Here is a 144179-nt window from a genome sequence, read left to right as displayed (position 1 = left end):
AGGACAGAAATGGTATGGACCTAACAGAAGCCGAAGATATTAAGAAAAGGTGGCAAGAATACACAAAAGAACTATACAGAAAAGATCTTAATGACCCAGATAACTACAATGGTGTGATCACTCACCTAGAGCCAGACATCCTGGAATGCAAAGTCAAGTGGGTCTTAGGAAGCATCACTACAAACAAAGTTAGTGGAGGGGATGGAATTCCAGTTGAGCTATTTCAAATCCTAAAAGATTATGCTGTGAAAGTGCTGCACTCAATATGCCAGCAAATTTGGAAAACTCAAAAGTGGCCACAGGATTGTAAAAGTTTTCATTCCAATCCCAAAGAAAGGCAATGCCAAAGAATGCTCAAACTACTGCACAATTGCACTCATGCTAGAAAAGGAATGCTCAAAATTCTCCAAACCTGGCTTCAACAGTACGTGAATGATGAACTTCCAGATATTCATGCTGGATTTAGAAAAGGCAGAGGAACCAGAGATCAAATTGCCAACATCCACTGGATCATCAAAAAAGCAAGAGAATTCCAGAAAAACAGCTACATATGCTTCATTGACTATGCCAAAGCCTTTGACTGTGTGGATTACAGCAAACTATGGAAATTTCTGAAAGAGATGGGAATACCAGACCACCTGATCTGCCTTTTGAGAAACCCGTATGCAGGTCAGGAAGCAACAGTTAGAACTGGATATGAAACAATGGACTGGTTCCAAATAGGGAAAGAAGTACATCAGGGCTGTATATTGTCACTCTGCTTATTTAACTTATATGCAGAGTACATCATGAGAAATGCTGGACTGGAGGAAGCACAGGCTGGAATCAAGATTGCCAGGAGAAACATCAATAACCTTAGATATGCAGTTGACACCACCCTTATGGCAGAAAGTGAAGAGAAACTAAAGAGCTTCTTAATGAAAGTGAAAGAGGAGAGTGAAAAAGTTGGCATAAACTCAACATTCAGAAAACTAGGATCATGGCATCTGGCCCCATCACTTCATAGCAAACAGATGGGGAAACAATGGAAACCATGACAAACTTTATTTTTTTGAGCTCCAAAATCAGTGCAGGTGGTAACTGCAGCCATGAAATTAAAAAACACTTGCCCTTGGAAGAAAGTTATTTCCAACCTAGACAGCACATTAAAAAGCAGAGACATTACTTTGCCAACAAAGGTCCTTCTAGTCAAAACTATAGTTTTTCCTGTAGTCATGTAAGGATGTAAGAGTTGGACTATAAAGAAAGCTGAGCACAAATAATTGATGCTTTTGAACTTTGGTTTTGAAGAAGATTCTTGAAAGCCCCTTGGACAGCCAGGGCAACCAACCAGTCTGTGCTGAAGGAAATCAGTCCTGAATGTTCATTGTAAGGACTGATGCTGACCTGAAACTCCAATACTTTGGCCACCTGATGTGAAGAATTGATTCATTTGAAGAGACCCTGATGTTGGGAAAGATTGAAGGCAGGAGGAGAAGGGGATGACAGAGGATGAGATGATTGGATGGCATCACTGACTCAATGGACATGGGTTTCAGTAAACTCCAGGAGTTGGTGATGGAAAGGGAGGCTTGGAGTGTTGCAGTCCATAGGGTCCCAAAGAGTCGAACACGACTGAGCGCCTGAACTGAACTGATAAATATATATAAGGAATTCACTTAAAAAATTGAAGTAGAGTTCCCTCCTCTTCTGGGGACCTCAGTTTTTCTCTTAAAACTTTCAACTGATTGGATGAGACCTCTCATCTTATGAATGATAATCTGCTTTAGTCAAAGGCTTAAATGCTAGTCCCATCTAAAAAAATACCACCACAGACTGGTGTTTGACCAGATAGGTGGGCACCATAGCCTCCCCCTGCTGACACGTGAAATTAACTGTCAAAGATGCCCTTCTGCCTCCATGCCAACCTCCTCCAGCAGAGGATAGAAAGATAAAAATTAAATTTCTAAGACTCCCTTGCAGCTAGGTAGGGCAGCTCAGGCACAAAATTTGGGATTATTGAAACAGTAATCAAGATAAATGGTAAGTATTTTAAAATTAGCATATAATGCAACATTTCTGGGTTTTTTGTCTTTGTTTCCAGTATGGTTTGGCATGGCACTCAGTTCTTAACATGATTAGGTTCCATCAGTGGATCCACTCGTTTATCTGAAAGGGAGAAATGAGGTGGAAGATCTCTTTCTGTGCTGGTCAAGCCTAACTGTGTTCCAGCATGCCATCACTTGCTTTAATGAGGGTTGCAAAGTGTGGGCTAGGGTTTGTACCTTTTTCTGTTGAAGATGGAGTGAGCACAGCAAAGTTCTAGAGCCACTACTTACAGTGACTGCAGCTCCTGACAACAAAAATTGAAGATCTTGTGTCCCACAACTAAGACCCAGTGCAGCCAAATAATTTAAAAAAAAAAAAAAAAAAGGCCAGGGCACTGCCCTGGTGTCTCAGTGGGAACGAATCTGCCTGCCAATGCAGGAGGTACAGATTCAGTCCCTGGTCCAGGAAGATCCCACATGCCACAGGGCAGCTAAGCCTGTGGGCCACAACTACTGAAGCCCATACACCCTAGAGCCCGGGCTCCACAACAGAGAAGCTGCTGCAATGAGAAAACCATGCATGTCAACTAGAGGAAGCCCGTGCGCAGCAAGGAAGACCCAGTACAACCAAAAATAACTAACCAAATAAAAATTTTTTAAAAAGAACAAAAGTGTCTAATGTTCAACTAAACATTGTAGATGGACCTCGTATGGAGGAGGAACTCTAGCTCCAGGTTGCTGACTGTGTTCAAAATTCAACTCTACTGCTAGCTAGTTCTGCAATTAGCAAGTTACTTAGTCTCTTTTGCTTTCAATTTTTTTTAATGAAATGGGATAAGAATTGTTCTTTAAAACGCCTATTTGCAATGACTGCTGAAGGATTAAGTAAGCTAATATAAGAAAAGTGTCAGAAAAAACAAGTCAGTTTTCTGGGAGTGTTGCTATGATGATGTTAATGATAATGCTGAACAGGTGCTGTTACTGCTGCCATGTAAATCATCATTATATCTCGAAATCTTTATTAATTCTGTGGATTTGATTTGAAAATAATAACTGCTGAATTTCCCATTCTGGTTGAAGTAGTAATGAAAACAAGGGCAAGCGAATTCATAAACTGGCCTAATGCAGCAGAAGCAATTGCTCTTTCGCATGAGCTTGCTAGCTCTGTGGGGAATAACTGAAATCCTAAGACTGGGGATGGACGGCTGAGTCAACTGCACCCACACCTGAAAGGGTGGGACGAATCCAGCTGATACCGGAACAGTTTTTGCACATTCACTAGGGAGATGGCCATTGCATTGCAGGCAGGCAGGCAGGCCCTTCCCCACTTCTGTGGTTGTACTGGCAGTGCCACCATGTTGAGAAGGATTCTGAAGTCAGGCCCAAACTCAGCTTGAATTGTTAGGTCCTTGACCAATTAAGGATCCTTGTCATGACCCAGAAATACTCTATGTCTGGGATCATCAAACTATAGGCCAAGGTCATCCTACCACATGTCTTTATATGACCCATGAGCAAAGAATGTTTTTCAAATGGTTGAAAAAATGATGGGAAGGGATGGGAGGTAGAAGGGAAGTTCAAGAGAGAGGGGACATGTATATACCTATGGCTGATTCATACTGATGCACGGCAGAAACCAACACAACATCGTAAAGCGACTATCCTCCGATTAAGAATAACTAAACTTTTTTAAAAGCTAAAAAAAAATACTATTTTATAGGGCATTAAAATGATATGAAATTCAGATTTCACTGTCCATAAATAGTTTTGAATTTGGTCTATAAAAAAAGTGGTGGAAAATTATTCTTCCCTCTGGTCATAAAGATTCTGGAATTTTCTTTTGGCTCAGAAAGTCTAAAACATTTACTACCTGGCCCTTTCCAGAAAAAGGGCCTGCCACCCCTATTTTACCTGATCCAGAGGAGCCCAGTGTATTCCCACAATGTGCCTTCTCTTCCTCTCCCCCTCAAGGCTGTTCCTGCTTCTTGAAGTACAGTTGATTTACAATATTGTGTTAGGTTCAGGTGTATAGCAAATTATACGTATGCATATCTATATTCTTTTCAGATAATTTTCCATTATAGGTTACAATAAAACATTGAAAATAGTTTCCTGTGCGTGTGTGCTAAGTCACTTCAGTCATGTCTGACTCTTTGCTACCCTATGGACTATAGCCCACCAGTTTTCTCTATCCATGGGATTCTCCAGGCAAGAATATTAGAGTGTCCTTCTCTAGGGGATCTTCCCGATGCAGGGATCGATCCCATGTCTCCTATGTCCACTGCGTTGGCAGGTGAGTTCTTTACTACTAGCACCACTTGGGAAGCCCTTTGTTTTCTGTGCTATGTGGTAAATCCTGTTGCTTATCTATTTTATGTAAAGTAATTTCTGTCCATTAATCCCATACTCCTAATTCATCCTTCTTCTCCTCCCTTTCCCCTTTGTCTTCTGTGTCTATAAGTCTGTTTCTGTTTTGTATGTAGACTCATTTGTATGTGCTTACTATTTTAAACTTGATTTTCTTGTACTAGTACTGTGGGTAGGAGCCCAAGAGGCCTGTGGATTTTCTTTCCTTTGATAGAAAATTTCTTGTAAAATTATACTTGTGGAAAGTATTTGGTTTGACTTTTGTTTTTATCAAATACTTGAAATGAGTTGGTGGCTCTCATTGTCTTCTATGTTGACTAAAGTATAAGACAGCTCCACAGCATTCTCATGATGAAACATTCTTACTGCTTCTACTTTCGTGGTGACTGCCAGATCTATTTTATCTAACTTCCTTTATCTAACTATCTAACTTTTATGCTTTTATTTTAAAAAAAAAAAACTTTCTTAGACTTTGCCCACTACCACCCACGTCTCCTCTCTAATTGCAGACACTTGAAAAGTATTTGCTTCTGATAAATTATTTTATTTTATTTTTGGTTGCACTGGGTCTTTGTTGCTGCCTGTGGGCTTTCTCCAGTTGCAGTGCACAGGCTTATCATTATGGTGGCGTCTCTTCTTGCTGAGCACAGGCTCTAGGCACATGGGCTTCAGTAATTGCAGCACTCCGCCTCAGTAGTTGTGGCTCATGGGATCTGGAGCGAAGGCTCAGAAGTGGTGGTGCATGGGCTTAGTTGCTCTGTGGCTTGTGGAATCTTTCCAGACCAGAGATCAAACCCATGTCCCCTGCATTGGCAGGCAGATTCCTATCCACTGTACTACCAGGCAAGTCCAGTATTTGCTTTCTTGGTACAGTGCTTTCCCTACAGCTTGGACCTTGAACATTCCCCCTTCCCAGAAGTCAGGCACCTTTCTCTTCAACCTGAGCTACCCAGTGACCTTTCTCCAGAAAAACTGTGTGAACTTTGAATTTTTTCAAAGTAATAATTTTCCTGATAATTATAATACCGCCAGAGCTTATCTTTATTTCTGATTGATCTTCAGTTGGCACCGACTCCTAAAACTTTCTCCTTCTAGGCTCCACCTCTGTGTCCTGCACTGCAGTTAATAATCTATCAATATTAACAAATGCGTAAGAGTTTTACTAGAACTGCCTTTTAGAAAGAAGCCTGTAGAAATTCTTGCAGGAGAGAGAAAAATCCTTAAGAGAGTAAATAGTAATATTGTAACTGTATGTTCTGGGGATTTTTATTTTCTTCTTTTTAGTATTTGCGTGACAGCCACAATATCCCTTCTCTTCTGAAAATGTGTCTCCTGAAGCCTATTTACTCATTCATCAACCATTTACTTTATTTTTCTTAACTGATTTTTACAAAAGCAACATTCACTTTTTGTGACAGTTATAAAGAAAAATCACCCTTCTCCTTTCTTCAACCTCACTTGCCAGGTTAACCCAGGATTGCATCTAGGATTTCTTTCATCCACTTCACTATATTCAGATAGGCAAAAACAAATGTAAAGAGTGTTTTTTTTTCTTTGCCTTTTACAAAGAATAGAGGTGTTCCATACATATCACTATGAAATTATAATCAATATGCATGCATGTAACTCATTCTTCTCAGTTGTATATTTCATGGTAGCACTCTTGGTGTCTCTGTTGATAGACTGTCAATCCAACAAAGATTTACTTCACACAAAATAAATGCTAGACTCTTCAGTAAATGCTAGGGAGAGAAAAATGAATAGCACATCACTTTTGATGAAGTCAAGGTCCCGTGGAAGAAATTAAACAAATGATTTCATGTGAACATGAAGTGCTACAATGAGAGGTGTACTGTTATACAGAGAAGAGACAGAGAAACAGAGGGAGATTTAGATTCATCTAGGGGTTGCCTGGAGAATCCCAGGGATGGCAGAACCTGGTGGGCTGCCGTCTATGGGGTTGCACAGAGTCAGGCACGACTGAAGCGACTTAGCAGCAGGGAAGAAACTAACAGACAAGGGGGGAAGGCACAGGTTTAGGGAACAACATGTGCAAAGCCAAGGAAGTTTGATGGAACATGGCACCCCCAAGAAGCTGCCTAATGCACAGTATGGAGCAGCTGGAAAGGGCAGAATGGTAGGTTGGCACAGAAGTGAATGGACTTGTATACCAGGCAAGAGAGTCTGGACACATCCAGTGGGGGCTGAGAGTAAAGGAAAGACATTCCAGGATCTTAGCCTGGGAATAAGGTCCTGGTTTTAGTCATTTAAAAGATACCTGGCGGTGGGAAGTTGTGGAGCAATGGTTTTATCTTCTATTAATAAATCCTGATAATAGCAGTTGTAAAGAGGCTTGGCAATGGAAAGAAAAAATAGTTTGAAATTCTATAATTTGCATATGAAATAAGTACATCAAAGATAAAATATTATGGTTAAAAATGATACCTGGCAGATTAACTTGTGAAGAAAGACCAGATATAACAGGGGATGGCAAGAAGCTATTGACAGAATGTAGTCAAGAGGATTAGGGACTGAGGTGGGCCAGCAGCCAAGAAGGGAGGGAGGAGGATCAGATTCATTTTTTGAGGTTGACCTAGTAGGACCTGTGGGTGGTCTGGAGAGCGGTGGTGCAGGATCGCTTTTTAGCTTGGGCAAGCGGATATACCCATTGAAGGAAGCACAGTGGAGGCCAGTTCTGCCCAGGAGAGGTGATAACTTCCGTTTTATACATGTTGAATTTGAGGTGCCTGTGGAAACATCTTGGGCTCTGAACATTTTCCAAATACGTGGCAGTGATGGCCCTTCTGAAATATTTCATTTAACTTTGTGATAGGTTTTCCCCCTTCACAGAGAAAGAGGAATGAAATGACTCAGTAGGGTTGCAACCACGGACTCCAATCTCAGGAGGTGGGAGCCACATGGCCCCAGGGACTGCACACTCAGTGCCCCTAAGTGAACTCACAAATGCCTCCTCTACCTGACAATCTGCAAAAACATGACCTCTGGGTAGATCAGTCAGTAAACGGCGTCCCTCCACTGGGCTGAAGCACACATGGCAGAGGCCATGGCTAGGAGAGTGGACTGTGGATAAGATTCCATCAAGCCACCCTCATAAGTCAGGCACTTGTGTGCAGGTCCCAGCCTGCACAACCATAGGCAGTAGCCCACGGTCATCAGAGACCTCTTCTTTAAAATAATTATTTTTAGTTGGAGTGTAATTGCTTCACAATGTTGTATTAGTTTCTGCTGTACGACAACATGAATAAGTGTATATATATATACTTATATATATATCCCCACCCTCTTAAGCCTGCCCCCTGCCCCACCCCACATCCCATCTCTCTTCGTCATCACAGAGCTCCGAGCTGAGTTCCCTGTGATATGCAGCAGCTTCCCACTAGCTTTCTATTTCACACATGGTAGTCAATGTATGTATGTTAATGCTACTCTCTCAATTAATTGCCTAATCCAACAGATACTTATCAATCCACCTCTTATTTTATTCAGTAAGCACACAATACTCCGCTCTGGGCCAAGCACATTGGACACCAGGAACACCATCATGAGCAAGACTTGCCCTCAAGTTGCTCTCAGACCAGTGCGGGAGTCTGAAGTGACAACCCCTAAATCCCGCTATCACATGATGAATGATTTCAAACCAGTGCAAAGTATAGCAGTATGAGAAAAAGAAAAGTTCTTTGGGGCAGAGTTACAGAAAGCTTCAGGGAGCAAAAGTCAGTGAGAATCTTCTGAGGTTAGTGGGAATCCCCAAGATGGACAAGATTCCCAGAAGGATCTTCCACAGAAGGAAAGGCTGTTTGTTCCCAGACATGATCAGGAGAATCATCTGGAGAGCTTTTTAGGATATCAGCAAAGGAGATATTTGCAACTTAAAAATCTGATGGTGTACAGAAAAATTAAAGAATTTATCCTTGGAGAGCACTGCTCTTTCTTGTTTGGGATTGACACATACTAATATTATCTTTTTAAGTGCAAGGCCCAGGAACTTGGGTGGAGGGGAAGACTAATGCAAAAAGGGCTAACCTTGTCTGCAAACCAAGGAAGATGTCTCAATTCTTGCATCTTCCAGATTGTTCCCAGAGAAACACCTCAAATAGGAGATGATATTGGCAAGTTGGAGAGGAGAGGCAGTGACCTATTGGTTTGGGCATCTATTACAAATTACTGTAGACTCCAAGGTGGCACTAGTGGTAAGGGACCTGCCTGCCAATGCAGGAGACATAAGAGACCTGGGTAGGGAAGATCCCCTGGAGAAGGAAATGTCAACCCACTCCAGTATTCTTGCCTGGAGAATCCCATGGATAGAAGAACCTGGCAGGCTACAGTCCATAGGGTCGCACAGAATTGGACACAACTAAAGTGACTTAGCATGCACACACATGGGTCCCACAGAGTCAAACACGACTGAAGTGACTTAGCATGCACATGGGTGGCTTAAACAACAAATGTTATTTCTCACAGTTTTGGAAGCTGAAAGTCTAAACTGCCAGTGGATTCAGTTCCTGGTGGGGGCTCCCACCCTGGTTTGTAGACAGCCACCTTCTTGCTGTGTTCCCACACAGAGAACTCTGCTCTCTTCTCTCCTTACAAGGTCACTAATCTTATCTTGGGGCTCCATCCTCATGACCTCATCTAAATCTAATCACCTCCCAAGGGCCCCACCTCCAAATAGATACTCCTCACATTTGGAGGTTAGGGCTTCAACAAGTGAATTTGGAGGGAATACATTCATTTGACAGCAGGAAGGAACCTGAAACTGGGGGAGAGGGAAGAACAGAAGATGGGAAGAGGGCACTCTGGGGGCAGGGAGCAGGTAAGGACAGGGCATAAAGATGGCAGTAACATCCTGTTACTCCTCTAATGGTGGGAAAGGCCAAGTCCTTCTAGCAGCAGTGGTGCCTGATAGTGAATATTGTCTTGTCTCCTGTTCGACCTTTAGTCTTCCCCATTCAGTTATTGTTGTTGTTTTTTAGTTACTAAGCTATGTCTGACTCTTTCGCAGCCCTATGGACTGTAGCCCACCAGGCCCCTCTGTCCATGGGTTTTCTCAGGCAAGAATACAGGAGTGGGTTGCCATTTACTTCTCCAGTGGATCTTCCCAACTCGGATTGAACTCGGGTCTTTTGCATTGCAGGTGGATTCTTTACAGTTGGAGACACCAGGGAAGGCCCCCCCACCCCCACCATTAGTTAAGCTCTATTATCCACTAATTAGGACATGGAACAACAGACTGGTTCCAAATAGGAAAAGAAGTACATCAAGGCTATATATTGTCACCCTACTTATTTAACTTATATGCACAGTACATCATGAGAAACACTGGGCTGGAAGAAGCACAAGCTGGAATCAAGATTGCCAGGAGACATATCAATAGCCTCAGATATGCAGATGACACCACTCTTATGGCAGAAAGTGAAGAGGAACTAAAAAGCCTCTTGATGAAAGTGAAAGAAGAGAGTGAAAAAGTTGACTTAAAGCTCAGCATTCAGAAAACGAAGATCATGGCATCTGGTCCCATCACTTCATGGGAAATAGATGGGGAAACAGTGTCAGACTTTATTTTGGGGGGCTCCAAAATCACTGCAGATGGTGATTGCAGCCATGAAATTAAAAGATGCTTACTCCTTGGAAGGAAAGTTATGACCAACCTAGATAGCATATTGAAAAGTAGAGACATTATTTTGCCAACAAATGTTCATCTAGTCAAGGCTATGGTTTTTCCAGTGGTCATGTATGGATGTGAGAGTTGGACTGTGAAAAAAGCTGAGCACCGAAGAATTGATGCTTTTGAACTGTGGTGCAGGAGAAGACTCTTGAGAGTCCCCTGGACTGCAAGGAGATCCAACCAGTCCATTCTGAAGGAGATCAGCCCTGGGATTTCTTTGGAAAGAATGATGCTAAAGCTGAAGCTCCAGTACTTTGGCCACCTCGTGCGAAGAGTTGACTCATTGGAAAAGACTCTGATGCTGGGAGGGATTGGGGGCAGGAGGAGAAGGGGACAACAGAGGATGAGATGGCTGGGTGGCATCACTGACTCAATGGACGTGAGTCTGAGTGAACTCTGGGAGTTGGTGATGGACAGGGAGGCCTGGCGTGCTGTGATTCATGGGGTCACAAAGAGTCAGACACGACTGAGAGACTAAACTGAACTGAACTGAGCTGAATTAGTGTCTGCCTAGTGGTGGTGATAACCCTGGGGAAAGCAGGGAGTGGGTGATCTTTTGAAACAAATACAGGATAGGGTGACCACCAAACTGATCAGGGAAAAAGTATACATATAGTTGATTCACTGCATTGTACTTCAGAAATTAACATTTAAAGCCATTATATTCCATTGAAATGTGTGTGTGTATGTGTGTGTGTGTGTGTGTGTGTGTGTGTGTAGAGAGAGAGAGTATAGCAAATAAATAAAATATTTTTTTTTTAAAGGGGAAAAGCTGGGATAATAGGTAAAAGAAAAAACAAGGAAAATCTCTGAATCTCCTTCCCTTTAACGTAGGAATCCTCAGACGCATGTAGGAGGAAAATGAAATTTCCATGGGAACATATATCATGGAAGCTTGAGTTCTTTCAAAGCTAAAGTAAAAGTAAAGTGTAAATAAAGATTTCCTTTCTATGTCTGTCTGCCCCCAAAAATTCTGTTTCTGAAGGTTTAAGGGTGGGGTTGTGCCCAGATGGCCCTGATGTACCACCAGGTTTAGGGACCACTGCCATAGACCGGGGCTTCCTAGGTGGGTGGCTCAGAGGTAAAGAATCTGCCTGCCAATGCAGGAGTCACAGGTTCGATCCCTGGGTGGGGAAGATCCCGTGTAGGAGGAAACAGCAATTCACTCTAGTATTCTTGACTGGAAAATCCAGAGGAACCTGGTGAGCCACAGTCCATAGAGTTGCAAAGAGTCAGACAAAATTGAGCATGAAGACACATCATAGACTATGGGGACCAGGAGAGTTTCAAGGAAGTGTGCTTTTTAGAAAGCTAAAAAAGTTTCTAAAACTTTTTTTGTGTATTTTAGAGAGCTCAGCCTGGGGCAGGGAATGGATGGTGCAGAGACTGGTGTAGAAGGCTGAGTCATGAGACCTAGAGGTAGTCTGAGCAACGGCCCCTGCTGAAGCTTCCTGCATGTGCCCCCACCATGCATCTGCCAGTTTGCATTCCCATCGTCTCCCTGGGAAGGAGCATTCTCCCTGGCAGCAAGGTATCTTCACTTGAATTCCCAGTGTCTGTTATGGAAGGAAGATAAAAAGCATCTTTGTCATGTGTTTGTCATTCATCAGGACCCCATCTCTGAAAGACAGGGGCAGAACCAAAGCCACTTGGACCTACTCCTGGCTTTGGGATCCTGTTAGCGTCTTGCTTCTATATCTGACCAGAAAATCAGGAGGAAATTGCTAAAGCTAATACCTTCCATTTGCATGAAGCTGGGTGTAGATGGGTTTCAAAAGAGGGAGCCTGCCTCCTCCTTATTTCTCTACTTTTTAGTAAAGCACTAAAAAGAAATTCAAGATGTTGCTCTTCTTACAAAATGATATTTTAAACTTGTCCTTAGTTAAGGCAGGTCTTAAGTGGAACTTGACTGAGCAGGCATGCATGCACTCACACTGGGGAAGCAAACACTTGTGGGGGTCCTTTTCCCCTTAGAAATGCATCCTGAGCTCTAAATGTGAGGGACAGAACAATTTCTGGGCATAATAAAAGGAATTACCCCTAAACCTACCCAGCCTCCCCGCCCCCCCCCCCCGCCCGCTCCCCCCCGCTCCTTTCTAATGTAAATATGGGCAATACCAGGAAACGAGCTGGCACTGTATTTGCTGTCTTCATATCTCCACTCTATTTGGAGTCTTGGATAAACATGCCCCCAGCCACGGAGTTCCACTGATGGTGAGCACACAGCCTTGGACATCAGGCACCTTCCCTGTAAGTTCTGATTAACATCTCTGAAATCCACGATACTTTCTGAGTCAAAGAACTAAAGAGACTGACCTGAAACAAAACAATACGTGTCTCACACAGGAAAATTCTTAAATAAATCATTCTTTTCCAAAAATCAGGAGAAAACTTCTACTTTAAGAGTCATCTCACTGTGCTCATGGGGACTTAAACACATAAGTCTCAAATATATTTATATATACTAGGAAGCTGTATACAGTGTAAGTATTGATAGGGTATTATTAGTGTTATATAATCCTTTGGCTATAGGATGAAGTAATACATGTATCATATATGAATACATGCCCCATAATGTGGAGTTGTTACACACCATGCTAAGATTTGTACTATTAATAACTATATACAATTCCAAATGCTAATTGTCATTTTTCAGAGTCCAAGCACTTGTTTTGGAAGAACAAGGGCACAGCTCACATTGTTCTAACCATGTGGCCAGCTGCTGGCTTTACCACAATGAGACCCATTGTTGGGTAAATGGAGCCCCTCAGGTGAATGTAATTATGCAAATCCTTCCCTAACTACCAGCACTCTCCGGTCCTCTCCCCAGGGCCTCCCACCAGTGGGAACACTGTCACATTTCATTATGGGAGGCCTCGCTTGTTTGCTGGGAGTGTCCCCACCACGTTCTCAGGCCTGATGGCCAGAACCTGCTGCTGGCTCCGTTCTCGAAGTTCTGCCGGGCCCACTAAGCTGCTGGTAGAAGACCAAACTCTTTTCACCAGCTGACACATTTCTTTGCAATATGTCACACATTGGCAAACCTATCCTTTAATTCCCTTGTGTGTCTACCCCGGATTCAAGGCAGGATCAGTTCAGTTCAGTCGCTCAGTCATGTTTGACTTTGTGACCCCAAGGACTACAGCACTCCACGCTTCCCTGTCCTTCACCAACTCCTGGACCTTGCTCAAACCCATGTCCATTGAGTCAGTGATGCCATCCAACCATCTCATCCTCTGTCGTCCCCTTCTCCTGCCTTCAATCTTTCCCAGCATCAGGGTCTTTTTCAATGAGTCAGTCTCATCAGGTGACCAAAATATTGGAGCTTCAGCTTCAGCATCAGTCCTTCCAGTGAATATTCAGGACTGACTTCCTTTAGGAGTGATGTGTTTGATCTCCTTGCAGTCCACAGGTCATTCTAAGACCAGAGGCCAGAGAGGTAGGGAGAAATGCTGGAAGTTACGTAGCTCCAAGGTCGAGTGTCTCTCGTGTTTCTTGCTCTTTCTCGCTCTCTCTCTTTCTCTCTCTCTCTCTCACAGACACACACACACACACTCACACACATGGTTACTCTTCATTTGCTCCAGAACAACCCTCAGTGGTGACTGAATATGAGCATCCCCCATCCACAGACAGAAAACTGAGCTGCATTTGCTTATTTATTGACACAACCAGAGACATACCTAGAAATAGGGAACCTGGACAAATAGATCTCTTGAAAGTCCCCACCTTTTAAAACTTACATGAGTCACTCAGTGTGCAGGGGTCAATTTTTCCACATTTTTGGTGATTTCCCAGAGTCACCAAAATAGAACTCTGCCTACAGCGGGTCCTGCATACATGTGAGGGAGCACAAATTAACCCCTTTTTCCTTTCTAGAACTAGCTCAGTGAAACAAGAATATTGGCTTAAAATTGCTTCTCAACATTCTGTATGTTGTTATCTTACCCTCTGCTAAGTTTTTTATTTTATTTTATTTGTAATTGGGGGATAATTACTTTACAGTATTGAGGTGGTTTCTGCCATACATCAACATGAATCTGCCATAGGTATACACATGTCCCCTCCCTCTTAAACCTCCCTCCCACCTTCCTCCTCATCGTACCCCTCTGGGTTGTTGTCACAGAGCACTGGATTTGACTTTGGGTTCCCAACGTCATACAGCAAATTCCCACTGGCTATCTATTTTACATATGGTAACATACATGTTTCAGTACTACTCTCTCAAGTCATCCCACCCTCTCCCTCCCTGACTGTGACCTAGAGTATGTTCTTTATATCTGCATCTTCTTTGCTGCCCTGAAAATAGGATCATTAGTACCATCTTTCTAAATTCCATATATATGCATTAACATATGATATTTGTCTTTCTCTTTCTGACTGGCTTCATTCTCTATAATAGGCTCTAGGTTTATCCACCTCATTAGAACTGACTCAAATGCATCCCTTTTATAGCTGAGTAATATTCCATTGTGTATACATACCACAACTTCTTTATCCATTCATCTGTCAATGGACATCTAGGTTGCTTCTGTGTCTTCAGTTCAGTTCACTTCAGTCGCTCAGTCATGTCCGACTCTTTGCGACCCCATGAATCACAGCACGCCAGGCCTCCCTGTCTATCACCAACTCCCAGAGTTCATTCAAACTCATGTCTATCGAGTTGGTGATGCCATCCAACCATCCCATCCTCTGTTGTCCCCTTCTCCTCCTGCCCCAAATCCCTCCCAGCATCAGAGTCTTTTCCAATGAGTCAACTCTTCACATGAGGTGGCCAAAGTATTGGAGTTTCAGCTTTAGCATCAGTCCTTCCAATAAACACCCAGGACTGATCTCCTTGATGGACTGGTTGGATCTCCTTGTAGTCCAAGGGACTCTCAAGAGTCTTCTCCTGCACCACAGTTCAAAAGCATCAATTCTTTGGTGCTCAGCTTTATTCACAGTCCAACTCTCACATCCATACATGACCACTGGAAAAACCATAGCCTTGACTAGACAGACCTTTGTTGGCAAAGTAATATCTCTGCTTTTTAATATACTATCTAGGTTGGTCATAAACTTCCTTCCAAGGAGTAAGCATCTTTTAATTTCATGGCTGCAATCACCATCTGCAGTGATTTTGGAGCCCCAAAAATAAAGTCTGACACTGTTTCCACTGTTTCCCCATCTATTTCCCATGAAGTGATGGGAACAGATGCCATGATCTTAGTTTTCTGAATGTTGAGCTTTAAGCCAACTTTTTCACTCTCTTCTTTCACTTTCATCAAGAAGCTTTTAGTTCCTCTTCACTTTCTGCCATAAGGGTGGTGTCATCTGCATATCTGAGGTTATTGATATTTCCTCCTGGCAATCTTGATTCCAGTTTGTCCTTCTTCCAGCCCAGTGTTTCTCATGATGTACTCTGCATATAAGTTAAATAAGTAAGGTGACAATATACAGCCTTGATGTACTCTTTTCCCTATTTGGAACCAGTCTGTTGTTCCATGTCAGGTTCTAACTGTCGCTTCCTGACCTGCATATGGGTTTCTCAAGAGGCAGGTCAGGTGGTCTGTATTCCCATTTCTTTCAGAATTTTCCACAGTTTATTGTGATCCACACAGTCAAAGGCTTTGTCATAGTCAATAAACCAGGAATAGATGTTTTTCTGGAACTCTCTTGCTTTTTTGATGATCCAGGGGGTAGTGGCTGTGTCCTAGCTATTGTAAATAGTGCTGCAGTGAACACTGGAGTACATGTGTCTTTTTCAATTGTGATTTCCTGAGGGTATATGCCCCATAGTGGCATTGCTGGGTCACATGGAGGTTTTACTCCTAGTTTTTTAAGAACTCTCCATACTATTTCCCCTAGTGGCTGTACCAGTTTCGTCTGTTAAGTTTTAACTATTGAGAGAATTTGAATGTTAAGTCAGATGTAAAGACAGTGAACCAAAGAACATTTTTTTCTGGAGAAAATAAAATAAAACACAGAACCACTAATTACAAATGTTATTTACTTTCGATCTAACTTAGCCTTGATATCAAAATGATCATCAAAGGATCAGATATTCTAAATGTCGGAGGCTCTGTCAAATTTTCAAATCATGAGTGAGGATACAGACTAAGCTTTGGTTAGGAGAATGAGACGGGAGGAAAGAGGTCAAACTTACTGGCAAAGAATTCTCATAATTCAGAGCCAAGACCATATATGAGGGAGATCATCAGGGAAGATGATTGCTTATTTCTTCAGTCACACAAAAGTAGTGACTATTGTGAAATAGAATTGGAAGAAATAGAATATATGTATGAGTAAATGAATAGGATTCTGTATATTTTTAAGCTTTCCTGGAATCTGTCATTCTAGTTTTAAAAAAGAAAAAAAGATTTGGGCTCTGGTAATAAAATATAGTTCAATATTTTTCATATTATTTCAAGGGCTCTTAGATTTAGGTAGATGAAGTCAAAATAAATTCATGTATTAGAACCTACTGCAATAAATTCAAGATTTTTAAAAGGGTATCTATCACAGGTAGGAAAAAGCAGATTTTCTCATTGCACAGTTTCATTACAACCAGATTATAATATCTTAAATATGTTTTCATATGTCATTCTGTTTTATCTGTCATCTTAAATATGTTTTCATATCTTTCATTATGTTTTACCTGTCATCTGTTTAGTCCTCTGCACTGGCCATAAACTGTGCCAGGTACTTTATTCATTCATTGGAAGCTCTTTATTTCTCCAAGCAATCTCATGAGGGGTAATGATTTCCATTTTACAGAATTGGAAACTGGGCCCAGCTACATCAAGGAAAAAGCATAAACAAGAAAGGAAATAAATCCATCATGAAATGGGCCCTAACACTGAGCAGATCCTGGGGATCCTTGCCTTTTGTGGCCTCTTCTCTAATGTTCTCTTATGGAGAGTTTGGTGGAAGTATGACCACTCTGAGCACAGGAGTTTGGAGCATGGAAAGCCCACATGTCAACTGTCAGAGCCTCAAATGAAGATAAGCCTCATCAGCCCTTGCTGAAGAGTCCACCAGTAAAACCTGCCAAGACGTCATAGGCACATCCTGCCATCAGTCCCTGCGAACTGAACTTTTTTTTTTTTTTTTTGCTAAAATTGCAACAATAGGGACTTCCCTGGCTGTCCAGTGGTTAAGACTTCACCTTCTAATGTAGGAGGTGAGGATTCGATCCCTGATGGGGAGACTAAGATCCCACATACCTCATAGCCAAAAAACCAAAACAAAAAACAGAAACAATATCTTAACAAACTCAACAGACTTTAAAAATGGTCCACATGAAAACAAAATTTTTTTAAATCATCATAAAATTGCAGCAATATTAAGATTTTTTTAAATATTAAGATTTCTTAAAACTGCTTAATTCTTAACTTCTTAATTCTCTTTAGTGTCATGATTCCATTTGGCAATTTTTCTTGTTTCCTGTAATACTTGGTATGTTATGATATGTTGATAAATAAAATAAAGTAAAAAACTAGAATAAGGGAAAGAAAGCACTTTTATATTAAAAAAAAAAAAAACTGCCCTGGTGAGGCAGGCAAGAAATTGCATTCAATATTCCATACATAAAACACAACTTTTCATCTTTTTTGACTGATTGCCTACATGGATTTTAATCAATCCTGGGTGTAGCACTGTATTTACAGTCAGGATTCTTGCCCTAAGTTTATTATCCATATCAGTTTCATTAAGGGAGTGAATTCTTTACCAAGAACCAAATCATATCAGCTCTTTAGTACAGAACAGCAAATGATCTGTCAGTCTCAGGTAAGAATTGTACTGAGAGTATAAGGCCCATAGGTAGTTATTTATATGAAAGTCTTACTGCACTAACACCTTGTTAGCAAACAACCACTACTTTCCCCAGGGCTTCTTTCCAGAATCACCTCCTCAGAGCCCAGCACGTTCTGGGAGATCAGAGCTGGAGCTTTGCTGTCCTCAGAAAGCTAAACTGTACCTGGCCTTTCAAGATATTCTAAAACCATGAATGTGAGTGCTTAGAAAAACAAACCACATCTCAATTATAAAGATTGTAATAAGCCGTCAAAAAGACAGGTTTGCGACGGTGGGAGTGGGAGGCAGGAAATAGAACTCTCTTTCTTGTGCTGTAGTTTTGGACTCAGGTATTAAAAGGAAACAGGCACTTGTAGTTTTCACAGTGGAGGAGGCAAAAGCAGGCATGGTTGTGAATGACATCTCTTCCATCTAAAGTTGTCAGCTCAGAAACACTGCAGCCCATTGATCCCAAGCCAGAGCAGCGGTTTCTGGGGTTGTTTGAGGGGTTTTTTTTTTTGGCTGCCAGGCTGACAGCAAGGGAAAGCTTAGAAATGACAACTGAACAATAGAAAAATTCCACCATGTTGCTATTAATCATTAAAAAGGAAAGCCGGTTCCCTGATACCAGCTAGAAAAACCTACCACAGGGCAGTCATTCCCTTTGCACCCTCCCCTCTGACCACACTGGGGAACCAAAGCAGTCAGAGGAATCTAAGATGGATGAGAGGTGGGAGGAAGTCTGTCCAAAAGGCCAGATTTTCCCATACTCTAGAAAAAGTATCTTTGTAAGTAGGGTGAAGTACATTGTTATCAGATAAAGGCCAGTGAAGCGTGTACAATGGAGTGACTAAGAAATAGTTTATTATTTGATGGTGATGATTAATACAACAAAGTGCCAATAACTGACTCAATTCTCAGTCTCTATTCAGAAGATTTTATCAAGTGCTTTCCTGAAGCTTGCAGAGAGATGTGAACAATTATTTACCTGAATAATTTTCTTTCATATGTATATAGAAAGTCCATGCGCTTAGGCATCTCCTGGCTTAAAAAAAAATAAGTAAATAAAACAATCTATTTCTTTTTATTTTTTCCTATTTTTTTCTTTGTTATCCCTATTCCAGAAACTTCTAGAATCAATTAAAAGCTGTTCTATGAACAATGAAGAGTTGGTGATTGCATCAGCTTTCTCCTCAACGTTACCTATGCTTTAGTACTATTGTTAAGGAAATACAAATTAACAGTAAAGAAAATCTGAAAGATACAGCAAATCCCAACTATTTTCACTGTTTAAAATTCCCTTCTAATGCTAATGATAGGCATACTCTGTTTTTGTATGGTAGGTAGTTTAATACCTGCCAAAGAATATACGCTACTTTCTTTTACTGAACATTGCATAGTAAGCATTTTACTTATCTTTTGTAGGTTACATAGAACTTCATAGGCCACATTGTTCCATAATTAAGGCCCTAGTGTTTTCTTCCTTTCCTTCTTCTTTCCAACTTAACTTCCTACTCTTTTCCTCTTTCCTTTCTACCTATCATAAGTCCCATCGGTTCTTATTTATTTAGTCTTTTTTTACACTGAGTTTTCAGAAATGTGGTTACTATGTGAAGGCAAATGATAATTTTTATTGTTCTTTATATATAGCGCTAACTTGTTTTCCAAGATGGTTGTAGCAATTCACACTGTCAGCAGTGGTAGATAAGTGTATCAAATTCCATAAGCCTCTCTTGAAAGTATGTTTAAATTGTTCAAAAATCCTAATGTTTATTTTTATGTATATTTAAAAATTTTTTGCAAGGTTCATAATTTAAGTCTTTTTGTTTGCTAATTATGGTTCCTCTTGTTCAAATAATTTATTTATCTACTGGGAGTTTTTGCTTGCTTTTCTTGCCAATTTGTATGAAGTCTTTCAATTATAAAGAATATGCTATATTTATCACATGTGCTCTATACACCTTTTCACAGCTCTTTGTTGAGGAAGGTGTTTTTAATGAAGATGTAAAGATTTGCAAAGTCTCTTTAGCTTAACCTATAAGCTTCCAGTTTTTCAATCCATCTTTTACTTTGAAGGTAATCAAAAGCAATCCAGGGACTTTCCTAGTGGTCCATTGGCTAAGATGCAAGGGGCCTGGGTTTGCTCCCTGGTCAGGGAAATAGATTCCACATGCCATAGCTAAGATTTGAATGCTGCAACTAAGACCCAGAGGAGCTAAATAAATAAATATTTTTCAAAAGCAATCCAACATTTAGATACTTAATAAATATTAAACTCTTTTTTCCATAAATTAAAATATTTAGTTTTTTACTGTATTATTGAGAGCACAATTCAGATACAGAAGGATTTTATGCTCCAATCACTACCCACTAACCGCTATCTGTTTCTTTCCTGGCCACTTCATGAGACCTGCCTTGTGACATATTAAATTCTTACTGCCGTGAAGCTGTTACAGCCCAATTTAACACATGTATTTATTGTGGCTAGTATAGGGCAGTGCTGCTCCCTTTCATAGTCTTTTTCTTGTGTATAATATTCTCTGATACTTTTACCTGGCCCTTCTTTGAAAGAAAAGTTTAAAATATATTATCAGGACTTGTCTGGTGGCTCAGTGGCAGAGAATCTGCCTGCCAATATAGGAGACTCAAGTTCGATCCCTGATCCAGGAAGAATCCACATGCCGTGGGGCAACTTAGGCCCTGTGCCACAATTATTGAGCCTGTGCTATAGAGCCCAGGACCTGCAACTATGAAAGCCTGTGCACCCTAGAGCCCATTCTCAGCAACAAAAGAAGCCACCACAATGAGAAGCCTGTGCACTACGACTAGAGAGTAGCCCCAGCTCGCCGTAACTAGGGAAAAACCTTCATAGCAATGAAGACCCAGGACAACCAAAAATAAAATTATATTATCAGACTTAAAATCATCATGCTGGAATTTCTTTACACCTGAGAAATTCTTTCTTGCAATACTTGAGATAAAGCAGCATGTGACGACTAGGGTATTTTAGTAACAGATGACCTGAATTAAACTGGGCTAAGTGAATATTTTTACTCTGAACAATCTGAAGAAGACATGAACTAAGAAGCTGATATAAAGTATAGCTAAGGAGAGGATTCCAGATCCATATTCAAGGAAAATCTAAAGAATCAGGTCCCAGGGGACTGAGTTAGCCATGAAAAGTAGAAAGGGCACTGAGAAACCTAGGATCCAGGAGAGCAAGAGTAAAGCAGTAAACAGACTTCGCCGAACCATGGGTACCTAACCAGACTCCTGGCTCTTGGTATTTTTCTACAAGTTCATTGAGTTTCCCTTTGTATCAGCAGTGTCATCCTGAGCCTGGCCATGCATTTTATAAACTAGAAAGAAGCTTATATAATCCTGTGAACTGTCAATAAAATCCAAGCATCTGTCAGATTTCCAGAGTGTTTGATGTGTTCTGCAGGAATCTTACACAAATTCTCAATGAATCTTTCAATGCAGGTCCCAAACAGGAAAAGGAGTACATCAAGGCTGTATATTGTCACCCTGCTTATTTAACTTATATGCAGAGTACATCATGAGAAACTCTGGACTGGAGGAAGCACAAGCTGGAATCAAGATTTCTGGGAGAAATATCAATAACCTCAGATATGCAGATGACACCACCCTTATGGCAGAAAGTGAAGAAGAACTAAAGAGCCTCTTGATGAAAGTGAAAGAAGAGAGTGAAAAAGTTGGCTTAAACATTCAGAAAACTAAGATTATGGCATCTGGTCCCATCACTTCATGGCAGATGGATGGGGAAACAGTGGAAACAGTGGTGAATTTATTTTTCTGGGCTCCAAAATCACTGCAGATGGTGATTGCAGCCATGAAATTAAAAGACGCCTATTCCTTGGAAGGAAAGTTATGACCAACCTAGACAGCATATTAAAAAGCAGAGACATTATTTTGCCGACTAAGGTCCATCTAGTCAAGGCTATGGTTTTTCCAGTGGTCATGTATGGATGTGAGAGTTGGACTGTGAAGAAAGCTGAGCGCAGAAGAACTGATGCTTTTGAATTGTGGTGTTGGAGAAGACTCTTAAGAGTCCCTTGGACTGCAAGGAGACCCAACCAGTCCATCCTAAAGGAGATCAGTCCTGGGTGTTTATTGGAAGGACTGATGTTGAAGCTGAAACTCCAATACTTTGGCCACTTGATGCGAAGAGCTGACTCATTTGAAAAGACCCTGATTCTGGGAGGGATTGGGGGCAGGAGGAGAAGGAGACAACAGAGGATGAGATGGTTGGATGGCATCATCAACTTGATGGACATGGGTTTGGGTAGACTCTGGGAGTTGGTGATGGACAGGGAAGCCTCGCAAAGAGTCGGACACGACTGAGCGACTGAACTGACTGAACTGTCTTAGTACAGATTTTTAAATAAGCTGAAGAAACATTTACTTTGTGATATTCTGCAGTATTTTGGTTTGAAATGTATACTCTTGAAATCAATAGTAAGTCACAATAGTGGACTTTATTTTCCAACTTCAAACTTGCCTTTTTTAAAATCAGAAAGGAGTGTGTTACCCTCTTAGCTACAAACATCATTTTCTAAGAAATAAAATACCCTCAGCAACAAATTTCAGGCATGTTTTATTTCCTGAAATGTAGATCAAGATAATGAAAATAATATGCCAGATCAGTTGTATAGAAATCTGTCTTTATTCAAACATCGCTATGAGTTTAAGTACATTTTATTTATGAATGTTTTTGATAATTTCCAGAGCTTTTTCTTTCCATTAGAAACTCTTCATTCTAAATGACATCTCTACAAGCAGTTATTATTTAGAGGAACAAGTATTATAAAGAGGAGATTATTGTATCCTTTATAATACCATCTTCTCGGGCTTCCCTGGTGGCTCACACGTAAAGAATCTGCCTGCAGTGCAGGAGACCCAGGTTCCATCCCTGGGTTGGAAATATCCCCTGGGGGAGGGCATGGCAACCCACTCCAGTATTCTTGCCTGGAGAATCCCCATGGACAGAGGAGCCTGGTGGGCTACAGTCCATGGGGTCGGAAAGAGTTGGACATGACTGAAGCAATTCAGCATGCACACACGTTCTTTCCCCCGTCTCTGCTCGCGAGCTCTAAATAGCAGCAGACAGCATTTATGTAACCTCATACACTTGACCACAGTGACTGCTTAAGAGAAAATCCCTGAATCAAATGAAGATGCATTGACTCCCAAGACACTGAGTGCAACTTTTCATCCTGGGAAAGCCACATGTAACAGAAATTCTTGGAACTTTGCACCAATCCTCTCTGGTATCTATTTTTGTGTGCCCATGCCCTGGCTTTGGTGCACTTTGCCTCTAAGAGCTTGCATCTGTGATTCTCTTCTGAGGCCTGTATGGGGCTACTGGAGATATTTTGCTTTCATACATCTGCAAGCAAGTGCAGAGAGTCAGAAGCATCTGGAATGGGGTGGCCTTTAGCCAATGACCAGCTGTTGTGCGAGTTTAAAACTGCGACAAACTTGCCCTATGTCTGGACAAATCTTGAATGCTATTTGCACTCCAGAGGTTCCCCATAGGATCCAGCTAAAGCTGGAATTTTGTCTGAAATTATATTGTTGTTTGGCTTCCTTCCTCTTCCCTGTCCTGCTCCCTCCTTCCTTTTCTCCTGAGGGCACTTTCATTATAAACGACTTGAACATAGAGCCCCTTCACAGGCTCTGCTGTAGTGAACCTGGCCCAAGCCAGCATTGGACTCCCCTGGAGTCCATGAGTTTCTCTCTGAGATTTTCACACATGGGGTTGGGAGGTAGGAAGCTTGTCAGGATGAGCCTGAAGCTGACCCACAGGAAGCTGGGAAGACAACCCTGAAAGGCTACAGTCTCCACCTCCATGTGATCTGGAGGCATCTCAGAAACTTCCAAGGTGTGCTTGAGATAGAAGCTGTGGTTCAGATAGTTTATTCCACCCTTGCCATTTGCACAAAGAAAATCTCAACTAATATCATCCAGACAGAAGAACCCTCAAATGCTAAAGGCCCTCTCCATGGGAAGCAACAGTTACTCCAAACATCGTATATAATTTCAGGGGTTCACAGCCACAGTCATGAATTCTTTATGGCTCAACCCCACCTTCTATTAACGTCATCCAAGCACTTCTGTTTATGAAAGTTAAATGCTCACAGGTTGTTTATTACTCATCCTGGCAACAGTGCTTGCCTTGATGGATAATCCTTTAGACATGTGTGAGAAAAACAATAACCAGGACTCTTCTGTTTGGATTTTTTCCCAAGTAAACACATATACAAAATCACAGCTTATAAAGTCAATAAATAAGGAAGCAAAAAAAAAAATAGTACATGCCAAGTGGAGCACCTACTTGTAGCTGTGCAAATGTCCCCACGAACAGAGAGGTCCTGAAAACAAGTGGGCAGAACAGAGAAAGATGGTATCCTTGAACTATCATCTGGCCCTGAGGATCACCTAAGTAATAGTACTTCTCTGATAGAATTTTATGCTGCTGCAAGATCAGAGAAATTACAACTTATGCTCCATAATTCACTTACCTGATTTTGCATATTTTATCAGTTCTGCCATGTGTCCAAATGGAAAAAAAAATTCTTCTCAGGACAGCTGGGCAAGCTCCTGTCTTCTCTCTACTCTGCACCCTTCAGCAGCCCTGTCCTCATGCTACACACAGTCCATTGTGTTAGGAAGATTAAGCAGCCTAACATTCTCAGGCCCATAGTGGCAGCATCCAGTAAATACCTACAGGTGTGTTTTAGTCCTGGACCTGTGCTCACATGCGCCTCATACTCTATTCTCTGAGCCCTTTCAGGGGCCCCTCTGTCACAGAAGCCCCTCTGGGTGTGGATGTCAGATCAGCCAGCAGCTGAGTCTAAGACGGGTTCCCTTGGGACATTTACTTTGAAATACCATCATCTTACGGAAAACACTCAAGAATGTTCTGGGATCATTTTGCACTAGTTCCTTGACCTTGGTAAGCAGAGCCACTCTAAGATGGCAGTCATCTTCTACAGTTGTAGGTAAATGTCCCTAAATTGTTTCCCAACAAAAGTTGGGAAACTTTTGGGGATCTGGGAAACTTTATTTCCCTCTGACTGTGTTATCTTCTGCTTTATGAAAACCCATCTTTGGAGTGGTAGAGAGGGTGAATTGGATGAAGGCAGCCAAAATGTACAGACTTCCAGTTAGGAGATAAATAAGTACTAAGGATGTCATGTACAACATATTAAATGTTATAATATGCTGTATTTTATGTGGGAAAATTGTTGAGAATAAATCCTAGGCATTCTTACCATAAGAAAAAAAATGTTTTTTTTAGTTTTCTTTAATATATCTATTTGAGAAAATGGATGTTCACTGAACTTACTGAGGTATCATTTCATTATGTATGGAAGTCAAATTGCTATGCTGAAGTGCTGTGTGTCAATTATATCTCAATAAAACTGAAAGAAATCAACAGAAAAACTATCTTTATAATAAGTAAACTTCTATTTGCCTATCGCTTGATTTTACAAAAGAAAGAAAGAGAGAAAAAAAGAAAGGAGTGCAAGTCAGACCCTACACTTGATAATGGTGCCTGTCAGCATCTTTCTGTTGAACACATCATCTTCTCATTTTGACAGCATATGGCAAACGTTAAGGCTGCCTCCACCTCTGCGCCTTAACTGAAACTTGGTTTTGCCTGATGACAGTGTTCCTTATACCCAGCTCTCAAGAATAGAGTACTCATATTCCCTCTCCTCTTTAAACTTCACACCTTTAAACTACAGAGTCATATGTTGCTGCACAACAGATTACCACAAGCTTAGCAACCTCAAGCAATGCCTAATTATTAGCTCACAGTTATGCGGTCAGCAGTTTAGGAGGTTCTGACTGAGTTCTCTGCTTAGGGCCTCACAGGCTGAAGTCAAGGTGTTGGCCCAAGTCAGCTTTATCTGGGGGTTCTGGGCAAGAATCTGCTTCCAAGCAGAATCAGGCTGTTGGCAGAATTCAGTTGCTTAGGGGTTCTCATTTCCTTGCTGGCTGTCAGGTGGAGGCCTTTCTCAGCTTTTAGCGACTTCTCTCTGGCCCTGGCATGAGGCCCTGCTCTATCTGCAAAGCCAACAAGGAGTGTAAATCCCCATCACATTTTCTGACTTCCTCTTTTGCTACTTTCTGGAGAAAATTCTCTGCTTTTAAAGGGCTTACGTGTCTGGGTCCAGCCCACCCATAGAATCTCTGACTTGGGGCTTTAATGGCAGCTGCAAAATCCTTTCAGAGCAACACCTAGGTGAACGTGCGATTGAACAACTAGGGCACAGACATCCTGAGGGAGAGGTCATCTTTGGAATTCTGTCCACCATGGCTACCAACTTAGAAGCACTTCAGCCTCTTTGAGGGTCTTGGATTAATGTGGAAACTTTCACAGCTGGGATGTGTAGTTTCTCCTAGGGCAACCTCAGCTTTTGGAGATATTTGCAGCTCACTGTTTGGATTTTTGTCTGCTACGCTTCTTCATCTTATGTCTCCTTTGAGTTTTGTGGAAGGTTTGGAGATTTCATTTACTTTCTTGTGAGACTAAAAAGTTCTTTAAAAATTATGTTTGTATAAATTTATATAGGATTTAGTTATGTTTTGGTAGAAAGGCATTTTGGAGTAGATAATCCCTTATAATGATGCATTCACTGCCCACAGATTCTTTAATTAAATGTGTGTGTGTGTGCTTATCAATGGTACAGCATGGCTACTGAGCATTCAGAGTGGATTCCAGCCATGAATGCCCAGTACAACTAATTAACAGCCTTGCTATGGTGGCTCAGTCCATGGGGTCGCTAAGAGTCAGACATGACTGAGCAAATTCACTTTCACTCTTCACTTTCATGCATTGGAGAAGGAAATGGCAACTCACTCCAGTGTTCTTGCCTGGAGAATCCCAGGGACGGAGGAGCCTGGTGGGCTGCTGTCTATGGGATCGCACAGATTTGGACACAACTGAAGTGACTTAGCAGCAGCAGCAGCAGCAGTAGCATGGTGGCTCAGTGGGTAAAGAACCCGCCTGCAATGCAGGAAACATAGGAGACATGGGTTCAGTGCCTGGGTCAGGAAGACCCCCTGGAGAAGGACAGGGCAATCCTCTCCAGTATTCTTGTCTGGAGAATCCCATGGACAGAGGAACCTGGTGTGCTACATAGGGTCGCAGAGTCAGACATGACTGAAGCAATTGAGTACACGCGTATGCTCTAATATCAAGGAGGTATGTTATAAAGTACTATGAGAGACTCAAAGATGAATACAAAAAGATGTGAAAGTCTTGTGAGGAAGAAGAGCTATGTATGTAAAAGATAATAGAAAAATTTGTGTTAAAAGAGATAAAAATAAAATGTTTTGCATGGGAGGGGAGAAAGATTGTTTCTAGCTAAAGCAATCCAGAAGATTCCATGCAAATACTGCTCATGAGATGAGACCTGTGGAAAACAGGCATCCCAGGCCTTTCACAATCTCACCTAGGGAAAAACCATTTTTCAAGACCCTGATGGAGTACACCCTGTAACATGTACGTTAACGTGCTGGCAAACTCTTAAAGATAACTTTTGTGTCTGCTGCTGCTGCTGCTGCTAAGTCGCTTCAGTCGTGTCTGACTCTGTGCGACCCCATAGATGGCAGCCCACCAGGCTCCCCTGTCCCTGGGATTCTCCAAGCAAGAACACTGGAGTGGGTTGCCATTTCCTTCTCCAATGCATGAAAGGGAAAAGTGAAAGTGAAGTTGCTCAGTCGTGTCCAACTCTTAGTGATCCCATGGACTGCAGCCTACCAGTCTCCTCTGTCCATGGGATTTTCCAGGCAAGAGTACTGGAGTGGGTTGCCATTGCTTTCTCTAAAGCAGGTATAATCCTATTTTCTGCATTAGATCTAATTTTGATTATTAAAAGATAAACCATGACATCAAGACATCAATTTCATGACATCAGGAGACTCAGAGACTAGCCATAAGGCTATCTATTGCTTATTAATCTCTATCTAAAGTAATATAAAATATCCAGATATCATCACATTATTTTTCAGTTGAAGTATAGTTGACTTTCAATAGTATCATAGTTTTAGGTGTACAACATAGTGATTTGATATTTCTATAGATTATATCCCATATAATGTAATTATAAAATATTGTCTATAGTCCCTGGGGTATACATTATGTCCTTGTATCTTACTTATTTTATACAAAGTAGTTTGTATTTCTTAATCCCCTTCACCAGTCTTGCCTGTCCCCCTAGTCCTCTCCCCTCTGCTAACAGCTAGTTTGTTCTCTGTGTCTGCTTTTGTTTTGCTATATTTGTTCATTTGTTTTATTTTTCAGATTCTACATATAAGAGAAAAACACACAGGATTTATCTTTTTCTGTCTGACTTGTTTCACTAAACATAATACTCTCCAGGTCTATCCATGTTGGTAGAATGGTAAAATTTCATTCTCTTTTATGGTTGAGTAAAATTCCATTATACACACACACACACACACACACACACACACACACACCCCACATCTTCTTTATCCATTCATTGGTTCATGGACAGTTAACTTTCTGTCATATCTTGATGACTGCAAGTAATGCTGCTGTGAATATTGGAGTTCATGTATCTTCAAATCAGTGTTTTCATTTTCTTGGGATTTATATCGAAGAGTAGAATTGCTGGATCATACGATAGCTCTATTTTTAATTTTTTGAGGAACTTCTATGCTGGGGTTTTTTTTGTTTGTTTATTTGTTTGTTTTAACAGTGGTTTCACCAATTTACATTCCCACCAACAGTGCACTTGAGTTCTCTATTCTCCACATTCTTGCCAACACTTATTCCTTGTCTTTCTGACAGTAGCCATTCTGGCAGATGGGAGCACATTGAGTTTTCATAGCTAGGGCTCTCAACTTTTGATCGTCAGTCCTAAAGCAGAGGATTTGGTTCATGACTTCATATCCTCTTTAAAGAGGAAGATATCCTGACACTTTCAGCAGCATTTTTCAGGGTAAAAGTGATGGATGTGTTGGTTGCTTTGATAGATTGCAAAGGTGGCTACAATTATTTGGCTCTCTTTGCAATGTGACTTTGTAGCCCTTCCCGTCAAGATGGGGGGCCTATTTTCCCTCTCCCTGACTCTCAGCTGAACTTGTGACTTGCTTTGATCAATAGAATGTGAAAGAGGTGACATCGTGCCTGGTCTCCAGAGACTGTGCCTGCTGGCCTGCTCTTTTGGAACTTTCTGGAACCACAAGTGAACAAGTCCTGTATCCCATGCAGCCAAATCCAGAAACAGAGCTGGATTTTAGGTGCTTGAGGAAGCACAGCTGAGATCAGCAGAAGCATAGGTTCCCAAGGAAAAAAAAATAGCGGCTGTTATTTAAAGACACTAAATTTGGAGTTGCTTTGTTATACTATCATAATTCTATTTCTCTTCTGAGGCAGGTTAAAAGGGCAAGTCACTCCCTGTTCTTTAGTAGTAATATTACATAGGGATCTGGGACAAAGATATCCTTCAGGAGCTTTGCAAAAATATTTCATTTGTTTCAATAATGTGCAAAATTTTCTTTCTGTGATAGATACACATAGATTCTGGGTAATTTACTTAAGAACTACAGCTAAACATCACAATATTTTATTTCCCTCTTTTTTTCTCTAAAAGTGAAAAAAAAAAACAACAACCACACATTAAATGTGTAGTAAGCTCCAGAAGAAAAATGAAGTGTTTAATTAAAAGTCTCCTGAATGTCTAAGCTTCCCAAAGGCTCCAGCAGTGCTATTACATTACATAGCATTGGCCAACTGGGGGGGTGGGGGGGCAGGTGGAGGGGAGGGATGGTGTCTAAAATATCTGAAAAACATAAATGTCACTTTAGTTTTTGTGATGCTAATAGTGGATTTCTTTTTCTAAGTAACATTTATAACTTTTAAATTGTAAGATGTGGGCATTATTCTTCACTCCTGCCCTCCCAGCTCATTTTATGCATAAGGATACAAGGCTCTGAGAGATTAAGTCACTTGGTTTAATGATACTGGTATGTTATTTTCCCATTACCATCTGACACCCAAACCCAGGCTTTTCCCACATGTTAATAAATGATCGCTGTTGTTTTTTAGTTTCTTCAGTCATGTCTAACTCTTTTGCAACCCATGTACTGTAGCTCACCAGGCTCCTCTGTCCATGGGATTTCTAGGCAAGAATACTGGAGTGGGAATCTCCATTTCCTTCTCCAGGGGATCTTCCTGACCCAGGGATAGAACCTGGGTCTCCTGCATTGGATTCTTTACCACTGAGCCACTTAGGAAGCCCGATAAATAATTAGTGGTTTGAAATTTGACAGTATGTTTCATTTAAGATCTTTAAAATGTTAATAACTTTTCTTCTTCCATAACATCCATTTTTTTAATTTGGAAAATATTGAATAGAGAAATAATTATTATAGCAATGTAACATTTAATTTAAAAACCACCTCTATGATAATCTTTCAGGCTAACCTCACTGCTAAAATTGTATTCATCTCCCCACCCCCAACTTTTGGTTTGTGAATATTTTAGACATTCAGAAAAGTTGAAAAAATTTTAAAGCAATCACCCATTTTGATTCTGTAATTTACATTTTATAATACTTGCTTTACCATATCATCTACTCAGTTATCCTTTCTTATCCATCCTCCAACCAGTTTTTGTGTATTCCCCTTTAAAAGGATGGTTCTGTAGCCCAAGACAAAACACTGTTAAGAACATTGCTTTGTGAGCAAAGGTTTGTCATCTCACCTTGGCACCAAGGTCTGCAGACAAAACCACTGATGATCTGAAAGCCAGCTTCGAAGGAAGATGCCAATAAAACAGTCAACTGCAATCAGTTTCAAAATGACTTACGTGGTCTGAATGGAGGCATTGCCTGCCTGCTAATAGGAAGGGTTGGCAAGAATGCAACTCCTACCCACTGGCCTAGAGGATGTTTTTTCACTGCAGCTCTAATCCTGAGTCATGTGTTGGCTCTTTCCCTTTATTTCCTTCTTTCCTTCTTTTTTGTCTTTCTTTCTTCTTAGAGAAAGACTTTTCTCAAAGAAGGGACTTTCTTAGAGAAAGTTTGGACTTTCTTCTCAAGAGTTATAGAAACAAAAATAAAAAACCATGGAAGGAATCATGGAATCACAGGATATAGAAGGACAGGAGAACACCCGACTCTGCCAAATGGGCCAGGTCCCTGAGATTAAGGGTAAAGATCACTGAGCACAGAAAGCTCAAAAAAAACATGCACAGTGTTGGAGAAAAGAGGAGAGGCAACTCCAGACGAGTGACACAGCTGGAGGTTAAGGAAAAGTGGTTAAGGTGCTGCCAAGAGTCTGGAAGAAAGGCCCTACAAATAATCCATCCACTATTGTTTTAAAACCATAATGCCCACATAGGCTGGTAACTGATTTTTTTTTTTGGTCCCTGGAACATGCTACTTTATACTTTGTTCTATTCATTAAATACAAGTATTGAACCAAAAGGAACCAGTCTTACAAATGGATTTGAAATCTATGGCTTTGGGAGGCCCAGAAATTCCAGTGTATGCAGAGAGTTTTTATAAATCTTGTGGGGAGTTTTGTGGCTGCGTGACCCTGGCTGCTGGGAACTTCTGCAGTAAGTGAAGCCCACTGACTCCCCCCACGACTAAAACCACAACCATCCTTTCGGGGGATAAACAGATAAACAAATGTCACTGCTTACCAAGAGAGCATTCAGAGGGGAGTGTTTAGAGAACTAGAAAGAGGGAATTCTGGAGGAACTTGAGCAACTGTCTTACAGCATGAAGAGTAAGGAAAACTCCTTCTTGACCTAAGGTTATTATAGATGTGGTTGTTATTTATGGATTTCACCAAGCACAAGATTACTTGGACCCTAGCTTATAAAATGAGTGTTTCCGATAACAGCAGAAAATAATTCAAAAATTAAGCCTAGGACAAAAGAATCATGTCATTTTATTGTTAGAGAGATAATATGAGGCTCTATCTATTGTGAGAAAAGTGGACCAGGGCTTGGACATTCATGGAGGGAAGAGCTATAGAACCAGAGTGGCTGGGAGAGAACAGCCACGGAACCTTGGGAATAGAAGGCTACTTAGGGCAATTGGGCCATCACAACTGCCTTGACGTCCCATAACCATCTAGCTCTCTGAAGCATCTGAGTCTGAATGTGTCTTTTAAAAAATATGTATTTATTTATTTGGCTACACCAGGTCTTAGCTGTAGCTCGGGTGATCTAGTTCTCTGACCAGGGATCAGACCCAGGCCCCCTGCATTGGAAGTGCAGAGTCTTAGCTACTGGACCACCACGGAAGAAAGTCTCTGGTCTTTATAGTCTTAAGCAGCTCAGACAACTGAAAAATGCTGACAATCTCTCATTCCAAGCATCCCAGAAGCTCTATGTGTGAGAGAGGAGCAGAGAAATGAGCCGTATCACTCATACCTCTGTGTTTTTCCTCCTAGGAAGTATTAGGATCTCAGATGTATTAGAGACAATGTAATTTTATGGTTGATTATAAACCTGTATTTGTAGTCAGTGGTTGCTATATACTGAGTCATGTCCACTCAAAGTTTATATAAAATGTATCTGTTGAAGCCCTAAGCCCCCTTGTGACTGTATTTGCAGACAGGGTTCTTGGGAGTTAATTAAGGTTAAATGAAGTCTTCAGAATAGGGTCCTAATCTGACAGGATTTGGTGGCCTTTTCAGAAGAGGAAGATAAAGAGACCTTTTATTCTCTCCCTGTACACACACTGAAAGGCCTTGGAAGGACCCATGAGAAGGTGGCCATTGATAAGATGGGAAGAGGACCTCCAAATCCTGACCATGCTGGCACCCTGATCTCAGACTTTCAGCCTCCAGACTGTGAGGAGCCTCCAGACTTCAAACAAAATAAATTTCTGTTAAGCCATCTAGTCTGTGGCATTTTGTTATGGCAGACTGAGCTGACTAATACAGTGGGAACAAGACCAAGGTAGGAACCTAGATCTGACTTCTGGTCAAATACACTTTTTTGCTCTTTTTAAAAATTTATCCACCAGTTCTCTTTCATTTTTGTTCTCTGAGTGTCGTGTTCTTGTATCTCTTCCAGCTGACCTCAGGATGACAGAACATGGCAACATGGAATTTAAAAGGGGTTTTCAGAGGTCTAGGAACCAGTATGCAGAGAATTTCTGTGTGCTGCTACAGCAGTTCATGTTTTCCTTTGTAGTACTCATATTTGCTCTTGAAGATCTGTATTTTCCCTAGAGCAGAAGCTCCATGAGGACAGAGGCTTTTTAACTTATTCATTGCTATATCTTTAGCCTCTAGCACAGAGAAAAATCATCAACTGTACCTTCTGTCACAATTCTCCCATTTATCTGGTTTAGCAAGCATTCACAAAGGACTCACTAGAACCTAGGCTTTGTGCCATGGTAGACAGTAATAGTACGTGCTCAGTCGCCTTAGTCACGTCTGACTCTTTGTGACCCTATGGACTGTAGCCCTCCAGGCTCCTCTGTGTGGTTTTCCAGGCAAGTGGGTTGCCATTTCCTTCTACAAGGGATCTTCCCAACTCAGGGATCAAACCTGCATCTCCTGAGTTGGCAGGCGAGTTCTTTACTGCTGAGCCACCAAGGAAGCCCCCTGTAATGGTATAGTGTTTCTCAAAGTGTGAATGCTGAACCAAAAACATCAGTATCACCTGGGACCTTGTTAGAAATACAACTTCTTGGGCCTGGCCTCAGGCCTAGAAATCAGAAACTCTGGGAGTTGGGCATAGCATCTGTGTTTTCACAAGCCCTCCAGGTGATTTAACTCAGGTTCAGGTTTGTAGTAGTGATAACATCAGTCGTTTATTCCGTCGCCCCCATTCTTCTATCTCGGTGGAAGAAGTCCTTAATGCCCAACACCTGGGTATTGCCAACAGCTCTTAGTAACTCTGAGCTGCTAAAGCCTAACTCAATGTGCTCAGTCACACTGGAGTCACGCTGGGCTGTTTCCCAAACGCACTGAACACCGGGCTCCTCTTTTAGAAGCTCTGCTTTAATTAGTTGTGCCTGTGACCTGAGCAACAATGTTCTGAAAGTTCTCCAGGTGACTGTAATATGTAGTCAAGCTTGAGAACCACTGAGATAGCTGGAAGACTAGGAAGAAGAGGAATTGAAACTGAGCACGCTGAAGAAGGTTGAAGTTTTAGATTGAGTCACATGAAGCTGCCATAGTTATAGGTCAAACTCTGTCAAATATTGGTAATTATATGTAGTTTAACGTATTGAATGTTCTCAACTCCCAAACAAAAGCAGTCTTGGCACACCCAACCAAAGGGCTCAGAAATAAAGAAATTATTATAAACTCAATTTGTTCAACTGAAGCAAAATCCATTATCTTCATCATTAATAATAGAATTGCTGAGAATTCCCTGCTGGTTCAGTGGTTAGGGCTCTGCATTTTCACTGCTGGTGGGTTCAATCCCTGGTCAGAGGAACTAAATTCTACAAGCCGTGTGGTGCAGCAAAAAAAAAAAAAAAAAGGAACTGCTACTGTGATTTTTGATTACTTTTCTCAAGAGCTGAGGTCACAAGCTTTTCTCCAAAGGACCTACTAATAAATATTTTAGGATTTGCAGGCCACATGGTGTCTCCTACCTCTCCTGAACTCTACCATTGTTGTAGGAAATCAGCCAGTGACACCATGTAAACGAAAGGGCACAGCTGTGTTCCAAGAAAACTGTATTTACTAAAACAGGCAGATTTGACCAGGGGCCATAATTTGCCACCTCCAGTTCTCTGTTATGAATTTTCTATAACAGTGTTAGATAAAAGTTGTTCAAGACTTTTGCAGGATGAAACAGCTGCCTATTGACTTAAGTAAAGTTATACAAATTAGCTATAAGACACAAAGAGAGCCTCCATATGTCAAATAGTTTGCAAGTGCTACAATGTAGTGTTGCTGAGTTCCTTGGAATAGAAGGACTCCCATTTAAACAGCAGTTGTGAGGTGTGGGGACAGAGATGGGAGACATCCCAAAGTGTGGGAAATACTTTTCCCTTCCTATACAATTAATGTTTAGCAAATATTACCGTATTAGTTTGCTAGGGTCATCGTAACAAAGAACCGCAGATTGTGTTAAACAGCAAAAATTCATTTTCTCACAATTCTGGAGGCTGGAAGTCTGAGAACCAGGTGTTGGCAAGGTTGGTTCCTTCTAAGACCTTGGCTTGTCACTGGCCATCTTCTGCCTGGGTCTTCACAGGATCTCTCTCTGTGTGTGTTCTCATCTCTTCTTATAGAGACACAGGTCTGATTGGATTAGAATCTACTGGTATGACCTCCTTTAACCTTAATTATCCCTTTAAAGTTTCTGTCTACAAATATAGACACATCCTGAGGTACTGAGAGTTAGGACTTCAGCACATAAATGGGAGTGGAGGCATATGTTCAGCCCATAACATTTATCAAATGCATTACCTTCATGACCAACACACATGTCAAGGAAGATCTCTAAACTCACTGTAGTCTCTAGACAGTGTCATACTGAGAGAAGTAAGTCAGAGAAGGAGAAACATCGTATGACATCTCTTACATGTGGAATCTAAAAAGAAATACAAATGAACTTACTTACAAAACAGAAAGAGACTCACAGGCTTAGAAAATGAACTTATGGTTGCCAGGGGGAGGGGATAGTTAGGGAATGTGGGATGGTCATATATACACTGCTATATTTTAAATGGATAAACAACTTATTGTATAGTACGTGGAACTCTGCTCAATGTTATATGGCAGCCTGGATGGGAAGGGGGGTTTGCGGGAGAATGGCTACATGTATATATATGGCTGAGTCCCTTCTCTGATCACCTGAAACTATCACAACATTGTTAATTGGCTATATATCAACACAAAATGAAAAGTTTAAAAAAATCATTGTAGTTTCCCATTTGCCACATCCTCATGACTTGTCCTACTCAGAGATAGTTACAGCTGGAAGGAGCCTGCAGCTGAGCTTATCCAAACTCATTTTTTTTTAACAGTTTATTTTTTTATTTTTTTAATTTTAAAATCTTTAATTCTTACATGCGTTCCCAAACATGAACCCCCCTCCCACCTCCCTCCCCATAACATCTCTCTGGGTCATCCCCATGCACCAGCCCCAAGCATGCTGTATCCTGCGTCAGACATAGACTGGCGATTCAATTCTTACATGATAGTATACATGTTAGAATACCATTCTCCCAAATCATCCCACCCTCTCCCTCTCCCTCTGAGTCCAAAAGTCCATTATACACATCTGTGTCTTTTTTCCTGTCTTGCATACAGGGTCATCATTGCCATCTTTCTAAATTCCGTATATATGTGTTAGTATACTGTATTGGTGTTTTTCTTTCTGGCTTACTTCACTCTGTATAATTGGCTCCAGTTTCATCCATCTCATCAGAACTGATTCAAATGAATTCTTTTTAATGGCTGAGTAATACTCCATTGTGTATATGTACCACTGCTTTCTTATCCATTCATCTGCTGATGGACATCTAGGTTGTTTCCATGTCCTGGCTATTATAAACAGTGCTGCGATGAACATTGGGGTACATGTGTCTCTTTCAATTCTGGTTTCCTCGGTGTGTATGCCCAGCAGTGGGATTGCTGGGTCATAAGGCAGCTCTATTTGCAATTTTTAAGGAATCTCCACACTGTTCTCCATAGTGGCTGTACTAGTTTGCATTCCCACCAACAGTGTAGGAGGGTTCCCTTTTCTCCACACCCTCTCCAGCATTTATTGCTTGCAGATTTTTGGATCACAGCCATTCTGACTGGTGTGAAGTGGTACCTCATTGTGGTTTTGATTTGCATTTCTCTAATAATGAGTGATGTTGAGCATCTTTTCATGTGTTTGTTAGCCATCCATATGTCTTCTTTGGAGAAATGTCTATTTAGTTCTTTGGCCCATTTTTTGATTGGGTCGTTTATTTTTCTGGAATTGAGCTGCATAAGTTGCTTGTATATTTTTGAGATTAGTTGTTTGTCAGTTGCTTCATTTGCTATTATTTCCTCCCATTCAGAAGGCTGTCTTTTCACCTTGCTTATAGTTTCCTTTGTTGTGCAGAAGCTTTTAATTTTAATTAGATCCCATTTGTTTATTTTTGCTTTTATTTCCAGAATTCTGGGAGGTGGATCATAGAGGATCCTGCTGTGATGTATGTCAGAGGGTGTTTTGCCTATGTTCTCCTCTAGGAGTTTTATAGTTTCTGGTCTTACATTTAGATCTTTAATCCATTTTGAGTTTATTTTTGTGTGCGGTGTTAGAAAGTGATCTAGTTTCATTCTTTTACAAGTGGTTGACCGGTTTTCCCAGCACCACTTGTTAAAGAGATTGTCTTTACTCCATTGTATATTCTTGCCTCCTTTGTCAAAGATAAGGTGTCCATATGTGTGTGGATTTATCCCTGGGCTTTCTATTTTGTTCCATTGATCTATATGTCTGTCTTTGTGCCAGTACCATACTGTCTTGATGACTGTGGCTTTGTAGTAGAGCCTGAAGTCAGGCAAGTTGATTCCTCCAGTTCCATTCTTATTTCTCAAGATTGCTTTGGCAATTCGAGGTTTTTGTATTTCCATACAAATCTTGAAATTATTTGTTCTAGTTCTGTGAAAAATATGGCTGGTAGCTTGATAGGGATTGCATTGAATTTGTAAATTGCTTTGGGTAGTATACTCATTTTCACTATATTGATTCTTCTGATCCATGAACATGGTATATTTCTCCATCTATTAGTGTCCTCTTTGATTTCCTTCATCAGTGTTTTATAGTTTTCTATATATAGGTCTTTAGTTTCTTTAGGTAGATATATTCCTAGGTATTTTTTTCTTTTCGTTGCAATGGTGAATGGAATTGTTTCCTTAATTTCTTTTTCTACTTTCTCATTATTAGTGTATAGGAATGCAAGGGATTTCTGTGTGTTGATTTTATATCCTGCAACTTTACTATATTCATTGATGAGCTCTAGTAATTTTCTGGTGGAGTCTTTAGGGTTTTCCATGTAGAGGATCATGTCATCTGCAAACAGTGAGAGTTTTACTTCTTCTGTTCCAATTTGGATTCCTTTTATTTCTTTTTCTGCTCTGATTGCTGTGGCCAAAACTTCCAGAACTATGTTGAATAGTAGCGGTGAAGGTGGACACCCTTGTCTTGTTCCTGACTTTAGGGGAAATGCTTTCAATTTTTCACCATTGAGGATAATGTTTATCCAAACTCATTTTGTAGCTAAGCAAACAGACCCAGAGAGATGCCGTGGGTTACCATAGTCATACCAATAGGCCAGAGGTAAGATCGTGTCAGGATGCTGATTCATGTTCATACATGAAATTTCCAAGATGAATTTCTTGAGCACCTACCACATGCTGGGCATTGGGTTAGATGCTAGAGATAAAGGGAGTTCCCACCATGGAGTGGCTTAGACATGTACCCACCCACGAGCCATAGTTAAGCATGTGGTGCTGATGTGCCTGGGAAAAGTGGACAAAGTTTGTGGGGATGTTGAACACCTGTTGTTCATCTCTAATTTCAACTCTAAAGCTAGGGAGCTTTTTCTGAAACTTTTGTTTTCTTCCTTTATTTTATGATATCATCAGCTATATGGCTATATGGATTTAATAGCAATTTTCAAAGAAAGAAAACAATCAGACAATGTGAAAGATATATCCTGATGTAAAGTGTTAAAACATGAAAAAAGGACATTTTAAATTTAGAGAAATAAGATTATGGTTGTGAAGATTTAGAGAGGAGTCTGAAACAGGCCATTTTCTTAGTACCTTGGGGATATCCAAGATAATATTGTTCTGCCAGTAATTTGAAAATTATATATATCAAATTTTGTAGTTTTGAACTCTGTCTTACCTGAGAAGTTCCATTTATATTTGTTGGATAAGTGGCTTAGATTAGTGGTGGATGTCTCGTACCTGTTGTTTTTTATCCTCTCTGACTTGTTTACTTATGCCCCTGTTTCCACACTCATTGTCATTTGGAGTTTCCTGGTGGGGAGTCATTAATTCATGTCTTCAGTGCACTATATTTAACCAGAACACATGTTTCTAGTGTCTTTTCATTCTGGAAGATTTGAAACAGGGGAGGGAAATGGGTTTGGGATGATCTAAGTAAAGCCAAGTGGCTACCACCTTACATAATAACCATTTTTACGGTGTGCTTCAGGCTGTTCATCAGTCACTGCTTGCACTAATTCAGAAACTGACCAATGAAGGGAAGGTGAGTCTTCCTTTTGTTAGGTCCTTGGGACCATTAAGAAATAGGTGAATGAATTTACATTCTTTAGGTGAGTGAAAAAAAATCTTAGCTCTGTCCTTAACATCCGCTCCCAGAAACAGGTTAAAGGTGATTTATTAACTTTCAGATTCAATTCAGAGGATGTTTTCTAGCAAGAAAGCCCAACAATTCTATGCTAAGTGCTCCAGATTCTTTGGGTTACTAAAGCTGTCTTTGAATTGTATTTGTCTTTGATCTGAGGACCTCTGTGTGCTTTGTAACTATATACAGGATTAAATACTTCCTCCATTTATATAGAAATCCCAAAGCACAGAGGTGTAAAATGATTTGAACAAGAATTTTCGGTAAGTTGATTGGAGACTGGTTTAGAACCAGGGGCTTCTGGATTAAAAGTGTTGTTGTTTTGTTTTATTAATATGCTTAACTTCTTGAGTTATAAAATCCCTTTTGATAGATTATGTGCAATAGAATCATATTATTAAAGAGATTCAGATACACTGTGTATAAAAGTATGCTTTCCTACATGTTGTAAAAATCAAACAAAAGATGGCTCTTGAAGGCCAAAGTTAGCCTTAATTAACAGTATCTATCACATAGTAATTCTCTGGATTTAAGAAACTCTTATAGTTATGGGCTTAATATTTTTTCTAATATTCTATAGACCAGTGGGCATCTTAATGAAGAATTATGGACTCCACTGGAATTGAAAGCTATGGGGAGGGTTAGAAGGAAAGCACAGGTTTGGGGGAGTAGAAGGAACCCACTCCAGTACTCTTGCCTGAAAAATTCCATGGATGGAAGAGCCTGGTAAGCTACAGCCCATGAAATCGTAAAGAGTTGCTGTGCTGAGCCCATTCCAGAATGTGCATCCACAGCACAGGCTGCTGTGACCTTTGTTTTCCTTATCTTTGGCTAGAAATACTGACTTTTATCTCAAAGGGGGAAACCTTTTTATTTTTTTTTCTTTTTGTAAGTAAAGCCATCAAGGGGCTTCCCTGGTGGCTCAGAGGTTAAAGCATAAGCCTGCAATGCGGGAGACCTGGGTTCGATCCCTGGGTGCAGAAGATCCCCTGGAGAAGGAAATGGCAACCCACTCCAGTATTCTTGCTTGGGGAATCCCATGGATGGAGAAGCCTGGTGGGCTACAGTCCACGGGGTTGCAAAGAGTCGGACCCGACTGAGCGACTTCACTTCACTTCACTACAAGGCTTTTCCTAAGGTGGGGTTTTTAGTGTGAACCCCTCAGACTACCTGCCTTAGAATCACCTGGAAGCTTGTTGAAATATTTCAAGGCCTACACCTGACTCATGAATCAGAATCCCTTTGGGTGAAGTCAAGAATCTTTATTTTAAATAAGTTCTCAGTGTGTTTCTGAAACCCCAAAAGTTTGAAAACCATTGGACTGCAAGAATAGGGAATTCCCTGGTGGTCCAGTAGTTAGGACTCAGCACTCTCACTGCTGAGGACCCGAGTTCAATCCCTGGTTGGGGAACTAAGGATCCTGTAAAGTGTGTGGTGGGACATAAATAAACAAACTTTAAAAAAAAAAAAGAATATGTTCTAGATTAAAGAGTATAATAAAAGAATTGTAAAAGTGAACTGAAGACGCCCTTAAGAGAATATTGGCAGGATTCCTTAATGGGCAAAAATCTCAGGCAAATCCAGGATTATGCCTTATTTTTAAAAGTCACTTGGGGACTTTGCTGGTGGTCCAGTGGCTGGGACTCCACACTCCCAATGCAGGGGGGCCCAGTTTGATCCCTGGTCAGGCAACTAGAAGGCAATGGCACCCCACTCCAGTACTCTTGCCTGGAAAATCCCATGGATGGAGGAGCCTGGTAGGCTGCAGTCCATGGGGTCACTAGGAGTCAGATACAACTGAGCAACTTCACTTTCACTTTTCCCTTTCATGCATTGGAGAAGGAAATGGCAACCCACTCCAGTGTTCTTGCCTGGAGAATCCCAGGGACGGTGGAGCCTGGTGGGCTCCCGTCTATGGGGTTGTAAAGAGTCAGACATGACTGAAGTGACTTAGCAGCAGCAGCAGGGAACTAGATCCCACATGTTGCAACTGGGGGTTCATATGCCACAGCTAACGATCCCTCATGCTGCAACCACAAGACCTGGCCTGCTGAAACGAGGATGGAAGACCCCACATGCCACAACTAAGACTCGGCACAGCAAGTGGATAAATAAATAAAATAAGTATTTTTTTTTAAAGTCAATTGAAGTTTTGATGTTTGAAAACAGCAGGGAAACACTTAGATAAATTGTTGGCTGAAAATATTCTGCTCTTAAAGGAGAAAAGTGTTTTATGCAAACGATTCTTTTGAACTACTTTTTATATGATAAGATATGAAAACCCCTTTTATACACTTCACATCAAAGGATATTTTTCAATAAGATTTTCTGGGATTAAAGCACATTCCTTTGAAATTAAGAAGCAGTAGGAAATGTACTATGTAAAATCCAATTAACTGGGTATAAAATTGAGACTCTGCTATCATTTGGCCCCTGCAAACCTGAGGTTTAAGTTTATACCATGTATGAAAAAGGGATTTGAACAGAATGATTTCTGTAAATCAGGTGTAAATTAATCATCTTATTTCCCTGACTAACATCATTCGATGACCCCCCATATCTCTAAGGACAAGGTTCAAAACCTTGAAGAATATTCATAGGACTTCCTTCTCCAGTCTTACGTCTTCCTCCCAGGTTTCCCTTTTAGTTTCTGCTCATTCTGACCTCTCAGATCTTCTCCTTCTCAGATCACCATTCTTCTTGCTGCCAGCAACATTCCCTTTTTCTCCCTTCTTCTCTAGAACGTAGTGAGCACATATTTTATTATTATTAATATTATCATTACTGACAATGAAGAAAAGTGTACATGTTAAGATATATTTTCAAGGTAAACTGGTCTTTCTGAGCCCATGGGTTTAAGAGAGGTGAGAAGGTATAGAGAGACATCTAGGATGATGCTTAAATTTTTACCTTGAGAAATGAAGAAATTAATTTAAAAGTTAGGGCTAATTACTGCATATGAGAAAATAAAGGAGCCCTAAGTGATTACCCATTTTGTTTTATTCATGCTAAATTTAAGTTGCTCATGGGTTGACGGGGAGAGATGTTAACATGGAATAGAAATCAGGAGTCTGGACTTCCAGGTAAGAATTGAAGACAGAGATATAGTTAAAGCAACAGCAGTAATGAGATGTATTTAAAGATAGATTTAAATGTATTTAAAGCAACAGCAGTAATGGGACTTCCCTAGGAGGCCAGTGGTTAGGACGCCATGCTCCCCATATAGAGAGCACATGTTTGATCCCTGGTAAGGGAACTAAGATCCTGCATCCTGCATGCCACACAGAGCACCCAAAAGAAAAAAAAAAAAAAAAAAAAAGCAACAGCAAGAAAGAAAACCCTTGGAGAGAATGATGTAGAGAGAGGTGGAAAGGGCAACTTCAGGCCCAAGGAGAGGAGGAATAGCAGCAGAGGAAGCCAGTGGGGAAGGAAGAAAGCTGGAAGAGTGGTACCCTAGAGTGAGGAGAGGCAAGTGGTTCAAGAGAGTGGGGGTGTCAATTCTGTTGAAGACTGCCAGTAAGAAAAGTAAAATGAGGCTTAAGAAGTGACCTCTGGATTCAGCTACATGCAGGCCACTGGTGACAATGAAAAGGAGTAGGGGAGTAGGGGTGACGGAAATTCGTGCTGCCTGGGCTATGGGAAAAGGCAAGAAGAGGAAGTGGTGACCAAAACTGTGTAAGATCCCTTACACAGTTTTGCTTGCTCCTTGGAAGAAAACTTATCTAGATTTTGTCTAGACCAACCTAGACAGCATATTGAAAAGCAGAGACATTACTTTGCCAACAAAGCTCTGTCTAGTCAAAGCTATGGTTTTTCCAGTGGTCATGTATGGATGTGAGAGGTAGACTATAAAGAAAGCTGAGCATCAAAGAATTGATGCTTTTGAACTGTGGTGTTGGAGAAGACTCTTGAGAGTCCTTGGACTGCAAGGAGATCCAACCAGGCCATCCTAAAGGAAATCAATACTGAATATTCATTGGAAGGACTGATGCTGAAGCTGAAACTCCAATACTTTGGCCACCTGATGCAAAGAGCTGACTCATTGGAAAAGACCCTGATGCTGGGAAAGATTGAAGGCGGGAGGAGAAGGGGGTGACAGAGGATGAGATGGTTGGATGGCATCACCGACTGAATGGAAATGAGTTTGAGCAGGCTCTGGAAGTTGGTGATGGACAGGGAGGCCGGCGTGCTGCAGTCCATGGGGTCACAAAGAGTAGGACATGACTGAGTGACTGAACTGAACTGAAACAGTTTTGCTGAGAAGAGGAGCAGATAAATGGGGCTGTGTGATGATGATACAGGATAAAAGGAGTGTTATTATTTTACTGCTAGCAGATATACACCACGTTAACGTGGTAAGAATGATTCAGGAGCAAGGAAGACACTCACATATAGGTGAAAGATAGTATCTGCAGGGTGAGATCTAGAGGATACAAGGGTTACAGAGATCAAATAGAAGGATCAGACCATGTTTGCTGCCAGGAGTGTTCATCCATGCTAACAAGGAAGGAAGGATATGAGCAGGTCTGTGGATGGCTTTGGTGTGGGAAGAACACTTCTATTTTGTCACTGATGTATGAGTCAAGGTATCAGCTAGAACTAGATGGAGATGTGATGGATGGAGAGGTCTGCAAGAAAGTGGTATGAAATGGTTGTCCAGAGGAAGAGAAAAACATATACTAGAAAATATCCTCAGGCAGTACCACTACCTAAGTGCCCATCTGCAATTTGTTATCATGAATTAAAGTAAGACAAGTCATGCAGTTGGGTGTTTTTCTCCCCAAAACACCCAATCTTCAGATGTAATCTTCAGATGCTACCCTCACCGTGCTGCCCCTCCTTAGCTTGGCTTTCAGTCCTGCTAGATTCTTCTGTGGAAATCCATGTAGCTCCTCCAAGTCTAGATCAGGTGCTCTCTAATGGTCTCTGTTATTTACCTCTATTATGAACATATTTATGCATCTGTACCTCCCATCTGAACCTCACAGAAGGCAGATATTTCTTAACCGATATTGTTCTAACTTAAACCTCAAACACAGCACTTAGCACACAATAGGTGCTGAATACATACTAGTTGAATAAGAGAAATATGGTCCATAAGACAGATATCAGTCTCTGCAGTTTCCACATAGCATCAAGAACATTTGTGTTGAGTGTTAATTAAAAAGAATTTTAACCTATTTATTGCTAAAACAGTGACAAGTTTCCTAAGATTTACAGTCCAGCTTCTTCTTGCTTCAGTTTCCAAAATTAGTATATATAATTGTATACAAGTTTATTTCCCAGAAGTTTTGGCTTTTAGCTGATTGCTTTCCTTTGCCTTCTAAAATGGAGAATAAGGAAGACTTTATTTTATGATAGCAAGATGAAAGGTGAAAACTAAGCACCAAACTTATGTTTTCAGTGTAGTGTAACGGATCTGCCCATTACATTTTATCTGCTAGACAGTTTTCTTTTTCAAATTAGAAACCTACGTGTTTAAGGAAAATACACCTTATATTTCTCACATAATTTGTACAAGAAGGATAAACATATATTTAAATATATTTAGGAATATTTTGAATGATTAGGAATATTTTTAAAAGAGTACAATATATATTTAAAGTTTCTCTTTAAATATAACGTATATTTCCCTTGTGGCTCAGCTGGTAAAGAAACCACCTGCAGTACAGGAGACCTGGGTTTGATCCCTGGGTTGGGAAGATCCCCTGGAGAAGGAAAAGGCTATCCACTACAGTATTTTGGCCTGGAGAATTCCATGAACTATGTAGTCCATGGGGTCGCAAAGAGTCAGACATGACTGAACGACTTTCACTTTCACTTAATGCAAAGGACAAATTCAACACACAGTCAAGGATGTGGGCCTCATTGGTACCTCATCAATAAGAATGGCAATATTTTACACAGATGCAAGAATGCATTTACTATCTCACAGAATCTTCACAATACTCCTCAACCTTGAGATGTATTTTTAATTTCAGTATATGTAAAATGAAGTTTAGAGAGCTACAGTAAAACTCTTACCAAGTCACAGAGCTGCTAAAGGGCAGAGTCTGAACTTAAGCCAAGATTGGTTGGCTCCAAAACTGATTTTTTGTTCTAAAATGGAATGTGGAGAATCCCTTATTGGATGCCCCTTATGATGTTGAAAGTTGCTTGCAGTTCTAATTTTGCATAACTTCTAAACAGAAAAATAAGTTTCTCTTGTACATCTTACTTACTTTGAATTAGCAGCCCCATTAGTGGCTGGGAGATAGTTTAAAATATTCTCAATGTTTTTCCTACTCTCCAGATGTGGATCCGAGCTTTACATGTAGTGGCTCAAAGGGACAATGATTTTTTGGAGAGTAAATAATACTGCTTCCATTTATTTTAACTACTGGAACCTCTGCTATAGAGAACAAGAGGATTTAAAAAATGTCCAGGATAGATAAAGGTTTTAGAGGTACTTGCAAAATGGGTATTATATGATCATAAAACCTGAATTTACACTTCTTTTCATTAGTTTAGATTTTTAGTCTCTAGTTATTAGGTTATGTATTTATTGCAAAAGTAAATATTTATTTTAGTTCTATAGAATGCTAAGCTCAATCTTGCCACTAATTTATTTCAACAGATAGCCAATGACCCCTAAGTTGAACTCTACAACTGCCAATGCACATTATGGACCAGATGAACATCTGACACATCACACAGCCTGTATCACTTAATTATAGAAAGCTTATGTAATAACAAACTTTTATATAGTGCATGTTTAACAAGAGAGCATGTAGGAATGAACTCATTTTACAGATGGAGAAAAAAGGCTCAGAGGGGTTAGTGACTTGTCTAGGTTCAAGCTCCTAGTAAGTGGCAGAGTTAGCACCTGGAAATACTCTGAGGGTGCATGACTATAATAATCTTCCTAATACTGGGGTGATGTGTTATCATGTATTAGAAAAAGAACCAAAGAATACTAAGTAGTCTTAAAGACTAGTAATTAGGGGCAACAAATCCTTGGCTGTAGGAATACCAACTGCATCACTTCCTACGAGAACTCCAAGTCTGAGCTGAAAAGGAGTGACTAAAGGAAATTGTAAGGAACCTATATGAAAGGGATATTGTACCACAGTGAGAACACTGAGCTGAGAGATGGAAGCCAGTGGAAATTCATCCATAAAACAGGAAGTTGCCCAGAATGGATGACTCCGTTGGGTTGCTTTGTCCTTACCCCAACAGAAAAATGTCCTGGTTCTGGTTCTGTCCTATGTGACTGACCAGCTGTTACATCCAAGTGCTCCCATGCCTTCTGGCTTCTGGCTGGTTCTACCAATGGGGACCCTTGGTAGAGATGGAAGGGATGCACTGTGCTGTGCTTACTCAGTCGTGTCTGCTTCCATGGACTATAGTCTGCCAGGCTCCTCTATCCACAGGGATTCTCCAGGCAAGAATGCTAGAATGGGTTGCCATGTCCTCCTCCAGGGGATCTTCCCAACCTAGGGATTGAACCCAGGTCTCCCACATTGCAGGAAGATTCTTTACCATCTGAGCCACCAGGAAAGCCCAAGAATACTGGAGTGGGTAGCCTATCCCTTCTCCAGGGGAACTTCCTGACCCAGGAACTGAACCAGGGTCTCCTGCACTACAGGTGGATTCTTTATCCGCTGAGCTACCAGGGAAGTCTGATGGGAGGGATATGGGGATTTAATGTTAAGGCTTACCCTTGGCTCTCCTCCTGTGAGGATTCCAAAGGTCACTGCTCCTCTTAAAGGCTCCTGCTTACAGAAATTCCCTGGTGGTCCAGTGGTTGGGACTTTGTGTTTTCACTGCCAAGGGCCTGGGTTTGATCTCTGGTTGGGGAACTAAGATACCACATGTCGTGTGATATGGCCAAATAAATAAGTAATAATTTTTTTAAAAAAGGCTCCTGTTTTCCGTGACTCTCCCCTCCACATGACATTATTCTTCAGGCCTGCATTCGTGTGCAGGCCCTACCATCGCTGTCCTCCCACCCGCTGCCCACATCTGGTACTGGTACCCTTGTAAATGAACTCTCTTTGCCTTATCCCAATTTAAATGCTTCTGGAAACTTGACTGATTCTAGAAGATTCTGAACTAGATTTTGGAAGATTCTTCCCAGCTGTCATTTGGCATATGATCATCTGTGAACTAACTTGGCTTGCCTGTTCTTTCTTCAAAGTTACAATTCTTGAATTCTTCAAGTTCAGATGGTGTGCCAGTTATTAACAGAGGAAAGCGCTCTTTGTTCACTTCATTTTCCTAAAAGTACAACTACTGTCCACAATCAAAAGTAAGACAGAAGTCAAAAGTAAGTAAAATAAGGGCACAGCTTTATTTCACTACAAGGCAGTAAATACACTGTCATATCAAAAGTTCAGTACCAGCCATCTTGCACCAAAGGTTCTTAAGGCAGCAACTGGCTATCGATCCCAGCTGCAAACACATAGGTTGTGTGCGGCAGTTCTGAGACCATACACTTAAGGACTCTGGGGAATGCTGATTAAACACATAAGCCCTGAATTAAAGAACAGTCAGGCTGAACTCAAAACAAACACAGGACATCAACAACACAGATCTCCCAATAAAGAAGTGCAATGCATCCTCTTATAAACCAACAAGAACAAAAAAAAAAAAAAACAAGAAACAACCACAAATGCAAAATCTCCCAAATAAGTTTTCCAATGTATCACAAAAGGAAAAAAGTATATATATATATGTATGTATATATATATATATAAAAATAAAAAAGTTTGACAATACTAGTGCATAGTCAATTACCTAACACCAAGTTTCTTTTCTCTCCCTCCCAAGCACTACTGCCCTTCTGATACTAGCAGCATGTCTACAGGCTAAGTCCATAGCAGCAAAACACATTTTTTTTCATTTGGCATGTACAAAATTAAATTACTGAATAAAAATATAATTTTTTTATAAAACTATTTCATACAGTAATAATTTTTAAAGCAAGCTAACAACAACAACAAAAAACCCTCATAAAATGGTTTGGTACAATAAACGTACCTCCAATGTTATTGACCATAAATGAGCATTTACAATATTGATTACTTATTCCACGGTGTGAAGCCAACATTTATAGTAATGCATTGTGTTTAGTGATTGAGAAAAGTGAAATATTGGAGTACCTTTTTGTGCGTTAAATTTCAAAAAACTCATCACGGAAAAAATACTGGTCTGTTGGATCCTCTTAAAATACAGATAAATCATTTTATGTTTTTTTTTTTTTAAATCTGCATTAAGATACTTAACCACTGACTACAATCCATGACCTAATAAGTTAGGTAAAACTGTTAAACTTATTAATTTAAAAAAAATCCGTTTAGTTGGGTGAAATCTCATACGATTTCACTCACCTAAATGCACTTGGTGCTGCTCTCAACTGTTGTACCACAACAAAAATAGGCTCTTCTCCCATTCATGAAAAGTTTCATGTAGAGGAATGCTATATTCCGAGTCAACTTGAAGTGTTCTGAAAACCATAATGCTTGTCTGCAAACGTCTCACATGACCAGAGTCCGGGTTGAGAAGGCATTCACATATTTTCGAGGCTGACCGGAAGCTGTCATCTGATCGTCTGTCTTCCCACAGGATGCAGATTCCCAGGCACCGTTACAAGGCTAATGGGAGAGGAGAGAGAGGGTAAGGGCAAGGTCAGACCGGGAAGCACATGCTTTAGCCCACAGATGGACTCCCAACCCCACCTGGCCCAGCAGGAAAAATTGCTGACCTCCGGATAGCAAGTAGGAGACACGGGGGAGCCTTTGTCAGATAAAATCTTCACTCTGACAACCAGGAATTCAGCATTCTTAAGTGATATTAATTATCAGAAATTGTTTGTCGTGAAGAGAGAAAACCCACTCCAAGCAGTATGATAAGATCCAGCCGTATCTTCATGTTTGAGTGCTTTTTGTCTATTAGCAGATTTTACAGACTTGGAGACAGGAATGAGTCCAGTCCCCCACATACCTAAGGAGCTGTGGGCATTTACTCTTTGAGTGAACTGGTGAGTGCTTGAGCTGCCCACTGAAGAAGCTCCCATAGGTGCTAGAATTGATTAACACTTACTAAACATAGTTCATATTTTTAATCAAGTTAATTACATTTAAGTTTAGTTATGAATATTTAAATGTATCAACTAAAATGGATATTGATCAATTAAATAGCAATTAATTAAGTAATATCTATTTATTAGAATAGCTTACTTTTTAAAGATGCATTGAAAGATACAGGATGGAACTAATATCTCACAGGCAGCATCCGGATCCAGATTCTTCACACACATGATCTCATTTACACAGCACAGCCACCCTGGGTGGGGGTTCATTCTCTCTTTAATTGAGCAGGAAATGGAGACTCAGAAAGTGCAGAAAACTTGCCCAAAGCCAATCTATGGGGAAGTTGTGGAATGGTTTTGAACCTGTGTCTGTCTTCTGCCTAGCCCCAGCTCCTACCTGCCCTCCATGTGTGCGTGTTTAGTCATGTCCAACTCTTTGTGACCCCATGGACTGTAGCCCACAGGGGTCCTCTATCCATGGGACTTTTCCACCAAGAATACTGTAGTGGATTGCCATTTCCCCTTCCAGAGGATCTTTCCAATCTAGGGATCTAACCCCGGTCTCCTGCGTCTCCTGCATCCTAGGCAGATTCTTTACTGCTGAGCCACCAGGGAAGCCATCTGCCCTCCATGCTGCTTCAAACCAAAATATGCAATATTTGTACAAGGCCTCTGCTCCTTAGAGCCTTAAGTTAGCCCTACTTAGCTCCCAAGAGTATTGAAGATGCTTACAAAATGACTATAAATGAACAGGATTTAAAACATAGATAAAGGTGGGTCATCAATAAATGTGGAAAAAATAAACAATACAAAGGTGAGGTGAGATTTCGATTCAAAATACTTGCCATAAACCAAAATGCACCAACAAGATGTAAATCTCAAAACTAACTCTGAGCTCTCTAGCAGTCAATGCAAAGAGGGAAACAGAAACACAAGCAGTTGTAAGACTTGCTGTCCATAAGCTCAAAAGTAAGTCAGTGGTTTAGAAAAAGCACAGCTATTCCTAGTATTTATATCCAAGTGGGATGTGTCTCATGGACAGAAGAAGAATAAGAAAAGAAAGCCCTCTGCTCTTTAGAGCCTCAAGTGTCCCTCAGGACAGTGGTCCCTAACCTTTTTGGCACCAGGGATTGGTTTCATGGGAGACAATTTTTCCATGGACCATGGGCAGGGGAATGGGTTAGGGATAATTCAAGCACATTACATTTACTGTGCACCTTACTTCTATTATTATTACAACAGCTCCACCTCAGATCATCAAGCATGAGATCCCGGAGGTAGAGACCCTTGTTTAAGAGACAAAACCAACGCCTGACACCGGTGAAGTGATGACAGCAGATGAAAGGTCTGTGGTGCCACAGCCAGATGAAGAGGAGATAAGATGCCAAGGAACAGCCAGGGCCATGCTCTAGGCAAAGGCATGAATAGGCAGGATTGAGATCGACAGGTGGTAAAGAGGGTAACCCACGTGGCAAAATAACATGAAAGAGTCAGGAAGCTGCAATTTGTACATTGCTTGTGGGAGGGACTGGGAGACAGAGAGGAAGGAGTAAGTGGATTAAACCTGAGTACCACTCATGTTTCTAAGTATTTTGCATGTATCATCTCATTTAATTCTCACAAACACCTGTGGATTAGGTAAGGCTCATTACATCTGTTTTACAGAGCAGGCAATTTTACAGGAAGAGAGAACTTAGGCAACATCCTTAAAGTCATCCAGCTAAGAAGTGATGAAGTAGGAATGTGAATCCAGGCCCTAATAAGTGTAAGTTGCTGCTTTGTTTAGCGTTCTTATGAGTGGGAATTGTGTGGTCTGGTCAGCAGAGCCTTAGAATGCAGGAAGAAACACTGAGATGAGGTGTTAAAGTCATCAGACTATTTAACAGAGAGGTAGGATAATTCTGAATGAATATGGTGTTTGTATGGTGATGGGACTTCTTTGCCTAGGGTCTGGAACAAAGTTTCAGCGACATAAGATTTACAGAGCCATGTTTCTAACTTGTAAACTTTCACAGGCCACAAACTAGATTTCCCAGTTTGTGAGATGGCCCAATCTGTTGTGCCATCTCACTGCCAACATAAAGGTACCATCCAAGTTTACACAAGTTTACTCTGAGCCTTACTCTCAAGGCTCAGAGGCTGAATACATAACTTGAAATACTACATAAGCAAGATTGATTATCATAATATTTTCCTGTAACTGTGAATCACAAAACGACAGGACAAAGATGACATCCGTTCTGGGCTGACTTCTGATACTGAGTCACATTTCATGTTTTCTAAATAAAATCACCAGGGTAGTTTAAGCATTCTATGATACAGTTCTGAATAAATGGTGTTTCTGTAGTTTGACTCATTGGAAAAGACCCTGATGCTAGGAAAGACTGAAGGCAAAAGAAGGGGCAACAGAGGATGAGATGGTTAGATGGCATCACTGACTCAATGGACATGAATCTGTGCAAACTCCAGGAGACAGTGAAGGACAGAGGAGCCTGGTGTGCTGCAGTCAGTGGGGTTGCAAAGAGTCGGACATGACTTAGCGACTAAACAACAACGAACTCTAGTTTGAAGGAAGTGGATTAAATATATATATATCTCTGGTGTAAATCTGTCCATTCAAATCCCATATTTTAGTTTAGTTGATTGCTCACATGTTGTTGCTAACATTTTTCAGTGCAGCACTGGAACACCAAAATGACACAAGAAACCCAATTAACAAAATAAAATTGAATGGAATCATTGTAATTATTGAGCTTGTGTTTGTAGTGACACACATAGAACATATATGATGTGACATCTAACAACGTGACATCACATGACAATGTGACATAAAATAACAATATGACATATAACAACTACCATCTGAGAGTGAATAATTAAAGATGATGGCTGTCCACCATGAGTACGATGCAGGGCTTAGAATCAATGACGTACACAGAACAAAGTGCATTGATAATAACATCAGATGACTAAAAACGATGCAGCATATTTTAATACACTAATCTTATATGTAAACATAAAATAAAGATACACACAAAACTCAAAAATGTATGTTTTGAAAGAATACAGACAAACAAATGAGAGGGAAAGGAGAATAAAAGTGAAAATGGAGGTAAAAGTGAGGAGCAAGAAAGGGTTGTTTATGTTTTTCTCTAGCTAAAAATTTTTCTACTTAGCTATGCTTCAATTAATACAGAATAAGTTCCTATATTAAATGAAATTAAGTATCTTAAAGTACCATATTAAAAGAATCTTATGCTTGCTTTTGGACTTTGCAGGTTGGCTGTGTGGTAAAGAATCTGCCTGCCAATGCAGGAGACATGGGTTCAGTCCTTGGGTCGGGAAGATCCCCTGGAGACGGAAATGGCAACCCACTCCAGTATTCTTGCCTGGGAAATCCAGTGGACAGAGAAGCCTGGCAGGCTATAGTCCATGGGGTGGCAAAGAGTTGGATACGACTTAGTGACTAAATAACAACATGCTTGCTTTTACAATGCCTCTTAATAAAAGTCAGACTCTGACCCTTGACAATATGATACTTAATTCAGAATTTCCAATGTCTGTTCAGGAAAATCTAGTACAATTATCACCCCCTAGTATATTTTCAACTTGAATGTCATGTTTTGTTGGATCTCTCAGATGGCTCATCATTTTATTCATGTTTGGCTTTTCCTCCAGGACCAGATATTTAAAACAAGATCAATACAAAGAATATACCCTATATTTTAAATTATTTTTTTGAAAAAAATTCAATCAGCCTCTCCCAAGTAGAAATGAAATTTATGAAGAAATAAATCAAATTAACTGAAATATCCAAATTTCAGAAAGCAGAGCATTTCAGGGGCACCTAAGTCCTGAGGCTCATAGCTGAGAGCGGACAAGGTGATTTGGAACACCTAAATCTCCCAGTGTAGACAGACACCAGGACACAGTACCCACTCTGTGCAAGAAAAACAAACCGGAACAAAAAGGCGAGCATTGAGTGGACAGCTCCTTTTCTGCATCATGAAAGTACAAAGCTAATACTTTTTACAACCATGAATGGAAAAACTGGTCAGAGCAATCACATACCTACTTCATGAAAGCAAAGTAAGAGCAGAAGGTCAAGTAGTGGGTAAGAAAAGAAATGTTGAATCCACCAGCCAAAAGGGCAGCTGTCTCTTCTTGCCATTTCTTTCTCCCTCCTTACCTTGAAGCCTTGGGGTCCTAGGCCAACTTTTCAAGCAGATAGAATAGTTTTGACAAAGGAAGATTAAACGTCTTCATGCTAGAAGGATGTTTTTTTTTTTAAAAAAAATACTGTCAAATAGATCCTTGTGCATCCTCCTTATTCCCTCTCCTTAAATGTTAGTTTCACTTACACTAAAGAGTTGGTAAGAATTTCTGCACATTGAATCCTTGTTAAATGACTAACCCATGGTGCTGTGGCAGACATGTCACTCTACCCTAATTCATTTCAAAGTTAATAATCCTGCCGCACATCCTCCTCCTCTTGCCCGTGAGTCATCTTACTTATCCACGATGTACCTCTGATCGCCTCTGGGCAGAGATGAACTGTAAACAGACTGTCAGAGCTCTAACTGGGATATCCTGCTGAAGCACTTTAAATAAATACTCTGATCCTCGGCAGAAAACTGAAGAAATCAAATGAGATAAAACCATGTCCACAGGTGATTCTCTGTCGGAATTAGATTATCTTCATATTTTTCACTAAGAATATGAATGGTTTTTTTCATCACGCTAAACAAGAACCACTATTGTTGTGACATTCATAGAGCAACTTCACACAATAACTGCTGATATCAACAGCCTTGGCAGGGTATGTGCTGTACAATTTACAAAGCTCTTAAGAAACTTGTGTAAGTTATAAAAGAATGATTTTGTAAAACCAAAGCAACTTATGAGATGGTTTTACATTTTTCTGTTTCATTTTTTAAAATAATAGCAGACATAGATGGTATCAAAAAGACAAGAATTATTTGATTATTCCATTTAATCTATCCATAGAAAAGACTTTAAAAGTGAAAGTGAAGTGAAAGTCGCTCAGTCGTGTCTGACTCTTTGCGACTCCATGGACTATACAGTCCATTGAACTCTCTAGGCCAGAATACTGGAGTGGGCAGCCTTTCCCTTCTCCAGGGGATCTTTCCAACCCAGGATCAAACCCAGGTCTCTTGCCTTGCAGGAGGATTCTTTACCAACTGAGCTATCATGGAAGCCACAGAATTAAAATTCTAAAAATCAGAACTCATTCTCAAAGAGGCATCTTTTAAAATGTATTCACTATAAGAGATAACATAGAAATCTTTAGTTGTATCTTGAAAGTCAAGAATAAACCTGAGATGAAGGGTCACTGAGGTAAGGTTAGTTGTTATCAATCTTTTCTTATGCATAAATGCTGCACAAAACAATCAAATAAGCCCAACTTCAGGATTGATAACTTTTCATAGAAAAGAGCCCTAAAAGTTAAGGGATCAAAGGTGCAGATGGTGCTGGGGGATGCCCCATCCACTAGTGCTTCCACATGCCACCCAGACCTAAGTTAACAATTACTATGAAGAATGGCCTTTCTCCAAATTTGGAGTTTGTCCCCAGTGTCTCTGGGGATCTTTCCATCTTACTTGTTGACAGATTTCCCAACAGTTTTAATCACATAACCTCAGGTATCACAATTTTTTGGAAGAAAACCTCTTTCCTTAGTAATGTATTAGTTTTAACTATTAAGATTAAAGCAAGTGCCAATTAAAGTGATTATACCTTTGCTGGCCCAAGGAAAATCCAAGATTACAGTGTTTACCAAACCCAACCAAACAAAAAAAAAAAATCCAGCTCTTGTACTCTCTGGGGTAGGGCACTCTGAATTTGAGCTCAACTTTCCTTCCTCACTCATTTAGCCTTTCTAGTTCATCTCAAAACTATAAATGGCAAAGTTATTTTATAAGATATATTGAAAGCAGTCTGCTGAAATATTACTAACAGCTATATGAAACCTTGCCAGGGCAAGTGGAAAAAAAGTGACCCAAGGGAGAACTAAGTGAACACAGAGGTATCCAGGGCAGCAGGTCAACAACAGCATACCAACACTAAGAAATGCCTGGAAAGATCTATATCACACGGAGACGGACTGTTTCTCTGTCTGTTGACATGCCAACGAGGGCAGCAGAAAAATAGAGAAGACCAGTAAATCAGTTGTTTGATCTCCATAATACCGAAGAGATCTGACTAACTTTTTTTCAGGAATCAGCTGAATCAGCAATCTCTTTTGGTGAGCCACTGACACAGTTCTGCCAGAGTGGAAGAAGGAATGAGAAAGAACACGTGAGAGGAAATAATACACCTCAGTGCAAGCGGACCTGGCTGTTGGTGAAGCCTCCTTGCGTACGTGTCTAAGGACAGGGACTATCCAAAATAGGTACCACCAATGTACACTGGCAAGTGTGCTGTCATTTTGAAAGTAATATTCTATCCATTTGATCTTCACAGCAACCCTGTGTGATACATGGAGGACAAACTATAGTCCTCATCAGTGTACAGATGAGCATTTTCGTTTGAACTAATTAAAAACATGCAATTAGAAATTGGGGAAGTCTGGATTAGAACCCAGGCGCCTGTTGTGTGCATGCTAGCGTATTACACTTCTTAGCCATGCCGATCAAGCAAAAAGGGTTTGCCTCATTGTTTGAAAAATTCATAAACAATTCATAAGACATTAGGAGCAATCCAAAGCACATGGAACTGGAAAAGTGAGTTTCAGCTGCTTGCAATAATACTGTAAGATTCTTTGATACTGTGCAAATGTGTTTAAGTATTAATAGCTTGAGAAATTTACTTAAATTAAACTCACTTTTAAAAAAAAGTAAGGCGAAGACAAGCCAAGTCAGGAAATTAAAATTTAAGGCTGTCACTCTGTGGTTACAAAAAAGAGGAAAGAGAGTGAGTAAAAAGCATATGAACATATCTTTTATATTTGGGTTTTAAACAGGAATAAAAGAAAATTATAATTTAAGAGAAAAATACACACGTTCAGAGGCTTTTAACTTAAGTGTAGTTTCAGATCTACCAATGAAAATGTTTACCTTAGGAAATGTTTATTGGCAAAATGTATTTATTTCAAAATGTAAAGCAAATCGAAAGCACAGGCAGGTCTTTTCTCCTTACTGAGGGAGTTCTGTGCATGGCACGTGTGTGCGTGTGTGTGTGTGTGTGTGTGTGTGTGTCTGCCTGCCAGTTTTGGGCTCTTTTAGAGTAACTTTCAAACATCAGGATCCAGAAGAGTTCCACAGTGACCCTGTCTTTTCCAACCCAAACTGCAAGTATTCTAAGCTGAATATCTATTTCCTCATTTGTGATCATTTTATAAGCTTCTAGACTCCATTCTCTACCACTACACAACATGGAGAAAATGGCACAATGATCTGAAAATCTCACATATTCTCAGCTACTTGAAAGACACAAATATCAAAAAAGTCTCAGAACATTTTTATTATGAGTCCTGTCCCTGTTTGTTTTTAAAGTTAAGGCAACTAAAAAGAAGAAGAAGAAATCCAACTATACTATTTTGCAGCTGCTGCAAATTCCTTTTAAAAAAATTAAGCATAAATAATTAAAAAAACAAATATAACATTGTTTGTGCATAATGGCTTATACTTGCCTCTAAGCATTATAGCTTATGGACTAGGGGATACAGGGAAAGCTCAAGCTATTAAAATTATTTGCTTCTCAATGACAACCCACATAACACACGGGCATATCTAGCAGCCTGAGTTTGGTCTCTACATATCATTTCCCACTAGAAGATCACAGCACCTTGGGGAAATGGCTGGTTCCAAGCAGAGAGGAAGGAAACGTAGCTATTACACGTATTCATGTATAAGCAGGGCTTCCCAGGTGGCGCTAGTGGTAAAAGACCCTCCTGCCCATGCAAGAGACATAAGAAACACAGGTTCAATCCCTGGGTAAGGAAGATCCCCTGGAAGACAGCCTTGCAACCCACTTCAGTATTCTTGCCTGGAGAATCCCGCAGACAGAGGAGCCTGGCAGGCTACAGTCCATGAGGTCACAGAGTCGGACATGGCTGAAGTGAGTCGGCACGCATGCATACACATATGTAAAAGCATACGAATTTACACGTGCATTAGACTCTTAACTATAAAATCCCAATATCTGGGGCCTCAAAACAATAACTTCTCTGTTTAAAGTGTTGTGGGTATAATTAAGCCAGGGATCATTAACACTGAAATGACAGAACACAGAATCGCACTGTTAGTTTAGTCTTCAATAAACTTTTCTTGTACCTAAGCAAATGTATTTAGTCAGTTATATGGACAATCATTTGCAGTATTCAACTGACAAACATTCCATATTTTACAAGTATCAGAATTTTAAAATATTTTAGGAGTCAAATTTAGTTGTTTTAATTAAATGCACTCTAACAAAATGTCTAGGTTGTTTGGATAAAATCCCATTTAACATTTGATATATTTATTAAAAGTACAAATTATAAAATTTCTAGATTATATAAAGTGCTCAAGTTGAATAGCCAGGTCATTTGACGAGTACACAATATGTTCAATAGTACCATGCATGAAAAATCTGCCCAATTAGGTCAAGTTGAATTATCAATGAAAATATATGATAGATCATAACAGTTTTAAGAAAAAGATTACCAAATTGCTTAAAAATCTATATAAATATTGTTGAGTCAGGTTTATATGAAATATAGGCAATATATGCTTGAATATTTAGAATGACCTGATGCATTTTCTAATTTGAAACATTTTAGAAATCATATATTTCTATGGTATTAGAAGCTAGGTTTCCATGACACAAAATGAAGGAGATACTTGGTAGGTGCCGTTCACTCTTAAAATGAATTAGTTATCTATTATAGCAAGTTATTAAAATATATTTGAGTGGTGTACATCAGTAAAACCATATAGTGTATATGAAAACATGGACTCCGAAATCAGCTTGTCGTGTCAATTATTTAGGTGGGTGGAGTTGACAACTGTTACCTTCACCATTTGATGTATGTAGGTGGCTTAACTTCAGTATACAATGATAGAATCTGAAGAGTACCAAATATGACTCATTGATATGCTAGAAAATACAGATAATAAAGTAGCTAATAAAAACAGAGCTACTACTTAATACTGAGCTTCAAGGATGAGGAATATTGGGTTGGCCAAGAAGTTTGCTTATAAGATGTTATGGAAAAACCTGAATAAACCTTTTAGCCAACCCAATATTTTCATTAAATAAAATACAATGATAATAAAGTTCCATATTTTTTTAAAATTCAATAGCTTTAAAACATTTAAGGTAAGAATTAGCCAACCTATTTTTATAAACACTGATATTGTTGCCAAATTTTATGTAATACATATTTGATGTCTGTACTGTGTTTGGCTCAATATATTTTATATTTGCATAAAAGTTTAGATTTAGGTTTTGCTGAACACTATCTGATTAGGCCAAAAGCTTTAGGATTTAGTTTTAGGGAAAGAACCAGGGGTTTTCAACTTCATAATGATGACTGTCCCCAAATATATTTAAATGTTGCAATTTACACGTTGCAATTTACACTTAGAAGGCACTTTTTCATACTACTATAAATATAAGTCAGATCCTAGTCTAGGTGACAAAATTACACAAAACAGCTTAATTAATGCACTAATAGCACTAGCCAAATCCTATCTTCTGGAAACCCAGGACCAAAAAATTCAGGGAGAAAGAAGGCAAGAAAAACAAACAAAAAAAGCGTTTTCATTCTGAATCTAGGAGCAGCTCTAGGTAAAATTTGGTAATGGGTGACCTTTGCATTCTTCAAATCTCTTTCTGGGTTCCCCCTTATGCAGAGTTTGTTCTTCTCCTCATCTCCCAATTCTGTGCCATATTCTGAGTCTTCTTCACACTTCTACCCAGGCTTGATCAACTCAGGAAAGACTCTGGATTCCCTCAAGGACTGTCTTTCCCTAGCCCACACTCCAGTCAGTGGTCACCTTTCATCAAAGCAGTTGGATCAGACACAAGCCACAAGGAGAGCAATCTGATGGAATTAAGACACAAAGCATGGCTACAGCCCTTCCAGCTGTATTTGCATTTCTTAAAAATAATGCTAAGCATCACAAATGCTTTAAAGGGGGGAGTTTTAAGATTCTCATAATTTGGAGAGTGCAGGCCTACCGCAGTGACAAGAAAGCCCATCCAGGAACAGGACACTCTTTCAGATCATACCGTCTCATACGGTGCCTTCCCTCACAGGACAAATATGCCTTTTCACTTCCGAATCCAAGTTCTCTGTATGCTCCAGGGTTTATGGTTTTTCCCTCAGTGTGGCAAGGTGGGGATGAAAGGGAGAGCTCTGCAGGTGACTGGGTATTGTGTTATTTAATGTTGCAAACCGCTGTAAATAATTTAAGGGAGCAAATTTGCATTCTTATTTACGTTTGGTTCAGGATTAATTTGGAACTTGTTGTATTTCATCAACATACACCTACTTTAGAAAAAGGGAAATCTCTTTTGATATTAAAACCCAAGAGCAGATGTTCAACTAGAGATTAGCCACATAACACTGACAGTTGACTTTCTCATTCTGATAGTCAAATACGTTGTAATTCTTTTCTAGCTATCTAATTTCAAACTTCTTTGAAAATCTAAACAAGGTCTGAGCTTTGACGGCTTAGTGAAGGAACAGAAAAAGTAAAAATTTTGAAACTAAAAGTTAACTATATCAATTATTTAATAAAACCTTTAAAAGGAGAAGAAAGAGATACTGTCACATGTGATTAACAATCTTAGTCACAGTAAGAAATGCTTCACTTCATCATTCTTTGGAAGCTTGCTTTAATAAAAAAATTTTCAGTGAGTCTCATATGAATGGCAACAAGGAATCTTAGAGGAGTCTTTTAGACATTGGGAGTTATTTAAAAGCATCACTTCACTACATCTAAAATGTATGGGTTTTTTTTTAAGTTTTATAGTGAATGACTTTTTAGATACCAATGCTGGAATAGTAATTACCTGCAAGGGACTTGCCAGGGACCTGTTTTTAGGTACTGTAAATGCTTTGAGAACATTGTCTTCATCTTCTGATACTGGCGTCATTAAAACGGAACTTGTAAGAATATTCTAAAGGAAAAGAGAATAATTTGAAATTGAAACGAGGTAGGATAATAAGGGGACTGACAGAATTCTAACACTTGAAAGAGTAGATTACTATGAGTTGACACACATTAGCAGGAAAAAAAAATGCAGGTATCTGCCAGAAATTCTCTTCCCAATGAGCTAAATGGAGAACTCAACTCTGCACTAACCCTAATCCCACTGGCAACCATCACTAAAACAAAAAGCTTCGAGGCCCCACACAGTTCCAGGAATGAGGCAGGGCACTCAGAAACATCTGCTAAATGAGTTAATAAAGACATATCTTTAAAAGGAAAGATTTACTAAGCTCTGGTGAGAGAACTGTTCATTTCATATAATGGTAAGAAACCTTTTCGAGTTACAGATTAATGGTAGTATAGTTTAAAGGTGAAAAGAATGGAATTTAGAACCAAAGTTCTAACCCAGAACCACCACTTATAAGCGATACAATCTTGAACAAGTGACTAAGCCCCCTCATGCCTCAGTTTCCCTACTAGTATAATGGAAATGACAATGCTACCAAACTGTAGGGTACTTGTGAGGGTTAGATACCTGAGTTAATGCACCTAAAGCTCTGAGACTATTAATCACCACCTTGTACACACTGAATAAATATTAGCAATTGCTATTACCTCTGATTCTTTGTAAGATAAAAGGGTAATCATTCACAAATTACAAACTTTCAAAATGGCACCCCACTCCAGTACTCTTGCCTGGAAAATCCCATGGGTGGAGGAGCCTGCTAGGCTGCAGTCCACGGGGTCGCTAAGAGTCGGACAGGACTGAGCGACTTCACTTTCACTTTTCACTTTCATGCATTGGAGAAGGAAATGGCAACCCACTCCAATGTTCTTGCCTGGAGAGTCCCAGGGACAGGGGAGCCTGTTGGGCTGCTGTCTATGGGGTCGCACAGAGTCGGACATGACTGATGTGACTTAGCAGTAAGAGGAAAACAAAGCAACAACTACCAAGCTATGAAAAGACACAGAAAACATTTAAGAGCATGTTAAGAAGCTAGTCAGGAAGCTTCATACTGCATGATTCCAATTATATAATATTATGCAAGACGCAGAACTATAGACTAAAAAGATCAGTGGGTGCCAGAGCTGAGGGGGAGGGAAGGATAACTAGACAGAACATGGAGGACCTTCAGGGCTGTGAAACTAGGTTCTATTATACTATAATGGTGGATAAACATCAGTATAAATTTGTCCAAATTCATAGAATGTATAACACCAAGAGTGAACTCTAAGGTAAACTATGGGTTTAGGGTGACGATGTGTCAATGTGGGCTCATCAGTTGTAACAAATGTAACCCCCTGGTGGGTGATGTTGCCAAGGGGGAGGCTGTGCATATGTGAGGGTGAGGATACATGGAAAATCTCTGTATCTTTTGTTCAACTTTGCTACTAACTTAAGACTGCTCTGAAAAATAGTCTATTAAAAAAAATGGTTGTAACCAAAGCAATGCAACATTGTGTATGATAAAGGGCATTGACTACATATAAAGAGTTGGACAGGACTGAGCATGCATGCACACACTCAGATGCTACATAAAACCAAACAGGAGACAACTTACCAAGGAGGAAATACAGGTATCCCCTGCTATTCAAAAGTTCACCTCACACCACTTCACTTTGATGAAAGTCTTACATTAGTAGTTATTTTCATGAACGGCTAACCAATAGAAATCCAAAGAGAATTTTTGCTTTTGTTTTGCAGCCAACTATTATAGAGGCAGCACATACCCTGAGTAGTTAGAGTGGCACCACCAAGTTCCTTCCCCAGGTAGTACACTCAGCATCTCAGCACCAAGTGCCACAGTTTAGAACTGGTATGAGCATCTTCATCTCAATTTACTTATTTTTATTCATTTTTTTACTGAATCATAGTTGCTTTAAAATATTATATTAGTTTCTGATATACAATATGTGTAACGCTAGATATTTTTATACATTATACATCATACACAGTTATTATAAAATACTATCTTTCTTGTGCTACATAGTAAAAGCAAAAAATGAAAGTGTTAGTGACTCAGTCATGTCCGACTCTTAGTGACCCCATGGACTGTAGCCAACCCAGGCTCCTTAGTCCATGGGATTCTCCAGGTGCTATGCATTATATCTGTGTAATATTTATAACTGGGAGTCTGTACCTCTTAAACCTCTTCACCTATTTCATCCTTCCCCCCATCCCTTTTCCCTCTGGCAACCACTAGCTTGTACTCTGTATCTGTGAGTCTGTTTCTATTTGTTTCTTTGTTTTGTTTTCTAAAATTTGATTTATTTTTTGCACCTGTTAGTAAGATAAGTCCTAAGGTAAACTACTTCTTTGCTTTATGGTGGCTCAGTGGTAAAGAATCTGCATGCTATGCAGGAGACTTGGGTTCAGTCCCTGGGTTGGGAAGATCCCTTGGAGAAAGAAATGGCCACCCACTCTAGTATTCTTGGCTGGGAAATCCCATGGATAGAGGAACCTGGCAGACTAAAGTCCATATGGTCACCAGAGTCAGACATGACTTTGTGACTAAACCACCACCGAAGGTTTCACAGGAATGCTCTACTTTCAAATAGTAGGAGAAACTTGTACTACTTTTAGAAGAAAAATAAGTAAATTAAAAGATAATGTAAAAATTAGCATTGTTTTCATGGAAATATGTATTTCCATGCCATAGATTTTTTAAGCGGCCAGGACTCTCAACTTGAATAAACAAAAAAGTCTGCAGTAGAACAGAATCTATTTCCAAACCATGAACAAAATATCATCATATACTCAACATTAACGATCATAAGAAAATAATCATGTGAGAGAATATTGAGAAGTATGATGCATGAAAGAGTGGCAAAACCACAATGGCCCCACATGCCACACACTGAATTCTGTGAGCCACCAACATCTTATAACATGGGGGTGTACTTACTGGCATGTCTGCCACAGGCGATGCCTGTGTGAACAGCTGAGTGTTCAGACTATCCCCTTCCCAGTGGTTTGAGCAGAAGAAGTTTCCTGCTTTATCAGTTGGAGATTCCACCTAAAAGCAAACAGGAAGTGCTTTGTTGTTTCTAGAGCTAGAACTTCCCAAGAAACAGTTACACTCAAGAGTCAATTTCTGTAAGATGAATAAAGTCTGAGGATCTAATGGGTAACGTGGTGAGCATAGCTGATAATACAATATTGTATACTTGAAATTTGCTAAGAGAGTAGAACTTAAATGTTATCACTGGAAAAAAGGTAAATATGTGAGGTAATAGATATGTTAATTAACTCAATGGGGGAGAATCCTTTCACAAAGTACATGTATATCAAAATATCACATTGAAAAAAAAATCACATTGTACACTTTAAATGTCTTATAATTTTATTTGTCAATTATATCTCAGTAAAGCTGAAGAAAAAGTCAATCTCTAGCCAATCTCTCAACCTCTTATCCTTATATGAAAATAAATTCAAAAGGCCTGGTATCTAACCTGCTGGAAATGCTTCTTGACATCAAGCTAAAACTTTGAACTTGGCAAGTTAGATTCCCTTTCTTTTACACTATGAATTAAAGAAACCATTATTTTATTAGTTTCAATTCTCCATGATATCCAACAATTAAACATCTATGTATCAGTCAGTCATCTATCCATCTTTATATCAGTGATTTTAAAAAGTACCATACAAAGCTGCTTCCTTCTCTTTCCTCTATACTTTCTAGCATCTTCTCTGTTCAAACAGGAAGGAAATAGAAGTGGCTTGGCTTCCCAATTACAAGGTGGCATGCATGTGCTGCCAAGCCTGGCAGTACCTCTTAACAGCATCTTATATGAAAATATTGTATGAAACATGGTGTTACACAGTGCCCACGCCAGACACATCAAGCTGCTCACAAGGAACAAAGGCAGCAGCATTGTTCTTTTCAAAGGATCCCATGTTTACCTCTTGTTTAATCTTCTTCAGTAAAGGCTGTCCGTTTTCTTGAAACTCAGCAACAATCCCAGATTCATCAGATTCCTGTTTGATCACATCCTGTAGGTCTTCTACTAGATGAGATGGTGTCTGAGGCTGAAGGAAAGATTGGGTACATTGCATCAGAGGAAATTTTCTATCTGTATTAATAAACCAACTAAACCCAAGAAATTTACTAGAACTTACTAGCATCTTCAGGGGACCATATTTAATTTCTTGAGCTGTGAGTGCATGTTTGAATGGTGTAGGAGTTCTTGGAGAGCTTTCTAGAATTGACCTTTTGATAGCTGGAGTTCTGAAGCTTTAAAAAGAAAACAAGAATTGGTTCAATATGAAAGATCATATGTCCTTTATGTTTCTCTACCTATTAAATGTAATTTCTTCTACTAAATACAATAAACTCATTGATATAGAGTATGCTGATGGATCATATATGTATTATTAAGGAAAAGATAATATGTCTATCATGTATTTCCAAATATTTCAAACTATCATACCCCAAAACTAAGAGCATTAAAATATTTCTCATCTTTCTTTAATCATTCTGAAAATACATGTAGTGACTCTAAGCCTTTAAAATGAACATAAGCATTATGAAGATCTGATGTCACTTACAAATCAACTTTATCTATTCATTATCTTTTATCTATCTACAACAGAAAACATGCTAACCTCTGAAAACTAAAAGGTTTTAAAAACTGTTTCTAAAATATATTTATGGTATCAGAAATAACAGAATTGCATTTTTAAAAGGTTTATTACAATTCATATTGATGTTCTCTGGCATTTTTTTTTTGAATTGGTTAAGCCTTTATTGAATATAAACAACGGCTTAATCATTCCTTGGCTTTTAATCATATACTTTTCCTGGGGATGGCAAAACAGGTCCATTCGATAGATAAATTTCAGAAAGAAAAAATAAGATTTAAAAATATAAACTAAGTAAAGAACCATACTTATTCTTATTCCAAAGTTTATAATTAGAGCAGAAAGGATGTTGAAAATCTTGTTTTCAATGAAAAAGACTTACTGAACAAACAGAAAAACTGGAAAAGTTATATTAAACCTTCCTCTAGATATATAGGAAACTGTGAACTACAAAAGATAGTTTATTCTCCCCCGCTTCCACCTCTAGGTAGCTCTAACACGTCCAGGACAGACATATTCAATGTGGAAATACACATGATTATGTACATAGAAGTGGATCAGTAAAATTATACACATATAAGTAGATCAAACACTTGGGGACTATTTTCTATTAATTAACTATAAGTAAATAAAATAAATAATCTTTTTCTTGAAACAAGGACTTACATAGTATTTTCCTTTTGAATTTTCACAGTCTGGTCTCTATGAAATGGAGTTGTAACAGTCAATTTGTGACCATTTAGTGGGGTGGAAGTTAAAGAAGGCATTTCCAAGTCTAAGTTTTCATGGTTATTGGAAGTATTTAAGAACTAAATACGAGAAGAAAGAAAAAAATACTTAAGTTAAACAGTGATTCTTTACTCAGCCCAATTTAAAAATCGATGTTAACAAATAGGTATGTTTTACTGACCCACTATATGAAACAATGATGTTAACAAGCACATAGTGTTTTATTTCAATTTAGCACCCAAGATTTGGAATATGATTTCCAAAAAAAACTTGCAAAATCCTAAGAAAACATTCTCAATAAATGACACCTGTCACTAAAGAGAATGAGATGCACATTTTATTAATGTTAAAAGTGTTCAAGTGACTTCTTTTGGAAAGTAATAATTGTTTTTCATACTTTTTTTTCTCTTTAGTCATCTAGGAAACATCACTGTATAAAATTGACATTATGTGAAAAATTCTTGAGTAATAACCTGTATCTCTCAAAACACTGATGTTCTAGGAAAGTAATAGGTGTTCCTCAAATGGTTTCAAGGTAAAACAAATTAGGAAAACATACTGCAATCTCTTGGAAATTCATAATGCACATTAGTGTATTTAAAACTTTGAGAGATCCTGCAGTAAAGAAACTGCCTTAATTTTGTTCAATTCAGTGTTTCCCAAACCTATATACCTGTATATTTAGGTATTTTTCTGGAGTATCATTAAAGTCTTACAGAACTAACATACTCCAGAACAGAATTTGGAAAATACAAATGAAAAATAAGATTGGTTTTTAGTGGGCATATCATTTGCTCACACTTAGAGTTGTTCTTAAAACAGACTCAACAGACATAACTGGAAAAATGTTTTAAAGTGCCAAATTAACTTCAAATGTTTACATTAAAAAACACAATCTTTGATAAGAATTATAATTTCTATGCCTTAAAAATCTATATGAAATAAGAACATTCATTGGCAAAAAAAAAAATGTGCTAATAAAATATTATGGCATGACTCAGAAGAGCCAATGTTGAGAAAGTGAAATTAAAATGTACGTTATTTTTCTTAAGCATTTGTTCCTCATTTTCTTCCAAAATTTTTTCACTTAAAGATGGATTGGAACCTTTAAATTGCTTAGTTGCACTTCAAAGTTATCTAAACATTTGGTCCCCTCCTCCCCTGGGTCAGTGAATCATGTAATAATAAGTGAACAAAGAGACAGAAAATCAGTTAAAGTTTTCAAAGGGAGGGAAGGGATGGGAGACAAGGAAGAAATAGAAATGTTAAACTCCAGTGTGGAAGGAAGTAAATGCACATCCCATGCAACTAACCATCCTTCAGATCACCAGAAAGTCAGAGAGAGAATTATGACAAAATCATCAGTCAAGTCTACAGACAGCCTAAACTCTCGGAGGCAGTATGACTTAGCAATAGCTAGAGGCAACAAATGGAACAAAATCAGTGAAGACAACAGTAATTAGTCATTTGTTCCAAAGGATTAGTTTCTAGATTATTAAGGCTCAGGTGTCTGTTGAAAATTAGTAACAGCTGTGCAGAAATTGTGCTCTACCTGTGAGGGGGAGAATGGTAGGCTTTTGACAGGGGAACGCTTGGGAGTTGAACTGCTGACGTCAGCAAGTATCAAGGAACTAGAGTGTCCAGTGGCTACGGAGCTGGCCTGGCCCCGCTTTTTTCGAAGGATGACCCGTGGAATTGTGCTGGGCCTTGCAGGAGGGAAGGGCTTGGGCAGGTCAAGTGAACCCTCACTCAACTTGCGTCTGTTCGCCCTCGTGCTAGGCTCTCCTGCAGGTCTAGTCACACTGCCCTCTCTCTGCTGAAGCTGGAGGGCTTTGCCTGCATCGTGTTGGCTAGGTGAAAAATCTGCTTCTTCAAACAATTCAAAACTGCTGAGATCACCCCATGATGAAGCATCCTGAAACAATGTGGGAGGCACAGAACTTTGAGACAGCGTGTACATGGTGTGTGCCATCACCTGTAACACAGCACTGAGAAAGATGCTGAATGCAAAGAGAACACCTGGCCCCCTTGCTAGACTTCCTGTGAAACAGCCTGGAGATTGAAACAGTTGTTCTGGCACAGGGCATGGGGTGTCTCCCATGCTGCCTCGAGGCTGGCCCTCCTGGGCACTGCAGGAAGTTCCCAGTACTCTATCATTTGCATGCAGTTCAAAGCAAAAAGAACGCCTCTTGGGTGGCACATCTTGGCAATGTTCATCCTCTGTCTGATGGGGATGCAATAAATACTTTTTAATCAACTGGGAAACAAAGGAAATGAATTGTCAGCTTTTCTGATGCTGAATTCAAGTTTGTTTCACCGGAGATGGTTTGTGTCAGTGAACTAGTTGGGACCAGTAATCAATAATCAATGTTTGTAGAGAAAGCCATGTACCACCAATGAACTTATTACCACTGCAAATACATTGGAAGATTGCTTTAAGTTCTAAGTATTTCTTAATATAATTCTTAATGAGCTATCCAAAAGCAAAGCACAGTTCTGGGAAAACACAAAGGAATAAACAAAGTTAAAAAAAAAAGTTTAAAATAATCCAAATACTCCTATAGCCCAAGCTCTACTTAAAGGTCATTGACTTTACTGTTTTTATAAATATGCATTTTGAAGGAAATGTGTGAAAAGCTACCTTTTATGTGGGTAGCCTAAGAAATCAGATATTGAAGATACACATGAAAAGTAAAGTCACACTTATACGTTTATATTACTATATGCTAATAACACAATATTCACTACAGAAAATGGCCACGATTTGAGAAGTGGGTTTCCTAATTCCTCTTCCCAAAACATTAACTTGCCTTAAAAATTCTACTTACAGTATCTATAAATTGAAGTGTTTCTGCAAATTCTAAGATGTTCTTAACATTGTCCAGGATGGTGCCTTGGTGGACGATCATGCACCTGGCAGGAGAGGCACTTTCTTCAGGAAGGGAGCCGGGATCCGCAGGCAGAGATGGAGTGGAGTGGTGCTCTTCCAAACAGGAAACAGGTGCACTGTCTCCATGAGGTCTGGTGTGGTCGGCAATGGTGGTGCTGTGCCACCCGGGGTAGCTGCATGTGTGGTTCTGTGTCTAAGGAGGGGGGTGGGGGAATAAAGAAAGAGCAGGAAGAAGAAAGGGAGAAGGAACTTAGCAATGAAGTTGCATAAGGTATCAGATGCTGTTAGAGGAAAGATAAAAGCCATTGCATCATCCAGAACTTGCGCCTATGAAACAGTTGTCAAGATGTTTCCTTTCATCAATGCAAGACCCCACTTTTTAGTAGTGGTATATAGCCTGTCATCTATGGATGACCTCCATTGTCATCATTTTGTTAAAATTATAAACAGAGGAACTCTCTTACAAGGAACAACTCTCACATGGAATGTCTTAAAGATCTACTTGAACATAATTTCCAAAAGGACCATAAATGTCTGTTGTGAATTAAGTGGGCTATTATTCTCACCCTAACCTACATAAGGGCTGGAAGATTCAAAAGTTAGAGTTTCTTTTATCTGTGTATATTCTTGTGTCTTTTATTCCTTTTTAATGCTACAGACTGCACTGATGCAGTAAAGAGCTGCCAAATCAACGTGGTTACAAAAGCAGAAGAGCAAATTAACAGAAGTCTCCTTTCGGCATGACCACGCAACAGGAGAAATTGCAAAACACTAACAAAGTTAAAAAGTGGTCGAACCATCAAAGGCACATAATCATTTTATTATTTAACCAAAAAGAAATCTACTCCTGAGGATACCTACTGGGTATTGTATCTTTTATTCTCTTTGTTGGTTAACTACATATGTTACAAAGTACAAGCCGCTTTCCCAGTTTGTCGTCCAGTCACTAGAAAAGATGTCAAAATTCAATAATGGTCCACACGGCTTTTGTGCATGCAAACAAAAGAGGGTCACTTATTTATGGAGAGATTTTATATATATATATATTTTACATGGATATACTGGGCATACATCAAATTATGTTTGAAATGATAAATATGAAAATCTAGCTTAAGTAATAGAAAAAAATTCAATGAATAGGCACCAGACACACAGCTTTGTAAAAAAAAATTGCAAATTTTCAGTTTTTTCTCTGCTACTCACTAAACTGATTATAGTTCTTCTGAAGAAAAAAAAAATTGAGGAAGAGACTCACAAATGTATATTGAGGTTCTACGGCAACACAAAAGGACGACTTCCAAGTTAGTCAACACACATTGTGATACCGATTGCATTTTATTACAAGCAACCTCTAGTGTTTAAACATTGTTAGTAGATATATGGAGTCTTGATTAGTGTGATAGTTAGAAGATAAAGGAAAAGATATAGAAGAACACTGGGGTCAAGCCATTATCCACTGCTCGGATCAAGCATGCAGTGACAGCTTACTGGAAGTGCCTGCTGTCCTTTGAGTTCATTCTCAGTTGACATTAGAAGCAACTCTAACTCCTTTATTCGCTTTTCTTTCTCAGGGTCTTCATCATTATAGTGTCTCTGAAATGAAAAGTTAAGCAAGAAAAAAACACAAAGGCCTGGTTGGTAGCTGTAAACACAATGGTCATGGCCTGTGGTTCACAAGGGACCACACAGAACCCAGAGAACCCTGGCATGGAACCAACGCCAACCGAATCTGGCCACTATAGAAATCTCTGTGAATGCTATCCCAGACATAAGGGAGGGATGTGAAACATGAGGCTCAAGGAGATGCTGACAGAGGGGTTGTTTCAACTTTCAACATCAGAGAACCAGAGATTCCCATGCTAATTCAATCCGGAAGTGTAGACTGCTGGCCAGAGCTCCGCCCATTTTTTCACTGTCCCCCATTTTTTTTAACTTCAGTGGATCAGGTGGAAATAAGTGTTTGGATGAAAGAACCAGAGCTGTGCCTTGAGCAGCTAATGAGCTTCTTTATGAAATGATCTTACAGTGGGCTTACCTGAATAGCTGCAGCAGCTGGCTGAGGGACATTGACTATATTTACATGTAATGCTACAGGATATGGGACGTGACTGGAGACCTACATCAAAAATGCAAAACAAAGGCCGAGTCATTCATGGTTACACATGCTTCAGGGGACTTGCTGGCTTCCTCAAGTTTCACTCTAAGACTAAGAAAAAAAAGCACTTTTCTGATAAAATTCACAAAGCAAAATGAAATCCAATTCTAATTTGAAATTTTAGCCAAACATTTAATAATATTAAAGCAACATAGTGAAAAAAATTTTTAATGCTCATCAATTATGACAGGAAGTATTCCTTAGAGAAAACTAGAAATAAAAATATAATCTGAAATACATTCATGAGTGTATGAAAGAAGTTTTGATGCCAAAAACAGCTGGCACTAGCTGTTTATAAATAAAAATATTTCTCTGTGAATTATTATGAGTTTTTTAGAAAAGAGTACAGCAGCTCTTAGGATAGTTCATTCATCTGAGACTTTTCAGGAAAGTCTGCAGTCAAATTTACGAATAGACAGAGAAAGTACAAACTGCTTGGGAATATGTTTTGCATAGAATTTGCTTATGAGCTCTGAATTCTTGGATAAATTTCACCATTTATTATTGTTAATTTTAAGATTCAAGTCTTGCAGTCTTGACTTTTTTCTCTTTATTATTTTCTTACCCATTATGAAAATTTCTTTCCATAAATATAAATATCAAGAAATGAAGAAAGAATCACACTGATTCAAAGGAGGATAAAAAACATCAGATGTCAGTCATGAAACTGCTCTTGATTCTCAGTAAGAAGGTAAACACTTACTGAATGAATGAATAAATTAAGACCTTTCAGCTAGATCACTACCAGAGCTGAACTTACAATCATCTGTTAAATTTCAGTGTCAAACTATTTCCCCTGTAAATGTAATATTACACTCACTTTTTCTTTTGGCAGAGAAAAGTACTAGGTACAACTGCACCTCCACGCCCTCATTCTTCTTCAGCAATACCTTGTTAAGTAAATTTACATTCAAAAGCTAACTTCCAATTAGATTTGGAGCAGCAAGTTAAAACCAAACAACCTGGATTCTAGTCTGGACAATCTCTATGAGCTGTGTAACCCTGGACAAATCACTTAACATCCTCATTTCTGGATTCATATTAGGGATAACAACACCTACCCTTCTCAGTTGATCATGATCATGTTTGTGAAAACTAAGTATTCACTAGAAATTATCATTATTACCTGGAACTAGTAATAAAATAACCATCTCTCTCATTAAACTGAACGCTCAGGAACAGCTTACGTTTTGTGCTTCAGAAATGTGGTAATAGGGATAGTCACTGTTAACTGAGGGTTGGCCAGTTGGAGGGAGTTGAGCTGAAGGTGGAGCATGCGTAAAGCCCATCAAATGGCTGTTCTTCTGAAAGCTTGTGGTCACTGGTGGCTGGCTGGCTTTAGAAGACTCCTGCAGATAACCTTCCTGCTCAACCTTACGACGCATTGTAGAATTCCAGTGGTTCTTGATAGCATTATCAGTTCTGCACAGAAATATATCACATATTCATTTTACAAACAACAATTTCAACTCAGATTACAGTTAATTGACAGAAAACTGTTTCTAACAGAGACCTTTCTTTTGGTCCAGTACTAGTGTTTTTTGCTTCTGTTTTCCCTACCTCCTTAAAAGCATGCTACCCCAATTAACTAGTCTCTAAATTATGTAATATGGAAATTATACAGTTTTATACAAATTTTGAAATCTTTTAGACATTTGTTTCCTTGTTAAGTGTATTTTCAATACAATACCCTTCATGTTTATTCTGACTGTGGTAAAAGACTCTAATACAACTTAAAGTCCTGGTTGTTCTAGAAAATTACTCCTGTGAGTTGTGGACCTACATACACATCACAATAGGCACTCACTAAAGTTGGGTGAGCAATAATGATGTTGCTGCTGCCTCAATGTCCACTCTTTATCTAGAACAGTACTAGTTAGAGATTTTGAGTAAAAAATCCTTCCACATTTCAGAAGCCACCTGAAATTGTTCCAAAGCGGGCAGAGATGAAAATGTAAAATGGCATCCAGAAAGGAAAGAGGCTAACTCCCAATATATTTTTAAACTGCAAAGCATTTTTACTAAAGTTTTTCAATTCTCAGGAAAACAGTTTCTCAATTCAAAAAAAAAAAAAAGAACAAAACCGTTTTAAGCCTCTCTTTTACTATTTCTGTGGGGGTGGGGGAATGCATGCTAAAGAAAGAGGAAGTTCAATCGCCCCTTAAAACTTTAAAAGAATCAACAACATATCCTCTCAGACCATATGGGAGAAAAGGCCTCCCTTTATCAACCTCTTGAATTCTCTGAGCTTATACTGGACCAGGAGAGAGGAAATGCTTCAGAACATCACAAGAGAATACCGAATAGACCATCAGAGGCATGGCCTTCTTTGAAACGACCCTTTCTCCACTTTGGGTCATGAAGCTGAAGAATAAAAGAATTTTTATAAAAATTATTTAAAATATTTCCTATCTTACGATATTTTTATGAAGATTTATAATAAATAGTATCTCCCCAATTAAACATCTGTTATAAACTGTTTAAATGGGGAAAGTGGGACAAAAATGAGCTTCCAAAGATATCCCTCAAAATGAGGTCATTTTCATACCTTGTTCATGAAAAAGAAAGCATAACAACAACATTATTTGAAAACCTGAAAGCAGTATGATAATTCTAGAGATACAGCCTTTCTTTATTCAAAAGAAAAAAATTAAGCCAAGTGGTATAATGAAATGAACATAGTATCAGGAAAATGGTACCTGAACTCCTTCTGGTCACAACTAGCTGTATGAACTCAGACCAAACTATTAACCCTCGGTTTTCTTCTACGTGTTTAGAGTTTTGAAGTTTACAGAGTGCTCTGATATATTTTATTTGGTACTAACATTGGCCCTGAAAAGTAGGTTATAATCCATTTTGGAAATGGGGCAATTGAAGCTGAGGAAAGTTAGCTCAAGCTCACCATCGGGTGGATTCTGGAAGTCCTGAACCAGATAACCTCTAAAGTCTCTTCCAGTTTTAAAAGCTATGGATCTGGTTTATCTAATGAAACATACACCATCAATAAAACATAATTCACTCACCATACATTTTAAAACAGAATGTTCCATACCCGTTCCCTCATTCTTCCCAATCAATATATTTTTTGACATATTATTACCGTCCAGGCAGTAGCTTTGCGATTTCTGCCCATCTGTTCCCCAGTCTCTTGTGTGCCTGGTAAATAATTCTGTCTTCCTCTTCTGTCCAGGAGGTTTTCTTAACTTCTGGATTCAAGTGGTTATGCCACCTCTCCCTACATTGTTTTCCAATTCTCCCCTTTAAGTGCTTGGCAATAACAGACCAACGTTTCGGACCGTATTTCTGTACAAGCTCTATCACCTTCAGATAAACACACAAAAATAACCTATGTTTTAATGTTATGTAATGAGTCAGCGTAATCATTCTTCATGTTATCTTTAGAAAATTTCTAAAAAGCTTCTTTCATTCATGGGAAATATGGGAATGGAGACCTCAACTTCCTATTTGCACACTTTACCTGTTTCTTCAAGCTGGGAAACATTCAACAATGTTGGGGGCTATTCGTAATTGTGATTCACACACCAACGAATAAAGAACTTACTCTCTGATCTTCCTCTTTGGTCCAAGGACCCTTGATGAGCTCAGGGTTTAGTACTTTCTGCCATCGGTGCTGGCACTGCACATCTGTTCGATTCTAGGCAAATAAGATGAAGCATGCACTGTCACATAAGACATGATGTGAAGCACATGAATACTGTTGTCATATAAATCACACAGGGGCAATATACCATGACAACATTCACAAACATTTTAGGGCATGTTTGGAAAGCCCATTACTTATAGCTAAAGAACATACAAAAGAATACATCAAAGTTGTATCTAAAATTAGAAGTTCTCCATCCTGAGGGAAATAGTTCCGCTATGTGATCGAAAGGATCGTCACACAGCATACTTGGCTGTCAATTTAACGTAACCTTAATCTCAGTGTGTTGCTTTGCAAGTACCCACATGAATTAAGACTTCCTAGAGATTTCATATTGATGTTGGACCTTTATGTTGATGTTGGACCACTCTAAATGACATAAGTTTGATTCTCATTCAGGCTAAGAGATGTGCTTCAATTTAGGACCAAAGTGTTAATATTGCAGAAAAAACAAAGATGAAAAAAAAAAGGGGGCCCTATTTTATAAGAGCTTATAATCATGTAAGTAGTAAAAGACGAACATATAGTTAACTAAGAAGGTGAAATTTGATTCACAGGCAAGAAGAGACCACAGCAAAATGATATAGGGGTGGAAAAAAGGAGTGTCTCCTCCTGAGAAGGAGAAATTATGTTTCCTTAGAAATAGTCTGGAAAAGGTCTTGGCATAGACTGTGAAGGATGGATGGAACATTTTAAGAGGTGGCATCACCAGGGACACAAGTTCTCAGAAGGGAAAGCAGAAATGAATTCAACCAAACCTGCTTACAGAGAGGAAGTAGGAAACAGAACTATGGCTATTAAGTTGAGGCATATGGAAGAGCCTCCATGTGTCAGGTCTAGGCAGTTTACTTAATGTGTGAGACTTGAAGTCACTGTTGCTCGTTTTGGAAAGCAAGGTAAAGCTGCATTTTATGAAGCTCCATCTACCAATGGTGTCTGGGACATGTGAGAAAGTGAAAAGCTACAAGCAGGCAATGCAGTTGTCCAGGGAAGAAGGAAAGGGGCCAAACATGTAAAACAGTGAGGAGAATGAACAAAGGCTTCCCAGATTCCTTAATCCTGGCTTTGTGTAGCGGACAGGGTGCGGGGGCCGGGTAAGTCTAAAGGAGCTCCAAAATTTTAAATCAGGATACCAAAATTATGGCTATTGAAAAGATATGAAATTGAAGAAAAGCAGACTTGGGGGAAATATGAGTTTAGTCATCTACCATACAACAAATTATCAAATTGCTAAGTTATATTATCCTAAAAATGAAAAGATAAAGTAAGAAGGAAGCATTTAAGATATGCTATAAAAAATCCATTAATAATATCTTTAGAAATTTAATTACATGCATTACAATAGAAATATAAGTTATGGATAGGCATTTCTCCCTTACTTCTTACACATAAGCACATGTGTAATGTTTTAATATCATCTCCTAGGATATCTTATTTAAATCTTTGGGAGAAGATTTCCTTTTACAGAAAGAAAAAATTACTAACTTACCGGGAGATAATTAGCGATAACTTTCCAGTCATCTGTTCCATTCTGTTCCACCAGCTTCTTTAGTTTTTCATCCTAAGATATTTAAAGGTAATCCTAGGATATTAGTCATTTACTGTAAACTCAGACCAGAGTTTGAATCTTGACTCAACTACTGATGATTTATATAACCTTGGGTACATCATTTAGCTTTTCTGGGCCTTAATATTGTCATCTGTACAATGGGAATCATAGCGTCTGTCAACAAGATTATTTGAGAATTATATGAGTTAATTATGCAAAACATTTAGCATAATGTCTGATACATTTAATGTTTAACACTTGGTGACTTTTAAAACTTCTACTCCATGGGAAAAATATGAACTCCACTGTTTGATTTAATAGATATTGAACTATGGCATTAGATAGGATCTCAATAAGAAACAGCTCAAGTTCTAGTCTAATATTTACTAAGTTTAATATCTTCATTTAAAAAAGTGGAGGATCACTTTTCTTAATTAAACTTGAAGGTATGATATAAGAAAATCATTTAGTTTTTGTATCAATATATTCACAATTTAAATGAGACCAAATTGATTAGAACACAGAAGACACTAAACATCAGGATGGTATCTTTCAGTTCACAAGTGTTTTCCTAAACATATTCAAGCAAAAGAGAATCCTCATGTTGCTGCCAAGGTAACTTTCACACATGATGTGACCCCCATGGTATAACACAGACACAGGAATTAGGAAACCAGGGTTACCATCAGAACTTCTGAATCTCTAAGAATAATCCGTGTGCACAAGTTCCACAGGTAAAATATACATTTCCCATGGACCTCATTGGAAATCCTGCCTGCCTGTCAATGAGAGGTCTGGTTTAAGTAAAGGAGGGCAGAATGAAACTGAAGAAGAGTCAATATAATTTATTCTAACATGAAATCCTCTACAATCAGTTGCAAATTTTGAGGACTTGAAAGAAAAAAGCAACTTTTCTCTTACATTAATAATTTTGCCCCCTAAGCATTTTCCCATTCCTGCAAAGATCCAGCTTTTGATAAGCTTGCAGAAAAAGAGAGGTGAAAAGCAGACACATCTCCATCCATTTCTGAATGCTCTCAGAACAGACTGAGTGACTAACACTTTCAGAACAGACACCCAGGTATATTTCTCTGGGTAACATTATATGCCAAGAATGTTAAATGAACCTGTTACAACAAGTTATATGGGTGTTGCTTTATTCTTTTGTTTTGTTTTTGGAAATAGCAATTTATTCATTGGTTCAGGGAACATTTATTATTATTCCACTTTGTGGCAATCAATACTGGGTTCAGGAACACATGAATGAACAGATATTTAGCCCTGCCCTCAGCAGACTCACAGTCTGCAGGGAGAGGCATATATGTTACAGCAACAATAAATACGAATGTGCACCCAGTGGTTGGAGGATACATCCAACATGTCTAGGGAAACCAGGGACGGTGTCACAGAAGCAACGTCTCACAAGTGACGAAGAAGTAGTTGTGGAGTAAAATGACAAGAACAGAATAGGCAGAGGGAAAAACAGATAAAGTGAGAAGACAAGAACATTCGAACAACTGCAAAAAGTTTGAAAAAGGATGGTACGGTGTCCATATAGCGGGGTGGTAAGGGGTAAGCACACTGCACAGGCAGGCTAGGGTAAGAAACCAGAGAGCCTGCTAATAAGTTTGAACACCTGTAGTTTAGCTGAAATTTTGTTTTTCACAAATGGAACCACTCCATGTTTTTCCCCCACGTTTTGATTACATAATTAGTTACCTCTTCCCTCGTCCACCTAGTTTTCCCCAAGTGACGCTTTCCGGACTTGGGAAGCAATCCATCATAATCGTGGTCACACATCTCAATGTCTTCATCATCCTCATCACTACTGTAGATGCTGCAGAAATAAAAAGTGGGCAGATATCTACTGAAACAAGAGGACCCAAACTACACCAAGCAAAACTTACACCAAAACCTACACCAAAACTCCTCAACAATCTTTTCCAAGGTTACAAAGATAAACCTTTGAAAAGTTGCACAACAAGAGTGTTTTTGGCACTTTGTTGCTCTGGGATTGTAAACGAGTTTTGCTGTTATTGGTATCCACAGATACAGCAAAGGACCTGGCACTTTCTATTGCGCTGCATGTTTAAACCTGCTGTTAATGTTAGACCAGTGACAAATGACACAATTGGCAACCTTCCAACCAATGAAGGTTTAGGTTTAAAACTTAATGTTAAAGACAATAAAAAGAATGAGAGCCCACATCCTTTATATAAGTACACTCAAAATCTTTGGCATACGTCACATTGTTTAAATAATATTTCCCAAATACAATAAACAACTCAATTGTGTTATCTTAATGGGACTGGTGTTTTATTAGGAGGAAAAAATTCAAGAAGTAATACACCCAACAATACAATTATAGTCATCTCTTAAAGATTAGAAGATTAAGAGAATCTAAGAGGAAAGGACTTAAAAACCTGAGAAAGGATAAGTGATCAAGTGATCAAACTGCATTGCAAATAACATTTATATCAAACAGTTAGACTCCAGACCAGGTTGATCCAACCTGTGGCCATGTTTACAATCCTGTTTCCTGAGTAACCAAGTGAATAATTTAGGGCACATGATAGTCAGAATCTTACTTACTCATGTTTTTTTCTACCTCAGACTGAATGGTATTTGAAAGATCTTAAAATGCACCTAATTCAAAACTGAGGGATTTCCCCAGATGAGTTTAAAAGGAACTCATTACTGTTTTCAAAAGAACTTTTTCTTTTACCTACTTGACCAAAACTATAAATTTTGATGTCTTCTGAACTAACTCTATACTCAATATTTATTAATCATATAATGATGAATGTATCCCTAAAATAGATATGAGTCATTTTACAGCCAGTTTACTTTTAGTTATTATTTTACTTATAAAACTTAAGTTACAAGGAAAAATTATACTATCTTTAAAGAGTTACTAAAAATTTATCATTGCAATATTGAGAATTCCATCAAATTAAGAACAATAAAAATAATTATATAAAGCAATATCATAATGCAAATCATTATTCTAAAAAATATAATGTATATTCTTATCTGGTCTTCCAGAAGCAACTTACAAGTATGTATTACCCATCCCTTACAAACCAGCAAAATTATTTCCCCCAAATCCTGAATTTGAGGTTCTTATAATTTAAAACTATTATTTTGGAAAACAACGTGAAGGTCCAGGATTCATGGTGACAAGCAGGATGTGATCCAAATTGAAAATGTCATCACACACACAAAAAAAGACCACTGAACTATATAATCTATAACTATCTTTCATTTAGGGCTATCCTTTTAAAGAAGAGCCTGATCCCGTTTCACACTATCAACAAAGGGCTCTAAACAATTTCTGATTAATAATTATAGTAGCTTTCCTTTAATAAAAAACACAAGCATCATAAGGTGGAAAAAATGTTATTATAATCCCAGGAATTTTGAAAGGTTCATAGAGAACTCCTTGGAAAGCCCCCCAGATGAAGTGGCACCCTTGTGAAATATCCGGGATACTAAGAAAGCCTGAGTCATCTGCAAGTGGAGTCATAGCTTCAGCTGAATTTAACCTTGGGGGTCTCGCTGGATCTGGAGATCAGGTTTTCAGAACTGAGAACTACAAGTTCCAAACCAGTAATCCGACACCACTGTCTTGGCAACAGCTGAACACTCAGGAATAAGCAACAAATTCGGCCGCCCATAGAGGGCAGCCTACATCAGGTGAGAGAGCATAGACACTAAGGACTAGGCTTCTGGAGGTAAAGGTGCCAGTCCTAGTTCTGCCTCAACCTAGCTGCGTGACTTGGACAAATCACTTCCTCTCTCTCACGACCTCAGTTCCTCGCCTATACAGAAGGGCTTGGATTCTACTTCTACGGTACTTTCCATGCGAATAAAGGATAATTCCAGATCTTTCGTTGAGTCTAAAAATTAAGCAGAAACGTGCAAAATCAGAGATGTGCACAAGCAAAGTCTTGGGGGAAACCTGGGTGTGTGACTTCCGCAGGTCCTGAAGAGGCCATTGAAGAGGCAAGCAGGGCTACTAGCCCAGGGCTGGGCACACTGTCAGTTCCAGGGTCCATTAGCACGCGAGGCACGGGTCTTGCCTTTGAGCTTTGCATGCGATTTCCTCGCTCTGAACGGACCCGGTCGTCTAAGTAGGATGATTAATTTCTACTAAGGACCTGAAATAACTTTTCCTTTATCTGCTCTGACAAGATCTCAGACCCAACAGTCAGAAGACTTTCAAAGGCTGATTTCAAGCTTGATGCACCAGGCTCCCCACCTGCTAGACCTGGTGTGGTTACAAGAGTACGACTATGAATGTTACATTCTGTCAAGGAAACAAACCGTGCAAAGAAACGAAAAAGAAAAGAAGTGTTGGGGGTTGGGAAAAAGGGAGGGGAGCGGGAGGAAGTGCCTTGTGGCCGCTACTGTGATTCTAGAAAAAGGGTTCAGACTCATTTCGCTGACCTGGTTAATAATCCCTGCCGAGTCGATGCTCGCCTTGCAAGAAACGGCTTCGAGCCCACAGCCGGGTTTCTCTTCCCCCTGAGGCAGGTTCAAGGCTCCCGCCCGTCCTGGCCACCTCCCCTCGCCGCTACCTGGGAGCCGCCGGGAACCTGCGCGGCCCCGCCCCGCGGGGACGGTCAAGATCTCGGCGCGCGGAACCTGCCCCGCGCCTCCTCCCAGCACCGCTTCCCAGCTCCCTCCTTCTCCTCCTCCTCTTCCTCCTAGTTTCTGCTCCCGAAAAAAAAAAAAAAAAAAAAAAAAGATGACCCCGGCTGCTATACAGTTAAGTCCCAAAGGCGAAGGTGAAACCACTCAAGAGGCAACACCCTCGCCCCGCGCGCCTGGACCCGGGAGAGGCAGAGGAAACCAGCGGCACCCCCAAGTCGTCTCCCTTTTTTTCTCCACCACCTGGTCTTGCCTGGGCGCCGCTCCCCGGCCCGGCCAGGCCCGGCCGAGGGTGCTGCTGCAGGGCCCACACCCACGCTCTTTGCAACTTCCTAGCTCTGCGAGAGGATAGGCGACCTCCGATGCAAAAACGAATAAGTAAAAGAAAATCAAACAACCCGAGGAAAAAAGCGTGGGTTTGCTTTGCCTCCAGGGACTTTTTTTCACCAGCACGTCTCGGCCAAGGTCTGTCCCCGCGTCCCCTTCTCCGTCCAGGGCGACCGAAGGCTGCGCGAGCAGGGCGCCGGGAGGAGCGCCGACCTTGGCTGCGTCCACGTGCGCGCGCCGCGCCGGGGCCTCCTGCACACGGGAAGCGCCCGCGGGGATTGCGTCCCTGTTGCGCGGCAGCGGCGTTGGGTGCTGCCCGCCTCCGTCCCCTTCCGTTGAGCTGCAACCGTGGCGGCGGCCGAGCGAGCCCCCGCACCCGGCTACTGGCAGGGAGCGCCGCCGCGTCCAGTCCGGGAAGTCCACAGACTGGTCGAAGCAGGAGCTCCAGCAAGTGACAGTTCGGACCAGTCTCTCCCCTCTCCTCTCCCTGTTTCCCTCCGATCCGCCAAAATGTAACAGCACTTCACTCCCGACACCGCGCGAGCCTCCCCAAGTGCACTTGACATGTGCGGCGCGGGCGCGTGGGGGTGGATGTAGTGTTTGCTCTAGAAATAAAAGCCTCCCAGAGAATATGGATTCGAACCTTCAAAACCAGAGCTTAAAACCATCTGCAAAGGTAGAGATCCTTTCCTCCCCTACAAGCTTCTTTCCAGCAGCCTGTCAGCTGACACTCTTCTTCGCCTCCATAAAGAATGAATGAAATTTAAATGAGCTACCTGCAGCTACTAAACAATTCGGCATTTCCCCTGTATCAGCCACACGCTCTGCACTTCCAAGTCCAAACATATCGCAATGCATCCAGCAATTACGCCGCAACTCGCTCGCCGACACCCGCGGCATCAAGCCAGGAACGTAGTGGGCTCCCCGGGGCTGGTGGGCACCGCTCTGCCCCCGACTGGAGCGTGCTGCTATTTTCCCCCCTAGAGAGAAGGTACCCTGTGGAACTTGCAAAATGAGCCGCAGGGCGTGCTTTCCAACGTCCTAATAGATTTCCAGCACCGACTCTTCCATTCATCCGTCCCTCGAGTGGCTTCTGCTTGCCGAGGCAGCGGCTCCGGGTCCTCGCAGTATGACAGCCCCGCAGAAGATCCGGGAACGAATTCCCACCTGCTCCCCAAGCTCCTGGAGCCCAGCGCGCCCCTGCCCACGGCCGCCCACCGGGGATCTTCGTTACCTGTGCCGGGGTCTCCGGGCCATGGCGCGGCGGGCGCCGGGCTCCGCTGGGAGCCGCGGGAACCGCACGGGGCTGCGCCTCCCGCTGCCCGCCTGCGTCCCTCCCCGGCTGCGCAGTGGCGCTCCGCACCGCCGGGGCGAAGTTTCTCAGGAGAAAGAGGAGGAGGAGGAGGAGGAGGTCGCGGAGGAGGAGGAGAAGGAGGAGGAGGAAACAGGTTGATATTAAAGTGTAAACTCTGTAAACAGAGATGCCATCAAACAAAGAGCTTTGGACACTCCCCCTCCCGCCAAATCTGGCGCCCCTGCAGTGCGCACGCGCCCTGTCCGCCGCCTCCGCGGTCGCCTTGGCTGCCGCCCTCCGGGCTGCCTGGCCCGCGGGGCCGCGGCTCCCCTCCGACTCTCGCGCCGCGGTGCGGCTCCTGGCGCGCTGCGAGGCCGGGGCGGCGCGCGGGCGGAGAGCCCGAGGCCAGGGAGGGGCGACCGGGGGCCGCGGCGGCGCCTTTTCCTGAGCAAACCCCGCTCCCTGGTACCGGCTGCGCGGGCTCGCGCCGCGTCCCACTGATGCCGCCTCCCCTTCTTGGTGGCCGCACTATAGTCGCCCCACTCTGCTTGCCCCAGGGCCCCAGAACTGAGCTCTTCAGGCTCTGCCTCATTGTCGCGGGGGCGGCAAGGAACTGGGGCTTGGGGGGAGGGAAACTCCCGCATTCGAGATTGGATTTAGACAGGGTGTACAACTCAGCTCCTTGGAGATGGGGGAGCGTTGCGTTGGGGGGTCGGTAGTAGGGGATGGGAGCATACGTTTGCATAGAATATGTGGCTAGCTGTTTTGAGTTTGTTGTTGTTCTGCTCTGTTTTTAAAGAACATCTCTAATTTAACTTGATAACAAGAGACACTTGAATACTAGTGGGGTTGGAGCTATCACCGCTCACACATGGGGCACCCCAGCGGAGTTTTCACTCTCCACCCAGATCCTGGAGCCGACACGCCACCTTCGCATTGTCACATGCCTTCAGTCTCACCCGGGCACACGCCCGGCCCCACCCACCCTGCCCGGGCCAGGCGGTGCCCACCACACACCTCTGTCCATGCAGAATGCCGCGCGCGCCCTGGACTACACACCTGCAAAATCCACAGGGTTCCAAACAGCCCAGCAGCCCCCAGCAGAACTCAGGAAGCCCCACGTGTGCTTGCATGGTTTTTAAAGTTCAACAGTTTGTGATACAGAGATTGGCACCCACGTTTAGGGTAGTTTAGGACTCTTGTTTTACCAGATAAAAATCACGAAAAGACTAGTGTTCACTTAACTAGAGGCTCCCAAACAATTAAAAGGAGAAGATAAATGCTGAATTTATAAGGATCGATGATTGGGGGATTTTAGGGGAGTTTTAGTTTTACTTCCGTTTATACACTTGTACCATTGGGGACTTTTTTTTTTTCTCATTCTCTATACACACTAATTTATTTTTCCTTTAATCTTATAGGAGTTTGAGACTTCTGCTGACTGGGTTTTGTGGGTGTCCCATGTGCCCTGGCAGTTCACACTTAGCTCAGAAAGCATTTTTTTTTCACTAAAAAAGCATTTTCTTACTGATATGAGTCATAATTTTATTAAATGGTGAGCATGCTTTGTTTCAAGACTTTATCTGGTGATTTACACATTGTTTCTTAACATTGTAATATAGTTTAAAACCTTATCAAAAAGTCTTAGTGTCTAGTTAGATTTTAGCATTCCTTTCTCCATAAAGAAAAAAAAAACACTGAAACAACATTATTGTGAGATATTTCAGGTCACAATCTTGAAAGACAAGTTAATATATTTTTGAAGACAATATTCATTTCTAGATTCTATAATAAAATTTATTTCTCCATATCAAAAATAAACAATTAAAAAAATCTAGAACAAACATCTAGATACCACCCTTAAAGTAATTGCATCTGTCTTTGGGATTACTTTATGAATTTAACTGGCATGATTCCCAAATGCTCTTTGGCACAGTAAGAGTGTCTGAACCGTTCTGGAAGTCAGCTCATAGTCTCTTTTCCAAGATTCTTAGGAGATGGAAGTGCTCTATGATTCTTTAACTCCTCTTAAGTAGGAAAACACCAAATTCAATTTTACTCCCTTTATTCCCTTTGTGCATCATTTTCCTAAATGTTGTTTTGAGAATTTATAACATTTTCATTTCTCAGACATTTTGAAGTTTACATTTTTTTCCTCATATGTGTGACAAAAATATGTATGGGGACAAGTATAGTCTGACAAAAAGTATACACACAATGATTTTACTAGGCTAATTTGGGATATATTGCCACCTGATAAGTATATAAAAGGATGGACTCAAATGGAGTTATAAGTTCTTATATGGATGAAAATCTATTTTCAAAGACATTGCAGAATTTTTACTATAATTATATTTGCACATTTCCTTCCTTCACTTATAATTATTACAAATGCATTTTTAGATGAGAGCATTATATATTTCATTAGTATCAGAGTCTTCATTTTTCTTAAGTTGTGCTGCATCAGTGGTTTTAGTGTGGCAGGCCTGGGTTAGAGCTAAAAATTCAGATGCAGACTTTTTTTGCAATGTACTAAAGAAGGGTTGAACTTCCTTGGAGACTTAAGAATTCACCTGCCCGTGTAGCAGGAGCGTGTTCAATCCCTGAGTAGGGAAGATCCCCTGGAAGAGGGCACGGCCGCCCACTCCAGTATTCTTAGCTGGAGAATCCTATGGACAGAGGAGAGTGGTGGGCTACAGTCCATGGGGTTGCAGAGTCAGACAGAACTTAGTGACTAAACAAAAGACAGGGGTCAGCAAACTTTCCTGTAAAGGGCCAGGTAATAAATATTTTAGACTTTGTTGGTTGTGTTGCTTATTCTTCTACTTTCCTTTTTTAATTTTTTTAACAACTCTTTAAAAATGTAAAAACCATTTTTAGCTTGAAGGCCATATCCAGTCTACAGACCATAGTTGGCCAATACTAATCCAGTGATCCTCAGTCTTTAAAATCTGAATCACTGTGTGTACTCATGAAAAACACACTGTCCCATGATTCACTGAGTTTGAGACAGGGCCCAGGAAGCTGCATTTTAAACAAGCATCCAAAGGGTTTTTTTTTGTTTGTTTTTTGTTTTCATGGAAGCTGTCTCTGCATCAGTCATTGACAATTTCAGTATTAGAGTGAAGGCAGGCTGGTTCGAAACACTTTCCCCCCAGCCCATTGCCTCTCATGGCCTTCCTCTATCTCATTCTCTTTCACCTCTCCTGGGCTAAGAAATCAGACTCTCAAAAACCTAAGACGACTTAGGTTCATGGGAACGTTGGTGCCAGTGACTACTGGGCTGTGGCATCCTATTCTTTCTTCCTTTGCTATTAAAACTTCAGTCTCATATTTGCAACTTGAAAGAAAAGGAATCTCTTGATTGCTTAGTGATCATCATTATGATTCTCTACCTCCAGAAAGCCAACCCTTAAAGCATTTTATTTTACTCTAAACATTGGGAAAGGGCTGACAGAAGAAAGATGTATATTCTAGCATTTTTCTTCTGACTGCTGAGAAACTCTGGGCACATGGTAGATCTTTAGTACTTGTGAACAGTGTCCCAAAGATGAATGAGGATTATCAAGGGTGGTGACAGACCAGGCCCCAGGGGCCCAATGTCTCTAACCACCCACCTTCTCCCACCCCCTCAACCCAATTTGGTTCAGAGCATTAAGAGGGAAATAATTACTGTAAACACCAAATGGTAAAGTACAGACAATTCTTGATCATTTCAGCTAATGAATGACAGCTGTAGCATGTATAATTGAAATCCATAGGTTGAGATAAATCTCATGTTGGTTCACAACCAGCCTTTTAGTAATAACAATGGGGCAAGTGCTTAATGTGTTTCATAGAGCCTCCATATAGGATGGCCACCAGAAAATTTTTATTGTTAAATGATTCCTGGGTTTGGCATTTTCTGTTTGTTTTCAGCCTCCAGATTCTCATAAACTTATATATGTATTCCCATGACAACCAACCTGCATATTTTCATTGTCATTTGAACTGAGGACTGAATAAAAAGTGTGAGGGGTTTTTGTGTGTGATTAAATAAGGATATTCCAGAGGAATGTAAAGGTGTGAGCAAAAGCACATGCTTGTGAACCACAAGATGTATTCCAAACACAGGGAATAAGGAGTTGGCCAGATTTCCTGGAGCAAGGAGAGCTCTGAAGGCCAGATCAGAATGTATGTGTTCTCAATGGAAGATCTACATTATTGGAGAGGTACATTTGGAAGATTAACCTAACAGTATCACAGACAGATTGGAGAGAGAAGAAAGAGTAGGAGGAGAGGCCAGTTAATTGGGCTGGATTAGGACAGTAACCCTATTTGGAATGGAAAGGAGGGGGTGGATTTGAAGAACATTGAGAGGCAGAAACTTCTAGATTTAGCAACTGATTGGATGGCTATTGGAGGCACCATTAATAGAAATAGGGAAGTCAAGAGGGGAAGAGAAGTGTGCACTAAGGAGATTCAAAGAGGAAAGTGAGTTTAGATTTCAGTATGTTAAGTTTGTGGTTCTTATGGAAGAGATCCGGGTAGGACTGTTGAGCAGGTGTGTGGTATCTGTGCCTGAAGGAGAGAGGTTGAGCTGGGACAGTGGTGTGCTGGGAGGAAACTGGGAGCGTGCTGTTACATAGAGACATTACCAAACTCTGGATTATATAAGCCTACAATTAAACAGATTTTTAAAGGTAATACATATTCAAAACTCATCATTTCCTAATTGTTTTACCTCATTTCACTGTTAGGTATGCTCTTGAGGTTATTTATCTTTATTATATCTGCATCAAGGAAATACTATGTAATGTATGTGAATGTACATCTCTTTCCAATTTTGTGTTCAGTTAAGTCATGTAAAGAGCTTGAAATGGCTCTGGTTGGTGTATTTGCCCAACAAAAAGTGGCAAATACAAATAAGGGATTTCCCCCTACCTTGGAAAACTGGTTGTTAAATGTTTACCAGGGCAACGCTGAATGAATGCCATATTTAAGAGTTATCTGCATGAAGACAATAACTGTGCTATAGCCTGGCTTTACTAATAGGTGGTTGTATAGAGAGGAATGAAAAGTCTTTAGAGAATATTTAAGAGGTTGGAAGATGAGGTGAGACTCAGTGTAGGAGCTAGGGGGAGAGACCTGTTGGGAAGTAAAGAAAGTTTATATATATATATATATAAAAATGTTTTCGTGTTTTCTTCTTTTATGATAGAATTCTGTTTTTTGTCAACTGATTTTGAAAGGTTTTCCTTTACTTTGAGAAAAAAAATTTATTAGGAAGTGACTTTCAAACATTTTGGATCAATGAATTATTCCATTTATTCTATTCCATTCTATTCTAAACACATCCTGGTCAGGGACACCATGTTGTTTTTCTGCCTTGCTCCTAGGTACTGAATGACATGATTGAAAATCACTATTGAAAAGACAAAGGCCTCACCTCTTTCTGCTTCAGAAAAATCTGCTCTATGGAATCACTAACTTTTCCCCAAGTGACAGTCCTATGTTTCCAAAGCTATTGGGGAAAAGTCCCCCAAACCAGTTTACAGAAGTAATTTTTCTCCCATTTCTTCTCACATCTATTCTTGGCCAGTTCTTGCTTCTTTTCCGTACTTCCCCTACATGTGTAACAAATGTAAAATAGCAGCTTTCAGAGTCAGTCAACAAAATAGCAAGGTTTATTAACAGAAATTGTAACCAAAACAACAACAATAACACTTAGGGGCTTCTTGGAGTAATGAAATGACAAAGTGGGCAAGGCAGGTTCATCAAATGTACAGCAGTTGGCAACTTTTCTGAGCCCCAAATTCTAAACCTTCAAAAGGCAGAGATTGCAAGAGAGAGCTTGAAAGATGCTTCCAGTCTTTAATATTGTTTTTCCCAAAATGCTTAGGTCTCCCATTTTACCTTTATACGCCTGACAATGTTTCCACCGTTTGTTGTTATTGCACTCTGCGAGGCCATGAGCTTGCAGAAAGGGTGGGCCCTTTTGCTAGATGATTTTTGCTCATTTTCAGCCTCTGTTCTAGTCCTATTGCCCCCACCTTCTCCTAGAGCATCCTGCCTTCACCATGATCTACCAACCAACTAATTTTCCCCTCTATGATCTCTCTCCCCCATCCATTCTCACCTCACCGCTGGATCAGCCTCTCTAACTAGTCATATGTTATGATTCCAGCACTGGCTCCCTAATGTTGAGAAGATAAGATCTGAACTCCTTCACTTGGCATTCCCTGCCTTGGGCTTGCTCTGGCCTCTGTGCCTACACAGCCTACCCCCAGGGTGATGGTATTTAATAATGAGGATGGCTCGTGTACCAACCGATCAGACCGGGCCCGGCTAAGCCCAACCTATGTAGCTCCAGTGGGGTGCACTGGCTGAGTGTCATGCTTTACAACACACCACCTTTCCAACCTTATCTCCTGGTGTTAGGTTCACTCCACTTCCTCCTCATAAAACCATTGGCAATCTCAGGGCCTTTGCTTACACCATGCCTCCTGCCTGCAATGCTTTCCTTCCTCCTTTCTGCTTACATAAGGGCCCGCCTCTATCCCTCAAGCCCCACTGAAGCCCAGCCTTTCTTCTGAAGTCCTCTTAGACTTCCCTAATCCACAGTCATCCTGCCCACCTGTGACTTGTGTTCATGCCTTTTATTGAACATATGGCCTGCATTGTCTTCCCTCTGCTATTTATTTACTTATCTTTTTTCTCTGTCTTTATTTTTTATAATGTGCCTTATCTCATCTTGAGTTTTGATTATAAACTAGAGGAGAGGCATGTATCCTCTGCCTTTCTATATACTCAATTAATGAAGCAGGATCTTGAGCATAAGGATGCACATAAATGTTGACAATTGATGAGGAATTAGCTGGAGCTGTTGAGTGTGTATGTGTTGCTTTAAAATATATATATATATATATATATATTTTTTTTTATGCCTTGTATTTGGGTTTTAGAGTTTACAAAAGGCTTTGCCATATATTATCACTTTGAATAGCAGTTCTTATCTTTCTGCCTGTGTTTTTCCCCTCCTAAATATTATTTTCCCCATTTTCAGGTGGGGGGCAACTGAGGTTGAGAGATGTGAAGTGATTTGTTCAAGGGCACACAGATAATGAATTGAAGAGCTGGGATTAATTAAACCCAGATTCTTTATTCCAAATTCTGAGTTCTTTCTACTACTGTATGATAGCCTCCAACTTTTAATTCCCACCCCTCCTCTTTAAATTCCTGCAATTCTTCTCAAATTGGATTCCATTACATAGATTAAATTCTGTGCTCAAGTAAAGGCTGATAACCTCACAAACTGTATCGATACCATCGTTCTAATCTTAGTAGTGATGCTTTATTTCTAGCGTTTGTATAGTTTATTGTCCTTTGGGTAACTTGATTCTGGAGCTCTTTCAAGCTGTTTTGTTCACATATTGTGTCTCTAAATTTTATTTCTTCCATTTCTACTCTACCATTCTATATTTATCTTTATTTATTTATATCAGTTCAGTTCAGTTCAGTCACTCAGACGTGTCTGACTTTTTGCAGCACACCAGGCTCCCCTGTCCATCCCCAACTCCCGGAGTTTACTCAAAGTCATGTCCATTAAGTTGGTGATGCCATCCAACCATCTCATCCTCTGTCATCCCCTTCTCCTCCCGCCTTCAGTCTTTCCCAGCATCAGGGTCTTTTCATATAAGTCAGTTCTTCCCATCAGGTGGCCAATGGACTGGTTGGATCTTCTTACAGCCCAAGGGACTCTCAAGAATCTTCTCCAACACCACAGTTCAAAAGCATCAGTTCTTTGGCTCTTGGCTTTCTTTGTAGTCCAACTCTCACATCCATACATGACCACTGGAAAAACCATAGCCTTGACTAGACAGACCTTTGTTGGCAAAGTAATGTCTCTGCTTTTTAATATACTGTCTAGATTGGTCATAACTTTTCTCCCAAGGAGCAAGCATCTTTTAATTTCATAGCTGCAGTAACCATCTGCAGTGATTTTGGAGCCTCCAAAAATAAAGTCTGTCACTGTTTTCCACTGTTTCTCCAACTATTTGCCATGAAGTGATGGGACCAGATACCATGATCTTAGTTTTCTGAATGTTGAGCTTTAAGCCAAATTTTTCACTCTCCTCTTTCACTTTCATCAAGAGGCTCTTTAGTTCTTCTTCACTTTCTGCCATAAGGGTGATGTCATCTGCATATCTGAGATTATTGATATTTCTCCCGGCCATCTTGATTCCAGCTTGTGCTTCATCCAGCCCAGAGTTTCTTATGAGGTACTACTTTAATATATCTTTATGCAATATTGAATTCTACTCTTTTACCTCAAGGAGTTGTTCATTTTGAAATTATTCATAAACTCAGTGAGTGAGTGAATGCTTAATTCCTGCAAATTTGAAAAGCCTTCTTAGTCTTTGTGAAAACCATTTGGTAAGACCTGGCATCTTTTCTAATCACTAGTATGTCTTTCCTCTCCTTTCCGTTCCTCCTCTCTTACTTCTTCCCTCCCTCACTCCCTTCCTTCCTTCTTTCTATCTGAACCCATAGTCTGAGAAAATGAAGTTCTTTCCTTCACCAGAACAAGGACAAGGTAATAGCTTTAAGGTAGCTGTTATTTTCTTTGGTCCTTTAAATTAAGTGGGCTACATAATTTAAAATGTGAACCCTGTTGGGATAAAGTATACCATCACTCTACTCTTTCCATTTAGATTTATTGCTATAAATATTAATATAAAAATTTGTGGAAGTATAAAACTAATATTACAAAAGTCGTGACATCTATAGAGATGATTTATTCTAATTTACTTTTTGGTGTTAGTAATGGTTCTAAAGAAATAGGTGAAAATAGTCACTTGGCTTTTGAAAAATATCAGTTCCCAGAATTATCTTACTTTGGTTTAAATAGTTCTGTCAAGCAAATATTTTACTTTTTATAAAGAAAATAACTTCTAAAGAAACTATATCAAATAATTTATAATCTTTTGTACTACAATTATGAGGAAGTTCCAAAGTGCTAGCTTTGCTTGGAGCTTTGGAAGGCTCATCTGATTCTATTTTAGTTTAGAGCTTGATGGAGAACACTTTTGCAACTGAAAGGCAATATTTTGTTTGAAAAATGTTAAGTACACAAAAGTTAGTGTATAAAAATTCTAATTTATGTTTTAGTTTAGATTACATGTAGTTTCTTTTCTGAAAGCCCTATTGATGCTTTTTCTTTCTTTTAAATAAGTAAAAGAAATGGCATCCTCATAGGGTAATTAAAGAACAGTATTCATGCAAATACTTTTAGAAAGAAGATACTTCATATATTCAGACTATTGTTTTTTTAAAATTCACAGTTTCCTATAAATCAATATATGAGGTAGGTGTTGCCGCTGCTGCTGCTGCTGCTAAGTCGCTTCAGTCGTGTCCGACTCTTCGCGACCCCATGGACTGCAGCCTACCAGGGTCCTCTGTCCATGGGATTTTCCAGGCAAGAGTACTGGAGTGGGGTGCCATTGCTTTCTCTGAAGTAGGTGTTACTAATGTTTAAAAAGTTTTTTAAAAACTCACTGCTATGTATTCAAAGATACTTTTCAGTATGTAAACATCAGAATTTTCATGATGATAATGTTGATTCATATCCTAAAAGCATTTCACAGTAGATAGGTTTCTCTGAAAACATAATGTGGGAACAATTTATTAATGCAAAACCTGATGCATTTCTGGCCTAGTCATATACAATTTTGTGCCATGTTATGGATTTATTGGTTTCTTTTGAAGACTGTCAACAGGTTTCACACAGACTCATTCCAAAGAACATGCCAAGCAAAGTTTTGAAATCAGAATAGGCTAAATGTTGGTGTTCTCTCTCAGTGAAAGGCATCATCTCCATTTCAGTTAGACAAACCAGGCACTTGGAAGTCATCCTAGGCTCTCTCAGTCAAACTCAATCCTGGCATTCAATCAAACACAAATTCCTGATAAATGCACGTCTTTAACCTTTGTTCAATAGTTTCCCATCTTTTTATCCCTTCTACCACCACTTCAGTTTAGACACTTGTCAGCTTCCTGTGCTGAGTTAGAGTTAGGATGGCTTCAGTCTCATTAATTCACATTTGCTTAAAATCCTGCTTATAGCAGTATCTCTGGGCCAGAATATCAGTGCCATCTGGAAACTGTTTCCCCCTACACATGCCTCTCCTACCACATCCACCAATGTGCTCTACACCCTAAAAAGCAACCTACCTACAGGGTAGAGATAGAAATCCTTAGCATTTTATGTAAGACTCTTTGTGGCCTCGTATCTTCCTGTGCCCTTCTAACAGTCCACTGTTCATCTGTCCCACATGTGCAGGGACAATCTATGCCTAGGTACCTTGTTCATTCTGATCCTCTGCTTATGACTCTCCTCTCATCCCTCTTTGGTGACTAACTTCTGCTTGTCATTCCAGCCTCAGATTAGAAGACTTCTATTCAAGAAAACCTTCCATGGCACATGGTGAATCAATCTTTACCTACTGAGCCACCTGCAAAGCCATCAGAGAGTTTTCTTTATGTTTAACCTTTGTTTCATTCTGTCCGGTCCTCTGGAACAGTGGGTCTCATGTTTTAGTGGCTTAAGGATTGCCATTCAACATGTATATTCCTAAGTAACATATCCAGAGTTTTAATAGATTCTAATTCAATAGGCCTCACTGGAATCCAGGAATCTGCATTTTTAATAGGCAGAATCTGATGATGCTGATTCGATGGTTTATGATAAGCACTTCAGAGACCAGCATTTTGGTTTCTAAGAAACTGCATGTAACAGGTCACTTTCACTTTGTAGATATTTCATAAATATTTGAGCACTGAATAAGACTGAACATAGCCTGTAATTCAAGAGTTATGTCAATTTCAGGATTTTAGGCCTGTCTTTCCATTCCAACCTCTCTCTCTCTCTCTCTCTCTCACACACACACACAATGCAAACAAATAAAAAACCACATTCTTGCCCTGAGTCTGGCTGTCTCAAAGAGTAGCATCTTTCAGAGAAAGCAGCATCCCTGAAAGGTCTTAGTAATCAATGATCTGAGATTCAGTCCAGTCAAAATTAAAATATATCAGTAAAATGAAGAGAAATATTTTCTGTATATCTATAACTTTTCCCAGATACACAGATAATTGAATTTTCTATAGATTCAGTTCAGTTCAGTTGCTCAGTCGTGTCTGACTCTTTGCGACCCCATGAATCGCAGCACACCAGGCCTCTCTGTCCATCACCAACTCCCGGAGTTCACTCAGACTCACGTCCATCGAGTCAGTGATGCCATCCAGCCATCTCATCCTCTGTTGTCCCCTTCTCTTCCTGCCCCCAACCCCTCCCAGCATCACACTCTTTTCCAATGAGTCAGCTCTTCGCATGAGGTGGCCAAAGTACTGGAGTTTCAGCTTTAGCATCTTTCCTTCCAAAGAAATCCCAGGGCTGACTTCCTTCAGAAAGTGCTGACAAAATTTAATGCCAGCCACATGTGTCTACTCAAAATTTTTCATGGCCATATTTTTAAAAAGAAACTGACAACCTAATTGCAACAATATCTTTACTTAACCTAATATAGCTAAATATTATAATTTCAGTGCAAAATCAATATTAACAATTGTTATGAAGATATTTTACATTCATTTTTGGTATAACATCGCAATTCACATGTTGAATTTTTACAAGAAGTATTTGATCTTTTATGAGAATTCACAAAATGAACAATTGAAAAGGTAAATTTACATAACCAAATTGTTTCAAACATACTTAAAAGTTTTCCATAACTGAAGCAAGTGTCAGGTTTTAAATGTAATGTTTAATTTTAAAATAACTAAAATTTATTTATTTATTTATTTTTTTTAGAGAGATGATATGGGGTGGGAGGTGGGAGAGGAATTCAGGATTGGGAGCTCGTATACACCCGTGGCAGATTCATGTCAATGTATGGCAAAACCAATACAGTATTGTAAAGTAAAATAAAGTAAAAATAAAATTTAAAAAAAACCTAAAATTTAAAATTCATTTCTTCAGGCACACAAACCACAGTTCAATTAATCAGTGGTCATATGTAGCTAGTAGCTACTGTATTAGACAGTATAGCTATAAAACATGAAAATTTTCAAGATCAGATGCTTATTAATAAACTGTCTTCAAGCCTTTCATGCTCACCCTCATCATTGTTTAAAGGATCAGATTTGCAGAATTCTGAATGCTGAAAATAAGGGAAAATTTCCCAATAGGTTCCTTTTAGATTATCTAATATTAGAATTTTACCTAAATAATTAACATTTACTTTATTAAATGAATGCACAGGCTGACTGGGTCAGTGATAGAAGGTAGGGTAGCATGACAGCAGAAATACATATCTGATTTAGAATCAGAGACTGTGAGTTGTCCTAGCACTCCCAAATGGACTGTGTAACTGGGCAAAATGCTTAACACTTAACCCTGGATCTCAATTTATCTGATAGAGATGGTACCTATTATACAGAATCTAGGTGAGGATCGAGTGGATAATATGTCAATGTGTTTTACAAAACTGTGAATAATATAAGAACAAAAATATAATTTACAACTGTTAAATTAACTGTTGCTTTTCAGTCACTAAGTCGTGTCTGACTCTTGTGCGACCCCATGGAGTGTAGCCCACCAGATTCCCCTATCTGTGGAATTCTCCAGGCAAGAATACTGGAGTGGGTTGCCATTCTCTTTTCCAAGGGATCTTCCCAACCCAGAGATTGAACTCTCATCTCCTGCTTTGGTAGGCAGGTTCTTTACCACTGAGCCATGGGGGAAGCTCCAGGTGCATAAAGTTCTGTGGGAAAGAGCTGAGGTCATCCATAATTATCCATCAACTAGAGAAGATGTTGGTGAGGACTTGGCCTGTATCACCTATTCTAATGTGTTCTCAATAGACTGTCCTGTCCATAGATACTGTCACTTATCTACCTGACAGTTAGTCACCCTAGGATAATATCAGATTCTTGTCAAAGGTTTCAGTTCAGTTCAGTTCAGTTCAGTCGCTCAGTCGTGTCCAACTCTTTGTGACCCCATGAATTGCAGCACTCCAGGCCTCCCTGTCCATTACCAACTCCCATAGTTCACTCAAACTTACATCCATCGAGTCGGTGATGCCATCCAGCCATCTCATCCTCTGTCGTCCCCTTCTCTTCCTGCCCCCAATCCCTCCCAGCATCAGAGTCTTTTCCAATGAGTCAATTCTTCGCATGAGGTGGCCAAAGTACTGGAGTTTTGGCTTTAGCATCATTCCTTCCAATGAACACCCAGGACTGATCTCCTTTAGAATGGACTGGTTGGATCTCCTTGCAGTCCAAGTTCAAAAGCATCAATTCTTCCGCACTCAACTTTCTTCACAGTCCAACTCTCACATCCATACATGACCACTGGAAAAACCATAGCCTTGACTAGACAGATTGCTTCGAATTAAATGACCACATGGATCCATTTATGATTATTACCTCTGAGGGGCATTCCTTTTTGAGTGGGGGTTGGTTGAGAACAGGTCCAGAATAGATAGTGGAGTAAAAAATCTTATTCAGTAGGAGAAAAAGCCTAGTGAGAGTACTCTATTTGGTGGACTTGAGAAGAAGCCTAGAATTAACCTGGTTTTTTTCAGTTTGGTCTAGTTCTTCCTCTGCCTGTAATTAATATAGTACCCCAATGGGCGCATTCTATTTAGCATGTTGTAAAATGTTTTAAAATGTAAAATGTGGCAGCAGTGGCCACAGGACTGGAAAAGGTCAGTTTTCATTCCAATCCCAAAGAAAGGCAATGCCAAAGAATGCTCAAACTACCACACAATTGCACTCATCTCACACGCTAGAAAAGGAATGCTCAAAATTCTCCAAGCCAGGCTTCAACAATATGTGAACCATGAACTTCCAGACGTTCAAGCTGGTTTTATTTTTTATTTTTTTTTAATTTTAGTTTTTTATTTTTTAAATTTTAAAATCTTTAATTCTTACATGCATTCCCAAACATGAACCCCCCTCCCACCTCCCTCCCCATAACATCTTTCTGGGTCATCCCCATGCACCAGCCCCAAGCATGCTGCATCCTGCGTCAGACATAGACTGGCGATTCAATTCACATGATAGTATACATGTTAGAATGTGATTCTCCCAAATCATCCCACCCTCTCCCTCTCCCTCTGAATCCAAAAGTCCGTTATACACATCTGTGTCTCTTTCCCTGTCTTGCATACAGGGTCGTCATTGCCATCTTCCTAAACAAGCTGGTTTTAGAAAAGGCAGAGGAACCAGAGATCAAGTTGCAAACATCCGTTGGATCATCGAAACAGCAAGAGTTTCCAAAAAACATCTATTTCTGCTTCATTGACTATGCCAAAGCCTTTGACTATGTGGGTCACCACAAACTATGGAAAATTCTGAAAGAGATGCGAATACCAGACCACCTGACCTGCCTCTTGAGAAATCTGTATGCAGGTCAGGAAGCAACAGTTAGAACTGGACATGGAAAAACAGACTGGTTTCAAATAGGAAAAGGAGTATATCAAGGCTGTATATTGTCACTCTGCTTATTTAACTTAATGCAGAGTACATCATGAGAAATGCTGGACTGGAGGAAGCACAAGCTGGAATCAAGATTTCTGGGAGAAATATCAATAACCTCAGATATTCAGATGATACCACCCTTATGACAGAAAGTGAAGAAGAACTGAATAGCCTCTTGATGAAAGTGAAAGAGAGAGTGAAAAAGTTGGCCTAAAACTAACATTCAGAAAACTAAGATCATGGCATCTGGTTCCATCTCTTTATGGGAAATAGATGGGGAAACAGTGGAAACAGTGGCAGACTTCATTTTGGGGGGCGCCAAAATCACTGCAGATGGTGACTGGAGCCATGAAATTAAAAGACAGTTACTCCTTAGAAGGAAAGTTATGACCAACGTAGACAGCATATTAAAAAGCAGAGACATTACTTTGTCAACATAGGTCCATCAGTCATGGCTATGGTTTTCCCAGTAGTCATGTATGGATGTGAGAGGTGGACTATAAAGAAAGCCAAGCACCAAAAAATTGATGCTTTGAACTGTGGTATTGGAGAAGCTGGGAGTCCCTTGGACTGCAAGGAGATTCAACCAGTCCATCCTAAAGGAAATCAGTCCTGAATGTTCATTGAAGGACTGATGTTGAAGCTGAAACTCCAATCCTTTGGCCACCTGATGTGAAGAGCTGACTCATTGGAAAAGACCCTGATGCTGGGAAAGATTGAAGGTTGGAGGAGAAGTGGATAGCAGAGGATGAGATGGTTGGATGGCATCACTGACTCAATGGACATAAGTTTTGAGTAAACTTTGGGAGTTGGTGATGGATAGGGAGGCCTGGCATGCTGCAATCCATGGTGTTGCAAAGAGTCAAACATGACTGAGCGACTGAACTGAACTAAAAACACACACACACACACACACACACACACAACAGTTTCTTCCAAGACATGTGCTTTTTTGCGTATCATTTAAGTCTTTAACATTGCATACTAGATTTTTATTTTCCCTAATGTAGACAGTCATGTTGAGGCCACTGTACGAGAACAGCTACCTACCTGAGGTGAGTTAATTCACTGATGGTGTCAGGGACTCCATTCGTTGTTCAGTAGCCTGGGATAAACTCTGTGGCCAGGCATGTGATCCTCAAGTCTTATTTACTGTGGCTGATCAAGAGATTAGCTCCTGCAATTGCTTGCCAGGAGGTATAAAACTTCAGGACAGTATGAAAAATACACTTTTCAAACTGGTTTTTCATCTCGTTATAGATCTAAACCTTGTTTTGGAAAGTTGCATTGCACCGCTTAACTGAGGGCTTTTGAGTAAGATCACAGCTTGACTGTCACCAAGTGGAAGAGAAGCAGCAGACAGTTTGCAGGGGACTCAAATCCCTTTCTGAGGCCAGAGCAGTATCTTGTGTCCAGATGCTCTTTTTACTGAGTTGCAACTTTGGGGAAGATGGTCCTAGGGAGTCAGAAAATGGGAAAGATCGCTTCTATTTTGTTTTCTCCTCACAGCCTGTGCCCCAACTTTTACTAGGGTTTATTTGGAAAGGAATCTGTCTTCAGAGCTATGCTTCTCCTTGAGAAGACCAGATTGCCCTGAGGTGAGGTGAATCCTGACTTGAAGACAGTGGTTTACAATCTGGGGCCAGCTGAGAGATATGCTGGGACTGCCTTACTTGGCAGCGGGGGCGGGGGCAGGGGAGGTAGGGGATGGGAGCAGATATGACAACACTGTAGGGTCAGAGAGACGATGTTACCTCAGGAATATGCTGGAAAACATAAAATATTCTGAACTTTATGAAAATTCATTGAAAGAAGGAAGGATGAGGGAGTGGTATAAGCCATATATGTAGTGTTTATGTACTAAAGTTGGTTTGATTTCCTGACCAGTGTTTGCATTAAAATATTGCCAGTATTTTGTATTATACATTATTATCAACCATGATTTTCTTTCATTTTGGTTGAAAAAAAAAGACTTTTGGTTAATTTTTCACTTTTGTTCAGAGGTCCTAGTAGAGAACACTCACAATTCAAAAAATATTAAAAGCTCAAAGTGTATGTTGGGGGTTCTCAGCCTGGTCTGTGAGTAGACTTTAAGGAACACTTTGAATTGCATGTCAGTGATAATCAATATGCCAGAAAATCTGGAAAACTCAGCAGCGGCCACAGGACTGGAAAAGGTCAGTTTCATTCCAATCCCAAAGAAAGGCAATGCCAAAGAATGCTCAAACCACCGCACAATTGTATTCATCTCACACACTAGTAAAGTAATGCTTAAAATTCTCCAAGTCAGGCTTCAGTGATACATGAACCATGAAATTCCAGACGTTCAAGCTGGTTTTAGAAAAGGCAGAGGAACCAGAGATCAAATTGCCAACATCCTCTGGATCATTGAAAAAGCAAGAGAGTTCCAGAAAAACATCTATTTCTGCTTCATTGACTATGCCAAAACCTTTGACTGTGTGGATCACAAGAAACTGTGGAAAATTCTGAAAGAGATGGCAATACCAGACCACCTAACCTGCCTCTTGAGAAACCTGTATGCAGGTCAGGAAGCAACAGTTAGAACTGGACAACAGACTGGTTCCAAATAGGAAAAGGAGTATGTCAAGGCTGTATATTGTCACCCTGCTTATTTAACTTATATACAGAGTACATCATGAGAAATGCTGGACTGGAGGAATCACAAGCTGGAATCAAGATTTCTGGGAGAAATATCAATAACCTGAGATATGCAGATGACACCACCCTTATGGCAGAAAGTGAAGAAGAACTGAAGAGCCTCCTGATCAAAGTGAAAGAGGAGAGTGAAAATTTGGCTTAAAGTTCAACATTCAGAAAACGAAGATCATGGCATCCAGTCATCACTTCATGGCAGATAGATGGGGAAAGAGTGGAAACAGTGTCACTTTATTTTCTGGGGCTCCAAAATCAATGCAGATGGTGATTGCAGACATGAAATTAAAAGACGCTTACTCCTCGGAAGGAAAGTTATGACCAACCTAGATAGCATATTAAAAAGCAGAGACATTACTTTGCCAACAAAGGTCTGTCTACTTAAGGCTATGGTTTTTCCTGTGGTCATGTATGGATGTGAGAATTGGACTATAAAGAAAGCTGAGTGCCGAAGAATGGATGCTTTTGAACTGTGGTGTTGGAGAAGACTCTTGAGAGTCCCTTGGACTGCAAGGAGATCCAACCAGTCCATCCTAAGGAAATCAGTCCTGAATGTTCATTGAAGGACTGATGTAGAAGTGGAAACTCCAATACTTTGGCCACCTGATGTGAAGAGCTGGCTCATTGGAAAAGACCCTGATGCTGGGAAAGATTGAGGGCAGGAGGAGAAGGGGACGACAGAGGATGAGATGGTTGGATGGCGTTACTGACTCGATGGACATGGGTTTCTGTGGACTCTGGGAACTGGTGATGGACAGGAAGGCCTGGTATGCTGCAGTTCATGGCGTTGCAAAGAGTCAGACACAACTGAGCAATTGAACTGAACTGAACTGAACTGAAAATGAATATATTTATTTCATTTTTAGAAGGGAGAATTTTGTCCTAATTGTTAGATACATTAAGTCATGGGTGGACCAAAAAAGTGAGGGATGTTATTATGTGTCATTTTGTGGAATGAATTTAATTCTGCCTCAGGAAATGAAGTTGAAAGAAGGCAGAAATTGTAATAACTCAAATCTGGTTTTTAAATATCTGTTCAGTCTATAAATGTCAATTTGGTGGAAACTTAGTCAAGCACGTTATCTGTTACCTACAAAGACTGGAGACAAATGGAAGTATTATATTTTATAAATATTAAAGATAAAATCATGTGTTTTCTTCCAAAACTTAGCATTTTCTACTTCAAAGAATTAGAACTTTCAGAATGTAGATTTGATTTCTAGAAAAGATGAAAACTCATGTAAGATTTGGTATAAGAACAAAGTTAACCTTTTCTTCTCCCCAGAAATAAACATTAAACTAAAGAGAATCAGAATTCTAGTCATAAGCTTTTATTTTTTGCACTTGAAGAACTGAAAGCTTTCTCTGTTTGTTATTTTCTGAGGGAGGGGGTTTCCTGTGCGTCTTTCTGAAGCCCTGGGGATCCCCTTATCGCTTTAGTCCTAGCTACCTTTTCCTATACAGAAAGCATCCTTTGAACCAATAAGGGCTTTCGTGGCCTTCACCTGCCATCCCCAGGCAGAGCTGTCTCATTTTTTTTCTTGACTGAATCAGGATATGATTTCCTGGTATGAGGCTTGAAGTACCTCCAAATGCAGGCCCTAGGGCCTGCCTCAAGGGAAGTCAGAAGCTGTCTGATTTGAAAGGATAAGACACTGGATTCTTAGGCTTTCCAATCATTATCACAATACCTGAAATTCTATCTTTAGAAATATAGTACTTTAAGAAGGATTGCTAATGTTAATATCCTTTAAAAGGCAATCTTTCCTAGGAATCCTACTAATACTAATCTAATATTTTGGCTAGGGCCATTGGGATAGCTATACATAAATGCTAAGAAAAGAGGTTAGTGGTAAGGTACAATAGAATCCAGGAGGGAAAAGTGGGGTCCCATCTGGCATGGGGGACTGGTCTGGCGTGGGAGGCAGACATGTCCTCCTGGATGGGCCTTGGCTGCGCCTCTACCAGGGGAAAATCTCAGGGCTCAGGCCATGCCCACTCCCACTGCAATTCTAGGAATGACTATAGGGAATCGGGCCCACTTGTCAATTTGCATTCTACCCTAGTTGGTAATAAAGGAAGTCTAAAACCTGTATCAGTTTTTCAAGTCATTATGGGTATGAAAGATAGAATTTTCTTTTATGCCTGGGATGTTAAACTTTAAAAATCACAAGTGGTGTTTTAAATGGATCATTAGTGCAGAGCACTTTATTGTAATTCAATAAAGACTTCTATGTCTCCATTACACAGACTAATGACACCTCCAGACATATTTACAGTAATTTTCCCAGCTGATATAGTTTAATTAATGATATAAGGACATAATTACATGTTTCAGTGATCTCTCACATATTTACAGGAACTGCTGTAACTAGCTTAATTAGAGTAATTATGTAAATAGCTGATAATGCACAACAAATTACAGAAAAAGAAAAAGTCTCCTAGAGTCTTGTATGTTCAGTTTCTAAGCAAGTTTACGAAAGGAAAACATTTACATCTGAGGATTAAAGTTAAGACTCTATGGCCTCTAAGTTTTGTTGTTCCTAAACCAGGCAGAACAGAACTGTTGGAGGTTTAACAGTTAACTTTCTTCCTTTTGTAGATCTGCTGCAGACCTCATGTCCGTTGTTGTTCTATGAAATTGCTCATTCTGCTTTGCCACTGGCTCGAGTTTCACGATGAGTTTTCTGTCATGTTTGGTAGTCTATTGCACTCACTGAGAATTGGAGAGGGTGCTTAGGGAAACAAGCCTCACACCTCTCTTTCATTTCCTTTCTTGTCCTTTCTTTAATTGATGTGTAGTCTGTTTCCATCACACCTACCAAGATGTTTCTTTGGATCAGGCTCCAAGTCCTCTTTCTGGAGTTTAAACATATATTTGTAGAGTCTGTAATTGAAATTCTACTGTGAAATTCTAACTCTGGTTTACCCACCACTCAGTTTCTTTTGATGTTGCCTGTCCTATTGCAGTGATCAGCCTCTGAGTCCCTAGGAGGAAGCAAGAGCCTTCTTTTAAAGTGAAATAATGCCAGGGACTTCCCTGTTGGTCCAGTGATTAAGACTCTGCACTTCCAATGCAGGGGACATGGGTTCCATCCCTGGTTGAGGAGCAAAGATCCCACCTGCCACAAAGAAAAAAAAAAAAGTGAAATAATGCCCCTCCTTAATCAGCTGTTATGTTTTCAGTGATTGATGTCAGGCACGCCTGCTCTCTTCCTTTACTTTTAAAGACTGCTGGATCCATGTCATCATGTATCTTATGTAAGAAGACCTCAGGAAACTCAACAGAGCCCAGAGAAATATCAACCTTTAGTAGACTAGATGGTCAGATTTAAACTATATTTTGCTCAAATGAATGACTCTTGTAGGCTTTCCATCTTCCTCCTCTGCTGAGCTTTTTGTCTTTCCCCTGCCCTGCCTTACTTCCCAAGGTCCCATGGCAGGAAGCTCATCTCTTGACTATCCTGTGAACACATTCCTGAACCTTTGTGTTCGTTTCCTTTACAGTCTCCTTTTCTACTGGATTTTACGCATTTTGACTCCCTTCTCAAGTTTACCTCCTGCCCCAAGGCTATTATTACAATGTTGTTTTTTTTTTTTTCTCTTCCAGGATATAGTCTCCATCAAGTGCATGCATGCATGCTAAGTTGCTTCAGTCAATTCTGACTCTTTTGCAACCCAAAGACCATAGCCCACCAGGCTCCTCTGTCCATGAACTCCATCAAGTAAATCAATGAATTCTGTGCTGTTATGGGTTGTGTTCTTGGAGGAAAGAGGACTGTGTCTGATACTTCCTTATTCTCCTCCGGTACCTATCATGGTGTTGGTTCCACAGCAGGCATTCAGCAAATTCTCACTGCGGATTCAAGTGTATTTAATCAAGACCTCTGCAGGTAGCTATACAGGCTGTGTATGTACACCTTTAGGGGGTGCTATCTAAGATCAACTTTGCAATGCTGTTCACTGTTACACGATGTCAGCCCCTTTTTTCTCAGTGCTACTTGCTACAGTCACTTCTGTTTTTAGCTCCAAGCCCTTACCAATTAGTCTCACTCTGCTGAAATCTGGAATTGGTCAATTCACCTCTATAAGAAGATCCAGTGTCCTCCCTTAAGAAATTCACAGGCTAACAGAGAACACAGACATAGAAATACATAATTGCTAAGTCTTTTGATATATGTAATGACAAAAATATGCAGGAATTATAGAAGTGGTATAGGGGAGGAAGTAATATTTAATTGTAGAATTAACAAGACTAACAGATGTTGAGTTGAGAAAGAGGTCAATACAAAAGTTCAGGGTCACTCAGGTTTCTGGCTCTGGAGACTTCATAAATGACTTCTTTTGTGGGAGACGCAATTCTGGATAAAGAGGAGAGGAGTTGAAAGAGAAAATAATGGTTTGGGATCTGTGGTTTTTGAGATGCTTATGAGAGATGGGAGATGCCCAGTGAAGTATTGTTTTTATTGGATAAATACCAAGAAATGAAAAAATGAGGAGCATCAACTTCATCAGCATATGGATGGTGGTTATGTGGGGTATTTGAGCTCTCAGAAAGAGAGTTAGGATGAGAAAGGGAATGGGCCAAGAAGAGAGCTCCCAGGAGTTCCTGGTGGGGAGGAAAAGTTAACGAGGAACAGAATCAGGGCAGAAAAGCTTAGGAGCTCAAGGTGTCATAGGCCAGTTAGGATTAACTGAGGATCCTGATTTAATAAATCTGCAAGAATGATTTCTAACCAGCACATCCAAAAGTCAATATTTTACATAATATTTTCTTTGCACATGAAGCAAATGGATAGGCATTTCCTTTCTAAACATTTTTTACAGTATTTATTTGTACAGTAAGTTCTTTAGTAAGCTATTTTCTGTTTAATGGAAAATTTAAGTTATAATTAAACAATGAAGCAGGTGTCCCTCGAATGAATATGGAGAGTAGGTTAAGGTGTAAGAGCTGATGGTAAGATGAAATCATCAAGGCCCATTGATGGGCAAGGAGGAGGCAGAATTGCTCATCTTTGTTCACAGCCCTGCCCCCATGGCCAATTTCCTGTTACAATGAGCTGTGCTCTTTACCCATGACCTTGAAGCCCCTTGCAACAAACTATTGTCATCTATCCCCTTCAGTTTCTGTGTCCTTTTTCTCTGCTCATCTATGGTTCTCATCTTTGGACCCTTCCAAGTCTTTCCACTCTTCGGTTTATAAAACTCGGAGATTATCCTTCAAGAAATCTCATCAGCTCTACCTTTAAAAAATATCCAGAATATGACCACATCTCACCACCTCCATTGCTACCACCCTGTGGTAGCTGCCTTTTTTTGCTCACCTAAAAATGATATTGTTGTAACTGCCTCCAGTCTGCTTGCAATGCAGTACCCAGACCCTTTTAAAAGATGAATTAGGCCATATTACTCTTCTGCTTGAAACCTGATGGTTTCCTAATTTAGAGTACAAACCCAAGTCCAGATGATGACATATGTGTGATTCACCACCTCTTTGCCTCCAGCACTGACTTTGTATTGATACCTTGTATTGGAGAAGGAAATGGCAACCCACTCCAGTGTTGTTGCCTGGAAAATCCCAGGGATGGGGGAGCCTGGTGGGCTGCTGTCTATGGGGTTGCACAGAGTTGGGCACGACTGAAGCGACTTAGCAGCAGCAGCAGCAGCAGCATTGTCCTATTGCCCTTGGTCACGCCACTCCAGATATCATGACCTCTTAGCTGACCCTGGAATATGATTGGTATGCGCCCACTTCAGGACCTCCTTTTCTTCTGCCTGGAAGGTCTTCTTGTCCAGATGGCAAATCTGTCCACATGATTTGCTTCCTCTCTTCCTTTAGGTCTTCATTCAACTTTCCTTTTTCAGAGAGATCTTCTTAGGTACTCTGTCTACTCTTTCTGCTTCCCACCTCTAAATTTCCAGTGCCCCCTTCCTTGCTGAATTTTTCTCTCTAGCACTTAACCGCTTTCTGATGAACAGTGTATTTGGACTCACTCTTATAATCGTCTCTTCCGCCACTGGAATATAGGCTCAAGAAGGAAAGAGACCTTGTTTCTTCACAGCTGTATCTCCTTTGCCTAGAAAAGTGCCTGACACACTTTGGCACTCAGTAAATATTTAATGAATGAATGAGGGGATTTTAAAAGAAAAGGTCATCATTACTTTGGCACAGCCTGTCAATGAACCCCACTCTCTTCCCTACATTTCCTGGACTGAGTGAAGAATTTCTGAATTCTATCTAGGATAAAGGCCTGGATAGGGAATAACCAAAGACCATTCTCCTCTTTTTCCTATCGTCTCCATCAGGTCATCATTTTTATTGTCACCATCATTTATTACTCATGCTTTTATGTTCCAAGCTTCCCTGGGCTCAGCTGGTAAAGAATCCTCCTGCAATCTGGGAGACCTGGGTTCAATCCCTGGGTGAGGAAGATCCCCTGGAGAAGAAAAGGACAACCCATTCCAGTATTCTTGCCTGCAGAATTCCATGAATGGAGAAGCCTGGCAGGTTACAGTCCATGGGGTCGCAAAGAGGTGGACACAATTGAGCAACTTTACTTTCACTTTTATGTTCCAGGGACTAGATCAACTTATTCCATTTCATCTTTACAACTACATTATCATTTAGGTATTGTCCTCCTTTTTCAGATGAGGGGACTGAATTAAAATTTCCCAAGATCACATAACTAGTAAGTGGCAAAGTCAAAAGGTGTCAGACTGCCACCAACCCTAATTTCTCTAAATCTATATTTGTATCTTATATGAAGTGAAGTGAAGTGAAGTCGCTCAGTCGTGTCTGACTCTTTGTGACCCCGCCATGGACTGTAGCCTACCATGCTCCTCCATGCTCCTCCATCCATGGGATGGAAAATGTATATTTTTAATATACATTTTAAAATGGGGCTTTTGCAAATGGCTTGGACTATGTGGTAACAGGCAATGTAATGACCCAAACATAAAATAAAGCCACAACAACAAAACTAAGCATTCTTGTAAAAGCATGTACTGGACTTCCGTGGTCGTCCAGTGGTTGAGAATTCGCCTGCCAATGCAGGGGACATGGATTCCAGCCCTGGTCAAGGAAGATCCCATTTGCCACAGAGCAGTGAGCCCATGAGCCACAACTATGGAGCCTGTGCTCTAGAGCCCAGGAACCACAGCTGCCAAGCCCGCATGCTGCAGCTACTGAACCCCACCTGCCCTTGAGTCTGTGCTGCACCATAAGAGAAACCCCTGCAATGAAGAAAATCTCTTGCTTGCCGCAACTAGAGAAAACCTGTGTGCAGCAACGAAGACCCAAGGCAGACAATAAATAAATACTTTTTTTTAAAAAAGAAGCATATGCTCAGTTAAGTAAGTTGAATTATGATAGGCTCTGCAGTGTTGGGGAGGTCACTTATATCAATGGAAAATGATAGATAAGAGCTCATGCTGAGTGCTTTATTTAAAAAGAGATAATGAATTTTGTATTCTTAAAAGTCAAAAGTTAATTTCTTCTATGGTAAAGAATAGAAATAGAAGAAATATATAGAAAATATATATAAATATATATAGAAAATATAGAAATATATAGAAAATATAGAAAATATATAGAAATAATACTATAACTAGTATCATTTTGTCTTAAATATCTTGGTGAAATTTTAGTCAGCTTTCCAAAGGAGGCAATTTTAGCTTCCTAAGATCAATAAAACAGATTTAAGAAGCCAGTTTTTAAAATATATGTATAGGCTGTGAAACCTACACATTTTGCCGTTCATTCAAGTAAAAAAAAAAAACATTTAATTCTAAAAACTGGTGACTATGATAATAGATGTTTCAGAATGATAATGTGGAGACATACTTTCTTCCTCTCAGAATAAGACATTTCTGTTCTTCTTCTTAACCTTTTTATCTCTTATTTACTTATAGAGCAAAGGTTTAAGGGATGTGGACTGAGAATGAATGTTCTGATGCCAGGGACCTTCTAACGGCATAAACTGAAGTCAGAGGTATTTAACACAGTGCTTAGAGAGGCTGTTATTTCATCATGAGTTTTGTAACTTCATACAAGATACTTGAGGAAATTAGTATCTTATACTTCGATGTGTATGCTTTATTTCTTCAACAGGATTTTGTAAGAGAGAGGACACTTTTTAAAGAAAAATTAACAGCATATCACTAACTTGATGTTATACCAGAAAAATATCAAGGTTCCTTGAAGTCACTGAAAATAACACTCCCACATAAACTTGTCACCTTAAAAACACTACGCTTCCTTTCTTTGATTTAAAAACTTGGCAACTAGTCTTTCTAGGTCACTTACTACACGTGTCTTCTTGTTAAGCTGCTAATGGAAAAGAAGTAGGAGTAGATTAATAGCAGGTAATAAGAAAGATAAAGCACCCATTTGTCAGTGTACTTCAGTTAGAATCTTTAAAGGAAGTGCTCTAAAATTATACAAGAAAACATGTGTGTCCCTTAGACTGATACAGAAGAATCCATTATATAAACCAGACTATTGTTATGTATTAGCACATAGTATTAGTTTTGTTGTTATGGTGTGTGCAACCATTTTTGGTTTTCATATATCTCATTCATAAACAACTGTTCAACTGTTTCCCCATACTTTTACTGCTTACTGGAATGAATTTAAGATGTAAGCATAAAAGATCTAAAGATCATGCAATGGTAATTATTGGAAATATACAGCTGAACTCTGTTCTACCTACGAGTCAAACCTTAAGATGTTAATGAATTTTGGGACTTCCCTGATGGTCCAGTGGTTAAGGCACTGCACTTCCAATGCAGAGGGTGTGGGTTCAACCTCTGATCAGGGAACAAAGGTCCCACGTGCCACATGGCATGCCAAAAAATAAAAATTAAAAAATATACAAAAAGATGTTAATGAATTTAGTAATTTCCTCCACTTTGCCTTCATTTGTTTAGTGAAAGTTTCAAGAAAATGAGAGCTATTTTTTTTCTTTTTGTTTTTTCTTCCACAACACATATTTTGGATGTTGGAACCTCTTACCTCTATAATGTAAAAGAATAGGTTTATAAACAACTTCGAATTTGACCTTCGTTAATTGAAAGAATAATACAATTACATTGAAAATGTTCTTAGCTAGAGATCATAAATACAAATACTTTTGTATCCATATGCTTTCTTCACAGTTTTCCTTGAGTATACTTATTATTTACCTACCTGTATTTCCAGGATACATACAATTATATGTCCTGTTTTCTGAATTTCTTAAGTGAGAATTCTGCCTATGTTCTTAACTTTTTTACTACCCTACTTTTTTGCCCCACTTTCGACCACTGTTAACACATCCAGTGCCTGACTCAGAAAAAACCTGCTCTTCCTTCAATGTTGTGGGAATTGATTTACTCTTTTCTATGTTACATCATGACTCACTTGGAAACTTATCCATTCATTAGCATCTGTGCTAAATACTGGCAGAGGTGAAGTAAATAGATCCAGATTCTTGAAATCAAGGGGACACGTACTCAGGGAGCTAATGCTTATAATGAAATCTAATATATTATGATCAATCCTATGATTAAAATATATGTAAAGGATCATAGATGAAAGAGACAAATGAAGGATTTCACAGTGAAGGAGATGTTGAATTGGGACTGGTAGAGGCCTACCAGAAAGACTCAGAGGAGCATTTCCAAAGGAGGAACAAGCATGAAGGAATAATGCGGAGGTGAAAAGTGTATGGCTCTCTAGGGGACAGGGAGATAAAGAAAATGAATGTCTAAGCTAGGAATGGTACAATGGAAAGGGGTAGTGATTGTGGAGAATTAGAGACTGCAGGCCACATCTGAAGTAGAAAGCCATTACTTAGCTTCAGCTGGTCGCTGCCATATAGGAATGTAGGCCTAATGTTGACAAATCTATTTTTTCACAAGAAGGTAGAAGTCCTGTGAAATGGCCCAACAAAAATCTTTTTAAACACTGTAAGACCCAAATAAAACATGTCTATAGGATGATTGGGTCTACAGGCCTCAAGCTGGCAATCTTGGCCAATAACACACTCTAAAAATGGTTAATTCTGGGTCAAGAACAGGCAATACACTCTGGTGGGTGGGAGAGAGGGTAGAGAATGGAAAAGGATAAAGATGGAGAGATGGGTTGGAAATGGTCTATCAAAGACCTTCTATTTCTTACCCTGGCAGTCTGGACTTCATTCTAGAGGTAATAGAGAACAATAAATGATTTTATATAGAAAAAGGCCATGCTAATTGGATTTATTGTAACTTCCCCAAAATGTTCAAAATAATTTACATTTAAAAATGTAAAACAAACTCTGAATGTAGATTTACATGGTCTGTTCACAGAGGTAGTGTGCATAGTAGTAGATTCAGTACTAGTCTGTAGTTCCAACTGGGATTAATCAAGTACTCAGGAATTAAATGAACCATAGGACAACTCTATTAGCACCATCACCACATAGGTTTGCATATGCAATTGCGGATAATGGTTACTCGACTAGAATTTCTCACACTCTTAAAAAGGATTGTCAACACCCTCCCATTCTGAACATTAAGTAGGACTCAACTTTACTTAAAAAACTTGACATGCACAAATAAAATGAACAGGTAGACATTTACCTATTTGTATGCAAAGCTGGGCCAAGGTTCAAGTGACCTCATGCCAGAAGGATGTGGTTAAGCTGTACCACTGTTTACCCGCTCCCTTGGCCATGGCTTCTGGTATTCCTTTAGCCACAGCTATCTACCCTAGGCCATCCCCATGACTCCCCTCTCTTTGCTCACTGAGGCCTGATAATGAATGGGCTTAAAAGAAAGACATTTATATTTTCTAGCAGAGTTTTAGGGCAAGGTCAATGCATTGCTACCCCTGAACACACTGCCAGCTTGTAGGTCTAAATTAAAGCTCACTGCTTTATAAGGCATACTGAAATGGGTCTCTGATGATATATAGTCATGTATAGGGAGAAATCTGACTGTTACTGTGGTTTAGTGTTTTTGGCATCTAGTCCTGGGTTGGGTTATAAACACTGTGGGAAAGATGTGTTCTCATCACCCACCACTCCGCTCCCTCGCCACCACAGTTTCAAGTAGGGTCTCTGGGTTTACATGGGTCTAGAGTGAATGTTGGGTCAAAAGATGAAACTAATGACTAAAGTTGGGCTCTGAGCTCTTAGTCATGATGGACCCTAGAACTAGGACACAAGTATCCTTAACAGCGAAAATGCAACCTCAAACTTCTATCAAACCCAGAGGTAATAAAGTGAGAAAAGTCATTTGACAGTAGAATTCTGGATTGGGAGTAATGAGATTAGCCTCATTTGGAGATCTTCATCAGATCACCTTTCCTCCATTTCTCAGCTGGTCCAGCTGTAAAATTAGAAATAACCATCTGTTCTTTCCTACTTGACAGAAATGAGTATCCCTCAGTATGTATAGAGATCTGCAAAAATTCTTGAAAGAATATATTATTTCTTAGTTAAAAATTATACTTGTATAAAAAAAGACAATTCTCTTATATTCTACTCACTTATGACAAATACTTCACATTGTAAGACTTACCACACATTGATAAAAGTTAGTCTTTAACTAGACTTTTACTTTCATTAATTTCTGACAAGTGGAATCATTACTTCATGTTTCTGAAGAATAATATAAACAGAAAAAGTGAAAGTGAAAACAACTTTTTAAGACTAGATGAAGCAAGAGAGAATTCTTGGCCTTTTGGGTCCTTCCATATGGTACATATTGACATTCAGGGGAAAGGCAGACCAAGTTTCCTGACAGATGTTATACATATAAAACCCAATTCTTCCATTTTTACTTTCACCGAAAAAGGGGAAAAAAGATATCCAAGATTAAGGGGAACTTTTGGACTCACTTTAATGGTTTGTCAACTTCCTTGTTCAAACTTTCACTACTTTCATTATTGGTTTCAAAGACATATACTTTGGAATCACTTTTTGCTCATTTTCATTCCTAGTCATTATTTAGTGACTTCTAACCTAGTCTTCAATTATTCTAGGGAAAGCTCTGATACTCATTTTCCCCATCACCTTTTTATCTTCTTACCCACCCACTACCTCCAGCTAATTTACAAGGACCTTTTTGGTTCTACCATTCAGTACCCAGTGCTGGTTCTTTGATCTTTCTGAGAGAAGTGAGCCATCTACCGTTGCCTTTTGGTATGACTTTTGAAGCCGGAAAATTCCAGTGGCAGGGCTTGCTGCTGCTGCTGCTGCTAAGTCACTTCAGTTGTGTCCGACTCTGTGAGACCCCATAGACGGCAGCCCATCAGGCTCTCCCGTCCCTGGGATTCTCCAGGCAAGAACACTGGAGTGGGTTGCCATTTCCTTCTCCAATGCAGGAAAGTGAAAAGTGACAATGAAGTTGCTCAGTCGTGCGAGACTCTTCGCGACCCCATGGACTGCAGCCTACCAGGCCCCTCCGTCCATGGAATTTTCCAGGCAAGAGTACTTAGATCAGTTTATAAAACGAACAACAATTATAAGTAGTCATTGAAATTTACAAATTAGGCCTATTATCAAAAAAATTTTTAAGCATCAATATTTTTTACCATTACCCTAGTTATACAAAGAAGAGTTTTTTTCACCTTCATGTCTAGGGTGGAGGAGGTAGAGAAGGCAGTCGGGGCTTAGGTAGTATTTCAAAATCACCAAGGCCTAGCCTCCATCCCTAAGAAATTCTGATTTAATTGGTCTGGGAGGGCCCCGAGTATTAGTAGTTTTTTCACAGCTGCCCAGATAATTTGAATATGTCAGAGTTGAAAACTACTGCTATGATTTTGCTGCTTCTTATTTCTTGGAGCTGGGTTTTTTTCCCCGGTGAGCGAAGTGGCTGTGTGACAAAACTTCAGGCTTCTTACAAAGCAGAAGCTTCCTCATGGAATATACTTCTAAAAAGTTTCCAGAAAGAAACCCACATATTGACAAGGCCAAATGATCAAACCCCATGAATGGCCTGTGAGAACTTTCAACTGAAAATTTCCTTTTTAACATTTTGTATTTGTGTGTGTGCGCGTGTACAGTGAACGAAATAGAATTTTGTTGAAAACTCTGCTCCATCTTTTGCTGAATGTGTTGACTTGAGCTAGTTACTTCACTTTTCTAACTCTAAGATGAGAATAGTAATAGCAGGTAGATCACAGAGGTTTGTAAGGATTAAATGAAATAATGCATGGCCTACCCTAGCATCGAGCCTAGTGCTTGGCACATAGGAAGTTGTCAGTGAAAGTTAGGATTATTGGCAAAGGGAATTGTACTAAATAGCAACTTGTAGGGAGCAATGTATCATTTTCTCTAAAAGTGTCTTTTAATTTTTGCTTAAGTCTAGCTTTAGACCTTAAAGGATTCTTTACAGAAAGTAATATTTAACTGCGTATAGGTAACTCTAGACTTTTGATGCATAGCTAAGCAGTTTAACTAAATTTAACTATGATTGTACTGCCAAAATATGTTCCTACTATTATGACTAGGCTAGGGCACAGCTCATATGATTATAGAAGAATAAACTGGAGTCTACTTTTCCTCTTAGAATCCTTAGCAAGATGCCAATGACAGTGTGTAGGTATGCCCCACAGGTCAAAAGATGCAAGCAGGATTTTTAGCCCTTTAAGAAAATGCTTTATAACAGTCTTAAATGAAATTTAAAAGTAAAAATTTCTACCTCTTACTCCATTCTCTTACCCTAATATGGTTATTTAAATTTCTTCTTGCTAAGTCTGCTGCTAAGTCGCTTCAGTCGTGTCCGACTCTGTGCGACCCCATGGACTGCAGCCTACCAGGCTCCTCCGTCCATGGGATTTTCCGGACAAGAGTACTGGAGTGGGTTGCCATTACCTTCTCCTTAAATTTCTTCTTGCCTTCTTCCAATTCTATTTGAATGTCTGCACTCATATTAGGTCTTCGTTGACTAAAGGGTCACTATGTCACTTTTGCACTTGAACTTTTCCCCATAGGCTGCAGAGTTCAGTCATTAAAAATGTGGGCTCCAGTGTTAGAGTCCTTAGCTTCCCAGTTTCCACCACTGGCTGTATGACCTTGAGCACTTGAAGGTCTCTGTGCCTCAGAGAATTGCTGCGAGGAGTCAGCTACTCTATACATTTCAACTATTATTTAATAGTGTTTTGGTAAACCCTTTCAACTTGCTACATGATTTAAGTATTTCCACTAATTCAGTGCCAGTGCCAATGCAGGAAACAAAAGATGTGTGTTTGATCCCTGGGTGGGTAATAGCCCTTGGAGGAGGAAATGGCAACCTGCTCCAGTATTCTTACCTGGAAAATTCCATAGACAGAGGAGCCTGGTGGGCTACAGTCCATGGGGTCACAAAAGAGTCGGACATGACTGAGCGACTAAGCCTGCACGCATGCATGGAATGTCATTTTCTACCAGTGAAACGTTAACATTTTGAGAGCTGGAAATTACATCTATCCTTAAAACATTTCAGTTTCTCTTATTACTTTTTCCAGATTAGTTGGATATAGCCAAATATATTGAGCAGGTATGTGTAGACAGAAGAGAACAACAACAACAAAATGTATGGTTATTTGATAAAGATTCTATCAGACAACCTCATAAGACATTGTTATGTACCTCTAGATTACACAAAATGATTTCTAAACCTCTGCTGGTTTGGTGTGTGTCTCCTCAGAGATGAAGAATTTATTGTAAATTCTCATACTCCAGTGAGTCTGATCGAGGGAGGGCTTCTTGGTTGGAAGCAACTTCAGGTAGGGTGCTGATAAGAAGAGAGATGAACTCTTTGTGCTCTAAACTTTCCACCTTTAAATGAAAAGTGACCAGCTGAGGAATTCCAAAGACTAGGGGATGATCTGTGATGCTCATTCAACAGATGGTTGTCACACACCTGTTACTTGCCAGGCCATGCAGTGTCAACCGAAGCAGATGAGGCCTGACCTCCTGGAGCTTACTGTCAAGAAGGGGAGACAAATATTAATCAAATCATGAATTGAATAAGTGTAAAATTATATCTGTCACATATTCTAGGCTAGGAAAGTGCCCAGTGTGATGCGAGTCGAGACTTAAGTTACTTGACCTGGTGGGGAGGTCAGGGAAAGTATGCTCTAAGAAGTCACAGTTGTGCTGAGAACAGATGGATGAGCCAATATTGATCAGGTGAAAAGGAAGGAAAGTGCATCCTAGGCAGAAGGAACAGAAAGCACAGAAGTCCCGAGGCAGGGGGAAGCAGAGTGAGTAAAGGGAATTGAAAGAAGGGCAGGTGGCTGGTCCTGTGACAGAGTGGAATGAATTGCTATCACATGGATGGAGCGCTGGGTGTGCTGGAGCTGGTTTACACCAGAAAATGAGAGCCCATTGCAGCCACTTCTTCCCAACTTCATATTCAGTGATGTGAAGGTGGTAGCTTGAAATTGGCCAAGGTGGGTGCTGCTGTTCAGTCACTAAGTCCTGTCTGACTGTTTGTAACCTCATGGACTGCAGCACATCAGGCTTCCTTGTCCTTCACTATCTCCCAGAGTTTGCTCAAACTTGTGTCCATTGTGTCAATGATGCCACCCAACCATCTCATCCTCTGTCATCCCCTTCTCCTCTTGCCCTCGATCTTTCCCAGCATCAGGGTCTTTTCAATGAGTCGGCTTTTTGCATCAGGTGGGCAAAGTATTGGAGCTTCAGCTTCAGCATCAGTCCTTCCAATGAATATTCAGGGTTGATTTCCTTTAGGATTGACTGGTTTGATCTCCTTGCAGTCAAGGGACTCTCAAGAGTCTTCTCCAACACCGCAGTTCAAAAGCATCAATTCTTCGGTGCTAAACCTTCTTTATGGCCCAACTCTCACATCCATACATGACTACGGGAAAACCCATAGCTTTAACTATACAGACTTCTGTTGGCAAAGTGACATCTCTGCTTTTTAAAACAATATCCAGGCTAGTCATAGCTCTCTTTCCAAGGAGCAAGCACCTTCAATTTCATGGCAGCAGTTACTGTTCTCAGTGATTTTGGAGGCCAAGAAGACAAAATTCAGCACTGTTTCTACTTTTTCCCCACCTATTTGTCATGAAGTGATGGGACTGGAAGCCATGATCTTAGTTTTTTTAATGTTGAGTTTTAACCCAAGTTTTTCCACTCTCCTGTTTTACCCTCATCAAGAGGTTCTTTAGTTCCTCTTGGCTTTCTGCGATTACGGTGGTGTCATCTGCATATCTGAAGTTGCTGATATTTCTTCCAGCAATCTTGATTCCAGATTGAGATTCATCGAGTCCAGCATTTCACATGATGTACACTGCATATAAGTTAAATAAGCAGGGTGACAATATACAGCCTTCATGTACTCCTTGCCAAATTTGAACCAGTCCATTGTTTCATTTCTGGTTCTAACTGTTGCTTCTTAACCTGCATACAGGTTTCTCAGGAGATAGGTAAGGTGGTCTGGTATTTCCATCTCCTTAAGAATTTTTCACAGTTTGCTGTTATCCATACAAAGTTCCCTGATAGTTAGCTTCTCTGATAGCTCAGTTGGTAAAGAATCCTTCTGCAGTGAAGGAGACCCTAGTTCGATTCCTGGTTTGGGAAGATCCCCTGGAGAAGGGAAAGGCTACCCACTCCAGTATTCTTGGGTTTCCCTTGTGGCTTCAGCTGGTAAAGAATCCACCTGCAATGCAAGAGACCCTGGTTTGATCCCTGGGTTGGGAAGATCCCCTGAAGGAGGGAAAGGCTACCCATTCTGGTATTCTGGCCTGGAGCATTCTATGGACTGTATAGAACATGGGGTCACAAAGAGTCAGACATGACTGAGAGGCTTTCACTTTCACACAGTCAAAGGCTTTTACCTAGTCAATGAAGCAGAAGTAAGTGTTTTTCTGGAATTCCCTTGCTTTCTCTATGATCCAGCAGATGTCAGCAATTTGATCTCTGGTTCCTTTGTCTTTTCTAAATCCCACTTGTATCTCTGAAGTTCTCAGTTCACATTCGGTTGAGGCCTAGCTTGAAGGATTTTGAGCATTACCTTACTAGACAGTATATTAAAAAGCAGAGACATTACTTTGTCAACAAAGGTCCACTAGTCAAGGCTATGGTTTTTCCAGTAGTCATGTGTGGATGTGAGAGGAGTTGGACTTTGAAGAAGTCTGAGCGCCGAAGAATTGATGCTTTTGAACTGTGGTGTTGGAGAAGACTCTTGAGAGTCCCTTGGACTGCAAGGAGATCCAACCAGTCCATCCTAAAGTAGATCAGCCCTGGGTGTTCATTGGAAGGACTGGTGTTGAAGCTGAAACTCCAATATTTTGGCCACCTGATGCGAAGAGCTGACTCACTGGAAAAGACCCTGATGCTGGGAGGGATTGGGGGCAGGAGGAGAAGGGACCAACAGTGGACGAGATGGTTGGATGGCATCACCGACTCAATGAGTATGGGTAAACTCTGGGAGCTGGTGATGGACAGGGAGGCCTGGTGTGCTGCAGTTCATGGGGTCGCAAAGATTCTGACACGACTGAGCGACTGAACTGAACTGAACTTGCTAGCATGTAAAATGAGCTGAGATGGATGAATCATGAAGGAGAGTTCCAAAAAATGTGGTTCACTGGAGAAGAAAATGGCAAAGCACTCCAGCATTCTTGCCTTGAGAACCCCATGAACAGTATGAAAAAGTGTGGGTACGTGTACTGTAAAAACCATCAACTCTCTCTCCAGACAGCTGGGTTATCAGCACACCACTGGGTTGAACTACGGGAATCTATGCCCAGATTCAGAATCCAGCCGTTCCATATGGCTCTTAATCTGAGCACTGAAGCAGGCAAGAGACATGTCTTGGGAAAGAGAGACTGTGACACCTTTCACAGCAAGAGTAGTCTAAATGGTATGAAGAATGTCCTCTAACATTCTGGCTTTACCCTTTCTTTTCTTTTCTCTTCTGTTCTTTCTGCTTCTACAAATAAAATGGCTCAAACATTCAGGCCGAGTGGGAAATAGATGGGGAAACAGTGGAAACAGTGTCAGACTTTATTTTGGGGGGCTCCAAAATCACTGCAGATGGTGACTGCAGCCATGATATTAAAAGACGCTTACTCCTTGGAAGAAAAGTTATGACCAACCTAGATAGCATATTCAAAAGCAGAGACATTACTTTGCTGACTAAGGTCCGTCTAGTCAAGGCTATGGTTTTTCCAGTAGTCATGTATGGATGTGAGAGTTGGACTGTGAAGAAGGCTGAGAGCTGAAGAATTGATGCATTTAAACTGTGGCATTGGAGAAGACTCTTGAGAGTCCCTTGGACTGCACGGAGATCTAACCAGTCCATTCTGAAGGAGATCAACCCTGGGATTTCTTTGGAAGGACTGATGCTAAAGCTAAAACTCCAGTACTTTGGCCACCTCATGCGAAGAGTTGACTCATTGGAAAAGACTTTGATGCTGGGAGGGATTGGGGGCAGGAGGAGAAGGGGACAATCGAGGATGAGATGGCTGGATGGCATCACTGACTCGATGGATGCGAGTCTGAGTGAACTCTGGGCGTTGGTGATGGACAGGGAGGCCTGACGTGCTGTGATTCATGGGGTCGCAAAGAGTCGGACACGACTGAGCAACTGAACTGAACTGAACTGAACTGAACTGAGGGAGGCTTACTACTCTCCCTGAGGTTCTTAAGGATCCCAGAATGGATGCCTTCTTCCTCCCACCCACCTGTCACCCTGACCTCCTGCTGAGTTCCCTGTAAGCTCTCTTCATCCTGCAGCCTCTGTCTGCTACTGGCTGTCAACACTGCTTTACCATCACAAAGTCATCACTCATCACAAGGCCATCAAATATCTTCCTTCATTGCCCAAAGTAGCACCAACACAAGATGCAAAAAGAAATCACCTGAATTTTCAGCATTAGGTCTTCCTGCCCTCAAGTGTCAGCCTTGAGTGGTCTCCTTCCATGGCTCTCAAAGCCCTACTTTCTCTTTCACCCCTCACTTCACCACTCCCCCTGCTTCCGTCTTATATTATTATTTGGAAAGTTGGTCATTCACCTAGATCCAGATCTCCTGGAGTGTGAAGTCAAGTGGGCCTTAGGAGGCATTACTATGAACAAAGCTAGTGGAGATGATGGAACTCCAGCTGAGCTATTTCAAATCCTAAAAGGTGATGCTGTTAAAGTGCTGCATTCATTATGTTAACAAATGTGTCTGAAGTGGCCACAGGACTGGAAAAGGTCAGTTTACATTCCAGTCCCAAAGAAAGGCAATGCCAAGGAATGTTCAAACTACTGTACAGTTGCGCTCATTTCACATGCTAGTAAGGTTATGCTCAAAATCCTTCAAGCCAGGCTTCAGCAGTGTATGCCTGAACCAAGAACTTCCAGATGTAAAAGCTGGATTTAAAAAAGGCAGAGGAACCAGAGATCAAATTGCCAACATCTGTTGGATCATAGAAAAAGCAAGGGAATTCCAGAAAAACATCTAAAATGCTTCACTGATTATTTGAAAGCCTTTGACTGTGTGGATCACAGCGAACTGGAAAATTCTTAAAGAAATGAGAATACTAGACTACCTTACCTGTCTCCTGAGAAATCTGTATGCAGATCAAGAAGCAACAGTTAAAACCAGATATGAAACAATGGAGTTGGTTGGTTCTAAATTGGTAAGAAGTACGTCAAGGCTGTATATTGTCATTCTGCTTATTCAACTTATATGCAGTGCATGTCATGTGAAATGCCAGACTGTTTGAATCATAATCTGGAATCAAGATTTCTGGGAGAAATATCAACAACCTCAGATATGCAGATGATACTACTCTAATGGCAGAAAGCAAAAAGGAACTAAAGAGCCTCTTGATGAGGGTTAAAGAGAAGAGTGGAAAACTTGGGTTAAAACTCAACATTCAAAAAACTAAGATCGTGACAGTGACAGAGTTTATCTTCTTGGCCTCCAAAATCACTGCAGACAATGACTGCAGCCATGAAATTAAAAGATGCTTGCTACTTGGAAGGAAAGGTATGACAAATGTAGACATTGTATTAAAAAACAGATGTCACTTTGCCAACAAATGTCCATCTAGTCAAAGCTACATTTTTTGATCATGTATGGATATGACAGTTGAATCATGAAGAAGGCTGAGCACTGAAGAACTGATGCTTTCAAACTGTGGTGCTGGAGAAGACTCTTGAGAGTCTCTTGACTGCAAGGACTGCAAACCAGTCAATCCTAAAGGAAATCAACCTTGAATATTCATTGGAAGGACTGATGCTGAAGCTGAAACTCCAATATTTTGGCCACCTGGTTGGAAAGTGGAGTCATTGGAAAAGACTTTAATCCTGGGAGAGGCTGCAGGCAAAAGGAGATGGGGGTGACAGAGGATGAGATGATCAGATAGTATCACCAATTCAATGGACATGAATTGAGCAAACTCTGGGAGACAGTGAAGGACTGGGAAGGGTGGTCTGCTGCCATCCATGGGGTCGCAAAGAGTTGGACATGACTTAGCTACTGAACAATGACAAATTCTATATTAGGCTCAATGTATATCTTTGCGTATCCAGAAGCCTCATCCTATTGTTTGCTAAACCAAAGAGCAATCAACAAGAGTCACCCTCAGGAGTAGATAGTGCTAATAATATGTATGAAATTTTTTTTCTTTACCTTTAAGCACAGCTCACTTCTTCACCAATCAAGGGTCTTTGGTTTTTATTCCTTATTTTAAAGAAACATTAGTTTTCCTTCACCTTCAAAAATTTGTTAGAGCTGAAGAATCAGAAATACCATCTCCTCTTTAAATCTTAGTAACCCAATTCACTTTAGGTTGCAACAAACAATCTTCTTGTGTTACTGAGATTTGATTCGCTCTCTTGGTCCAGATTCTTTAGCATTATTAGAATGAAATGGCTCGCATTCATATTCCTCCTCCCTTAATCTGGAACCTGCACGCAGAGTGCTGCTGCAGGTCCTCATGGCCAGTGACCTCAGCCAGCTTGCCTGCTCTCAGCACCGTCTTCCTGAGCACAGAAGCAAGAATGAAGCTCAGGATCTGTCTCCTCCACTTCCTCATCTTTTTACTCTCTTAATGCAAAATTCCTCTGTAGATTTTAAAGAAAAGATTCTGTGTGCCATTTCTGCCCCAGAAGAAAGAAGCCACCACAGGAGAATAGAAGGGAACCTGCATTACTGTTGAGAAAAGACCTGACTAGGTAAAACTGAGCAAAGTTTGTCCCATCTCCTCAAACTTCTTTTAAGTTTTCCTCTCCAGGCCCTTCCCCATGCCCATAGAATCTGCCCAATCCTTCTACACTAAGGTAAAGATGACTGACAAGACTTGATACATTATTGCTTTTAGATCTATTTGCATTTCATTAAGAGAAAAACCGTTACAAGATAGAGAAAATCATTTTGCGAAAGGGTACCTTTGTAAAATCTTCAGTTTTTTGTCCCAGCTTAAGTGTTCCTCTTTGATATCCCCATGAACAGAAATGGAAGGCTTGTGTTTTTTGGATGGGGAGGTCCTGTTACAATCAACTCAACACCTATACGTAAGGTTAGTCCTCTATTTTTTGGAATTAGATTGAATGGGCTTTTCTTTTTTGAGGCAAAAAATCTTGGAGAGGTTGAGAGAAGGGAGTTAGTGGCTTCTATTCAGTTTCTCTTAAATGTGTGTTGCCTTTCAGCACTGGCCTCAATGAACTATAGAACAGGTCTAGAAAGGAAAGAAAACATTTAAAGCTTTTGTCAGTCTTCCTCTGAGAGGTGATCAGACCATCAGTCCTAAAGAAAATCAATCCTGAGTATTCACTGAAAGGACTGATGCTGAAGTTGAAGCTCCAGTTCTTTGGCTACCCGATGTGAAGAACTGACTCATTAGAAAAGATCCTGATGCTGGGAAAGATTGAAGGCGAGAGGAGAAGGGAATGACACAGGATGAGATGGTTGGATGGCATCACCGACTCAATGGACATGAGTTTGAGCAAGCTCCGGGAGATGGTGAAGGACAGGGAAGCCTGGCATGCCACAGTCCGTGGAGTCGCAAAGAGTCGGACGCTACTGAGTGACTGAACGACAACTGTTCTTCTAACTTTGGCCTTTCAACAGATCTAATTCAAACAAGAAACATAAAAATGGAAGCATCTTTTCAACACCTGGTCCTTGTTCTCACTGGTAATTTACATTTTAAGGCTTTGACAGCACATTGAAGCAAAGTCAAGCGAGCGTCACGAGGTCATGACTGGGTTGGATTTTGCAATTTGATCTACTAATTCCAGAATTGAGGACTAGAGATCTGTGCAGATGGAAATGAAGGCCAATTAGACATGATTAACATGTAGATTCAAAAATAAGATAGCACAGCATTTTACTCTGAGTCTTTGCCAGTAGAGTTTAATAAATTAAAATGAAATGCAGTCAAGTTGAGACATCAGAAAATGAGGTTAGGCAATATGCAAACATCTCAAGACCTGGTTAATGGATCCTGGCACTCTGGGAAAATGAATTCCTTTAAGCTGACCAGTGGGTTCCTTTGTGGTTTTCATGCCTTATTCACTTTCTGAAGGAAAGGACCTGAACAACAAAATAGAAGACAGTATCTTTGGTTCAGACAAATATGAAAACTGAGGATTTATTTAAAGTTTCAGAGTTGCCAAAACTTTTTAAAGTTACTAATATTTAGGAGTCTTTGTTTCCCTTCATTTTTGCATAGGGTCACCTACCACAAAGTCTGCTTGTAAGGGCACTGCTTAGCTGCTGGGAAGGAAAAATGAGAGTTAAGCAAAAATGAAATTTTGTGGATACAGAGAGGAGGGAATTAGAAAACAGACGTAAAGATCCTAATTCCTGGATTATTTTTTTAAGCACTGCCTTTGCTCCTCCTAAGATTTTGTTTTCATAAAGCTTTAGGCTCTTATAGTGCAAATTGCGCCTTGCTTAAGGGCAGCAAGATTTACTTAATGACTATCTGCAAATCATTGTAGAATCTTAGGGGAGGAATGTTATTAGAGTTGAGTGCAGTAAATGCTCTCTGTGCAGGGAAGAGCTTCCCCAGCTCCTGGCCGCAGGCTTTGATCTTATTAGCCCCCGTAATGAATTTCTCCCTTCAGCTTTACAGGGACTTTCTTCTGAAGAGAGCAAAGCTCAGTGCAGACATTATCTAATCCTTCCTTGTAACATTCATATAAGCTTGGGTAAGGTAGGTGTTATTGCTACCTAACCCATCCCGCAGATGGAGAAATAAAATAGAAAGTTACCACTTTCCCAAGGTGAAAGAGAAGCTGAACAAGAGCCAGGAGGCTTCCACTTGGGATTTCCCAATTATCAGCCTAGAGCTTTCACCTTCTGACTCTGGGGTCACCAAGTAGTTGTGGGGAAAGTGATAGGTCATGAGGGCTATGACTCGAGTGTGGTGGATACATATTCTGAGCCAGAGGCCCTGAGTTTGACCCTTTCTGCACTGACTGAGAGATATTAAACAAATTATCGGTCCTCCTGGAATTAGGTTTTATTCTCTAAAACAGGGTTATATTAGAAATGTGCTCCCTACAAATCTGCCAGATTAGGTGAAATAAAACATTTTCAAGTTACAGCATGTGATGAAATTGTTCAATCACATTAACATCCTAAAGGATAAAGTCTATAACCATGAGGTTGAAATTCATAAATGGGCCTTCTAACGTTGATAAATCAATCCATTTTATTATCTAGATTCATTTAAAAATATTCAATCAAAATACTCCATCATTTTCTGTTACTTTACTTTTCTGAGCCTGATTTTCCTCATGTGAATAAAAAGGGTGAGCACTGTATCCCACTCATGGGGTCTGTCTTGAGAATTAAATGAAATGATCGTGCATAAAAATGCTCAGCAGGCAGCGGGGCCATGCACATGTTATTATCAGACTGATATTAGCTGAAAGTTGTATTTCCCAAGAAGGAGATAGATGCTGAGGGTTATCCTTTTCCCATCCCTCTAAGTCCTATGGAAGAAGATGATAGGATTAATGCATAGGGATATGGGAGAGAATGGGTACCATGTCAATGACTTTTTTAAAAAATTGAAGTATAGTTGATTTACAGTGTGTTTAATTTCTGCTATAGAGCAAAGTGATTCACTTATGCATATACTTACATTCTTTTTTGTATTCTTTCCCCTTATGGCTTATCACAGGATATTGAATATGGTTACCTGTTCTATACAGTGGCAGTTTATTGTTCATTCATTCTGTATGTATATTAGTTGCATCTGCTAATCCAGACTGCCGCTCTATCCCTTCCCCTTGGCAACCACCTGTCTATTCTCTATGTCTATGTCATATTTTATTTTATTAAAATTTTTTTAAAATTAATTTATTTTTTAATTGAAGGATAATTGCTTCACAGAATTTATTTACTATAGATTTTGTATGATTTTAATGCAGCTGATTTGTGTCTTTGATTCTTCCATCCATTATTTCGTGACCCTCACTCAGACGTTTCACCTGTGCTGCTAGAAAAACACATCCTCCTGGTGACCGTAGATCTGTCATTTTCTTTCCAAAGTTTTCTCCTCACCCCTCTGTGTCTCCCGTAACTCCCCAAGGTGCCCACAATATGCCATTGCTGCTAGGCCCAGTCGGTGCGCACTGGGCATGGCCACCGCTGCACCTGGTGCTCTGGGCTCCTCCTGAAGCCTAAGGGGCACTGAGTTCTTGGGAATTTTCAAACTACCACAGCCAACCAGTGCCCTGAGCAGAAGTGGGAGTCTCTGTCTTGACGGAGTTATACCTTTCCCCATGGGTATCCCTCCCGTGTCCTGATGTCAACAGATTTTTAGGATAACAAATTCCAGAAGAACACAGTCTTTGGGGTTTGGATCAGGAGAGAAAACTGAAGGACACTTACTGTTCTGTACTTAGAATCCCTTCTCCTCCAACTAGTAAAGCTATATTTTAAAAAACAGGATCATAACTACCAAGCTTGTCTGAATCTTTCTCTTTTTAAGGAAGAGTTTTCCACCTGGGGGCACCTCACAATTTCATGTAAATAATTTGTGGCAGACAGATAATCTAGAATAATAAATACGTTTAAATTGTAGGTTGAGCACAGACTTCATTCCCTGTTTTCTCATAAAGATATAACTGTGACATAAATACATACAAAGTCAAACTTAATAGACATAATTTTAAAGTTAATTGTTTACTATTTTTTTTTATAAATCCTATGAACTCCTGGGCTTAATTGACTTTATTTAGTATATGAATGATCTTCAAATTTATAGTAGCTAATTCTTAACCTTCAAACAGATGAGAATGAAAATAAAAGGAAATATTCATTGACTCTACAGACGTAAAGTTTCAGAGATAATTGCATTTTTTAGACCAAATAATGTCCCTATTCATAGCTGAGAAGTCTGTGTTCCAATGATTTATGCAGTCATATTTCTCTGAGGAGGGAAATTATCTTAAATATTTTGTTTTCTTTCTTTCTTCATCCACTAGATTTGTTCTATATCTAATCTCACATCTGGAGATAAAAAGTAAAATTTATAGATTTAAAAGTGAGATTAACTGACAATTTGTTGTTCTTATTTTTAGAGCATGAAGAAAATTTCCCTTAGCATCGAGGAAAGACTAATGACAGTTATCAAAACTGAACTGGTAAATTTCTTCAGCTATTTAATATCTAAAAAATGATAGCACTTCTTTTTTTGACTTGAAATATCTAGAAGATTTCCTACTTACTATATACATAATATTGCCTGGGGGGTTTTGTTAAATGGTATCTAAGACTGAACATAGCAAAGCTTTCACGGCACTTGAGTGCATACATGGAACACACACCACTGCCCTCGCCCTGTAAGTGGAAGCTTGGCTCAAATATAAATCCCAGAAGAACCTCCATGTCCAAAGCAGAGGCATGAATTAGACTTTATTATATATCTAGACTAGGCTTTTAAACACATCCTCATTAAACTATTAAGATTTATGATGCTGTTTGCTCTGTGTGTGTGTGTGTGTGTGTGTGTGTGTGAGTGTAACATTCTGTTTCAGAACATTAAAAGTACTGGAACAAAAACATTGAAATGTTGTCCCCCAGGATTTTTCGAGGATTATATTTATATGATTGGAGCAGGGAAAAAAATCTAAAAGTTTACAACTAAATCAATGCTTGTGAAATTTCCAATTTGTTCTTGGATGAATAATGTTAGACTAAATGTTAGAATATCACACTGAATTGGAATTTGGAGGTTTTCTTGAACCTGAAAAGTGTGTGTGTGTGTGTGTGTGTGTGTGTGTGTGTGTGTGTGTGCATAAAATCGCATCCTGGAGATAACCTAAGGAAATCGTTACACTGACCAAACTCCTAACTGAAGACATCATAGCTAAAGAGACGAAAGGCCATTTATTTTATTATTGTTGTGCTGTGAGGTTTTGACTAGCAGAGCTTTATAATATGCACACACAGGAGCCATAATAGAAATCTTCCTGCCTAACTCGTTTGATTGATCATTAGGAAGTATTTCCTCCCCAATCAGTATTTAACAGGAGAGGAAAGTTTATCTCTTTGGTGCATTCAAAACTTCTGTCAGTTACATATAGTATAAATAAAAGGGTTAAGAAAAGCCGAAGAACTTCCAGAATGACTGTAGGCTACAGGAGTGAGAAGAGAGTACCAACAATGTGGCATATTTATAAAAATTGGCAAATCACAGACTGAGGCTGGGGATGGAAAGGAGAGTCGCCTTGTCTCCGTTTGTCCCAGTGCAAAAGCAGTTAAATCAAGTTAGAGCCTGACCTGCTGGGAAAGTACGGTTAGCAGGCTCACAATTATCACTGTTGTTCAGTTGTAAAAGAAAGAAGGGGTTTTTGTTGTTGTTGCTATATTTTGTTTTGATTTGAAGGAGTGTTTCAGCAAGTTTCGGAAGAGGAAGTTAAATCCATGCCAAAGTATCTCTAATTTTTGTGGGTATTCCCTTTTCTCTCCTCCAGAGCTGGGAATTTCCCTCCCTTTCTCCATGCATGACCCCCTCCCCCACCCCACTCATCAGTGGAAAAGCTTGCAAATAAGCTTTTCCCTAGATCTGCCCCCTTTTAGGGAATCCACGCCTAAACAGAAAGTTTTTGATCTATTTGACTACAGTACAACAATTCAGGTAGAATTTTATCCTTCAAAGAATCTGTTTTTCCCACCCCAGGAGACAATTCTACATAGGCACACAAGAACATTTTCTCACCTGATTATCTCAAAGTTAGCATATATAAAGGCATATAATTTTGTAATTTTCAATTAGGAATTCATAGTTTTGTACATTTAAATTAGTTTTGAATTTGAAAGCTTAAATGATTGCATAATAACATCATTCATCACAATACAATAGAATAAAAAGATAAAGATAATAGTGCTTATAACCTATTTCAGTTTCCCCATTCACAGCACACTACTGAATAGTTTTTGAACATTGACATTTTCCATCACCTATAATCATATTTTTATGTAACTCTAATACTTTAAAAATCTCCAACAAGAAAATAGTAATTTTTTTCCATTTTCAAAGATAAGAATAATTAAAATAATTCTAATTCTGAACAATATTATTTAATGACCCTAGGCTGGCTGTAGGAGAGTGCAATGCTGGTAACAGATTGTAATTGTTCATGTTACTTCTTGTTTAGCACAATCAAATACGTGTATTGTTAGGTGTGTACACTGAAGTTATTTTAAAAGAGTCTTGATTCTACTCTGGGGTTGACTGTGACCCTGAGGGCCAAAGAAATGATCATATGTACCTTGAATAATTTATTCTTCTCTATAGAACTAGACTGGGGAAAAGGGTCAGTATTACTGATGATGTCTTTTGCCTTGGGCTCCAATATAGTTTGGTAGGGCCCTAGTACTGATCTTGTTTTCACTTTAATTTTTGATATTTTTTTCATCATGACATTGTTTACTTTAAGATTTTTAAAAATTATTGCATTAAAACATAATATCTCTAGGTTACTGAGTTTGGGGGGCTTCCTTAAATTGTGTGCTCAAGGCAAATGCCTCACCCCCTCTTATTCTAGTCTGGGACAAGCTTTTCTGTTTTGGCTCTGTTTCCCCTAGTCTCTGGAATGAGTATCAAGGTCATCTCTGATGACTTGGGGTACTTAGGACCTGAAACAGTGCTCACACAGAATAGATATTTGATAAGTGGTTAATGATATTGCTGATAAGCTAATCCACCAAGCCTTTAATAAGAGTCCAGTGATGTGGGCCTGGAGCATCAGTTTCTGAGAATAGTTCAGAAATGTCTCTACATGAATCTTTGCAAACCCATCTCAGATGCAGCCCCTGCCCCTTGATTATGACTGGCATCTACAAGACAAGAGAACACAGGGGTTAGGGAGCCAGATTCCCTGGTTCACAGCTCAGCTGGCCCACTCAACAACTTCATGACTCTAGGCAAGTTACATAATTTTTGTAATCAGTTGTTTTTTTTTTTTTAAATCTGTATCATGGGAATATTGATAATACCTGCCTCATGAGCTTTCTGTGAGGATTAAATAAATTAATATATGTATCTTAGACCACATCTTCTAGGAAACTGCCAGAGGCAAAAGCTTTGGGGTTAACTCTATTAAAGAGTGAAACTCCAGGAAAGAGGCATGAGAGGAAAAGTAATTTAATAAACAGCAGGAAAGAACGGGGGCTTCCCTGGTGGCTCAGTAAAGAATCCCTGGTGCAGTAAAGAATCCACCTTCAATGCAGGAGACCCGAGTTTGATCCCTGGGTTGGGAAAATCCCCTGGGGAAGGGAATGGCAACCCACTCCAGTATTCTTGTCTGGGAAATCCCGTGGACAGAGGAGCCTGGTGGGCTACCGTCCATGGGATCACAAAGTCAGACACGACTGAGCAACCAACTCGTTTTTAGGAAAGAACAGAGGGGAAATATAAGAGGGTATGCTAGTGGGTGGGCCAAATTTACAGGTTCCATGGTCTCACAGGACCTCTTCAAGAGCTGTAGGAAAATACCTAAAAACAGGACCTCAGAAAGGTAGACAAGCAAGTGATTTATCTTCTGGCTCTTTTCTACATCGTGTTTTTCATTGGTCAAAGTACAACCCATGGAGTTGTAACCCTACCTCATGTCTGAATTATATTAACCGACCCTCCAGGCAGCTGTTAGGAAAGCAAGAATCTCCATGGGCCCCTTCCCGCCAGCGTGCTGGCTCAGTGGTCTCTCTGTGAAAGTCAGAAGCTAACAGAGTGGCTCTTTCATCTTTAGTGACCACGGTGGCTATCTCCAGTGGCTCAGTGTTAAAGAATCCACCTACAATGCAGAAGATGCAGAAGATGCGGGTTCAATCCCTGGGTCAGGAAGATCCCCTGGAGAAGGGAGTGGCAATCTCACTTCAGTATTCTTGCCTGGACAATCCCATGGACAGAAGAGCCTGGCAGGCTACAGTCCATAGGGTTGCAAAGTGTTGAATGTGACTGAGCAGGCAACACATGGCTATAGCTTTATAATCACAGGGACAATAAGAGCCATATTATTGGAAGCTGGAGTCTTCCCAATATCCCCAACCCTGGAAACTGCAGCTCTCTTCCAGCAAAATAATTTTTTTTATGTTTGAGGCAAGCACTTGTCTTTTGCACTGGCTGGTCCCTCTGCCTCATAAATGGTTCTTGCGGTCTTCAAATATCAGGATTCTTTTGGTCATTTTAGAGCCCAATTCAAGTACAATTAATACCTCCACAGAAAGGCCTTCCAATTGCTAGCACAGCTTTCTTCATTCTCAGATAAACAGCTACATGAATATCCTTCTTCTCTTAGACTTTTATTTCTATTTGTAAAAGGATGTACTTTTGCCCACAAGTGAAGGGCATTTTATGTCATCAAAGGAAAGGGCGTGAATCTGGGCCCTCAGCTTGCTCTCACACCCTGCAGCGTGGCAGTTCACACAGCCAAACCACAAATGGAACTAATGGCTCATTATTTGCTTCCCATCACATCTGACCTACTATGAATCAACCCCCTTTCCCTATCAATATCAAATTTGGCTTGTTCAGGATGTGAAAAGATGTCATGTCTTTTCCTGTTTCTTCTTCGTCCTCTTTGTTGGTTTAGTTGCTCGGTGGTGTCTGACTCTTTTGCAACCCCATGTTTCTGTCCGTGGGATTTCCCAGGTGAGAATACGGGAGTGGGTTGCCATTTCCTTCTCCATTCATTCTCTTTAGAACAATTAATTTTGATTTTGAACTCTTGGCTTGTAGTAAATTTTAGGCTGGAAACTAAAATTTGGAAAGAAAACTCAGTGAAACACAAATATAAAAGACCGCTTTAACCTTGTTTCCTTCCACCTCATCGCTTCTCCCTCCCCATGGAACATGAGTCTGGTAGACCCTGCTGCCACATCCTTTTTCTTTAATACTTGTATCAGTCATGGTTTCTTACTCTCTTTGGTCAACATAATGTTAAATAGTCCTCGAGTCTTGAGAATTCATCTTGTGCAAAGATACTGCATGATGAAAAAATTTGAATAAAAAAATAGTTTCATTTAAGGTCCTTCAAGGAAAAAGAGTTAATTGATCAGTTAATTTCCCTGTTTCAAAATTCACAAGGGTCAATTCTAGCCTTTACTTTCTTATTTGTCCCACTGCCAAGTAACTTCTATATGAAGGATAATGATCAGAACTGGCATTTTTATTTAGCAAATTCAGAGTTAAACACTCTCATCAAAGGTTGAATCTCTCGGCTTCCATACAGACAACCATCTATTTGTTGAATACTCATTTCTGTGACACCTTGGCCTTGGTCACTCAGGGTCTGGTTGGAAACCACCAGTGATGGGAATGTACAATCGTATGAGACAAGTCTTTTCATTTTAGAGAAGCTCTAATCCTTAGGAAGGTCTTTTTGTTTGTTTGTTTGGTATATTGATCTGCAGTCTATCTCCTTATGGTATTGACCCACTGATTCTCATTCAGCCTAAAGTAGTGTTTCAGTGGAGAAGGCAGTGGCACCCCACTCCAGTACTCTTGCCTGGAAAATCCCATGGCTGGAGGATCCTGGTAGACTGCAGTCCATGGGGTCGTTAACGACTGAGCAACTTCACTTTCACTTTTCACTTCCATGCATTGGAGAAGGAAATGGCAACCCACTCCAGTGTTCTTGCCTGGAGAATCCCAGGGATGGGGGAGCCTGGTGGGCTGCCGTCTATGGGGTCGCACAGAGTCGGACACGACTGAAGCGACTTAGTAGCAGCAGTGTTTCAGTAAGTGTGCTCTGTAGACCACCTGCATCAGTCACTGTGGTTCTTGTGGAAATGTGGGTCCTTCACTCTTCTCCATATGGGGCCATTTGAATGGCAGCTGGTGGCTAAGAGCTCTGGTCTTTGCTTTCATAAACTCCCCTTGCACGTGTGTGCTTGAAGATCAGTGCTCTGAAGCTGAAGAAAATAGCAAGGTCAGTGTCTCTTATCGGCCTTGTCCTTCAGATAGTTGGAAAGAGGTATTACTATCACTGTTTCTCCACGCCATCTGTTCTCCAGACAAAGCCTCTGTGTTTTTTCAATTTTCTGTCATATAAAATGGCTCTAAGTCTCATTCTCTTTGAAGTGTGTTTCATTTTAATGAAGTTTGTCCTAAAATGTGATGCTCAAAACTGATTATAGTCCTCCAGGTATGCCCTGACTGGAGTGGGAGGTAGAACAGAACGAAGGGTTCTGTGTTCCTTAGCACAGAAACTGTATTCTTATAAGAGAAGCTATTAGTGAAATTACATGCATTTTATTGCCTGGAGAATCCCATGGACAGAGGAGCCTGGTGGACTGCAGTCCATAGTGTTGCAAAGAGTCAGACACGACTGAAGTGACGTAGCATGCATGCATGCATGCATTTGGTTCAAGAAGATCAGTTAGCCATTGAAATTTAAATTTTTTTGACATATGCACACTACTATTTTATTTATTTAATAATCTTTGGCTGCTTGGGGTCTTCATTGCTACCCATGGGCTCGCTCTAGTTGGGGAGAGCGGGGGATACTCACTAGCTGTGGTGAATGGGTTTCTCGTTGTGGTGGCTTCTCTTGTTGCGGTGCACAGGCTCCAGGAGCGAGGTCTTCAGTAGCTGCAGCACTCAGGCTCAGTAGCTGTGAGTCCCACACTTAGTTGCTCCAGGGCATGTGGAATATTCCTGGACCAGGGATCAAACCTGTGTCCCTGCATTGGCAGGTGGATTCTTATCCACTCCACCACCAGGGAAGTAGTAATAATTAAAATTTTGATCTAAAAAGAAATAGCTTAAATAAACTGGATTTTCAAAAAAGAAGAATATTCTATTGTTCGCTTGAGCATTATGTATGGTAAAATCTCATTACTCTGGGTTGCCAATTTAGAATTTTTGGTAGTCGCCATGAGGTTAAGATAAAGATGTCTTCAGTCTATTTATGCTAAGTGGATTCAGTAAGCAAAATATAGTCTAAAAGAGTGCAAGGATATAATTAAGCTACCTGAGAGAACACATTTTCAAGCACGTAGTCTGATATCATCTGTTTAAGTACTCTTAATTTATATATTAATAGAGTAATTTTTCTTAGTTATGAAAGCAAGTCTATGAAAGTATCTACTTGCCAGTGCTCTTTTTGGCCTAATTGAATCTCATCGTATAGCTATGAAAGAATCAAATTGCATTTATTTAAAAAACAAAATTCTCAGTTTTCATTAGACTGCTATCCTCCCCAGCTTGTCTAAGTTGAAACAAAGTTGACTGCTTGACAGACCAGCGAAGGGTTGATCATTTTTTTGATATAATTAAATATGTTTACATTTTTGTCCTTCATATTATACCCTGGTGGTTATTTCTAAATAACTTGATGGAGCAGGTGCTTCTAAAAATAGAACAAATGCAGGGCAATTTGTAAATCTTGCCCACAAAGTCATTTAATAGTTAATGACAGTAGACCACGGTTTTTCTGTTCCCTTTCTTACACAATTTTTAGTTTCCTTCCCAGGGCTCCTCTTCCTCCTTCCTTCTCTCTGGAGTTGAGCCTTAAAGTTTTCTCTCTTCTGGAGTGTTCATTCACCCTCACGGCTTTTTCTCCAATTACCCTCTGCCAGCCACTTCCTGATCCCTATCTCTAGCTCCATCCTTTGGGTCACTTGTTGCTGTTTGATTTCATAACAGTGTTGTGAGGGGGGTTGGGTTACTCCTGTTCAAATACTGGGAGACTGGGGCTTAGGAAGTTACATTCAACATTACATGAAACTCTATCGTTTTCATGCATACAACAAATATTAAATTTCTGGTTGAGATTTTCTAGGTCAGATGTACAAGTGTAAACCACTGAAATTCTATAAAAATACTTGCTAAAATGTCTTAATGAAAGTAATTGTATATTATGTTTTGCATTTCTGAGACAGTTAACTGTTTATGTCCTGATCTCCAGGAACAATCTTTAACAGAGAAAAGTTTTGTAACTTAGTCACCATAGCTTTTTACCACCTTGTTGAATTACTGTTATTATTGCTATCAATTTTTGCTATTTGGTGACTTGAATTTAAATAATTAATTCACTAATGATCAGCCTAGGATCATCATTTCACCAAAAAAAAGGGAAAATAATAAGTAAACTCTAGGAGATAGTGAAGGAAGAGGAAGAATGGTATGCTGCAGTTCAAGGGGTCTCAAAGGATTGGACACAACTTAGCAACTGAACAACGACAACTTACAGGTGTTCTCAGAATTGACTTATTAGTTTATAAAATGGTTAGAATGACTCCTGGTCTGTAGCAATATTCAGTAAATGTAAACTGTTACTATTATGATTGTTATCATTGGCATAGATGTTAATAGCCTTTATCAATGATCTTCTCAGGACAGTATCACCTTTTAGATAGTGGCAACAAGAAGAAGGTTATCTATGTAGCCAATTACCTCTAAGAACTCTTTTGGAATCTATCATCCCTTCTGCTCAGTTCAGTCACTCAGTTGTGTCTGACTCTTTGCAACCCCGTGAATAGCAGCATGCAAGGCCTTCCTGTCCATCAAAACTCCCAGAGTCCACATAAACCCATGTCCATTGAGTCAGTGATGCCATCCAACTGTCTCATCCTCTGTCGTCCCCTTCTCCTGCCCTCACTGTTTCCCAGCATCAGGGTCTTTGCAAATGAGTCAGCTCTTCGCATCAGGTGGCAAAAGTATTGGAGCTTCAGCCTCAAATCTGTCCTTCCAATGAACATCCAGGACTGATCTCCTTTACGATGGACTGGTTGGATCTCCTTGCAGTCCAGGGGACTCTTAAGAGTCTTCTCCAACACCATAGTTAAAAAACATCAATTCTTCAGCCTTCAGCTTTCTTTGTAGTCCAACTCTCACATCCATACATGACCACTGGAAAAACCATAGCCTTGACTAGACAGACCTTTGTTGGCAAAGTAATGTCTCTGCTCCTTAATATGTTGTCTAGGTTGGTCACAACTTGCCTTCCAAGGAGTAAGCGTCTTTTAATTTCATGGCTGCAATCACCATCTGCAGTGATTTTGGAGCCCCCCCAAAATAGTCTGACACTATTTACACTGTTTCCCCATCTATTTGCCATGAAATGATGGGACCAGATGCTATGATCTTCGTTTTCTGAATGTTGAGCCTTAAGCCAACTTTTTCACTCTCCTCTTTCACTTTCATCAAAAGGTTCTTTAGCTCTTCTTCACTTTCTGCCATAAGGGTGGTATCTGCATATCTGAGATTATTGATATTTCTCCTGGCAATCTTGATTCCAGCTTGTGCTTCTTCCAGCCCAGCGTTTCTCATGATGTACTCTGCATATAAGTTAAATAAGCAGGGTGACAATACACTGCCTTGACATTCTCCTTTCCCTACTTGGAACCAGTCTGTTGTTTCATGTCCAGTTCTAACTGTTGCTTCCTGACCTGCATACAGATTTCTCAAGAGGCACGTCAGGTGGTCTGGTATTCCCATCTCTTTCAGAATTTTCCACAGTTTCTTGTGATCCACACAAAGGCTTTGGCATAGTCAATAAAGCAGAAATAGATGTTTTTCTGGAACTCTCTTGCTTTTTTGATGATCCAGTGGATGCTGGCAATTTGATCTCTGGTTCCTCTGCCTTTTCTGAACCCAGCTTGAATACCTAGAAGTTCACGGTTCTCGTATTGCTGAAGCCTGGCTTGGAGAATTTTGAGCACTCCTTTTCTAGCATGTGAGATGAGTGCAATTGTGCAGAGTCTGAGCATTCTTTGGCATTGTCTTTCTTTGGGATTAAAATGAAAACTGACCTTTTCCAGTCTTGTGGCCACTGCTGAGTTTTCCAAATTTGCTGGCATATTGAGTACAGCACTTTTACAGCATCATCTTTTACGATTTGAAATAGCTAAACTGGAATTTCAACACCTCCACTAGCTTTGTTTGTAGTGATGCTTCCTAAGGCCCACTTGACTTCACATTCTAGGATGTCTGGCTCTAGGTGAGTGATCACATCATCGTGGTTATCTGGGTTGTGAAGATCTTTTTTGTACAGTTCTTCTGTGTATTCTTGCTACCTCTTCTTAATATCTTCTGCTTCTGTTAGGTGTATACCATTTCTGTCCTTTATTGAGCCCATCTTTGCATGAAATGTTCCCTTGGGATCTCTAATTTTCTTGAAGAGATCTGTAGTCTTTCCCATTCTGTTGTTTTCCTCTATTTCTTTGCACTGATCACTGAGGAAGGCTTTTTTTAAAATCTCTCGTTGCTATTCTTTGGAACTCAGCATTCAAATGGGTATATCTTTCCTTTCCTCCTTTGCTTTTTGCTTCTCTTCTTTTCACAGCTATTTGTAAGGCCTCCCCAGACAGCCATTTTGCTTTTCTGCATATCTTTTCCTTGGGGATGGTCTTGATCCCTATCTCCTGTACATGTCACAAACCTCCGTCCCTAGTTCATCAGGTGCTCTGTCTATCAGATCTAGGCCCTTGAATCTATTTCTCATTTCTACTGTATAATCATAAGGGATTTGATTTAGGTTATACCTGAATGGTCTAGTGGTTTTCCCCACTTTCCTCAATTTAAGTCTGAATTTGGTAATAAGGAGTTCATGATCTGAGCCACAGTCAGCTCCTTGTCTTGTTTTTGTTGACTGTATAGAGTTTCTCCATCTTTGGCTGCAAAGAATAGAATCAATCTGATTTCGATGTTGACCATCTGGTGATGTCCATGTGTAGAGTCTTCTCTTGTGTTGTTGGAAGAGGGTGTTTGCTATGACCAGTGTGTTCTCTTGGCAAAACTCTATTAGCCTTTGCCCTGCTTCATTCTGTACTCCAAGGCCAAATTTGCCTGTTACTTCAGGTGTTTCTTGACTTCCTACTTTTGCATTCCAGTCCCTATAATGAAAAGGACATCTTTTTGAGTGTTAGTTCTCAAGGTCTTGTAGGTCTTCATAGAACCATTCAATTTCAGCTTCTCCAGTATTACTGGTCGGGGCATAGACTTGGATTACTGTGATATTGAATGGTTTGGCCTGGAAATGAACAGAGATCATTCTGTCTTTTTTGAGATTGCATCCAAGTACTGCATTTTGGACTCTTTTGTTAACTATGATGGATACTTCATTTCTTCTAAGGGATTCCTGCCCACAGTAGTAGATATAATGGTCATCTGAGTTAAATTCACCCATTCCAGTTCATTTTAGTTCGCTGATTCCTAGAATGTCAGCGTTCACTCCTGCTATTTCCTGTTTGACCACTTCCAATTTGCCTTGATTCATGGACCTGACATTCCAGTATGCAATAATGCTCTTTACAGCATCAGACCTTGCTTCTATCACCAGTCACATCCACAACTGGGTGTGGTTTTTGCTTTGGCTCCATCCCTTCATTCTTTCTGGAGTTATTTCTCCACTGATCTCCAGTAGCATATTGGGCACCTACCGACCTGGGGAGTTCCTCTTACAGTGTTCTATCATTTTGCCTTTTCATACTGTTCATGGGGTTCTCAAGGCAAGAATACTAAAGTGGCTTGCCATTCCCTTCTCCAGTGGACCACATTCTGTCAGACCTCTCCACCATGACCTGTCTGTCTTGGGTGGCCCCACACGGCATGGCTTAGTTTCATTGAGTTAGACAAGGCTGTGGTCCATGTGATCTCATCTCTTATTTTCTCTTAAATCTTTGCAGAACACATATATTATTACATACCCCTGAAAGAGTTGATAATGTCCTGGATTTTACTCTCTATTATATAAATGTATTTTTTCCTCAAATGTATGTTTTGGGTGACATCTGGAACCTCAGCACCCTAAGTTCAAGTGTAGAGCAACTAAGAATCTAGCTGTAGTCTAAAAAGCATTTATGGCTCCTGACTACCAGTTAACAATTAATTAATTAGAGAAGATAAAAATTTTAGTTGGCTTTATCAAGTGTACTCTGCAGGATTCATGCCTCTCTGTTGAACTTTGTGGTGATTACTACAACCACTTTTCCGTTTGTTATGTCACTTGACATTAATATTGTTTAACAAATCAAGAAATAAAATATTCAAAACAAAGAAATCCACAAGAAAAAGATTTTGACTCATGAAAGGGGTACCCCTAACTTTCCTTGCTGGGTAGAATGAATCATTACTGGGTAATGACCTCAGGACAAACTTTTTCAAACAAAATGTAATGTTTTCATTTTCCTTTTTCTTTGAATTTCACTCTTACGGATTTGTGGTTATAATGAAACATCCCTCATATTTATTTAAGAGGTGTCTTCTGAGACTAGAGGCATTTCTATGCCAAAGTTACAGACTTCAAAGATGCCTGGCTGGGTACACTGGGAAGTTGGTGTGAAAAACTGGGCCAGTGGACTGTGGTCTTCTCTAGGACCAGTGGAGTAATTGTTAAGATTCCTCCCAGTCCTTGGAATTTCTTCTTATCACTTCCTGCCCTTGTCTCTATCCTTCATTTTTATCTCCCTTATCCATTTCCTTTTCCTTTCATACTGTCAATTTCTTTATTCTTCTCTTCTCAGCTCCTATTTTCTCTCCATTCTTCCCTTCCCTTCACCCTTCCATTCTGACTTTGCTCCATTCTTTATTTCCATCTAGGCAATTGGCAGCTTATAAATGCAAAATGCAAACTGCTACTTAAAAGACTGAGGGAATAAGGCTAACATATTTGTTCAGGTAATCTTTCTGTTCTTGCTCACTTGCCCTGTTGTCAACAGGACTCAGCTATAGCGTGGCTTTTAGCTATTGGTTCACTCTTGCATTTACAGTCCTGCTCCTGGCCTTCCTCATTTGTACTCTGCATCTGTATGTGGTCTCACTCTTTTTTACTGTTAGACTGCTGAGTTCTGCTCTGTATCATCTGTGTCATACATCAACTGTATTCTATGAAAGCCCTTCCCTGGGCCTGCCCAACCTACTTCGAGCTGGGCACAGCCATCTCCCAAGCTCATTCTTTCCTTAATATTTGCTGAGAAAGTTTATTCATTCATTCAATAAGTATTTATTGAGCCCTAAACATAATAATAAAGTTAAAAGCAACAGGTCTTTTCGCTTTTCACATATTGAATTTTTTTTTTAGTATCCCATTGTAAATTCTATTGAATCTAAGAAAACAAATATTGTTATACATTTCACCTGACCCCCTTTAAAAAACACTGAATAATTAATTTCTATACAAAATTGAAACCAACAGACATTTTCAAGATAACCACATGGCACAAAACATTATTTATTGACTCTAAATATGATATCCTTATAAAATTAAACAAAATCCTTGAATGATTGACAGAGTTTTTCATTTCTTATTCAGATATTTTGGTTTTTCTTAGAGCCTAAGCCTTAGATAGATGCAATAAAAATTCACTAATATGTACATTTCCCCCAATTATTATTTGGTGGTTGTGTGTGTTTATCAAAATGGGAAAAATCTACATGGAAAATATTGAGAGGTCCACAAGGAATCTGCTTTATCTTAAAGAGCACACATTCGCAGAAAAATAAGTTTTCCAAAGCTGTGTGTGTTGAAGTTCATGGAAGAGAAATCACCCTGGCTCTAGTAAAATGAACATTTCAGAACATGCATCCCAAATTAAAAAAAAAAAACAACAAAAAACTGGATACTTCTTTGAGCCTAGTGTCATTTGTGCTTCAATGCAAAAACACAACATTGCTGAGGACATTGAATGAGAAAGTTATATGAAAAGAGCTGAAAATAAAGTCTTCTAATCAGTCCTCTAATTTCCCACTAAGCCATCCTGGTTTATGCCTAAGATTAAGATGTAGTATATTCTCTTAAGGAAACTCTTGATGGTAAAGAATTATGAGGTGTGTTATTTCATTTATTCCTTTATCATTTTCAGGCAGATATTAATGTTTCCACTGCAGAGGTGAGGGAACCAGAACTCCAAAGGGGAAGATTGGTTGTTCAAGGTCACAGCAGCAGAGATGCTATTCAAACTTAGCTCTATTTGATTCCCAAAACCATGCTGTTTTCCACTACACACTACTTTTCCCCCCTCTTGTTTATGTTTAAGTTGATGGCATAAAGTCACTCTGTCCTTCATAGTTGCTGCAAAGTGATGTTCACTGAGGGGCCTGAGGACAGCCTTACAAACTCCCCTCTTGCTGTTGTTATTCAGTTGTGTCCAACTCTTTGTCAACCCATGGACTCCAGCAGGCCAGGCTTCCCTGTCCTTTACCATCTTAGTCCAAAGAGCAAAGGGGGCCAGATTAGGAATAAGAAGTTTCCTGCAGACACAGGAATGGTGAAACGGGATATCGGAGACCGATTTACAACACTGTCGCAAAACAGGTGGAGTGGAAAGCCTGTTGAAAAATCCCATCAGGAAGCTTAAGAAAAGAAGAACGGATGAAGAACCAACGTGGGTGGAAGGCAGTGGGTAGACTAAAGAAGGAGAACATGGCTTGAAGGTGAATAAAGGAAATGGTTAGAGAAAGGAGAATGAATGAGGATTATCAGGAAGACACAAGTAGGGCTTTGTGGTGAGAGGAGAGGGTGGAGGGCAAGGCAGAGATGAGAAGGGGAAGAAACTTTGCCTAGAGAACAAAGAAAAGAATAAACACAGTTTTATCTCCATTAGAAAAAGTGGAAGTTTGTCTTCTGTGACAGGTTGTCCCAACCCATTGTGTTGTGCTGAGATACTGAATTATCTCAACTGCTTGCCATTAGAAAAATGTAGATTCCTGGGGTCACTTTATAGCCAATGCCTAATATTGTGCCTAAGCTTGTGGTATTTACTGTACGCAGTGAGGAGATGGAAACAGTATATAATGGTAGCTCCCTAATTTCTCATCAGTGAGCCAGAATCTTTCCTATTTTAAAGAGTATGCAGAGATGAAAAATAGTAATTTTACAAAGCAGAAATAAACCATCTCTTGGGGACAATTATATGTGATTCATAGATTTCTTAGAGGTGAATTATAGTTTAAAATATAACATGTAGATTCTTCACCAGGTTTTAACAGTCCTGTTTAAGTTGTTGGAAACTTTGGTAAACTTCCTTAGATACCCAAGGTCATGCTAGGTTCACAGCCCATTTTACGGAGGTTTGCAAATCTTTCAGCAATGATGAATTGGATTTCAGTTGAATTGCATGCAAACTTGGGCCAAGTTTTAAAGAAACACTGTATAGTTCTTTCAGGTAGAAGTCAGGTGAAACTCAAGGGGTCCAAAGTGGGTTTTGCTTTGAGTTTCTTTGGCGTTCTGCTTGAACTTGACACTCAAAGTGAAACTCAGGAGATCTGAACGTCTTGCAAACTCAGGCTCAAAGGGAGGTTTTTGGAAGCAAACTTGCATGTTGAAAATGCTGAACTAACAGTGCTAATTGGTGCTTTAGTTTGTTTTGCCCAACCCTCTGAATAGAGTTTCATCTGGAAAGAAAAAATGTTCTCCTAATGGGTCTAGAGTTTAGGAAAGCTCTGCAGAAGGACTTTGGTCTTGCTGACAGATTATATGCATATGCAACAAGTAGAATGCATAAATTGCCATAATGCTAGATTAATAAGAGCAGTTGACTGGATCACATCCCTCAGTTGAGATTAAAGGCCTTTGGGGGCGATTCAGTTTATCTGGGCAATTCAAGTGAAAACTGAGTGTATTACAAGCATTACCTAGATAGTTGCTACACTATAGATTTGACCACAGTGACATGAAAATATTCTCTTACTTATGAGAGTGAATAACTGGAAAGAAAATTTTGCACCCCCTCGGCATTAAGCGTATTCACTAAGACCAATCTATGACAGTGCTTTAAAGGCACAATAAGGCTGAGCACGGACATCAAGCCTGTAGGTGAGCCAATCGCCATGACCTTTTATAAAACATGATTCTAATCTAAATAGAGGTTGGTGCTAGAGTAGAGGGGACTTAATTAACTTTGGCAAATAAATCTAAATATTAAAATAAACTTAGAAATTAAGGGGCTTTTTGAGGAAGGAAACAAGCTGGCAGGATTTTGGCATATCAACAAAAGGAAAGCACACAAAGAAAAGGATTAGTCAAAATAAAGATCAAATAAAAATAAAAAATAATTTGGCTTCCATCCAGGAAACTTTTGTTGCATTTTAGAAGCATGTCTTTCCTTCCCAACTGTGACGAACAGAGGAACCACCTGATCTTCCCCTAAAGGTCATCAAGCACACCACATGCCACAGCAGAGTCGCTCCTGAGGCCTTGAGAAAACTCAGCAGAGGTGCCGTATTGAAATTCACACCTCATAGTCATAAATCTGTAAACAACATGGAGGCAATGAATGGTGGTAAGCAGATTCTAAGGGACTGATGAACTAGTATTCACACTTCAGAAATATTCACACAGTAAGCGCTTTAAGAAAATGAACAAACAGTATTTATATCTATCTATCTCTCCATCCATCTGTTTATCATCTTTCTATGGAGGAGACATTCTGAAAGATATTGTACGTTTTTGGGCTTCAAAGGGTCCTGTTTGATGCGTTATTAAAACCAACACCTCATAATCTGCGGGGCTCAGTGCAAAATCAAAATACAGAAAGCTTGCTCAGAAATCACATAGAAATGCTGTTAAAGGTATTGTATATGACGCTTTTTCTTTTCTTTTGGAGTCTGTTTCCTCTTATGGGTTTTTCTAATTTCCTACTTATGGTTATTTCAAGTGAAGAAAAATTAAAGTCTAATTTATTAGCACAAATCTTACGGCTCATCTTTATTTTGCTCACACAAGGTCTTCAACACAAATTTAAGAGCACTGATTGTGTATGCCTAATTACTGAAATTGCGCAGCTCATATTTTGCAATTCATCTGTATGCTTTTCATTCTTACCAGAATAGTGGAAATGTTTCACAGAATTAACTCCTGTTTTTATTTCATTTCTTGATATGCACACATTCTACCAACACTCTCAACCTTCAGTTTACTGATGAGTAAGGAAGGCCTTAAAAAAAAAAAAAAGAAAAATCAACTAGAGGATTTATAGAAGGCTTACTGAAGAAGGAGACATCCAAAGGAAGTAGGAGTAAGCTACAGATGAGAAAGCTTCAGGATAATACATTCTGGTAAAGAGGCAGGATTACTGTATGAGATTAACGATGCTTTAGCACACCTGATAATTTCATTTTGGGCTTATATTTTCCTGTTTTTGAGTCTTTTGGATTCCCTGTAATCAACCGACACATTTTGTAAATGAAGTGCTCGTATTCATTCTGAAAATTTGATCACCTCCAGCAAACTTCAGTGTCATTCAAAAATTTCCATTGTTTGGCTATAGATTATAAACCTAATCTTGACTAAGCTATTCAGAGAAACATTAAAGATGTGTTGGCAGTTCTAATGCTTTTTCTAGAACCACGTCCAGAAAGAAATCCGACACAGATCACTAAATCCTAGATTCAACAAAGGAATTAAAAGCAGAAGCATTCTGGAAACACTATTTCAATCTGATAGGAAACTTTCAGTGAAATCAATTCTGAGGTCTTTGCAATAATATAATCATTATACTTGTGTAAGAAACTAATTGAGGCTATCATTTTGTTTTTGTTCAGTCACTAAGTTCTGTCCAACTCTTTGCAACCCCCTGGATTGCAACACAACAGGCTACCCTGTCCTTCACTATTTCCTAGAGTTTTCTCAAACTTGTGTCCATGGAATTGATGTTGCCGTCCAACCATCTCATTCTCTACCACTCCCTTCTCCTCCTGTTCTTAATCTTTCCCAGCATCAAGGTCTTTTCCAGTGAATCAGCTCTTCATATTGCGTGACTCTTTGCATCCTATCATTTTAGGAAAGCATTAGCTTCGATATTTCTCATATTTATCAATTTTTTAAGTTTTTTTAAAAGATATTTTAGATAAGGAAATGCAAACAAAATTTTAATATACTCTTAAAAAGTATTATATACAAATATACATTTATTCTTCAAGTTGTTTCACTATATTATAAATAAACATACTCAGAACCTAAATTACTTACACATACATATATTCATCTTACTGGTATATGCAAGTAAATAGATATATCTACTTAAAGAGCTATTATACAAGGATAGATATGTTAGATGAATGCAAAAAGGAAGGGAAAAGCATTCTCAGGGCACATATTGCAGTATCTCTAATTTTGTAGCCTCAGACACCTGGGCTATGTAGGTAGCTGATAAACTGGCCCCGCACGAAGTCATGAAGCTTGGAGCTATCCGTTGGGGAAAAGTCTGCACAGAATCTGAAGAACTAATGGCCTGTACATTTTTTGAAGATGTAAGTCCACGAGGCAGTGTAGAAAACACAGTTTTTATTAACCACGCTGTTAGAATTGAATAGGTCATCTTTAAAAATCAAAATTAAAAAGAAAAGAGGAAAATGGAGGCTGGGAAGTCAGTTGTGTGAGAGTGTGTTTATAGTGAGGTTTATAATAAGGGCATAGATCCAGTCAGCGTTATGCACTCCATGGCCACATACCTTCCCCTAAATCATAACCTCAGAACTATGCTTCATTAGTCATATGGAGAATCACAGAAAAAAATGTGGGTTGGTTTGCGCAAATGAAATACTATTGCAGGAAAAAGGCAGCTCAAAGTGTGCGCCCTGGAGACCATGGTTCAGAAATGTTTTACACAAGGGAGAAGCATAAACAGCAAATGCCATATGCTTTTGCACTGTTTTAGTAGTAGAGGTGGCTTTCCATACTCATTTAATTTCCCATGTGACCAAGCATCTGATCTCCAGCTGTATAGCAGTGACCACAAACCCTGTATTTAGTAGTTCTATATTTGTTAAACAGGAATAAATCATCCATTTAAATTTTTATTTATTATGACCTAGAATTTACCTCAGTTTTCTGCCTTTTATTATTACAAGTCTGAAGAGCAAAGAAGAGTTTAATATTGACAGATATTTTTGGACTTGACTTCTGGGAATATTTTTGTGATCCTCTGTGTGTGTGTGTGTGTGTGTGTGTGTGTGTGTGTGTGTGTGTGTAAGATTCTTTGTGGAAAAGGACAGCCTTAAAAAGCAACTGGTCTGTTTTGTGGGCTGTTTCTGCGGTCTTGCCAGACAGTGTCTGTTTATTTCTTCTCAACCTGACCGAAATGCCATTGATAATGGCACAGGAATATGTGAGAGAGCAAGAAAGATGTCAGCCAGATCAATCTGAATCTCAGTAAGTCCAAGGCTGCTTCTATTCTCGAAATTGTCACTAATGTGTTTCTACAAATTTTAGAAAGTGGCAAAAATTGAGCAAATACATGTTTTGTATTATCATGAAAATGGTTTTGGGATCCTCAGCTACTTTGTGAACCATTTCTGTGTCAGTGATGACCTTCTTGGTTGATTAATAGCA

The 144179-nt window shown here is 39.9% G+C and overlaps 1 protein-coding gene and 1 non-coding gene across 6 annotated transcripts; one reads left to right on the top strand and one right to left on the bottom strand.

The window, feature by feature from the left end:
• Nucleotides 1-40540: 40540 nt before the first annotated feature.
• Nucleotides 40541-40613, top strand: TRNAE-CUC (transfer RNA glutamic acid (anticodon CUC)). The gene has a single exon. It is a non-coding gene; the product is annotated as a tRNA-Glu (tRNA).
• A 6898-nt stretch (nt 40614-47511) lies between these two features.
• Nucleotides 47512-82336, bottom strand: MYB (MYB proto-oncogene, transcription factor). 5 transcript variants are annotated; one of them, XR_006060632.2, is made up of 17 exons: nt 82220-82336; nt 77725-77842; nt 75946-76017; nt 74355-74447; nt 73893-74113; nt 71980-72214; nt 70673-70753; nt 70126-70230; nt 68576-68830; nt 67300-67662; nt 65685-65827; nt 64557-64671; nt 64341-64466; nt 63343-63453; nt 60297-60404; nt 49423-49549; nt 48725-48837 (listed from the first exon to the last, which is right to left on the bottom strand). XR_006060632.2 is itself a non-coding variant. In XM_004011359.6 (16 exons), the coding sequence occupies exons 1-16, from the start codon at nt 82240-82242 to the stop codon at nt 48721-48723; spliced, it is 2286 nt and encodes a 761-aa protein (XP_004011408.3). In that variant the 5' UTR covers nt 82243-82336; the 3' UTR covers nt 47512-48720. The 5 variants fall into 5 exon arrangements, 4 of the variants coding, with proteins under 4 accessions (XP_004011408.3, XP_042109435.1, XP_012038334.3 ...); XM_004011359.6 differs by lacking the exon at nt 49423-49549 and having other exon boundaries at nt 47512-48837; XM_042253501.2 differs by lacking the exons at nt 49423-49549; nt 82220-82336 and adding an exon at nt 80455-80605 and having other exon boundaries at nt 47512-48837.
• Nucleotides 82337-144179: the final 61843 nt, after the last annotated feature.

This window comes from Ovis aries, chromosome 8 (genome assembly GCF_016772045.2).
Source record: "Ovis aries strain OAR_USU_Benz2616 breed Rambouillet chromosome 8, ARS-UI_Ramb_v3.0, whole genome shotgun sequence".
Classification (NCBI taxonomy): Eukaryota; Metazoa; Chordata; class Mammalia; order Artiodactyla; family Bovidae; genus Ovis; species Ovis aries.
Note: the sequence above shows the minus strand (reverse complement) of the source record. Positions and strands in the feature narration are given on the sequence as shown.

Bases quoted from the DNA above. Each gene is read 5' to 3' on its own strand.
- MYB (XM_004011359.6), bottom strand. From the start codon at position 82,242: ATGGCCCGGAGACCCCGGCACAG. The intron at 67,663-68,575 runs GTAAGTAGAATT...ACATTGTTTCAG, and splicing joins CACTTCAATTTATAGATACT to GATGCTTCATCATGGGGTGA. The intron at 64,672-65,684 runs GTAAGTCCTTGT...TTCTTTTTAAAG, and splicing joins ATTCAAAAGGAAAATACTAT to CTTCAGAACTCCAGCTATCA.